Source organism: Fundulus heteroclitus, chromosome 14 (assembly GCF_011125445.2).
Source record: "Fundulus heteroclitus isolate FHET01 chromosome 14, MU-UCD_Fhet_4.1, whole genome shotgun sequence".
Taxonomy (NCBI): Eukaryota; Metazoa; Chordata; class Actinopteri; order Cyprinodontiformes; family Fundulidae; genus Fundulus; species Fundulus heteroclitus.
In genome coordinates this window covers 16,489,506-16,627,312 of record NC_046374.1, presented here as the reverse complement: position 1 = coordinate 16,627,312, position 137,807 = coordinate 16,489,506, and the positions used below count along the sequence as shown (strand labels likewise).

General features: G+C 41.5%; 7 protein-coding genes and 1 long non-coding RNA gene across 12 annotated transcripts in view; 5 read left to right on the top strand and 3 right to left on the bottom strand.

The window, feature by feature from the left end:
- LOC110369291 (cornifelin-like) overlaps nucleotides 1–12,952 on the top strand; it is a 14,298-nt gene extending 1,346 nt beyond the window's left edge. Inside the window, exons 2-4 of the mRNA XM_036146426.1 lie at nucleotides 5,293–5,397; nucleotides 11,317–11,462; nucleotides 12,257–12,952. Of these exons, the coding sequence (XP_036002319.1) occupies nucleotides 5,295–5,397; nucleotides 11,317–11,462; nucleotides 12,257–12,394 (387 nt within the window). The 5' untranslated portion in view covers nucleotides 5,293–5,294 and the 3' untranslated portion in view covers nucleotides 12,395–12,952. The remainder of the gene's footprint in view (nucleotides 1–5,292; nucleotides 5,398–11,316; nucleotides 11,463–12,256) is intronic.
- A 4,677-nt stretch (nucleotides 12,953–17,629) lies between these two features.
- si:dkey-33c9.6 (breakpoint cluster region protein) lies at nucleotides 17,630–49,560 on the top strand. Of its 2 annotated transcripts, none has more exons than XM_036146405.1 (22): nucleotides 17,630–17,898; nucleotides 18,050–18,144; nucleotides 20,541–20,645; nucleotides 26,133–26,363; nucleotides 29,755–29,862; nucleotides 29,939–29,990; nucleotides 30,080–30,132; nucleotides 30,795–30,932; nucleotides 31,089–31,210; nucleotides 31,357–31,513; nucleotides 31,594–31,713; nucleotides 31,816–31,891; nucleotides 36,205–36,300; nucleotides 36,452–36,523; nucleotides 37,704–37,801; nucleotides 38,113–38,211; nucleotides 45,887–46,050; nucleotides 46,322–46,461; nucleotides 46,704–46,838; nucleotides 47,677–47,782; nucleotides 48,000–48,141; nucleotides 49,356–49,560. In XM_036146405.1, exons 1-22 carry the CDS (start codon nucleotides 17,847–17,849, stop codon nucleotides 49,455–49,457), a joined length of 2,463 nt encoding a protein of 820 aa, XP_036002298.1. In that variant the 5' UTR covers nucleotides 17,630–17,846; the 3' UTR covers nucleotides 49,458–49,560. The 2 variants fall into 2 exon arrangements, with proteins under 2 accessions (XP_036002298.1, XP_036002297.1); XM_036146404.1 differs by having other exon boundaries at nucleotides 18,047–18,144.
- A 7,580-nt stretch (nucleotides 49,561–57,140) lies between these two features.
- ntn5 (netrin 5) lies at nucleotides 57,141–81,092 on the bottom strand. 3 transcript variants are annotated; one of them, XM_021322666.2, is made up of 8 exons: nucleotides 80,936–81,073; nucleotides 73,501–73,594; nucleotides 71,588–73,050; nucleotides 68,806–69,015; nucleotides 65,742–65,891; nucleotides 62,182–62,232; nucleotides 60,823–60,903; nucleotides 57,141–58,202 (listed from the first exon to the last, which is right to left on the bottom strand). In XM_021322666.2, the coding sequence occupies exons 3-8, from the start codon at nucleotides 73,038–73,040 to the stop codon at nucleotides 57,634–57,636; spliced, it is 2,514 nt and encodes an 837-aa protein (XP_021178341.2). In that variant the 5' UTR covers nucleotides 73,041–73,050; nucleotides 73,501–73,594; nucleotides 80,936–81,073; the 3' UTR covers nucleotides 57,141–57,633. The 3 variants fall into 3 exon arrangements, with proteins under 3 accessions (XP_021178341.2, XP_021178340.2, XP_012730241.2); XM_021322665.2 differs by lacking the exon at nucleotides 73,501–73,594 and having other exon boundaries at nucleotides 80,936–81,092; XM_012874787.3 differs by lacking the exon at nucleotides 73,501–73,594 and having other exon boundaries at nucleotides 68,827–69,015; nucleotides 80,936–81,071.
- Nucleotides 63,930–79,958, top strand: LOC110369290. Its single transcript, XR_002428897.2, has 3 exons — nucleotides 63,930–65,058; nucleotides 67,800–67,924; nucleotides 79,609–79,958. It is a non-coding gene; the product is annotated as an uncharacterized LOC110369290 (long non-coding RNA).
- Nucleotides 81,093–92,825: 11,733 nt separating the features above from the next.
- Nucleotides 92,826–96,447, bottom strand: LOC105934677 (zona pellucida sperm-binding protein 3-like). The gene is made up of 8 exons (XM_036146414.1): nucleotides 95,999–96,447; nucleotides 95,780–95,898; nucleotides 95,166–95,269; nucleotides 93,704–93,884; nucleotides 93,461–93,578; nucleotides 93,294–93,376; nucleotides 93,078–93,210; nucleotides 92,826–92,974 (listed from the first exon to the last, which is right to left on the bottom strand). Exons 1-8 carry the CDS (start codon nucleotides 96,356–96,358, stop codon nucleotides 92,912–92,914), a joined length of 1,161 nt encoding a protein of 386 aa, XP_036002307.1. The 5' UTR covers nucleotides 96,359–96,447; the 3' UTR covers nucleotides 92,826–92,911.
- A 78-nt stretch (nucleotides 96,448–96,525) lies between these two features.
- On the bottom strand, nucleotides 96,526–100,679 carry cnpy4 (canopy FGF signaling regulator 4). 2 transcript variants are annotated; one of them, XM_021322693.2, is made up of 6 exons: nucleotides 100,509–100,679; nucleotides 100,246–100,372; nucleotides 98,355–98,451; nucleotides 98,071–98,193; nucleotides 97,829–97,946; nucleotides 96,526–96,821 (listed from the first exon to the last, which is right to left on the bottom strand). In XM_021322693.2, the coding sequence occupies exons 1-6, from the start codon at nucleotides 100,594–100,596 to the stop codon at nucleotides 96,718–96,720; spliced, it is 657 nt and encodes a 218-aa protein (XP_021178368.2). In that variant the 5' UTR covers nucleotides 100,597–100,679; the 3' UTR covers nucleotides 96,526–96,717. The 2 variants fall into 2 exon arrangements, with proteins under 2 accessions (XP_021178368.2, XP_012730237.2); XM_012874783.3 differs by having other exon boundaries at nucleotides 96,526–96,818.
- A 2,623-nt stretch (nucleotides 100,680–103,302) lies between these two features.
- Nucleotides 103,303–117,275, top strand: LOC105934640 (calpain-5). Its single transcript, XM_036146407.1, has 13 exons — nucleotides 103,303–103,610; nucleotides 105,055–105,294; nucleotides 107,891–108,022; nucleotides 108,131–108,342; nucleotides 111,107–111,299; nucleotides 111,396–111,589; nucleotides 112,783–112,860; nucleotides 112,970–113,324; nucleotides 113,403–113,525; nucleotides 113,609–113,805; nucleotides 115,070–115,188; nucleotides 115,328–115,464; nucleotides 116,879–117,275. The coding sequence occupies exons 2-13, from the start codon at nucleotides 105,130–105,132 to the stop codon at nucleotides 117,053–117,055; spliced, it is 2,082 nt and encodes a 693-aa protein (XP_036002300.1). The 5' UTR covers nucleotides 103,303–103,610; nucleotides 105,055–105,129; the 3' UTR covers nucleotides 117,056–117,275.
- A 5,198-nt stretch (nucleotides 117,276–122,473) lies between these two features.
- LOC118565697 (transmembrane protein 272-like) lies at nucleotides 122,474–136,018 on the top strand. The gene is made up of 5 exons (XM_036146425.1): nucleotides 122,474–122,577; nucleotides 128,161–128,207; nucleotides 128,293–128,343; nucleotides 128,440–128,643; nucleotides 135,502–136,018. Exons 2-5 carry the CDS (start codon nucleotides 128,183–128,185, stop codon nucleotides 135,756–135,758), a joined length of 537 nt encoding a protein of 178 aa, XP_036002318.1. The 5' UTR covers nucleotides 122,474–122,577; nucleotides 128,161–128,182; the 3' UTR covers nucleotides 135,759–136,018.
- Nucleotides 136,019–137,807: the final 1,789 nt, after the last annotated feature.

The following is a 137,807-nucleotide window of genomic DNA, read 5'->3' as shown; positions in this document are numbered from 1 at the left end:
AGGGGCCTGGATGCTGCTAGGAGGGCACCACTCACTCCTTATTTAAGAATGAGCAAAAATAATAACATTTCAGACAAAGGACAGGGCACGGGCGTCACAGAAATGGATCTATGCATCTCACTGCAGTGTAACAAAGTTCTGGATCATTTTTGCAAGGCTCCTTTTGAACACACGACACAGCTCTAAAGGTGTGTTACACAGAATCGTTCTAATCAAAGCATTTTGTTGTACTAAATCAATCATGAAATGCATCCAGATAGCTTTCAAAAGGAGAGCCTAAATAGTTTTAGTTTTTCCCTATTATGATGCTATTTGTTTAGAGGCTGTATGAAAAACACTACAACGTTATATTTAAACATGCCTACTGTGTTCTGTTATGAATAAAATTCACGTCTTAGAATGTGCGTCGATGCGTACGGGAACGTATTAGAAAAGCGCACACTCTTGCAAGGTGCGTCACTCTTCAATTGTTCTAATTAGCTCAAAAGGCTTGTTAAAGACTAATGCAAAAAGAAAAAGAGAAAAATGTAAATTCAACCCAAATCCCATATTCTAGCCAAATTCTATCTCAGTTTCATGAATACATCTGAAGTTATGCAAAAAATAAAATAATAATAATCACAAAACAAAAAATGTTCTGGGATCGAGGACTGAGAAATTTAAAAGAATTTAAAATCGGAATGTTTAGGTCCCTTAGTTTACAATAAAACAAAAAATAGAAAGGAGCCATGCTATAGTACAATTGGCTTCCTGTTATTTGCAGGAATCTAACGCCTTGTATAAAAGTAAAGGTCTGGCGAGAACGGCTGAAAAGCATCTCTTCAAATCTTCGTTTCCTCTAAATTAACTTTTAAACGCTCCACTGATTCTAAAAATAGCCGATTGATGATCCGTTGATCGGATCATCAATCGGCATAAACCACCCCTCTCAATACGATTTCATTTTTTAGCTTAACCAATCACAATATTCTTATTGGCTTGTTTACGTGACTCATTTTTATTCCGATTGGCCCTTTATTGAGATTACCTTTGTCCATGTTAACATAGCTACTGGCACAAAGAGCAACTAGATGGAAATAAACATCGGTTGGTAATATCGGCCCAGTTTTACTTACTTATCAGACCGATACTGACGTGTTAAAAAATGACATTGTCCAATACCGATGTACATGGCGATATATCCTCCCTACTAAGCAGTGTTGTTGTCAGTGTACCTGGCAGCACTTGGCCTTCAGAATCCAGTGTTTCCTCTACCGTTAAACAATGGGGGGCGCCCTGCCCACCAACAAAATGGCCCGCTCCCCAAGAAGGTCAAGGCATGTTAGTAGTAAAATTATTATGTCAGTACAGGTTCATTGTTAATTTCATTCTAAATATTTCTAAATATCCTGAGCTATTTCTGTCTCTAAGCTCCCACATAATAAGGCTTGAGTCCGTACGGGTACGTGCAGAGCTCAATTCTACGGGACGTCATACTATAAACTGCTCGGTGGGAAGAAGTCTCCAAGGGAGCTGCGACTTGCAAGTTCCTGCGGCATCAGCCTCTCTGCACTACGGACTGCTGTGGGAAATGTAGGAATTTGTCACAAGAAATAGCCAATAAGTGCGCTCAACTATCAAGTTTAAAATAATCAGCGCGGTGCGCAGTACAACCAGGTGTGCAGCCGCCTTTAATGTTTCTCCTAGGCTAAGTCATCGCTCTTTTACTTTCAGCTCAGAGTAACCTGGGTTTGTACCCAGGTTACTCTGCCTTGGTAAATGTTTCTGCGTTTTGTAAATGGACCCAGTTTCTGAGGATGGCTACACTAAAAACTCCCACGAAGTCAGGAGCATTGAGCATCTAGCTACTAGCCGGGAAGACGTGGGTGGAGTCTGTTCTGATGGGGAGCAAGGGGCGTTCATTAAAGAGAAATGCGTAAATGATCAGCTGCTTTTCCACAACAGAATTAGTATCGCTTGCGTCAGGAGCGCACGATCCAACATGATAAATGCGTCCTTTGTCAGTAGTAACAGCTGAAAAAAGGACCTTTATTTGTTTATTTCACGTTGAGCCCTGATTACTTCAATATACTGGTAATGTTTGCCTCATACAAATATGAGGATGATCATATATGTTTAAACTCAGTTTAACACATTTTCAGATGTCCTACAAAAATACCATTTGCTTAGATTGTCGCAAACCACCAAAAGTTTGTCTGTTGGAAACAAAAAATAAAAAAAAATAAGATGGCTGCTTTATTCTTGGAAAACACATTTTTGTTGCTAGATAGACCACAGAATGGAACAGAAGCAGACCCCAAGTGTAATACAATTAAAAATGAATAAAGTTGTGCTCGACAATATTATAAACTCTGGCAGATATAGATTTTAAAGAGATTGTCATTCAATCAAGAAGTAGGAATGAAGAAAGGCAGGTGGCCTTCAAAATATAACTGTGTATAAATTTACACGATAGAGACAGAAACATGAAAATAGAGACAGACAGATGCATAAATAAGAGAAAGGTGATGATTGCTCGTATAAAGCTGCATTCTTTGATATTAATGGAAATCCCCCCTAAGACAGAATTTCTAGGGTAAACACTGGAATCAACTTTATTTCATCAATTTTGAATGCTCAAACAAGGAACTGGACTCTGAATAAGTAACAGGCAGACAAGTAACGGTAAGCAAAACAACAAACTACAGTCTTTAAAAGGAAATAGATTTTCAGAGGATTTGGGCTTTTGTTTGCTTTGTTCTAAACTTTTCTAGAATCAGCTCTGTCCACTCCTCAGTCACCCGTCAACCAGCTCAGATCAGCTCCACCTGTTGCCATGAATTACTGCCCACTCTGCTCACCTGTCCCCCGTCTACATATACCTGCCTCAGCCAACTCATCACTGCCAGAACGTCTCGTCTTGCATCATGTGCTCTGCCGCTGTGCCTCTACCAGTTTCTTTGTTTTATTTGTGTTTAGTCCTCACTGTTGTATGCTGCCAGCGTCTGCGTGCTGCACAAGTCTGCCCTGTCTCCCCGTGTGTTCCAGCTACTCGCTCTGCCCGTTCTGCTGGAAGTCCGGTTCTGCCAGTCACCCCACCTGCATCCTCTGGTCTCCTGCCCATAACTGCCCGCCTGCCTATTCAGTACTGCAATAAACTTTTTAGAACTAAACTCTGTGTCTGGCTGACGTCGAGTTCTCCAGCTCTATTCATAGCAATTATATTGAGATAATGCGATGAACAACTTCGAGATAAAGCACAAAACCGATGCTCATTTTAGCTTGAAATGAGAACACGTTCAAATTTCTTCCTATTGTTATATGATTCAATTAAACCCTGTTTATTTTTCATAGCGCTAACAAATATTGAGACTCAGGACAAAGTAAATAGGGGTACTCCTGTGTACCACGGCGCGCACATGCCACATACGTTGTGAGGAAACCATACAGAGCCCCCTTCTATGTGGAGCAGTAAGTCGTCAGCATAATTTAGTGGCATTTAAACGGTTTGGGCTCTATAAGTCTTCACTTGCATTCAAATATTCAGGTGGCGATCAGGAGAGCAATCACTGATATAATCTTTGCTCCTGTATGCAAAAGCTGAGGAAGGATTAGAATCAGAATCGTCTTCATTTGGTTATGACTCTGTGCACAGTCAAGGTTACAATGCTCACAGCAAACAGATACTTGGTATAATGTCATAGACAGTATAAGTAAGTTTTTGCTGTTCTTTATGTAAAAAGGGAGGTTGTGAGTTGTGAAAGTGCAATATAGTAACGAGGCGTTTTTCCTGTCTCATTCAGTGAGGCCCGCCTCATCCGGTTCAGAGATTTGGCAGCAAAGGAAGAAAACAATTATCAGAGACAAAACATTTATAATACGTATATATTTTCATCAAAATGCCTGATTAATACAACAACTGATTATATATTTACATAACAATAGTTATTTTGTATCACAGCAGCAGAGCTGACAAATCCTATGAGGCTGTGAGGTTTCCATTGTGTTCATCGGAGAGACTAGCCTCGTGAGACCTTTCTGATCTCGCGAGCTTTCAAGGTTTCACTCGCAGATCAGTCTGGCTACTTTCTGTTAAAAAAAATTTGGAGCAGTTCACCAAACGAACGTCCAATCAGCGTTGGCTTTGAGGCGGGTTGAGGTGTGACGCAACGAGAAGCGCGACAGTTCAGTCTAAAGAACATGATTTCTTGTTCACGAATGAGGGGAAGATGGAGCGGGAGATCGACAGGCGGATTGGTGCAGCGTCTGCTGTGAAGCGGACGCTGTACCGGTCCATGTGGTAAAGAGAGAGCTGAGCCATAAGACGAAGGATGGATGGATGGATGGATGGATGGATGATTTGCTGAAGATTAAGATAAAAAACAAAAACAATTGTTTGTTAATGTAAATTCTGAAAAAAGTGGTAACAGTTTATCCAAACCCCAAACTAAAAAAAAACAAATTAATTGAAAGTATTCAACTTACAAACAAAATATGACTCAAAATTTGTTTTTACTTAAAAAAATCTTTACATTGTGCTTTGTATGTTTGTTTGCTGTCTGTATTTCTACTTTCTGTCACTTTCTCTTTTACATCAAACCTTAACTTTGTTGGAATCGCTTAGAATATATATATATATATATTAGACCCCCTGTGGCGCCACAGGCACCTCTAGATTAAGCTCTGTAGCGCCCTCTCTGGTAATTTATACTGTGATTGACTTTTATTACTTCATTATTGTGTGATTGTATTTTTGTGTGACTAAGCACATCGTGAGCATTGTACAATCCAGAGACAAATTCCTTGTATGTGTACACATACCGGGCGAATAAAGCTGCTTCTGATTCTGAATTATTGCGCTCCAAACTGTCCTTTGCGATAAGACCACTGAAAACACTCGCGCTGATGATAAATTCATGTTATAATGTGCAGCCCTACGTACACTCTCTCATTACCTATAAATTATCTTTGAAGACTTTAACATTGTTCAAATTGATATAAATTGTACAAAAACAAAGCACAGAGTCTGCCATGTCAGCATTTATTAAACAAGGATGAAGAAAAAATGAGAGGTAAAATTGTGGAAAAGCAGAATGACAACCCAACAACCCTAGCATTTACAGTGGATGTGCTTTCTTTTACCAAGGCTATAAAGCTGTCTGAATAAGATCCACATAACAGACAACACATTGTACGTGAATCCTCCACTGGTTTGGCGTTCACTTTAAATACTGAAGAATGTGGAGCAATAGTAGGGAAAACTCCAGATTCAAGACTTAAATTACCTTTTCCTTTTGACTCTGTATCCTCCAGGCATGGCGTACCACCAGGCTCCAGGAGGGACGGGCGCCTCATCCAATCAGGGTCCTGAAGGTTGGAGCACCAGCCTGTTTGAGTGCTTCAATGACATGAGCAACTGTAAGTTAGCCGTACAAACGGCAGCAAACTTCTGGGACAGAAGGTTCGCTGCTGCCCTGGTGACAAAGATTTGGCAAATTTAAATTCATATCTGATAGAAAGATCATTTTTTCTGATAGAAATCTGAAGCAGCCGTTGCTGCGTTAGCCTGACTCTGCGAAAGACAAGTGAGCCGATAGTTAGAGAATGTCAACATCCCCTGTACATGGAGCAGGAAGACAAATACTCTCCTCAAATGCAAGGTTTAGAAATTAAATAAAAATGAGAAAGAAAGAGGGAGGACCTCCACTGTTGGTATGAACTGTGTCAGGAGAGGGATTAAAAACCCAGTCAAACACTATCAGTACACACATACTGCAGATGGCAGCTTCCGCGTTGATTTGCACACCTGGAAAAGCCAAAGTATGGAACCACTTTGTAAACTTTAGAAAACTATAATTTGAACACAGTTGTTCAGATGACTAAGAGGTGCAATATTGTACTGTTCTCGGTAGTGGAATTGGCTACTGCAATAAAATATGACTTTTCCAGCTAAAAGACCAGACCTACCCACTCCCACTCCCACTCCAGTCCCATACACCATTATAAAAGCCTCTATGCATTGAATCATTTCCTACATCCTCCCAAACTTTCACTTTAAGTTACCTTGTTTTCCCCAGTATCGGGGGTGTTCTGACTTGTCCTGCTTACTTGGAAAGCCATCCTAAGCTGCAGATAAATGTCAGAATTCCCTTCCCTTGGGACATTTCACAAAATGCAACGTACCAGTAAATTTCAAACCTAATAACACTCAGACAAAACTAGTTAATTCCCAAATACAGAACCCCCAAACGGCAGCTGAGCGGTGTCGTGTGTGCCGTCCAGTGCAGCGAGGACTGCTCAGACTGCCACATCGGAGAAACCAAAGAACAACTACATAAACGCACAGCACTGCTCGGGAGGGCGAGCAGCTCTGGGCAAGATTTAGCGGTCCACTTGCTCCTCCAGAACACACGGCACCATATTGATGATAGTGACGTCCATATTGTGGACAGAGAGAAAGAAAGGGGACACACCAAACCGTCTGATCTGTCCGATGCGACAGAAAATCGCATCGGAGCAATTAGATCTGGTCAAAGTAAAGAGCCTGAAGCAGATCGGCTTGTAGCTTTCTGCAGCTGTACCGAGTATTTTCGGGCAGGTTCGTCCCCATTTAGGTCCGTCCCAGAAAACAGACAGCTGATAAATAATCAACAAAACATGTCAATAAACTGTGTACTTAACCAGAACTACAGCAAAGAGATAAGAAAATGAATCAGAGATCTTCTTTGACCTGGTTCAAGCAGAAACGGCAGCTTTACGTTTACTCGGCTTGTTTATGCTGAACATCTAGAATTTGTGGTTCATAGTCTCACGTGAATACTAGAGCTCACGAGTTGGGTGGTCCGTAGGGGGAGCCTCTACGCAGTCAGCAGGTGAGGAAAGAAATCTGGTCGTATGGTTTGGTGTGTTTCAGCCTTTATGCTAGTTTACAGCTCAGTCCTCCAGCTCATTCCAAAGAGATTAAATCAGCATCCTGGTCATGATTCAGGCAACCAAGTCCTCCACTCACACCAAGCAATAGCCTCTAACGACCCAGGACAGCGACGGGTGGCTCATTGAGTTGTCTCTTGAGAATGCGCCTAGGAGGATGGGCCTCCATGTCCTTAAAAACAGCAGCGCATCAACTGCAGGTTGCTCAAGTGCTAGCCACCAGAACTGACAAAGACTGCTGAATAGGTGTTGAAACCACTTCAGAAAGAACTGAACGAAAGTCCGGTCGCCTCCAGTTTAAGGCTGTTTGCTGTAACTTTAAAGTGACAATCCAAAAAGCTTTTGATTTGAGGGTTAATTCACATGTAGTTCAACAACCCAATGATTCTTCGCATACCATCTACTAACATGTTTAATTCTCATCCAAAGCTGCCAACACTGGCACACTCTGCCCCTGCTTTAACATGTAAAGGTTGCTGCAGAGGTAGCTTTGTGCTGTGTCATACTTCTTCATTTATGATGTTTATGTATGCACATCATGGAGTCAAATCCCAGAAAACAAACACATAGTCTTACTTGGAAAACCAAAAACGCAACTTTGCTGTTTGTTTGCAGACAATATGCCTAAACAACAGAAAAGACTGCTCTCTTGTTTATGTAAGCAAACTCTATGGAATAAGCTACAAGGTGAAACGATAAGATCACTATTATGAAACGTGGACGTCAACTTGCTGTCTTCACCCAAAGATTTCAAAAGATGTCCATATCTCCAGGAGAACAGGCAGAAACATGGAACCACCATCAGATAATATGGTGCATTGTAATGAGAGATAATTGTCACACTTTTGTTCACAAAGTAAAAACACTCTATCCTACTCTTAGCTACAATATTAAATGTACAGTAATAACAATTGTAACATTTAGCTCATGAGATGAAATGCTAAAAAATGTGGTTCATGGAATAGACAAGATTTTTAGCAATGTATATATTTATTTAATCTAAGAAACTGTTAATTGTAAAAGTTTAAAAAAAACCCACAGATTGTGTTTTAAATAATCTGTAATAAGAGTAAAATAAATTAGCCCAAACCCAACTTCTCTGAAGAGTGCTGTTTTCAAGAGGCAGGCGTTTAAAGCTGGGAGTTCTGAGGAAATGATAGACATATATTAAGAGTAGACACCTCATGGACTGCTGTTGACCATTGGCGCTGGCGTGCTGTGGGGCCGCCATCTTGAGGAGGTCGCCCACTCCATTCAGTGTAAGGTACATAGCAGGCACAGGCAGCATTTAATCATTTAAACATTAAACTGATTTTCACGCTGTTTTTGCTCCATCCCTTAAACATACAGCTATCATAACATATGGTTCAGTGCTCCGTTCTTATTGGGGTTATCAGTAATGGAATATTCCGATGTAATGTATTTTGTGAAACACACAGCTACTCATACATTATATAATGTGTGTGTGTGTGTGTGCATATATATATATATATATATATATATATATATATATATATATATATATATATATATATATATATATATATATATATACAGAAGGAATAGGTTCTCATACCTTAGTGACATTTTAACAGAGGAATATGTAAAGTACTTAATTAATACATTTGCTAGAGCTGATAACACAAATCACAAACTAGCTACCAGAACTATCACCAATCCAGTATTGTGTCATATTTTACATTGGAATCCATGTTTTACCAGAATAATGAGCCATTCTCTTCTTTTCAGGAAGCCATTTATGTGTGCAGCAGATTTAACTTCCATCCTTTCATATCAGTAATACAAAATTATAACTAAACAAGATATGTTGGAAGACAGTGTTTGGTGACTGGTTGATATCCGGCAGGTTAAAGTGAACATGACTTAAGTGAAGACTTTGATTCTCTTGGCGATGAAAAAAAAACAACACGAAACCGTGGAAAAAAAACACTACAAGACCAAGTTAGCATTATTATTTTATTTTGTTTTTTTTTAAGTAAAAGATCAAAAATAAAACAAAGCAACCACCTTGACATGATTATGTGATGTTTTACCAACAAGTCAATAAGAAATCCTGTGAAGAAAAAGGGAGCCGCCTCACTGGCATCCTTGTGCTGTTTTCAGGATGACCGCTCCAAGATGGCGGCCATATTTTATGCGCCGCAACAGTAGGGTGACCAAACGTCCCCGATTTCCGGGGACAGTCCCCGCTTTGCATGACCTATCCCCAGCAACAACTGTCCCCGCAAATGTCCCTGATTTCAGTGTATCATTATGGAATAAAAACGTTTAGTGTAACAAGAGGTATTCACCTGCTGCTGTACCCGATGTAGTAGAAGAGCTGAGCCGAACAAGCCCTCCCCGCCCACTCGGGGTTGCAGATCAGGCAAAACAAACCAACCCCCACGCAGAACTCCATAGGCCTCATCCGAATACCCTTTATTATAATTTCTAGCTCCTGCTCCATGCTCCTTTTCCTTGACCTCTCATGGGGTCCACGATTTCGGACCGTCTTTAACTCCAACGCACATGGATGATGCGAGTCAAATCCAGACCTACAGCCTTCTGAAAATGAACAACAAGGTGCGCGTTCTCTTCCCTCTGGACATTTGCGATTATTTTCGTGAGGGGGCTGTGCTGATACGTCATGTCACGCAAAGAATTGTGGGATACCTAAAGAGTTCTTAGCGCCGGTAGGAGAAGTTGCGGTGTTCCTAGACAAAACAAGCTGTGGGATGAAGCATACAGGCTACTTTTTCCTACCTCCTTCCTTACTGACTACACTATTCGGACAGCACTTATCATGGTGACCGCTGATGCACTTCCGCTTTGGCTAAAGAGTCCTTGCTCTATAAGGTCATTTGGATTGAGCCATTATTCACGCTGTGGTACAACTCGAAGGGGGAGCTCAGCACTATGGAAGTGCAAATGATCCCTTGATCCATAGGCTGAGTCAGCAATGTGTGTGCTGGCAGGTATTCTATTTGCACACCATGATACGACAAATTGACAGCGTGACCTCCTGCGTTGTCTGTGAGCAGAAGCACTTTAAAATCAAGGCCTTTCTCTCTCAGATAATGCTTCACCTCCAGGATAGAACACAGCTGAAACCAGTTTGAGGTTAGTGCTATTGCCATCCAGGCCTTGATATTGTGCCTCCAGTACACAGGCAACACCTTTTTGCTTTTTTAGGGCTCTTGTTTTTTTTTACTTATACATTTGCCCTGGCTTTATCATAAAACCTGCAGCATTTCCACACATAATCACGGTCAAACAGTCTTTTTGGGCCTGAAACCCAGGTGCTTTGGCTTCGTCCTAAATTATAAAGGTGCGAGAAGCCATTCGCTTCCCAAACGATCTCCATATTAAAAACTTGTTCAGGCTTGTAGCCTGAGGCTTGAAATGAAACCGACTTTTTGAACAAAAGAAATTGCTGAAACACTTCACCATGAAGCAACACTGCTATACAAATGCGAAAGCAAACAGGAATCGATACGAAAACTACCGTGTAATAACCCAGGATACAAAGTAGACTGACTCTTGGCTGATCATGAGGCAATCATGACACAGCGCTTTCATGTTCACTGACCCAATCAGCTTACAAAACAAAGTGGTCTGATTCATACAGTAGTATTTGATCACATAAATACGCAGTATAGAAAAAATAATTAAAGAAAAATATGCGAAACAGTGAGACTGCAGAAGGTGAACCACGATATGGTGAGGGACCGCTGTAAATGTCTTACTTACTGCACCTTTAAGGTAACTTTGAATCATATCCTTGCTTTTCTGCTCTCTGCCATTTTTTTCTTCTTCTGTGGTTTTTAAAATTGTAGGGAGCCATAATGTTGTGCCTGTGCATTAAGACCACTCAGGTCTTTTGGCTCAAGTCTACTCTGCATACCCAGAACAAGAACCAGACATGGAGAAGCAGCATTTAGCTCCTATGCTTCACGTAACTCCCCAGAAGACTGTAAAATGAAACCTGAAACCCTGAATTCCTTTAAGTCAATATTAAAATCGTATTTATTTAGAGTTGCATTTGAATGTTAATGTTCTACTTAAACTGTTGTAGTTTGCAGAAACATTATTAGATAACGTTTGTAGTCCAACTTATCTTGACCTGTCGCTATTATTCCACTGCAAGCTACTTTCCTCTGTGTGTCTTCTTTTCTTATGATCTGTTCATGTACAACGCTGGGAATTGTCTTGTTACCCAAATGTGCTTTACAAATAACCTCGCCTGGCCTTGCCTCATATGGTCACATGTGGGTGAGTGTGAAATAAAATAGCTTTTTAAGAGTTCGAAGACAAAATCCATTTTGTGGCCCGAAACAACTTGATTAGGTTGAACATAAACAGCTTCACTCACAGTAATCACAAAATGAAATATTTTCACCCCAACAGGTTGCTTTGCCTGTTGGTGTTTCCCCTGCATGCAGTGTCAGACTGCCAAACAGTATGGCTGGTGCCTCTGCATGCCTCTCCTGGACGTCTGCGGCGTGGTGTCCTGCATCCTGCGCTCCAACATTAGGGAGCGCTACAACATCCCTGTAAGTCTGGGAACTTCAGCACCACTTTGTTCTGGTGATGCATGTTAATTTGAAAGTGTCTGGCTGTTGGTGTGCCAGTCTTATCAGGGCATGCAGTGACTTCTGATTTTAAGTCGTGATAACTTGTAGGTAACAAGTGTCGCCTCACCGACCTCCTTCATAGTGCAACAGACTTCAGCTGTTACTTTACTTGTAAAGAAGAGAATCAAATCAAAAACATGTTTTCTTTAAATCATTTATTTTTCTAGACATACAAAAACTCCTGGTTTGGAAAGGGAACTTGACAAAAAAAAGCCAACAGCTGTTCGCTTTCAGTTTATAGTTTTTTTTATTATTATTTTCAACCCGACCATGGGAGAACAAAGATTTCTTTGCCAGCAGTAATTTTCTTTCAGTAAAAAAAAATTGTTTGACTTTCTTAATCCAAATTTGTGGCAGTATATAAAGAAACTTTTAGGAAAATAACTACAGAACTCCTTTAAGAACGTATATATAGTTCAACAATAATTTAAATCATTGCTTGCGTTGCAAATTCAAATTTAACATGAAGGGGTTCAGGTTAGTCTGTTTAGTTCCCTATAATAAATAAAATAATCATTTGAAAACTGATTTCTTTTTCTCAATGATCTGAAAGTGTGACAGCAAAGCAACAAACAGAAGAAATGTCGCAGCAAGCAGAAACTTTTTTTCACAGGACTGTCAAATCACCCAGAGAGTTCTCTGAGGTGGGATACTATCAGTGTTTTAACAATACACAGGATAACTTTTCCCTCCATTCTGTTTTCCCTCCTCAGGGCTCAGCCTTTAGTGACTACGCTACAGTATTGTGTTGCCACTGCTGTGCGTGGTGCCAGATGAATCGAGAGCTGAAGATCAGGGACCACCAACCATCGGGCACCTCCATGGTCACCACTCAAGTCAGCAGGGCTTAACGTGCAGACTCGGTGGTTTGTTGAGTTTATCTGATATGTTCTGCAAACAGTTCAGGTAGATCGTTGATATAGAGGCTAAGCAAAATGCAGTTAGTTAAAAACATACACTGGTTTGCATTTAGTGCTTCTCAGTTAGTAATGCTTAAACATTTTCTTTTATTACATCTCTTTTTTTTTGTGTGTCTCCTGTCTGGCAATGTGACAATAAGAATTGCTGTCTTAATGCCAAAAAGAGCCCAACGGATTTTACTTTCATCAAGCTTTCGCTGTAGTGCTCCGCTTGATTTATATATGCAAGAAGCTTTATTAGAATTTATGCTGGGACTATTTCATATTCAATGAACACAGAAATAGGAAGGTAATAGAAGGGCAAAAAAGGAGAGAAATGGATGAGACAAAATGCCAAAAGAGAGAAAAGGTGAAAGAGTAAAAGAAGAGAAAAGGGAGAGAGCAATATAACATCCCCTGAGTCTGCAAAGGGAGACAAAAAAGAACAGGAAAACCAGCTGATAAAGTATTACAGGTACAAACAAGCAACGCCTTGATACCATGACTGAAGTATATGCAGGATTATTTAATACAAAATGTATAAAGTGACAGCTAAAGACAATAACAGGGGTTTTCTGTATAGAAGTGAATCTGTAAGTACCTGGATCCAAGCACCTGTAGGTTTTTGTGATAGTGCGCTTGTGTATGTAAGGTTTATCCATAAGAAAAATGCTCAATAGTGGTTGTGAGGAGCCTAGGGCCCGCGCCCCAGAGCACCGAGGAAGACGCCAGGGGAACCAGAACCCCAGATGCCCGAAGAGACCCCCAGAGCAAAGGTGCCCAACAGGGACCAACACAGGGAAAAGCTGCAGCTGTTTTTACATTTCTGCCTCACGTTTGGAGTCAGCCTCGGTGTTACATCAGCAAGTGTGATATTTCTGACCTTTGTTCCTCAATAAAATATCTTCTCTAATTCACTTCTTCACTCTTCATTTTATTTCTCCTATTGGCAACAGTTTCATCTCATGAAGTCGTCAAACAACAACTGCTTAATAATCTAAGCTGTCATTGTTACGTATTTTACCTTTGAGAATCTGATCCGCTAGCTCAGCAAGATATTTATAAGCCTCAATGGTCCTACAGACGTTAGAAACGCTCAAGCAAACGCCTTGGTGTGTTTCATTTTACCACAGGTCTGTCGACTTTATATTGATTTAATTTAGTTTACAGACTTAAATGTGTTCATAAAAAATGTGTTCATAAAAATGTATTTTAGAAATGCTTCCATCTTTAATGTGGCATATATCTGTATATCTTGTTTTAATTATCTAAAAAGAAAACATGATGAGACTGACGTAATCAGTCTCATCATGATTCAATTCAATTCAATTTTATTTATATAGCGCTAATTCATGAAACATGTCATCTCAAGGCACTTGAGATGACATGTTTCATGAATACAGATTGGTCAAAAATGTCCTATATAAGGGAACCAGTTGATTGCATCAAAGTCCCGACAAGCAGCATTCACTCCTGGGGAAGCGTAGAACCACAGGGAGAGTCGTCTGCATTGTACATGGCTTTGCAGCAATCCCTCATACTGAGCAAGCATGAAGCGACAGTGGAAAGAAAAACTCCCCTTTAACACGAAGGAAAAACCTCCAGCAGAACCAGGCTCAGTGTGAATCTGCCTCGACCGACTGGGGGTTACAGAAGACAGAGTAGAGACACAACAAGAGAGACAAACAAGCAGAGAAGCACACATTAGGTGACCAAGTACTCCACTCACACCAAGTAATAGCTTCTAACAACCCAGGACAGTGACGGGTGGGCCATTAATTTACATCTGACTTAGAATATACCTAGAAGGATGGACCTCCATGTTCTTAAAAACTGCAGCGCTCCAACTGCAGGTTGCTCAAATGTGAGTCACCAGAACTGACAAAAACTCCTCGTCCTCCTAAACATTTTCAGAAAGAACTGAATGAAAGTCCGGTTGCCTCCGATTTAAGACCGTTTGCTGTTAATAACAAGACATGACTGAAAATAGGAAGGTCTCTCCCTGGGCTCGGTAGATCCGTTCCCTAATCTCTAGTCTAGTCTTCCCTAGTCTATTCAGTATGAGATACATGAGACCCAACAATGCAGAAGGCCTTAAGGCCACTAAAAGAGCAACCATCACACCTCCAAGCCACACTGTATTGATGCAGTAATTTCTGCAAATGAAGGCCTGACCAATTGTTGAGTGCATAGAAAAAAAAAAAAAAAACATACTTTCCAGTAGCCTGATATTTCTGTTAAAAAAAATAATGTTTTCATCGATCTTGTGTAATGTTCTACATTTCAGAGACAGTGAATTTTGGGTTTTCATGATCTGTTCGCCATTATCATTAAAGTTAATGGCGAACAAATAAAGGTAGCTATTTTCCATTCTGTGTGCAATCAATCTTTTTGAAATGAGCAACAAACATGTTGATTTTTTTTTTCATATACCTATAGAAAAACAATAAGTATTAGCCAGGAATTTCTTCAGTGTTGCTGTCAGACTCTTGGCTGCCTTCCTTATGTGGTCCTAATGAAACCTAACGAAAAGGGAAGGACTTTTGGGAAAGTACAGTGTTGGGGTTGTGCACCCTTTATTACCTAAAAAAACCAACACAGAAACCAGTTAGACTTTTTTTTGCAAAGAAGGCAAGATAGCCAAATGGAGTGAATTAAACACTGTGAGGGTCTGTGCTTGTCTTCGCCGGCATTTCTTCCTCTTTGTACCGTATCTTTGGCCTTTTATTACATCTCACACGTCGAGGGATACAAGGTTACGCACTATTGTGGTTGGTTTTCAGTTTTACCGCATCCAGTTGAGTGGATCAGATATTCTTTATCTAGCAAAGCAGCCCCTCCAGTGGTTTTCCACCTGCCGCAAGAAGCAGAAATACATACCTGAAAGACAACCCTGAAATTGACTAATGCAAAGGAGAAGTCCATAAGAATTCACATTTACAAGACAACTCTGAAATAGATTAATGCTTGTAACTTAATGATATAAATTACATTTATATCTTTCTAACGTACAGCTTATGTCCAGGCTCGGATTTAAAGCCTATGGGGTTCAGGACAGGCCATTTTGCTTGGCAATCAAGCACAGTAACACCATGGACATATTAATATTTTATAGATGTATCTGTACATTTGACCAAGTTATGTTTGTTTTTTTTGCCTTGAACAAGGAGTAAATTTGTAAGGCTGAATAATTTTCGGCTTGACTAAAATCTCCCAAAACCGTTGTGAGAACGTGTTGGTTATAAGGAGCCAAATTTGGGATTGTGACTCCAGAATATTTGACAGAAACAACACTGAACATTAGCAAAAGAAACCCTACCCACAATGAAACATGGCGGGGACAGAAATATCTGTTAATTTTTAGGCAAAGCATTCCATTTTATTCTAGACATTTAGTGAATTAATAAAGATTTACGTTTCTGCCCCGGCACAGATTCAAATTAATAAAAGAATGGCTTCACCGTGAGAAACGTCCATTGCTAAATCTGACAGGAAAGCTGTGGGTTCACCTTAAAGACGTGTTGCAGCAGAAAAACAGCTTTGTCATATAGACAGGTGGAGGTTAGCTAACTTTGTTGCTAGCATATCCAGCTGGTTTTCATTGACCTTATTAAGGAGACATGAGAAACACAGCACCCTCTCCCTTGGCCATAAATGCATAGCTGTAAATATGCCGGTCCGTTAATGAACATCAGCAGGATAATGTTATGGTTTTCTGCAGGTGAGGTCCAAGGTAATATAGCTCTGCCCCTTAGGCTAAATTTCAACAAACCCATAACTTTCAAAGCAGTCATTCATTGTTAATTTAAACAACTACTTTTCTAACCTCCTGTAGCAACTGGCTGTGCTACACACTGAACGTAAGCCTGTATGTAAACAAGTGACTAAAGACTCAGTTTTAGATTTTATTTCTGTTCTTTGTCACAACGCTACCTAGAACCAAAACCATTTTTGAGCATCACTGCACAATGTTTTTTTTTTTTTTTTTTGCTGCTGCTGCTGTTTGTTTAAAGTCCAATAGTTTAATTGCTGGATCCTTTAGCCACCGAACTAAGAAATCTAACCATTATAGATTATGTGTGAAGGTGGAACCTAAACAAACTCCAAAGGAAAGATCTCATATAACAGACTTGTAGATTTGCTCCAGCTAACTTGATATACCATTGAAAAGTGTTGAGGTAATGACTTTTGTTATGTCATTACTGGTCCGGATGTCTGTGTAATATTGAAATTATAACTTAGTCAGACTGCCTTTGTTATCTGCAAACAGTTCCTCTTTAGAAATGTGCAAGTAAGTCGTTTTTCATGGAGCTGCTGTTTGAAATCACATTAGATTGGTAAGCACAAGTGACGAGGCTATTTTTTTAAAATAATTTCTTTGAAAGGCACCTCTCTAATACTAACGTTTAAAAACCTATTTAAAAAATCTCTGACAACTGCCGTCTTTTCACTGGCTGTTTAACCCTGTGTCTCTGTGCAGATGACAAAACCTTTCAACAAAAAAAAGTGAAAAGGCCCCCCTACGGCGGGGGTTGCCGTTTCTCTAGGAACATATTTGATCAACAGTGAAGCTCAATAAAGCACTGAACAGTTAATATTTATCCTTTTGCTGTGAAGACCAAAGGTCCAAACAGAGAGAACAGGAACCAAGGAATAAATATGCTGCTCTTCATATCTGGAACTGTTAGCGACCTGAAAACTAAGAAAACCATTTTCCTAAATTCTCCAAGAACACTTGTAGGACCAAAGGTCTCTCTGTAGATAGTTTAACTGATTATCATTAATGTCAAATAGGTTGATTGTTTTACATATACTTATTGCTTTAGTGTTGTAGTACTTGAGTACTTATTAGTCTATTTACTAAGTATTTTCTATCTAAAAGCTGTTTGGTTGCGTTTGGTTGACATGGCGATCTTCAGTGGTACACTCAGCTGTGCTACTCTAGAGGGCAGCGTTGATTTAGAAAAGGGAACCACAGATATATTAAGACACTGGTGCAAAAGCAAACTCCAAGCCCTGCTCCCTTTACATTCATAAAAAAAAACTACATGCTTTCCTCAGAATTCACACGCGGCTTTCATGCGCACTGTGCAGCTAACCTCCTCTCTGCAAGCTTTCACGATATTTGTCCATGTTTTTGCCATCCCTGATGCTGATCAGCCTGAAGAGAACTGCTTTACAGGAAGTGCCGAGCAACTGTGAGGACTGGATCAATCAGCAGGTGCCACTTCTCATCAACTTTTAACAGACTTTCCACACAGACAGGAAGCGGCCGGGCTTTCCTCTTACGTTCATCCTAAACTGAAAGAGGAAGTTTTTTTCTCATCTCATCACATCTGAGTCCCTTTCGCGTCCCGCGTCTCCAGCCTTGTCTTGAGCTGCGCGCAGAGGGCTCCACACTGCCATGGACGTCTACCAAGAGGCACTGAGCTATCTGGAGTCCCACCATGTAGCAGGTGAGGAGGAAAGATTCAAACGATGCGCTTTTCCCAGCTTAGCTGTCATGTTTGATGGGGTCAATGAGAATGGGACTAAAACCCACATGTCATTTCACGCTGAGCTTCTTCCCTAATGCTGATGTTTGCACTCATCCTGCCTTGGCAGCAGGAGGAGACATCCTGGAAGATGTTTTCCACGAGGAGTCGGTGTCCTGCTTTCTCTCCCCTCTCAGCTCAGAGAGCATAGACTTCCCTGACACCCCGGTGAGTTCGACCGCTCCGCAAATGTTTCATGTCACTCAGTGGACACGCTTGGGTTTCTTGTTTTCTCTGGCGGGCCGTTAGTCTTTCAGTGGTTTAATTCCCATAATGCCAGCAGGAATACGAAGAGGGATTCAAGGCCAAGTAGAAAGCACAACATCCTTGCTTTTTGGAAACGCTCAGCACTAAATCTACAGACGGTGCTTTGCATGCACCAGAGAAACATAAGATCTTCCCTACATCTGCTCACTCACATTTTGCAACATGCCAACCAAGCTCTAGTTTATCCTATTTAGAACAAACTCAAAGTAAATGAAGGCCGAACGTAATGTCTATAAAAACTGTACCGTGAGGCTGCAGTGACCTTCTGATCAAAATTAGAAGGTCACTGCACTGATTGCAATTCCTCTTTGGATTACTACTTCCTTTTTCTTCCTTCCATGTTTTGTGTTGTTTTGGAGACAGCAGCTCTTCTCTTTAATATGTCAAGAAAAAACAAATAAAGACTCGTTGGCACTCCTCTTTAATTATGGGAACACCATCTTCCTCTCTGTACTTGGTGGAGAGGGGAACTTGGACCCTTGTCCATACTCGTCTGTTGCAGTTTCAGTTTTTATTAGCTTTATTGCTCTGACTGCAGATAGGGGCCAGCGTAGACCGGTTTTTCCAGCCTCATCAGGATCAGATAGTCTGCCTTACTTGAATGTAATGTTCTCTGGTCTTTCCCATGTTGAAGAGTGTCTAAGAGAAAATGGTCCTGAGTCGACTTATTTTTACATCCCAGGGAAACAGGAAGTCTGGATTAGATACCGTTATAAATAACTTTCTCGGCACCGATCGACTTAAAGCAAAAGCGAAAGCTGAAAAAATGCTTCATCCATCCATCCATCCATCCATCTGAAATAACACAAAGTTCAAATTTGAGCAAATAAACACAACGTTTACAATGAAATACTGAAATCTAATCTTGCCTAATATGATAAACCAGTGAACGGAGCGTGAATGAGGCTTAAATGGTCAGTAATCAGGGCAGCGTTTATTAATATGAGAAGGCAAACTGTTGGACTGTTCCTGGCCCCCTTTGATAAAACCTGATAAATCATCTTTTTTTTAAAATCTTATTCTACGAATCTCTAATAGAAACTCATTTGCTGACTTGAAGGAAGAGGGTGAAAATGTTCAGGCCACTAGTAATGAGCAACCATGTCAATAAGACAATAAAAAAGCAATAAAGATACCATTCTAAAGTAGAATTCACTCTGTCATGGGGTAGCTCAAGGCTCTGTCTTTGGGTCCATTGTCTTCTCATTACGCACAGTTTGTCCATTTTTCAAAGAGCTCAGCGCCTCCTTTCACTGATTGGCTGATGATCTCTGCCTGTGCAAGTCAACAGCTTCAGTTCCACTGTAAGAAAGATGTAAACGCATGGATATAAATAGGCATCACAAACCTAGACTGTTAGTCTGACGGCGCAGTTTTTGACAACGTTTTTGCAAACTGAGGAACTTAAAGTTGATCTAAAGCAGGTGAAAGGTTGAACTAAGTGAGATCATGAATGAAAAGGGATGTAAACATATTGTGCTGGACATTTACATTCACATAAATATGGCTTTGAAAATAATTAATTTTGGTCCTTTAAAGTGACCTGTTCTACTTCCGGTGTGAAATGACTAAACAACAACAACAATAATTCTATCAACTCTCCAAGTTTTCTTTCCTTGGAGGTGCCGGCTTGGGTCAAACAAGTGAAAATTTTAAATTTAGAAGGGTGTTGCATGAGATCCCAAATACACATCATAACAGGTTTGGAATGAATAGCAAAGGTCAATACTTTGCCAGGTTTGATAATGACTAATAGACAGGAAACCAAAAACTTTATGCAAGCTCCAGCAATTCTACATCCAGAATGGTGTGCATCCAAAATTATGTCAGAAGCCAGCAGGTAGCTGCAAAAACTTTTTTTTGCTTCTTGCTAAGGGGCATTTAACCAAATATTAGTGCAGGTTGTCAATTAGATAATGCATGTATAATTTTGAGTAAACTATAGAAGATCCTTGATAAAATCCCGCTTGTGCACCTAATCCTGGTTTTCAATTTCATTGAAGTGTGATATATTATCATTTCATTATAATCATTATAAACCCCTAATTAATTTGATCTTCATTCCTGCGATGTGCGCATGTGAACTTCTGACTGGAGCTATAAATAAGATGTTGAATTTGCTTATTCAAATTGATTTGTAGTGGGGCGATTTACCTGAGAGTTCTGGAACAGTGCCTCCTGTTAGTTTCTCACACTTCACCAGTAGCAGCACAGTTTGTCGATCAGCCACACCGGTTCTGCAGCTCACTGTGACAGCCGGAGCCGCTTTACTGACTGATTTCATGTTTCACTCCCAGACGCCATGCACCCGCGAGGAAATGCTGGAGAAGAGGCTGGTGGTCCTGAGGGGCATCCTGGAAAGCGAGGAGGTTTATCTCAGGGAGCTGGACGCCCTGCTAACGGTAACGTTAACATGCGCAGGAAAAAAACCTAATGATTTTCTTAGATGTTTTTCATGCACCCTGTTTTCTACAAGCTATTTTTATTCAGCATCAAAATTGACTCCTGCATGCTAAAGTTGGTACACGCAGGCTGGTTAAGCACAGCTTGAAACACCCATAAGCTCCCTTGTTGCTGCTTAACTTCCCTTTTGTCGGTCAGCTTCTCCCACCCTTATGAAAAAGTAACTTTCTGAGCCAGCGTTCCCCTTCATTTGTGGTTTAATTTCTAAATTCATATGTTCTCCTGAAAAAGAATCTTTCATTTCACGTTTGAATTATGCTGTGTCTAAAACTGCATTTTTATGCCTTTTCTTATTGAGCAACACTCGGCCAGATCTCACTTATTAGACGTGACTGCTTCCCTCTTTGTGGATCGTTCAACCATTGTATATAAGGTTCCCCTTTTTGCTTAAAACTGAAGCAGTTCTCAGCTACTGAGACTTTGGCGTGGTCTAAAAATAAAACTTAGGTCATTCTGGAAACATTCAACTCGTGCTCAAAACCAAACGTTCTGGTTCTCGAATTGCCGTCCTAAATTAAAGTAAAACCACGTAAATTCACTTGCCTAATTAAACTTTTATGCAGAAGGAGCATAATAGGTTATGTGACATAAATTACTGCCTATTATTCAAAGTTATGCATTATGCTTTAGCAAGACACGCATGTGGTGAATGTTACAGAAAATTACGGGAACGCTGACACGTACTTATGCAGATAAAAGTGAATAAAAGCGTTTGAATTCTGCCCCATTTTACTCTGAAACCCATGAATAAAATCCTGTGTAAAAAAGTTGCCATTGGAGGTCACCTAATTTAAAACATATATATATATATATATATATATATATATATATATATATATATGTCCTTGCAGAGCTTCTTACCCCCCTTGGCTTTTTACACTCTTACACTCCGATCTGTAATTTAAATATTTTTAAAGCTTATGTTATTTGTTGGATCTGCACAAAATTGTCTAAGTTGGTGAAGTGAAATCAGAAAAATATACAAAAGACTTATTATTAAAAAAAAACCTCAAAATTGCCATATAGATACGCAATGAAGTTTCTCTGTGTTAGTTAACTTCAAATGTTATATAATTAAGGAAATTAAGTCAGTCTGTATGTAAAATGTTCCCATGATCTGTCAATATAAATTCACCTTTCCTGAAAGGCTCCAGAGGCTGCAGGCAGCACTAAGAAGGAGGCATCACACCATGAAGACCAAGGAGGTCACTAGACAAGTCAGGGACAAAGTTGTTGAGAAGTACAAGTCAGGGTGGGTTTATAAGAAAACATCCAAATCTTTGATCCAGCACCATAAGATCCATCGTCCCACAGCAGACCTGCCAAGACAGCGCCGCCCACTAGAACTCACAGAGTGGTGCAGGAGGGCATTGATCAGAGCAGCAACACAGAGACCCAAGGTAACCCTGACGGAGCTGCAGAGCTCCACAGCAGAGACCGGAGGATCTGTTAGGACCACAATAATCTGTATACTCCAGAGAGTTTGGCTTTAGGGAAGACAGACAAGAAAGAAAAGCCATTAGTGTTAAAGAGGGTACATTCTGAGCTTGCCAAAAGGCACATGGGCAACTCCCCAAATGTCTGGAGGAGGGTGTTCTGCTGAGATTAAAATTTAACTTGTTGGCCACAGAGAAAAAACAAAAACAAATGTCTGTTGTGCAATTACACATGTTTTTAAGTTATTTAATGTTTATAAAATAACTCTCGGTCTGTTAGATATTGTCTGGTGAATATCAGCCCAAACAGACATTGAAAGACGGGAAACTCTGCACACACATAGAATAAATCAGTGACAACTTCTCTACAAAGTCAAGAAATTAGAAATAAAATGAACATCCAGAGAACTGCCATGTTGCGGGTTAGGTTGTGGTAGGAAAAAAACGTAGAGAGACCAAGGCAGGGAGCGGTTTGATGAAAAAAATCTAAAAAAAAACAACCTACAAATCACTTGGGAATTCAGGAGCAAAACCAAAACATAAACCTGGAGTCACAGTAGAAAGCAATGAGGCAAGGTGGCACAACGCAATGGTGAGGGGGGGGGGGGGGGGGGGGGCATTGACGCAGCAGTAGAAACCAGCAGGGAGTGGAGAAAAGAGAGGAGCTTGAGGAGAGGAACAGGAACAAAGGCAGGGGAAGATTGGTAAATTGGACACAGGTGTGGAGAAAGAGCTGAGAGACAAACTGAGGAGAGGGCAACAAGAAAAGCAATCAGAATGTAACTAAATAAATAAATACATACAAAAACCCAGAACTGAGCAACCCATGGCAAGAACATCACTACAGAATGCTGTTTATCTGAATCAACCCTATATTTCAATCATCAGATCCTCTCTACTAAGCTAGTGAAGCTTAACTAAAACTACTAAACAAAATTAAGATTAAAGAAACTAAGGAACTATGTACACACGCCATGTCTGTGTTCAACCCATTCACAATGCAAATCTGAATTAGGCAAAACATTATTTGAGGAAATAACATGGTACGGAATGATTTGCTAAATAATAACCAATACCATTTAGGACACTTGATCTTTAATCAATGTCATTATTTCTCCAGAAATAATTCAGATTTGAGGGAGTCTGCTCCTGTTTATAGCATTTCTTATAGTTATCAGAGTGCAGTTTCACATTTATATTTCTCCTGGCGCAAACCCTAATTACACCATGCCCACAGTGAAGCATGGTGGTGGCAGCATCATGCCGTCAGGATGCTTTTCAGCAGCAGGGACTGGAGAACTGGCCTGAGTCGAGGGAAAGATGGAGGGTGCTACATACAGGGATATACAGGGATAGAGACTAGGATGGAGGTTCACCTTCCAGCAAGACGATGACTTGAAACATGCTAAAGCAACACTCGGATGGTTTAGACTTAGACAACTTTATTTGTCATTTTCTATGTACAGAGTGCATACAGAACAAAATTCTGTTGCATACAGCTTGTAAATTACAGTATAAAGTGCAGCAGTGATTAAAAAGTAAACAATAGAAATGTAAGCAACGCAAGAGGAAACATTTAAATGTTTGGCCTAGTCAAAGTCCAAAGAATCAATAGTTAGACTTAAGGATCGCTCTTCCAAGTGAAAATCATCCCACATGAAGGAGCTGGAGCAGTTTAGCCTTGAGGAACGAGGAGAAATCCCAGTGGCAAGCTATGGCGAGTTCATAGAGATTGATCCAAAGCCACTTGAAGCTGGAATTGCTGCAAAAGGTGCATCTAGAAAGTACTGACTTTGAGGGGGTGAACAAGGGGGCTTATTCACGGTGGAGTTTTCTGTTATTTTGTCCTGCTTGTTGTTTGCTTCAAAAATTTTTTTTTTTTTTTTTTTTATTTGTCCTTTATTTAACCAGGTAATACCCATTGAGATTAAAAATCTCTTTTGCAAGGGAGACCTGGCCAAGATAGGCATCAAAATTACATCACGTCATTACATACGGACAAAGACACACACATGAAAGCCAAATATGCACTTACAATGAAATCTCAATTAAAACATTGACATGTGAGGGAGTCCAACTCAAAGCATCTCATTCTCAGCTTAAAAATACTCAAAGGAACCAATTTACTAAGTTTCAAAATAATTTTGCAGCAAATTCCATGTAAAGGGAGCAGAGTAAGCAAAGGCCTTTTTAACCAGCTGAGTACTAAAACGTGGGACAGAAATCAAGACAACACCCTAAGAACGGAGAGAGTAATGACCCGTACTAATAAAATAAAAACATAAAATAAGAGCTGTAGGCATGCTCTGTAAATTAAATGATGTACACTCTCAAACAGTCCATTATGATTCCAGGTTGTGAGGCCAGAAAACATGAAAAAAGGCCAAGGGGTTGAAATACTTTTGCAAGGCAATGTAGTCCACCATACAAGTCAGAGATTAGACGTTAGAGAGGCTCACAGCCAGGTTTAATAATGGTACGGTTTAGGTTAAAGCTTGTTGATTTTCCCCATATACTTTCTGTCCCGTCAGACTGAGTTTGAGCTACTATGCGATGAAAGGAGGGCAAATATTCCCGTCTCTAGATGTCAGAGGTGGTAGAGACATGCACCAGAGGACTTGAAGCCATCATGGCAGCAAAAGCTACTTGTTTTAAGCGTTTACCCTGGGAGGCTGAATGCAGAGTCAAATGATGTCAAGCAGTTCATTACTTTCCGTCAATTTCATATTTATGCACAATATTGTGTGTTGGCCTGTGTCAGGATTTTCTAATGAAACGGTGTCAGTGCTTTTGCAAGGCACCCTAACTTTGAACAATGGGTTTGCCATCTGAAGCAGCCATAAGAAACAACCCCCCACCCCCACCCCCAAATGGTGGACAATGCATGGAGGGCAGCGGCTTTAGGATTGGGAACATCTCCCAGGTGACTCCAGGACTGAGCTCAGACTACCAGCCGCTTGCATGCGACTCTGTTTGTTCCCATGCAAATCTCATAACCACAGGTGGGCGTGGGATCGCAGACACAGCAGTAAATAATAATAATAAAAAAATTCTTCTCCCAGATGACAACACTTCCTCTCTACCGCAGAACTGGACCGATATGTCGACCCAACGCCTTGAAGAAGCTCCTTGGCCGACTCGCCCGTGTCGGCGGTCGGCCATGTCTTGCCAGCTGAAAAAAAAAAAAAAAAAAAAAAGAAAGCATGACCTCAGCTGGGATGCTGCCACCGCCATACGTCACTTTGCTTTTAGGGTGACGCACGGCGTTAGTTTTCGGTCGCACGGGTTTTTTGCATAAAGGCTAAAACCCGTGTTTGGTCTCATGCAACGAGAGCAAAGGCCAACTCCGAGGCATTCGACAGCTGCACAAGCCCAAGCAAATCCTCTGCTGTGAATCATGCACACTGCTAATGAGGAACCCCCCCTCCCCCCAACACACACACACACCATAAACACAGAGCTGGACACCAGCACTGTGTTTCCTGTTTTAGAAAGGAAACGATGGCGCAATAACGAGTGCACCGTGCGTTTGTGGCCAATTTCTCTTTTCTTCTTTTCTCTGCTATTAACGGCAGCAGCTCCCGTTTCCCCATTCTCTTTAGGTGTGACCCATCGAATATAAAATTTACTGCATGGGAAATAAAGCGAAATACAGGATGCTGTTGGTTTGTCTCAGCAGGTCGCACGCAATGGGTGTGTGGCATTGCTGTTATCTCTGTGAGCATGCAGCATTATTCATACGGTTACAGAGACAGTTTCACGCTTTGGCAAAGTAGTCTAAGTGTGATCTGGGCTCATGTTTCTCAGTGTGTTCACACATACAACGACTCTCGTTTGGCCTCGCCCATAGGTCTCCTTTTTTTTTTTTTTATTTAGTTTTGATCTTTTTCACACCAGCCTGTTGTTTTCACCAGCAGCTAACCCCTTAGCACTGTTAGAATAACTCAACTTTTCCTGCTTTTGTCGTTATTGCAATACCTTCCTCTGCAGCCCATGAAGGCGCTGCGGGCCTCGGCGGGGACGTCCCAGCCGGTGCTGTCCAGTCAGCAGGTGCAGACTGTTTTCTACCAGGTCCCGGAGCTCAGAGATGTCCACCAGAGCTTCTTCTCGGGCCTGAAGGCCCGTTTAGGTGCTCACGGCCAAGCAGAGATAAGCCCTGCTCAGGAAACGGTGATGTGCGGCAACTCTGAGCTGGAGGTGGGAGACCTGTTTCTAAAAATGGTGAGTTTTCTTATGATGCGCTGCAGATTTTTGTGGTTTACGCCCACAGCCATGATGTGTTATCTGTATGAACACAGCCATGATGTGTTTCCCTTCTGTGAAATGCACCAACACTGATATTTTTGGCCGCTATTCAATTCAAATTTTTTTTCAGATTAAATTTTATTTATATAGCGCCAATTCATGAAATATGTCATCTCAAGGCACTTTACAAAGTCAAATTCAATCATAATATACAGATTAGGTCAAAAATGTCCTATATAAGGGAACCAGTTGTTTTCATCAAAGTCCCGACAAGCAGCATTCACTCCTAAGGAAGCGTAGAGCCACAGGGAGAGTCATCCGCATCGTCCATGGCTTTGCAGCAATCCCTCATACTGAGCAAGCATGAAGCGACAGTGGGAAGAAAAACTCCCCATTAACGGGAAGGAAAACCTCCAGCAGAACCAGGCTCAGTATGAACGGTCATCTGCCTCGACCGACTGGGGTTACAGAAGACAGAGCAGAGACACAACAATAGAGACAAACAAGCACAGAAGCACACATTGATCCAGTAATCTGTTCTACAATAGATGGTAATAGTTCCCCCATTTCGTCACTGAAATGGGGGAACAGATAAGCAGTGGTGTCCTTGACGAGTGTAGGAGGTTGGTTTGGTTAAGAGGTGGACTGGGATTATCAAAATCCCCAAATATATAGACATGTTTTAGCATTTGTCAATGTTACTTTTCAACTCTTGCCACATGTTCTCATTTGTACTTATGGCTGCCCTTTGACTGGGCCACTCTGAGGCCTGTAATTGCTCCTCTGGCCTTAGGTTTGGGGTCGTTGTTCTGCTGGACGGAGGAAAGTCCCAAGTCTCTCTTTTAGTCTCTAACAGGTTTTCTTCCAGCCTTGTTTTTTTTTTTTTAGCTCTACCCATTTTTACACAAACTCTGCCAAGCTTCCCTGTCACTGCTGAAACAAAGCATACTCTCAGCAGGATGCTGCCACCGTGTTTCATAGAGGATATTATATTCAGAGTTCACAATTATTGTTAATTTGTATTGATCTCAAAAGATTCCAGTAAAACCAATCAAGGTTTGTGGTTTTAATGGGGCAAAAACTACTTTTGCAAGGAACTACAGCCTCTACAGATGCTAGATCAACTACAGATACAGCAACAGTAAACCATGGTTCTCTTCACATCTGAAGGAACTGCGTAGGACCAGGGCAGAGGCTTGGTCCAATGTATGTAAGTAGGCTCTTTTATTGTCAGGAGACCACATGACCAACTGGCTATATGGTTTATTTCTATAGTGCCAGTTCAAAACACGTGTCATCCAATCTGTTATCAAATCATACATACAGATTGGTCAAAAAGTTTTCTATCTAATGAAACTCAGCAGATTGCATAGAGCTGTTGACTTGCAGCATTCACTCCTCCTGGAGTAAAAAAAAAAAAAATTGGTGTTATTTCTGACCAGGATATCATTTAAATCCCATATTAAACAGGTTTCCAGAGTTTCCTTTTTTCACCTCCGGAATATCGCCAAAATTAGAAACATTCTGTCCAGGAGTGATGCTGAAAAACTGGCCCATGCATTTGTTACTTCAAGGCTGGACTATTGTAATTCTTTACTATCCACAAAATGCAGTTCAAAGTCTTCAGCTGATCCAAAATGCTGCAGCAAGAGTTCTCATTAAAATCAACAAGAGGGATCATATTTCTCCAATTTTAGCTTCCCTTCATTGGCTTCCTGTTAAATCAGGAATAGAATTTAAACTTCTCCTTCTCACATATAAAGCCCTTAATAATCAAGCTCCATCACATATCAGAGCTCTGATTACCCCGTATGTTCCTAACAGAGCACTTCGCTCTCAGACTGCAGGTCTGCTGGTGGTTCCTAGAGTCTCTAAAAGTAGAATGGGAGGCAGATCCTTTAGCTATCAGGCTCCTCTCCTGTAGAACCAACTCCCAGTTTTGGTCCGTGAGGCAGACACCCTGTCTACTTTTAAGATTAGGCTTAAAACTTTCCTTTTTGACAAAGCTTATTGTTAGAGTAGCTTAGGTTATCCTGAGCTATCTCTGTAGTTATGCTGCCATAGGCCATTGATAATGCAGACAACTGTGGCTCTACTCTCTTTCAGGAGGAGTGAATGCTGCTTGTCAAGACTTGTTTCAATCTACTGTGTTTTCTTAGATATTCAACTTTTTGACCAATCTGTATGATTTGATTGAATATGACTTTGTAAAGTGCCTTGATACGACATGTATCAGGAATTGCCGCTATATAAATAAAACTGAATTGAACTGGATAAGCATAGAGCCACAGTGGACATTCTGCATTGTCAATGGCTTTGCAGCAATCCCTCGTATAGAGCATGCATGAAGCGACAGTGGAAAGGAAAAGTCCCCTTTAACAGGAAGACAAAACCTCCAGCAGAACCAGGCTCAGTGTGAACGGTCATCTGCCTCGACCGACTGGGGGTTTGAGCCACAAAACACACAAGCACTGATCCAGCAGTACTTTCTACGTGAGAGAAAAGTAAAAGTGTAATGGCAGTTCAAGTTCCATTAGTGACTTCATCTAGGAAAGAAACACAGCTACGCAGATAAACTCTGAGTCAGCTTTCAGGTCTAGAGGATAAAAGAGAGCACAAACAGTCATCTGTAGTAAAAGCTCAGCCAATACCTCTGTCTAGGAGCGAGACAGGGCTGACCGCATTAAGGCAGGGCCAGGTGTATCATCTACAGAAGGAGAACACAAAGTTGTTGACAGCAGTAGGTCAGCCGATACCGCCCTCCAGGACGGTGTCACAGCTGAACAGAACGACGGCTTAGATGTAGCCACCATGAAGTGAAAAGCAGTCCCCAACAACACTCTGCGTCACATCCTGCTTGGAACCACCTGTTCTAGAGACCTGAGATGGTCTTCACATAAAGACAACTCTCTCCATCCAGGTTTTGTACAAATCTAGGGTCAGGAAATGGGTCGCTAAAATTTCCACAGACTTCTAACTTCCTGAACAAACCATTTAGACCAAACAATCTTCCCTCAGATTTTCTCTCTAATGAACACTTTACTGTCAGAGTGATCGGCTACTTTGGTGGAAATCAATACTATGCATACTATGCACTAATTCAATCTATTGTTGCTCTTTTGTTATACATACTCGCATAAAAAGTCTTTTTTTATTTGCCACTAAATTGTATATATTTATATTTGGGACAATGAGGGCAAAGTGGAACCAAAGCCTGGTTTAACAAGGTTTTAGTCTTAGTTCTGATGGTAAGGTAGAATCGTAATTGTTTGTGTACTGCATGTGACGTGAATGTTGTGCGTTGAAAGCAGCATTAGTTTGAAGTTTATGTTACGGGTCACATCCAACCACTTCCTGTCTTTCCCAGGTAAACCACCTTGGGCTATATGGAGGGTTCATCGAAAACTATGAGAAAGCTGTTGAAGTTGTCAGGAAGTGCACACAATCGAATTCTTGCTTCCGCACTCTTGCAGAGGTACATAATGTCTGTTATCTCTTGAGATCAGCAATGTCGTAAATGTCTGTGTCACTTTACCTGTTGCTTCTTCCAGAGCATGTACATTAACGGTGCTGACAAAGCTCGGACGACATACACTCTAGAAGGTACAAGGATACTTATTTTAATATCTATTTGATACGTCCTAGCCTGCCAGTGTCTAATGGATGTTTTTTTTTTTGTTTTTTTTTTACAGCCCTGCTCTATAAGCCATTGGATAGAGTAACCAAGACCACACTAGTGCTTCGTGTGAGAAAACCTTGGAATATTACATTAATCCTCCTTCATGGTTCCTACACGTTCTATGTAAAAGATCGCTTTGGACCCAAATTTCTAGAGCTCTCAGGCCTTTATGTCATTTAAAAAATGGTAACTAATAAAGTTCATCCCTAAGTGGGAAGGATTTAAGTATGGAAACTGGAAAAATAAAAAACTAGACGGAAGGAAGGAAAGAGACGAGAGGAAGGAAAGAAGGACAGATGAGAGGGAGGAAGGAAGGGAGGAAAGAGACGAGAGGGAGAAAGGCAGGAAGGCAGGAAGGAAGGACAGACGCGAAGGAAGAAGGAAGGAAACAGACAAGAGGGAGGAAGGAAGGAAGGAAGGACAGACAAAAGGGAAGGAAGGAACTCTTAAAGAACAACTTAAAGAAGGAAATAGAAAGGGTCAAAGTAGGACACAATGAAGGAAAAAGGACTGAAATAAGAGAGGAAGGACGCAAGCATAGATCTTTAAAGTTTTTGCATTCTCAGTTTTTCTTTTTACGTCATTGTTTTGGTAAAGGGATCAAATCTTCTTATCTAGACTTTTCCAGACCGTGTAGGAACCATCCACCTTAGGGTTCCAAACTGGAACAAAAAGTCTGCTATGTTCTGCTGTGTTATTGACTTGGGAACCTCTGGGCGGTCTTGCAGGATCTCCTGAAGACGACGCCGGTCGAGCACAAAGATCACGCAGCCTTACAGGAAGCTCTGAGATTGTCTCAAAGCTTCTTGTCCGGAGTCAATGAGAGTTCACAGAGCAAACGGGAGGTCACGCTCACCCACGGCATGGTGAGTCCTCATCATCTCAGGTCCACTCAGCCCAACTGCGGATGGATCAGACACGATACGCAACCGTGGCTGCTGCACTCCTGACAGCAGACAGGTTAGCATGTGTGGAAGGAAAACGCTCCTCAGATTTCAGTGCCTCTGCCTTTGCTCCACCAGAGGCGGCAGCTGATGCGTGACGGCTTCGTGGTGGATGTAAGCGAAGGTGTCCCCAGCCTGCGTCACCTCTTCCTCTACACCGACCTCCTGCTGTGCACCAGATTCAAACATGCAGCCAGAGGGTGAGCTTCAGCACTAGAAAGCACGTTGCTTTGCGGGAAATGTGGTCAACACACTGTCTAGGTGTCATTCCATGCCGCTACGGGAACGCATTATGATTGTAAAACCGTAAAATGGAGTGGAGACGCTTTTGTTGTTTTTCTTCCAGGAAGCAAGACCAGTACAGGTTCAGCTGGTACCTGCCTCTGGCTGGACTCAGACTCCGCTGGGTCACAGATCATGAACGACCTCCTGATACGACAGTTCGCCTGCACACGCTGAGAACCAAGATGTTCCTCTTACGGCAGCAGCTGCAGCAAAATGCGGTGCGTGTTACAGAAACTGAGAAGAACAGCCGTTTCTAAATGAAACAGATAGTTAAACATCAGCATCTCTGTGCATAAAGAAAAGCACCAGGGGCCTGACCTGGACGGCTCGTAGCAGGAAGAAGCTGGAACAGATGGAGCTGCTGCTTCTCACACACTCCCCCGTAAACAGACTGGACCTGCATAGCCCCAGTGGCAAGGTACAGAAAGAAAGATACATTTGTTAATGTTTTCCATACATTTGCAGTGCCGAGGCATGACAAATGCAACTTATAGAATAATCTGTTTGTCTGTCACCTCAGAGTCACACGTTATCCTTCTCGTCTCTGTACGAACTTGAAGAATGGAGAGACACCATCCACAAACTCACCACAGAAAGTGAGTTCACAGCTGTGTTACCCTAAAAACATAAGTATAATCACTCTGATGTTTGAGTTTCAGATCAATTAACAGACATATTTAGAAAGTCAGGTCATTAAAAGGTATCAGCATCAACAGTCCCTGTGCAAAAGTCTTTTCAAATTTCTTTTATGTTAAAACCATAAAAAAGTATTTTCTTTTAGGATTTTAAGTGATATACCAATGTGAAGAAAATGTTTGCAAGATTTTTAAAACAAAAATTCTTAAAAATGTGGCACTAATCAGTATTTACGTCCCTTTAGTCTGATATCCCTTTTAGAGCAGGGTGGGGTTATAAAACAGCAGACCTCTCAACCTTTACAGGAAGTTAAGAAGGAGATTATGTAAATTTTTGATGGGGGTAGCTCGGTTTCACTGTCATGGCAACTGGACGCAAGCAGAGCGGATCCAGTCAACTTCGTCTCATTTTTATCCGACTAGTCATGAAAGTAGAGATGTTTTACTTTTGTTAAAAGTGAAAGAGGAGTGTTAACGCTTTATTGTTCAGTTAGTGGGTTATAGCAGAAAAAAACAACTGTTCTCCCGTGATTGTTTCAACATACTGAGACTGCCTAATATGAGGAGAATCACATCTGTTTAAACAGCATTCACAACATTTACACTCAATATTGCACCGTCTAAACAAGTAAACAGCTCTGTGGTCGTTTCCAGATTTCTGACGAAAACACTATTTGCTTTGATCGTCTGCTGCCACCAAAACTCCACCTTCCTGAGTCCATTCCAGCTGTCTGCTTTATGCTTGTAAAATATATTTTGTTTCTAGATAGACCCTGCATGAATGGATCAAATGAAACAGTCCCCAAATGCACAAATATAATCACTAAATAAAGTAATAAAGCAGTTTTAAGTTCTTGCCAGTATTATTACTGGGTTTTTTATTTTATTTTATTAAAAAATACTTTACTGCACTCTACTTTACTCTGGGCTTAATAAAACTCTAGCGGCCTGACTACTGCTGGTTCAAAATGCTGCAGCTCTTCTTTTGTTTTACCAGTGATTCATTGGCTACTGGTTCAAATTCATATTGATTTTAGTTTTAATTACTTTATTTTTTTTTTTAATATCTTCACTTTCTTGCTTTCCAGTATCTGTCAGACCTGCTTCATATGCATGCTCCCTCTCGTTTGCTAAGGTCTCCAGAAAAGTTTTTATTAATCATCCGAAAAACAAAGAGTGCAAAGAGGTAACCGCACCTTCTCTGTCGTTGCGCAAAACTCTGGACTGAAGTAGCTTTACATATCAGGCAGGCCATTTCACTTTCAGGGTTTAATGTTCTCTTAAAACACAGTTTGAGATGTTAGCTTCTGAAGTTTTTATTGTTTGATTTTGTGGATCTGTATTTCATTTTAGATTTTGCTGACTTTAACTTTTTATTCTATTGTGAATTACTAGTTTTTAGATTGTATGAATAATGTTCAGTTGAGAATATTACCTTTTAAAAAGGGGAAACGTGGTTGTTTTGCAAACAGAAGTTCTTCAAAAACGGCTCACCACCATAACACAATCTTTTTTTCCTGACTTTAATAAGTAAATATTGTAATCCGACATTTTCCCCTCAGCTGCAACACTTGAAGTACACAGGGGTTCACGCTGTGTCTTTACGCATGATCCAGCTGCTGATGTTTTCCCTCTTTTCAGCTCCATGCATTCTAGACTGTTACAGTTTAAAACAATTACCATCACCTTTCACAGTGACAGGTTTGTCATCTCAGTCTCTGCGCTGACCAGACTCCTCTATTGCGCAAGGCAACACGTAATTACGCAACCCGAAGGCTGAGTTTGAAGTTGTTCTCCGACCACGTTTTGTTTGTGGTCAGAGCGGACGGAATGATTACCTTCTGCTTCGCTTTTAGCCCACTAATAGTCATAATGTCATAATCATAGGAAATATAGCACTTTTTATGCATTGCAACCCCAGATTCGACGAGAATAGGCGCAGAATTTCAAGCCCACTGCTGACAGTAGAAAAAAACACTTTTTGTTTTATAATGTCTGGTACCAGCATAATTTATACCTGTTTGAGGCGGTGCAGATGGCCGCATTTTTCCCCCAGTGGTGCGTTGTGCGCGAGGGATAAACAGTGAAACACTTGCATAAATAAAGAGTGTAAAGGGCTCCTTTAGAGGTAAGAGGAGGAATGAAGGCTCTGAGCTGAAGGCTCTGAGCTGAAGCCCCCAATGTTACAAGTTCCTTAAAATGCCCCTTAAAGGTGCACACCTAAATTACATATAACGTAATTATGCCCTCCTGAATTCAAGCGCAAGGCGATGCAGCAGCCCACAGAAGCACCTCTGGTTCTGTATCATTAAACAAAATAGCATGAAACACAACTACTAACTCTTCTATTGATTTTAACTGGGACATTTTGCTACGGGCGGAAGGACATTAAACATAGTGGTTCACGTTTTGTAAGGCTGGCTGCTGATAAAAGGCCCTGGCTCTCAGGGAAGGGAGGGGAGAGGCGGGTTAGAGCGTTGAGGCACCGAAACTCTGCACATGTAGTACAAAAAAAGCAGAATTAATTAAAACAAAACTAATAAACAGACTAAATGGCGTTTTAGACTGCATCTGGTTAGATGTTGTTTTGTGATCCAACGTGCAGCCATGACTGGTTCTGAATGAAGGCTTTACCTGGCAGCCGTTCTCCCCCCTTGCCGCCCTGCGTACGCAGTACCGGACCGGCCACTTGTTAAGACCAAAATTATTTCTAACTCTGATCGCACTTCCTGCTGCTCTGTTGACATGAACTGCAGCATGATTTGCTGATTACCACAAGCTGTGACAGAAGCTGAAACAGCTCTGCAGAAGGCCATCATCCACAGCCCATATGGCATAAGCCTTATGCCATAAGGCTTTGTTATTTTTATGCGTGAGTAATGCGATGTGTGGCATGTGTGCATGTGAAGTCAGGGAAATGCGTGTGTCACACGGTCATTGCATGAGTGTTGAGAGCTCTGTACAGTATCTCAAGCTGGACAGAACACTGATCAGTCCATCATCTGAAAATGGAGAGTGTATAGCACAACTGCAAAACTACCAGGACATGGGCGTCCACCTGAAATGACATACCAAGATAGAAGAGGAATAACCAGAGAACAAGCCAAGGGACCCAGATGCTAGACGAACCGCCAGAGATCTGTAGCCCGGGTGGGCGAATGTGTCTACCGGAAAACCTGTCCTCACCATACCTCAAGCCAAGTAGGGAAAACTTTGAGGGCACCTCACCTTGAACACACCACTCCCACAATGGTGATGGCAGCATGATCAAGCTGGTCATAGTTGATGGGAAGATGGATGGAGCTAGATACTGTTGACCCTGGAAGAAAAAGATGTTAAAAGAAACCCTGCATAAGACTAGAGACCGGGGTGGATGCTCAGCTTGCTGCGGAGCAACACAGCCAGAGCTACAATGGAGGGATTTAAATCAAAGCATATTCATTTGCTTCTGTTTAACCTTTAGTTGGAGTGGCGACAGGTCCAGGGTGTACGCCACCTTTCACATAATGACCACTTTAACTAGGTGCTAGGAGCTGGTTATGATATGGTAAATGGCTTGTACTTGTATAGCGCTTTAACTAGTCTTGACGACCTCCAAAGCGCTTCACACTACAGTTCAGTCATTCACCCATTCACACACACACACTCACACCCTGACGGTGGTGAGCCATGCCATAATCCGCGATGCTGTGGCTTCTCCAGCCCTATTTGCACTCATTAGAAATTAGGTTACGTGGTGTGAGGTAGGTAAATTCTCTAACATCTATATTAGATGACATGATAACATGTTGGACATGATGTCAATGAAGTGTATGCATCCCATGCAAAGGCTGAATTTGATTTAAGACCACTTATATAAAAAAAACCTCATATACCTGCACGGAATTGAATTATTTAGCCGCATACAGTCAGAAGGAAAGGGTTAGTTGATATCGAGTTGTTCATATGGAAACTTTACCTCAGTTACATTTCCACATGTGATTTATCCAAAGAGTAGGAACTTTTCAGGATTCTTACTTTGTTCTCAATACAAATAAAAGTGTCGTATTAATAAAGACAGATAAAGAATAAAGACAGACCATGTAGGAAACTTTGAACACAACGGACTGATGAAACCCTGACAAGAGTTTCCTGTGATGAATCATTAGAGTCCAACCTTCTGCGGTGGACTCAGACATCAACATACCGGTTTTCTCTCTTGTAAGACTTTTTTGCTGTGATAATCTCCCCTGTAAGCTGATCAGAACCTTTCTCTGCCATGTGTTGTTTGTTAGACATTGAAACCATCCCTCCGGACCTGCTCACTCTCACCAGTGCCTGTGTGAAACTCAGAATGACCCAGCAGCCACATCTTCACAGCTCTGGCGCCGGTACAACCCCCCCCCCCCCCCCCCCCCCCCCTCCCTCCTCCTCCACCACCACCACAGGAACACATCCTGTGCCTAAAACAAGATATCCTCACAGCTTTCTTCTCTTCATGCTATCCAGCATCATTTCCTGCCCTCTGTCTCTCACCCGCAGAAGACGAGAAGTCCTTGTGTGGGACAGTTGCTGTGGCGATCCATTCAGCTTCTGGCCTGCAGGAAGCAGCGTGTACGTATCTTATACATGTGCACGTTTAAAGGGCTATTACAGGTGCAGAAATCTGCAGGTTCACACACACTCAACGTGGCTCTGAACACCACACACAGGAAGTGCTGTTTTTTACCGATACATTTTATCTCCTTGCTTTCCGAGGTGAAGTGAAACTTAAAAAAAAACCATGATCTAGCTACACAGATATCAATGTATTGTGGATTTTCTCAGCAGAAAATGATATATTCAGGCTCAAATATATACTTACACCCCCACTTACATATTTGAATAAATGTTCCCCTGCAGGTTGCAGAGGGACCACGTCCTTTTTGTTACCCCCCATGTCATCCGGGAGATGTTCTGGCTGGATATTTGACCACCTTTCTTGAGAGAATTGGTAAAACTTGGCTAATTTGGTTTGTTATCTGACATCGAAGCAAGCTTTCAAGCATAGTTCAAAAACGTTTGGTAGGTTTTTGGGTTCAACCCATCCCAGAAACGTAACGTTGGCCTAAATGTTTCCATTCTAGGACCAGCAGTAAGGTGTGTTTGGCATCATTGGCTTGTTATACCAAGCATCTAGCATGAAGATGACAAATTTGGAGGCTATCTTTTTTATTAACCCACCTTGCTTGTGCCCACGCACAGCGTGATGCCGCCGCCACCTGCGAATGAAGTTGTTAGGTTTGAAAGCCTCGGTTTTACTTCTTCAAACATTCTTCTTGTCACTGAGGCGAAATCCATCAGTCTTCTTGTCCTGTGACCATGAAGCGTTTCTCCTGAAGGCATTTGGTTTGTTCATGTGGGCAGCTGTGGATTTCAGCTGGGCTCAAAGGAACAAGATATAATCACTGTAGACACTGAGAAGTGGTGCTTCTGGTTTGTGATATTTAACTAAATATAAATGGGGGTGTATGAATACATTTGAGCCTGTTTTTCTTATTTTGACCGTGTGTGGATACAAAAAAAATGATCTATTCAAACTTGTACAGCCAGTTCTTATTGCAATTCATTGAAGTTGTATTCAAGTAAATTTTTAAAAACTCAAAATTCCTTTAATAGCCATGCTAATGGTGCCTATGTAAACTTTTTATCCTAAAGAGATTTTAAGCAAGAAGTTTATGACTGAGCCAATCCTCTCAAAGCCAAGGAGAAAAAGTTGTTAGATCCTTCGTGGCTCAGACTGTTTCTCTTCCAGGTGTTTATGTGTGCGTGGAGGTCGACGGTTATGAGTTTTACGATAAACAAGCCCAGACACACACCTCCGTCTGCAGCCTCAACCCACACTGGGACCAGGTATGTATACAGGTCAAGTCTAAACCTCAGACAAATGCAACCACAGAATAAAACCGCTTTAAACAGGTCAGGCAGAGGGCTTTGTCCGCTCAGTCCAGGTACTGACTGGATTCTTCAAATCCAGACAGCGTCTCACTAAATGTCCGGCTTTAAATCTGAGGATTAAGATGGTCTGCACTCTTGTCTGAGAACTTAAACTTCTACAGCTGCAATACAGATGCACAGTAAATCCAGCCGATAGTCGTGGCTGAAGCTCTTAGAATAGTGAGAAAGTGGGTCTCTGGTAACCGCCTTTCTTTTGTTTCTAACAGGAGCTGTCCTTCCAGGTGGATGGTGCGCAGAAGATGATGGTGCTCTGTGTGAGTCAGTCAGATGGACAGGATACAGTCCTAGGGAAAACTACTGTACAGGTACAAGAGAGCAACCCACAATCTCCAGCTGTTGCAACTGAGAATAGCTCAAGTGCCTTGCAAAAGCATTAGTCCCCCCCCCCTCTCTAACTTTAGCAGTGACATTTTTCAAAGCATGTCCTTTTATTAGATAATGTGAAAGATCCCTTTATAGTCCCACAGAGAGGAAAGTTGTCTCTGCATCTAATCCCTTAGGGAGCGTTGTGCTTCCTCACTGAGTGGCGCATAAGGAGCAATCTGTGGTCAAGGGTGTTGCTCAGGGACCCCCCAGTGACAGACTGAGTTTTAAACCAATGACCTTTTATGGCCTCTCTAAAATGCAAACAACCGGCTCCCTAACCGCTAGGCTAGCACTTGCGGTAATTACTACAGTTTAGCTCAGACATTTGTTCACAGGTCAGGTGAGAAAACAAAGAGTGTGTCTAAGCTTAAGTTCAACCAAACTTGGCTTATCAATGCATATTTCAACAACATCCCATATATATATATATATATATATATATATATATATATATATATATATATATATATATATATATATATTAGGGCTGGGCAACGATTAAAATATTTAATCGCGATTAATCGCCCTGATTAATCGCGATTAATCGCGATTAATCGCATTGTATTTACAAACTCCAAGAATGAATTCAAAAGTAGTGTAAAGAGCACTTTTATTTTAATGTTCTGCTGCCATATGAACAAAAGTGTTGTAACATTTGTACCACTTATTTTATACTGGATATTTTCAACCCATCTATTGAATTTAGTGCACTAGTTGATCTTTTCTTCATAAGAGAACAAGCACTGCAGCCAAAATATGGCCTTTTTTGACCTGCTGTATATTAGCCAGTCCCTAAGCTTGATGTATCATGAAACTGTTGACCTTTTGGGTTTTGTGGTTTTTATTTTATTATTACAATTTAATAATAATAATAATAATAATAATAATAATAATAATATGTTCAGTGTTTTTTCGCTAATCCACCTCTTATTTATTTCAATCCTTATGTAATTTTGTCTGTGTTGTATGCACCTGCCTGTTGCTTTAATCCTATAAATTTCCCCGTCGTGGGATAAAAAAAGGATTAACTAATGTTATCTTATCTTAAATAACACTTTTTAATATATGTACTGGGTTCTTTCAAGGTCTTAATTACATGTTATGTGTGGGCTCCAGTAACATCCATCCATCCATCCATCCATCCACTGATCTACCTGGATGTTCCCTGGAGGACTGAAACGCCTCAGTCAGAGACGTCTGTGGGTCTGTCGGGGCAATGAGAGAAGTTTCGTCTCCTCTCTCCGTTTCTGGGGCTCGACGTTTTCATGTTTTTTCACGTGCTTAGATAAATTTGTTGTGTTTCCACTTAAATGAACCGGCTTTTTACAAAACATACAGCTTGATTTCATTTACGGTATTAAAATAAAGCCGAACGGTGCTACTTCCTCTGTTCATGTTTTTTCGCTGCTGCGTTCTCTCTCAGCTGTTTGTGTATTAAGTTTGTGTGAGAGCTGAGTGCGCGGGCCAGGCTGAGCCTGCGTGCTGATTGGCTGGCGCCGCTGAGCCATGTACGAGAGGGGAGGGGGAGCGAGAGAGTGCTGCCGTGAGACAGCGCGCTGCAGTCAGCGCGCGTGCTGACTGACACTGACTGAAAGCATGATGTGAGCAACATGCGTTAATGCGCGATAAAATAAATATCGCCGTTAATAGTCTAATGAATTAACGCGAAATTAACGCGTTAACTTGCCCAGCCCTAATATATATATATATATACTGTGCTTTGAGGTGAAATTGTTACAAAAATAAGATTCAAACCATGCCTTCCAATATGTCCCCATTCTACAAATTATGTTTTTTAAACCACAACCAAATTCAAAGCATCAGTGTAACCATTAGCGGCTCAACACATAGTCTTTGTATATGTCCGGCGGCCTAATGAGTCAATCGCTTGTGGTTTTAAATGTCTCTGGAGAAGAGCGGTGTGCTCCACCAGCACTCCCTACTGCATCCACATCCAGGTTTCTGACCGCGTCATCCTCAAGTTGGTCATGCTCCAGTCACACCTGGATGTTTCCTTGATGTCCTTCTCAGATGTGTCTCTCTACTGCTGGCCAGTTGTCGTCACTATGTCATAAAGTTGTGTTTCGGTACGAGTTTAGCTGACCAGCGCCAGACGGCACACACGTTTTGTTTCCATTTGGACTGAACCGCCAGGTTGTAGCTCTGCTGGTCTCTTTGTCTCTCTGTAGTAATACTTGCACTGTCGTTGTTGCAGATGCTGAAGAGTAGAATATGCATTTCCAGGAACTGCTGGTTGCAAAATGGGATACTAGATCTTGACTGAGTGCCCCTGAAGACCCTGCACATAATTGTTGCTGTGTCATTGTGTGTTTCTCAGGGTCAGTAGTGCAAGAAAGGGATCAGAGTCTGTCTGCTTGGGTTTGTTTAATGTGGACAGCCTTGTTTGTGAATGTCCTTTAGCGCTTGTAAAGTGTCACCCTTTTGTGTCTCTGGCATTAGCTGTTCAAGAGTTCCTGTGATTATGGCCTCAGTGGGTTGACTTAGCATAGACTGCTTAGTCATCTGAAATGTCACTTTTTGCTTGCTTTTGTGGCCTATCAGCTTGTGAGAGGGTGTCTGCAGTTTGTAGTTCCTTACCTTGTGTGTAGATGACGTTCAGGTCATAGCAATGTAGCAGGAGAAGCATCCTCTGTAGTCTCGACAGGGCTGGTCCTAACGGCTTTCTGAGAATAGTCTCTAGATATTTGAGTGTACATCAGCCTTTACTGCATAGACATTGATGAAATCTTCTGATTGGAAACACAATAACCAAGACCTCCTTTTCTATCTGGTCAAACGTTTTCTCAGTGTTCGCAAATGCTCTGGATGCATAACTAATCAGATGTCCTTCTTGCATGAGGGCTGTTGTATGCTTCAGTTTGTTGACAGCGTCCTCATGTTCATGCAGCCACTGCCACATGCTGTCCTTTCTGAAATCAACATTCAGTGAGTGTGGAGTATAATTTAAATGGTAGCTTTGTGTTTTCAGAGCAACAGAACTGGAGCAGGAGAGCAAGAGCTGTGTCTACAGCCACCATGTAGTCACAAGTTTATTCTCTTACACGTCTGGCCTTTCTCTTCAGGGCTTTAAACACAGACTGCGGCATAACATTAGCTTCTGTCTCCATGTCAAGCTTAAACTTGACGGACATGTATCCAGCATGTATTGTCCCATGCCAGGCGTTTTCCTATTCAGTGCTAGTTCTCTGGATGTCCACGGTTCCTGTGAAAAGCGTGTCAATTTCTGCGCTCAAGTAATGCACAGTTTGAGTGGCCTTTTACCTGACTCACAGATCTTTGCAACATTAAGCTCTATATGCTGGGCACTGCTTTGGTTGGAGGGACTTCCTGCATGTGTCTTCCTGATATCTTCTTGTGGTTTCCTACATGTGTTCTGTGGCTGCTTTTTTTTACTGCTTGTACCATGGGTGTTCATTGTCTGATATTTGGGCTTTGGTTGTCTCAGCTGCTCAATAAGTACCAAACACTTTCTCTAATGTGAGATTTGGGTCTTTATTTAGGAGTTCATGCTAAACACAACTTTCTCACGTAGCGTGTCATTTTCTGTTGCGCCAATATCGCAGTTTTGACTTCTCCGTTTCAGCTTGGTTACGTGTTTCTCAGCTGTGACTGAATTTGCCAAAGATGTACCGAGAACTTATGTCTTTCAAAGATAAGGTTTTTCTTTGGCCGGCAATACAACCGTTTTCTCTCCATCAACCTCCTCGATTCAGAGTGTGTTGTACATTTGCACATCTCTCGCTAGTGCATGCAGTAGGATGGCTACCTGCATTTTTTGTCTTTTATGTCAGCACCACTTGCCGTCATGTAGATCTGAAAGCGCTGTTCCCATTGTCTTCAGTTTTCACTGAGATTGCTCGTTAGAGCGAGTAGGGATAGGACTCTGAAATGCTCCATCTCTCCTCCGTGTCGGGGGACGGCGGCTTGCTCACTCGTAGCTACCTTTTGCGGTTTGCCAAAGGTTTGGTGCCTAACAACTCTGGCAAAACGACAAACTGGACCAACGTCTGACTCTGACACCATGTAATAATTGTTGGTTTGCTTGACTGCACCTTCACAACATTTTGTTTATTAATAATACACCATATAACTCCGCCTGATAGACCGTGACCCTATAAACTGTATTAGTACGCAGCACTATATACTACAGTAGAGATCCACAGCTCAGGTGGACGAATCTCTTAACAGAGCAACCATTAGTTGTCTAATCTACAAGTCTGACATTAATGGAAAAGTGTCAAGAAGAAAGTTGAAGGAATTGTTGAAGGAAAGACATGAGAAGTCTTATCTGATGTTTACCACAAAACATCTGAGGTAGTTGTCCCTAATCCTGGTCCTCACAGCCCATGTCAGACATGCTTTACAGATGACTATACTCCTGCCCGCCTAATATAAACAGATTGATAATTAACAGGTTTCAAAACATGCAGGAACCTTGAGGACAAGGGTTGGGGTCTACTATTGTAGACGGCACAGTAAAGATGTGAAAGACTCTGGTAAGCTGAAAAGCAAAATTAAACCTTTCGGCTTACGTTCAGAAGCACGTTGTGGATAGTGCTTATCAACCAAGAATAAAGTACCAGCATGGTGAAACAACAATATTTTCTCAGGGTGGCTAAAAACAAGTGCATGTCACACAGAGATTTGTATTTGTCAAAAAAAGGAAGAAAACCACGTTTCATGTCTAGTTAATAATGATGGCCTACTTTGTGTTTGTCCATCACAATAAAATAGCTACATAGGAGACGTTGACATAGGTTTGTGGTTCTAACCTGACAACATGTGGAAAGGTTCACAGGGTTAGAATATTATTGAAATCTTCATGTATTTCAGTGGCTCAATTCACTAAGTGAAACACATTATATAGATGAACACAGACTGATTATGTTTTAGATCCTTCTTTTCTGTTAATTATGATATTTCCCCCCCCATTCAGCTAATACAGACACAGCATTTAAGATTAGATAATTGCATGAGACTCATAAAAAGGCAACATTTTTCATACAGAAATGTGGGCTTAATGAAAAGTATGTTTAATACCACTTTAAAGGTTATTTTTTTTTCATATATTACTGCAGTTTTGATTGGCTCTGTAACTTTCCAAAGGGCTCATTTTAAACCCAATTTCTTTTCAACATTTATAAAGCACCTAGTGTTACAGTATGTTATGCTTTATCCGAAATGTAATTAGTCTTTTAGGATTGGAAAATCTCAGATTATAATCCTGTAATTGAAATCTTTCAACTAATTGTTAACAGATCCTGTTTGGTCTATAGTTTGAGTTGTCAGCTGTGCTTTGAAAAAAAAAAAAAAAAAAAAAAAAAAACAGGTTTCTAGGACCGAACAGAGAAGGCATTCTAAAAAACAACTTAACCTTTCAGAAGTTGAATAACTAGAGGTTCATGCAGGGGGAAAGGAGGAAGCTCCCCCATGCAGAAACTTAAACAGTGTTAGCAGCTCAAATGTGTTTACTAGCTGTGAAAGGGGGTTAGAAACTGCTCTCATGCACACAAATAGGTCATACGAACAACCATAAATATTTTAGCCTATGACATACATAAGGGACATGGGGAAACCTTTTAGTCACTCCTCTGTTAAAGGCAGCACGTATCTTAACCTCGACTTTCACAAGGTGCGTATTTATGCGTCTGTTTAATGTTCACATATTCTGTCATAGAACTGACGTGTGAATGTGTTGCACATTGCATTTAGTTTGCAGCCCCTGTAAAAGAAAGGTTCAAGTAAATGTAACTTTTATTTAAAAGTTTTTTTTTCATGCAAAAAATCTTGGAAAAATATGGAACCTGTCAGCGCTTTCCTACGTTTTAATATTTTGAACGGGGCCGGTAAGATTCCCACTGCCATGTCGGCAACAATCCAAGTTAAGAAATTCGTACATACAAAGAATAAAACAAAGCAAATTAGTCCACAGATAATGTCATGGGTGCACAGAAATCTACTTAGTGTGTTGTGGAGAAGCATTTTTTAGTAACTGACCACTTCAAAAGGCCTCCTGTGTGGAGAAACGAGTCGCGTGCATCGCTCAGGTGGGATTTTGACCTTCTTCCACACAGACTGCTCTTATCTTGAAGGTTTGGGGATCCTTTCTAAACTCTATGGTCTTGAGTTCTTATTCCCGTTGGATACAAGTCATGTTTTTCTCATTTTCTGACGCCAATTCAGACTTTCCATGGCTGTCTGTTTGGGACCATTTACTTTGTTGGAAGTCCACACTTGTTTCATCTTCATTCATCGTCATTTCTCCATCAATTCTCCCTTTAATTGAATAAAGTCTGTCGATACCATGTTCTGTGAGGCAACCCACGGCGTGATGTTTTTGGTCTTTCCCTGGCTTGTCTAAATCTTCTGCAGCAACCTTTAACAAGCTTCATCATGTTTTTTCCTCAGCAGTGGGGCCATTATGGTTGAGATCACCACTTGCCTGCTATCTCTGGGTCTTTCTGAAGCTCTCTGTGAGTGCTGCTTGACTCTTGGACAACTCTTTTAAATATAACGTATTTTTTCGCCCATGAGGCACACTGGATTATAAGGCGCATTAAATATTCTTCCCAAGTGTGTAATATCACTCCGCCCCTCCGCGTACTCAGCTCTCTCCTGAGAAGGAGAGCTATCCCTCTCTGTCAGGAAGGCAGAGTAGTTGGACGACACTGCCCTGTTTCTAACATAAGGTCACAATAAACCGAACTTTACATTGAATTAACCTACTGGGTTTATTGTTGCTAGCGCGTACACCGGGCGAGGGCTGCCTTACATGAATGCACTTCTAGTTTAGACATTACAGTCAGGCAGTCTTGTAGACTGCTCAGGGGTCCTGTTACAGGGCTGATCATAGACATCATATACGTAGACGCCTCGTTGGGTAGGTTCTGCTTATGCTGCGGATGCGTAAGAGCGTCCGCCATGTTGAATGTGGCAAATCTGCAGTTAGGCTCAGTCACTTAAAGAGTATCAGAGGGATTTTAATCTCAGAACATACTTTATGGTCGTAATATTTTTATTTTTGTAATATTACGTGTTTATTTTTGTGTCCCTTTGGCTTCATTCTCCTGACTTTATTCTTGTAAAGAATAAAAATAATTAAAAGAATCTAACCTAGCCCTATTACTCCACGACTGAAATAATTCTGCAAACTGTGACTATTCTGGAAATGTCCCCCCTTAATTCTCATAATATGACGTTTTTCTCACAATATTACCACTTTTGTCTTTTTCTTTTACTTTATTGTCCTAGGACTTTTTTTTCTCATATTAGTAACTTTCTCTTTAATACTCCCCTAAAACATCTGTTCCTAATCTGTGACTATACCAGAATTTAAAAAGTTCACATGTGACACGGTTTCATGAAATAATGAAGACCACAATGTTTATATTTAACCAATTGACTCTTATATTAATAACACACACACACACACACACACACACACACACATATATATATATATATATATATATATATATATATATATATATATTTATCTATTTATTTATATTTATATATGTATATATATGTATATATATTACTTTATATCTCCTACTTTAAAAATCTGTTTTTTTTTTATCTCTTGTTGTACAGTTGGAGTCTAAAAGCCTGAGTAGCCGATGGAGAAGGCAGACCCTACAGCTGGGTCAGGTGGAGGTGACCCTCTCCCTGAAGTACTGTCCGCACCAGCTAGAAGCACCTGGCTCCCCAATTCAGCAACCACCCATCTTCTGTGTCCCCATCGAAACGGTGGCTCAGTAAGTGTCCGTTTGATATTACAGGGGCGAACGCGCTCTCCAAGCCCACGTCAGGGCTTCCCTTAAACTAAAACGAGCTCTTCGCTGCAGAGCCTTCCGTTTCCCCTTGTGCGCAGTTCTACACGGCCAGTTTTCAAAACAGAAGCGGTTGCTTCTGTGGCTATGTGGGCAAAGCAGAAGTGTGGCCCGAGCGACGAGCGGAGGAACAAAACAGCTTGACTAGCTCATAAGCACTATTAACACCCTCCACTGTTATTATTCCTGTCCCCAGGCAGGAAGGGGTGCTGGTTCCTCATGTGGTGAGATGCTGCGCGGAGGAGGTGGAGAGGAGAGGCATGGACGAGGTGGGAATCTACAGGATTTCAGGCTCCACCACGGACATCAGCTCGCTTAAAGCTGCGTTCAACAGCAGTAAGAAAACACACAGCACAGCGGGTCAGTCAACAACCACGGCAGCTTTGATCCAGGTGGTCTTCCAGCTGAGGGGAGCAGGAGTGTCACATCACCCCTATGAGAGCATTACAGTCATGGTCTGAGTTTGGGTGACAGACTACACAAATTTTCATACTCTGAGGAGGAAGGAAGTGTAAACGTAATGACAATAGGGTAATAATGACGATAATGATCAAAATCAACGCCGTCTGTCTGCTCAGATCTGAGAGAAGCAGTAACCAGAATGAGATGTGCCGAGGTGAACACAGTCTCTGGTGTCCTCAAGCTATACTTCAGAGAGCTGCCGGAGCCTCTCGTACCCGCAGATCTGTTTCAGGGTCTGGCCAACGCTCTGGGTAAGACCGCCACACGCCACACACACCAAGGGCCTATTTTAAAAACAGGTTGGAAGAGTTTTAGAAATACCTTACTTAAGTAATCCTGTTTAATAAGCGACTTCAGCTGTATAGATATCCCACTACCTCACTGTTGCTCTTACCTGGTACCACTTAATGTAAAACGTCATTTCATTTTTATATAAGTCACCTGAACGTACATAAGTCACCCTAAATAGCTGCTTTATTTCCCCTGTACTTTTATTTTATTTTTTATTTTTGATACACTGTACATATGTGGACACACTGTATATACCTTATACACCTTTCCTCCTTTTGGCACCTTTCTTTTTGTTTATTAAGCCGATGTGTGATCGATCTAAATTTTTCCGAAGTGAGATCAATAAAGCCCTATCTTATCTTATCTTATCTTATCTTATCTTATCTTATCTTATCTTATCTCTATCTTAAGTATTGTGAAAAATAAATAAACATAGTGATCTCCAAGTTCCTCCTTTTTTCAGACATCCCTCCCCACGTGGAGCAGCCCTCTAACAGTGAGCTTTGTTTGTAAAAGTTAGAAGGACATGATTGCTTGCCTTCCTCGTTTTGAGGAGAGGCTACAAAACACTTTATTGGATTTTATTAAAAAAAAAAAAACAGTTTCAATATTCTGTATAAATTTTCGCTACTCTGTGCTGGTCCAGCACAAGAAATCCCAAAACGATTAGATTTGTGGTTCAAACAAGGCAAACTATATAAAAAGTTCCATCCATGATCTCCACCCTCCACCGCCCTGTTGTGTCTGTGCATGAGGCCTCCTGAGCCTTCACTGTGACGCCTCCTCCTCTCCCCGCAGACATCCAGGACATGAACTCACGGCTCGCCGCCATGCTGTCTTTGCTGGAGACCACTCCTGATGTCAACCGCAACACTTTCCTCTACCTCCTGCATCACCTCCAAAGGTCTCGATCTCCTTCTCTCATTCTGTTGCTCAGAAAACACTAAGCTACTTTTTAAATTATGCACAACGCTCGCTGAGTGTCGTTTTTTCGGCCCAGCCAGATTTAAAGGTGCTCACCCTCATGAAATAGCTTCCTGCCAGACTGCAGCAAGAGCTAACATTTAGCTGAAGAAGCTAAGCATCTCCTTAGTATTAGTTTATATTGTTTTTTTTTTCAGAGTTGCACAGAGGCAAGATGTTAACAAGATGACACTCCTGAACCTGGCTACGGTTTTTGGCCCCAGCCTCTTGCGCCCCCCGGTGGCCGGAGTGGAGCACAATGGAGCCACCGTGGACATTTCTCAGGAGGTGGTGATACAGGTGAGCGCAGGAGTACAGTTGTAGTCCTGAGGAACAACACTAACCCATAAATGTTTTTTTAACAAAAAGAAAACTGAGGTGTATCAGTTTAAAAGAGACGGTAAAATAATTCAAGGGAAGTCACATATGGTTTATTTTTATTTGGACAACTTCCAGTGTCACAAGCAGCACGGCCATAGCAGGAAAGCTCTTCTTTAACAGGAAATCACTTTCTAGCCACGTCTATATTTATAAATGTGTCTGAGAGTGTGTGCAGGCACAAAACAGGATTCTAGTGCAAATTACTTCCGATTAGAAAAAAGTGATCACATTAAAGTTATAGTTTGAAACTTGTGAAACCAGGTTTAGTTAAAAAAAGGTTTCAAGCAGTCAGCATATTCCCTGTATTAGACAACTCTCTCGCCGTCTTCATTTTGTGTAAGTCCCCGAAACTGGGGAAGACCAGGGGCGCACGTCTAGTGTTTTAATACAAGTTCAAGCTCAAAATAGAGCAGTTTATGCAAATGCTGTTTTAATAAACCGTTAAACTATCATCTTGTTTGTATTAATAGTTATTTACACAGGAAATGGAGGTGATTTTTCCACTGACAACACAAAATGCAACTACCCCCCTCAAAAAAAAAAAAAAAAAAAAAGTAAAGCAGTGTAAAGAGCAAGACAACTGTTTTTGTAAAGGCAAAAATGACAAGGTGGAGAGTAAATAAAGATAACAGTATGCCCGTCTGATGCAAATCTGCATCATAGACCAGGGGCTGGGCAGGGACTGGAAGACCCGGTGAGCTACCTGGACCGCCCACCAAGCCCCCAGCGTCCACACAATGCAACACTGCAAACCCTCACAAGCTCAAAGAGAATACTACGTCCACCGTCTGCCCCGTTAAAGACCAGCCTGTACCAGGAGAAGCCCACCACCCCCAGAACCAAACCTGATCCGGGTCAACAGTCACTGCCGGGCCGTCAGAGGAAATATTTCACTGCGCAGATTAACCAGAAAGGAAAAGATTGTTAGCCGCTAACGCTAGCTTCCACAGGATAGTTTTATTTAGTTTCGTTTTCCTCCATCAAACTACCACAGCTAACACTTTTGTTAGCATCTCACCTTATTGCTTTTTTTTTTTTTTTTTTTTTTAAAAAAAGCTCTGATCCTTCCTCCTGCCTGAATGCAGTTATTGCAAACTTTGTTTCTTTATGTCTTTGTCTGTGTTTGCGCTCAGGTCCAGGTGGTTTACTCCTACCTGCAGAGCAACAACCTCCCTGAAGCCCAGACCTCTGCGCCGTACAACGCAGACGCTGAAGATGAGACCACCCACTTGTGAGACCACCAACCGTCTGCTGGCTGGCGGCAGATTAATATAGCTAGACGGGAGACATCCGAGCTGCCACTGTAAGATAATAAACGTAATTTATTGTTTCAGAAAATACGGCTGAGCACTTTTGTCCTGTAGGATTTCCTTTTTTTTTTTTTAGTGCACATCATCAACATACAAACAGGAGGAAGAGAAGGGGTCCGTTTCATGACACTTATTGTGCATTTTATTTAAACACCTGGAACTAAAGAGGGTTTTGAACGTATCTCTAGATGACAGCGGCTGAAAGGGGTCAGACAATTTATACCCGACAGTCAACGGGCAAAAAGGGATGACCTCCACATCCACCATGCTGCCCATGGAAAATACTTCTATGTGCTTTAGAAAAAATAGGATTAAAATCCGAATTACATTCAAATGCATCCATTCGGTTTGTTTTTTTTCCTTTAATATACATAATTTTGTTTCAAATGTCTTTTATTTTTGTTTCTTTTTGTCAGCAATGGTCATCAAAATTCAAAGTTCACGGTTTTTTGATTAAAAGAGCAACGTGAAAACCATCTAGTCGAAGCGTCAGTTTCTAATAAAAGCATGCTCTCCTTCCCCAAAAACTATCAACGAAGGCCGCAGGGCAAGAGAGGCCGTATCGTCACTATAAATATCCGGACCTGTCCGGATGAGCTGGGTGGTAAACAGAGTAACGTCAAGTTGAAATGCAGTTGAGGAAAAAAAAACCAGGGGAACACATGTCGTAAAAAGGGTCACGGGTCACCTCTCTGAGCCTGAAATCCAAATCGGTCGCGGTTCAGATCCAACTAGAAGGAGTTCACCGCGACGTGTACGGCCCGTAAAAGTCAGGAGCGCACGCACGTACGCCTACACGGCCTGGGCTTGACCCGTCCACGCCGCAGATGGGAGCTTTTTTTTTTTTTCCAGCCGCGCCACCTGGGAAGGCCGGGTTAGTGTTTCCAAACCCCCCCCCCCCCCCTCTCCTTCCATCAGCCTTTTGATGGCTAATCCTGGACCCAGAGTCCGGCTCTCGGGGTACTGATAGACCCGAGGGTGTGTGCAGACGCCTTAACAGAGGGAGGACCGCGATGGTGGGGATCACCCCGTCGCCCCCGGCAGCATAAATCACACGTCTCCCTCTAAAACGGTGGCTGCCAGGGTCAGGTTCCACTTGACGACTACAAAGACAAAATCAGGTTCCCGTTGCAAACTACAAAGAGGACGGCGTTGAGAAAAAAGGCCCGAAACGTCGCAGACGGGTCCGTTTGACACCTGGGACTGTTTTTAATGCAAGAGGCCAAGTTGTGGTCATGTAACACCATGCTTCTGACGGTCTTTTAGGGAAAATACAACGCAGCGGTGAAATCACATAAAAATTCCCAGACATCAGTCAGTTTTGTCTGGTTCAGAAGATGAAATAAACGGAAAGCTTCATGAAAACCTCCCATTGGCGTTAAAGCTTCGAAATTCCTCATTACAGCAATTCCTCGTCCTGCGTGTTGTTTCACCATTTGGTCAGGAAGGCATCCTCTGTCGACCCAGAATAATTGGATGGACCCTGAAATTCGTAGAAACCCACCTAAAGGAAGCGGATGGACAGAGGATGTGGAATGGCCCGTTTCTGAGTTGCTCTGGATTTTCAAACTTTTGCCGCGACAACATGAAATTATAAGATTCTTGTTGTCAACAAGTCCAGTTCTGAAGCAGTTCAACATTACTGTCATATTTGATGTAGTGTTATTAGTACAATATGCAACATGATTTTAATTATCATTACTACTGTTTGTGGGTTGTTTCAAAAGGAAAACGTCAATACATAATTTAAAACAAACAAACAAAAAAATTCAAATTTATTGATATATTGTATGTATTTATTGTTTCATTTTACACCTACAGATCCAAAACTGCTATTATGACAATATTGTGGTTGAATAGTGGAAATCAAAACAAGAGCAGTAGTGTATTTGAAAGAGTATTTTTGAAAAATGATAAAGATCAATTGAAAACAAAAACAAAAAGTTATTTGATGTGGAATAAGCGACACATCAGAAACATCCAGACATCTAAAGCTGTACAGACGGTGGCAAAATTGGAACATCTTATTATCCAAATTGTTTCTGCACAGGAGGCAGCACGGCGGTAGTTTATCAAAAAATATTCATGAAATCCTTTTCAGCTAAAACTTTAAACTAGAAGTTTAATATAGCGGGCTGCGCCGTTCTGCACGGTGTTTGCATTTTCTCCCTGTGCATGCATGGTTTCTCTCTAGCTTCCTCCCACAGTCCAAAAGCATGATGTTAGGTTCATTTGTCTCTCTAAATGGCCCCGGTTGTCTGTTCTGTGTGTCTGTGAGGGACTAGCAACCTGTCCAGGGTGCACCCCGCCTCAGGTCATAGTATCTTTATTAGTCTCCCTTGGGAGAGATTTACCTTAGATACAAGGATTAGCCTCATCATACCACATCTCAGTCGCTAATAAAAGAAGTCTCAGTAAAACAATAAATAAATATTCAATAGCCGTGCCGTATTCAACAGAAAGTGCTGAGAAACAGAGGGTTGAAGGTATGGAATTTGTTTTTTGTTTTTCCATGCCTGGACAGCTTTCCATGCCTGGACAGCTTTGGTGAAAAAAAAAGGAAATCTGAATGTATAAAAATTATTTCAGACTTATCCTTTTTCAATTATTTAGTTTTTAAAAAATCTGAATTTCCAAACAAAGTCCCGCTTTCCTTAAATTGCCACATTACAAATTGATTTTTAGTCAAATTAGCAATTGATTGGTTTGGTGTTTCAATAACAATAAGTCAAATGTGTTTAAATTTGTTTTGAGACTATTTTGTTTTTCCGTTGTTTTTTTCTCTCAACTCCAAGCTGAAGTATCTAATTATATTAACCAGATTTCAGATTGGCCCTGATATTTCTACAACTTTCTTTTTTGTGTCATTTAAACCACCTTAGTGGTCACGGTTTTAGATTTTATCAGCATATTGGTTTAAAACTAGGGAATTCTTTGGCATCCAACAAAGCCAGAAGAAAAGCCTTTAACTCTAAAAAAAAAAAAAAAAGAAAAGAAAAAAAAAAAAAGAATGCAGCTCCAATTTAAACAAATTGCTTCACTTGGTAACAAGTAATTGAATCAAATTTACCCAACTTAATTTATCTGGAATGGTTTAACTTGACAACTCTTAAACAACAACAAAAAACGACTTTTACCAATCTGCTAGATCCCAACATTGGGTTGAATGCGTTTGTGCTAAAATGTGCAGCAAAAACTTAAAAAAAAAAATGGATCTTGAAGAAGTATTAAATATAATATTGAATTGTAAAATGTGTAAAACAAAAATCCCCGATTTCTCCCTGGATATGTCCATACTTTACGGCATGTTAAAAGCATGCAGGTGTTGCTCACGTCCCTGATGCAGAATATCCATGTTGTTGCTGCCCGGAGCCTCGCTTTGCTTGATTAGCCCTAATCTGGCCGGGAGTCGGGTTTCCGTGTCGGCGGCGTGTGTGTATGGAAGGCATGCAGGCTGCAGATCACAGGGATTGACCCCCCCTCGCCTCTCAGGTTAACAGAAGCCTCTACATGTGTGTGTGTGTCCTGAAAGACCGCGGCTGCGAAACCCACCACTAACCACCTCGGCTCCTCGGCAGGAATCCAGAGCGCGTGAGGAATCGCTGTTCGGATCAGCCGCACAATGTCTGGCTGTGGGTTTGATAAAGAAAGCGACAGGAAAAAGAGGAACGGGGACGCACGCGGGCCCTGCCGGGAGCCTAGTTGAACTTTGGCTCCGGCTTCAAGTGCAGCAGGACTCGCCGCTAATAAAAGCGGGCCCCTGGTCAGGCTGTAAACATAATACCACACACTCACACTCCCCCTGCCACCGGTCCCAGAGAAGGACCCTGACCAGACAGCAGGCCGGCTCTCATCCCCCAGTGCTTCAAACGACACTAATCCACCGACACTTCGGTGGTTCGGTGGAGAACAGAGCCGCAGCAAAATGCCAGCCTGCGGCACGGTGAGCCGGCGGCTTAAGTTGTCTGTTAGTGTCTGTGTAAAGTGTGTGTTTGGGAAGTTTTTAGGATCAAACCCTCATGTCGACAGAGCCGGCGTTGAAGAGACGACCGCTGACAGGTGCTTCCTGCAGCAGCAGCGCAGCAGGTGTTTCAAACTCACTCTCACACGTAGAGAAGGGAGATCCTTTACCACCAGGACATGATTCTACGTGTACTCTCTCTCTCACACACACACACACTTTCCTTTCCCCTTGACACACAAGTTGTGGGCTGCAGGCTAAACTTAACTCCCACGGCCGCTGTGAGCCTCAGAGTTTAGTCCGTTTGGTATCGCTTCCTTAAAGAGGCCCGCTGTTACTTTTAAAAAATTAGATTTCAATTAGCAGAGCTGCTGTTTGTCATAGATCGTTGTTCTTTATGCTTGTGTCAAAAACATTTCCAGCTCAAACCACAAGCTTGTAAAACACAGACTGACATCAGCCAATTTTGGTCGATGAGGCAGAGCTCAATGCGAGCTCGTCTGCCTTACTGGAGTCTGCTGATAAAGTGAAATCCTCTCATTTTGGTCTGTGTTGTTTTTGGGGGGGGGGGCGCGTTCAGCTGTTAGACAGCCCAACGAGGTCCCCGGATGTCGGCCGGGTGTTTTGGAGTTGGTCTAGCATCACTTTCAGCAGCTGCTTGCTGTTAAAAGCTGTCCCGAAAACAGCGAACGTGAACCAAAGCTGAAACATTACCAGAACGAAACCGAGAGCTGACAAAAAAAAAACAAAAAAAAAACTGCAGCAGCTAAATATTGTTGTGGTTTTCAGGCTGACCGCAGCAGAAAGGATTCACGTGAGAATGGATTTAAGTGAACTCTTAGAGGTTTAATTCAACCAGTCAACAGTTAGATAATGTCGCTGTATCAAGTCACATTAAACAGACGTCGGCTCCTCTCCCCTCTATTCTTTTCAAGGTTTTTGCAAACACTTAAAGTTTTTATTGACAGCAATTAGACAGGAAACATGCAGCAAATGTCTCGAGTTTGGGATTTAAAGCTAGGGTCGGCGATTTTTCTAGAAGTTTCCCCAAGTATTTATCTGAATAACTACGCATGCTCAAGACCACCTTACCTTGCTCTTTCTTTACTCAGGAGGTCCCGAGAAAAAAACTCCCAAATCCACTCTTGTCTTATTTCGTTCTACTAAAGCCTTCCTCTTCTTCTCATAAACTTGTACGTGGGTTGCTTCTTGCTAACGCTAACCCTAACTATCAGCCATGTTCAAAGGATATGGTGAGAACAGCGGAGCTACAATGAACGGCTAACACAGAAGCTAACCGCTAAGCTAACCGCTAAGCTAACTGGATAAACACTAGAAGAAAAGCCAGCAAGCAGAAACTGACAAGGGATGAGCATGCACACTGGCATTACTTGAGCATGTCATGATGATTGGCATGTGGAACAACTAATAGATACGTTGATTACCCTGTCAGGATGGAAGAATTTTGCCCAGTATAACAAAAAGTGTTTCTGAACAGGATTACCAACTACAGCTTTAAATCACCAACGGCTGCATTTCCCATCAATAGTCTCTCTACCCTGTATCGCTGTGCCACATACTGCCCAGATGGTCCTTTTCTTTCTAATGGTGTCTAATCAGAATGACAAGCGTGGAGTCCAGAAGGCAAATCAAAGGATGACTGCTTGTTCTAATCTTAAATGTAATATTTGCATGAGCTGCAAGCAGAAAATCATCTATTGTGTGTGTAATTAATCTGCATAGTATGGTTTACTGAGTGAATTGAGTTACTGAAACATACGGACTTTTCAGTTATATCCCAAATAGTTGAATATGACGCTATATGATGGAGAAATGTCTCATTAGACACCTTAAGGAACAGCTGCATTTTAAAAAAGTATTCACAAGAGTTAGAATAATACACAAATGTAATTATGGAAAATGAAAGAGGTTTACATGTATTATGTAGATCAATTTTATCTACTTTACCTACTGTGTTTGTGTGTGTGTGTGTGTGTGTGTGTGTGTGTGTATATATATATATATATATATATATATATATATATATATATATATATATATATATATATATATATATATATATATATATATATATATATATATATAGTGATGTTTTTTTTTAATTTTTTATTTCAAACCAGAAGTTATACTGAATTTTAAATAAAAAAAAAAAATTTTATAAGGATTTTTTTTTCATTTCATTCAGGCATAGAATATTTTAATTTGATCAGGAGTTTGTTGACTAGTATGTTTGTAGTATTTTTATTCATAAAAATTTTTCTGATGCCACTCAGTGGGCTTTTTTTAACCATTCTCAGATTTCCTCCAACAGGTACATCAGGCACGCCCTTAACTACTGTTAGATGTGAGTTATAAAAATTTAAAGTGATTTATTCTTGCTCAGATGATTGAACTGTGTTTATTGTAGGTCCTGGTAGAGTTTTGTTGTTGTTTTGTTGTCATGAACAAGAGAACAGTTCCTCGGTGGCACCATATATTATCACGCAATTTTTGCTAGATCCTCCGGCTTCAATCAATTATATAAACTTGGGTTTGATTGTATTTCAGACATTATAAACCAAAATTTAAATTAGCTAGTGATTGTATTGAAGTAATGAATTTATTCTGTGTGAGTTTTTTTTATTATTTATTTATTTAGAAAATAACCACCTGGTGGCACCAGGTATCACTGAATTATATTTTTTCTCCGATTACCTGACTGGCTTTTGACCTGTGTATATAAAATATTTGAATATGCACACGTTTGTACTGGCTCTGGTATTGTATGTGTGTGCGTATTATTTTCCACAATTGTGTTTTTTAACCAAATACGTTACATTAGGCTCAGCCTGTGACGCTAAAACACTTTTAGGTGTGAGTACATGACTGTTTGTCAACTACATTGTAATTCACATACTTCATTTTCTTTCCTTTTTTGAGAGTGTTGAGGCCTGGATGGAGGTAAAAACACTGAAAATCTGAATAATCTTAAAACACTGAAAAGTTAGCTGCCAGCAGGGTTTAAGGGCGAGTGGGTCTCCCAGCTGAAAACAACCTCCGGGGGTGTGCTGCGTGCTTGCTCCAAGCTCTTCAATCAGCAAGTCTATTTTTCTCTCTTTATTTTCAATCACGAGCATCAACACGGCAGCGCAGCCAATCCCCGACACCGCCGCTGCCAAAACATGGCCGCTGCTCAACAAATGGTAGCCCCTCCATCTGTCCCGATAGCCACACCCCGCCACCAGTTCCCAAGAGCCATGACGCCATAATGGGAACAGGAGTCGTGACGACAAAGGCGGACGGAGGCTTTTTAGATCTGTATCTGGGCCCCCTGAAAGGCCGTTTGAGGATTAGCATCTACGGTCAGAAAGCCGGAGTTGGTTTGGCGACTGCGTCAAGGAACGGATCAGAAATGAAGTCAATTTCCTCAGCTTCAGCTGTGACTGACTGTCATCGTGAATCATGAATGCAAAAACGAGGTAAAACCGTGAACAAGCAGGAGGCACAAACACATCTGTGGACGGATCTCAGAGCAGATCGTGTTTTTCACCATTTAACTTTTTCATTTATTCAAGCAAACTTTATCAAGATTTTTTTTTCACAATATAAAAAGCATATGTTGTGTTTCAAGCAGTTTGAAGACAAAATTGAAACAAAATGTTTATTTTATCAGCCTTTAGGAGGACAGGCTTCTAATTCGAATCATGACGATCCCTCCCAAAAAAAACTAGTTATTCTGTTTTATGCCCAGATTTCTCTTAAATGCAAATAAATAAAATCTGATTAAAAACAATGGAATTTGCAAGAAAATATACAGCATAAGTTTTCAGTGTTTATTTTGTAATGGGTTAAAAAAAATCATTCTTGTTGGGGGAAAGCTTTAGTCGTCGATGAACTTTAGTAATTTTGTGCAGGACTGGAGCATGACAGGTCCTCCAGTAAATTCACAGAGCAGCAGCAGCAGTTGAAAGCTAAACCAGATGTGTTTTATGTGGAGGGATGTTCCTCTGGGTTTTCGTCAAAATGGACGAATAAGTCCAAACTTTCTACTAAAACCTTCAACAGAGTGACAAAAAAACCCTGAACGATAACCGTCTTTGCCTTTAAATAATTTCTCTGTAGTTGTAAATTGTTGTTTTATTAAGGGTTTGGAGTTGAACACGCCAGAGGAGGGGTGGAAGAAGAAGAAGAAGAAGGTGTTGTCTCCGCGGGTGTAATGTCTGTGCCGGTCCGAGGCTCGTCCAAGTTCACGGACTGTTTTCTGTCACTGCGAGGGCCGCCGTCTGTCTCAGTCAACAGGTGAGGGGGGATGTATGCAGAACGTGTCTTTGTGTGCTCCCTGCCCCGGGGGTGGTGGCTGTGTGGGGATTTTGGGGGACAGCGGCCCCTCTTGTCCTGCCCCCGGAAGCCCCTGAGCTTGGGACTCCAGTGTTCCCGCCACTGGAGGGCCAGTGTGGAGCGGTCCGCCACCAGCCGACTCTCCTCCGGAGCCCAACTCCGCTCCCCTTCCTCTGCGCCGATGAGGAGGAATGTCCGGCCCACTTGGAGGGGGGGGCAGCCGCAGCTGAGGTCACGGTCGGGAACCCAGAGGGACTGGGGGCCCCTCCGGACACGGGAGGTGGAGCCTGTCCGGAAGACGGTTTGTACTGCGATGGAGAACTGCCACCAGGGACCTGAACGCTCCATCCCTCTCACTTGCACCTTTAGCACTGACAAAGAAACAAACACGTTAAAAGTAATGTTTCACGATTACTAAAAACACTTTAAGTTCACCTGTTTAGTGACCAATGTCTTCCTTGTTTCATAATCTAAGTTAACAAACTTTTATGTAACTAATTTTCCTTGTTTTTCTTCATTTATGGTATGTGATTCCAACGATTTTACATGTAGATTTTCTAATTTCAGTTTACTTTTTTAGGGCAAACACATCTCTGCTAGTTGCAGATGAGCATCTGTTTTCATCAAACTTCTGCCGTGGGTATTTTTTGCTCAGGAGAATCAACTCTTGAAAATAAGACTGTGCCAAGAAGGATTACCGGACACTGTGCTATGGAGAGGCAGGTGGTTTTAGTTTGAGTGATTTAGATTGACATAAAGGTTGAGAATATGGAGAGAATTCTTTTCAAAATTATTGCAGACAAAAAACCACGTTTCAAAAATGGAAATCTGGAAAAATTGCTCAACCAAAGTAGAGATTTTGAGAATAATTTACAATGTGTATGCAAAAGTTGAACCAACATTTTTTGCTCTTTGTTACTTTTTAAAAATTTTTTTGTTTTTCGGAGGCTGAGCATTCTTTTGCATCACATTTTTACAGATCTCCACTCATCTGGGGGCCAGGCTTCCGCGTTTCTTTTGGTGTCCGAGGATGTTAGCGACAGTATTTCTCATTTCTATTGGTTAGCTAGGACACAAAGTTAAAAAGTCCTTCTTTTGGTCTGTGCTCGCCTAAGCAAACATAAAAACACAGGACGCTGAAGTGAAGAGAAGAAACAGTCCAATAAATCAAGTGTAATACATGAAGTTGAAAAATACCTATTGAGCAATCTGGCAAATCCTGCTAAAATAAATAAATACTGTACAAAAGACAACAGGGGCAGACACTAAACCACATTTTTTATTTTTCAGCGAAAAAACTCTCTTTCTCCCCCCTCCACTCTCTCTCTCTCTCTCTCTCTCTCTCTCTCTCTCTCTCTCTCTCTCTCTCTCTCTCTCTCTCTCTCTCTCTCTCTCTCTCTCACTTCTTTGTAAAAAAGTATCTGATTATTTATTTTAGTTGCAGGCTACTAAAATAAAGTAGCTTATGGTAATCATTTCGCTTTAAGTCCAAACTTTGACTAGACCACTCTACTGCTTCAGTCTATGTTTTTGGGACCATCAGAGCTGGACTTGCTGCTGTGCTTCGGAGTACAGTTCTACTGCATAGCCCAAATGTGTTTGGGCTCAAGGTAACAATTGATGGTGGAAAGGTAGAAAGGAGAATTTAAAATCCCATTCATTGGGGCACATCTTCCACATCCTGAAGCATCAATATCATCTATATTGCAACCATCATTATCTTAATTCAGTGTATTGACCTTATTTTACAATACTATACTACTTTTACAGGAGATGTAACGAGCCGCAGACCGTTCAAAAAGTGTTGCTTTTGTCTCATTAGTCTCCAGAAATATTTTCCTAAGTCTTGGGGATCATCAAGAGTTTTTTTTTTTTTGGCAAATTTGAGATGGACCTTTGTGATTTATTTTTTGTTTTTCGCTTTACAGCTCTTCAATGGAGACAGTTTGGGCCCAGTGGCTCATTAGTGAATCACTGACCTTAATAGGAAAGGGAAGCCAGTGGTGCTTTAGATGTTTTTCCAGGTTCCTTTCTGACCTCCTTAATGGGTTGACGATGCTCCCATGGAGTAATTTTGGTAAGCTGGCCATTTCGGGTATTATTGACCACTGTTTCATCTTTTTTCCATTTGAGGATAATGGTTCTTACAGTGGTTCACTTCAGTCTTAACCTGAACCTTTGAAATTACTTTTCTAGACTGATAGATATCAATGACTCAGTATCCCATCTGTTCAAAAGTCCTCCGGGTCACGGCATGATGTGTTGCTTTTTTAAACCTCTAGGTTACTTTGTGTTGTCAGACAGGTTCTGTTTAAGTGATTTCATGATTCTGCCCATCAGGCAGGAATCAGGCTTGTGAAATCTTATGAAAAAAAGTGTTTAAAAACAGTTATTTCATGATTTGGAAAGGTGAACAATTGTTGGTGCCAACATGTCATGCAACCAATTATTAGTTTTATGGACCATTACTTTAAAGTCAGGTTATTTTTAGCCGCTTTTCTCCCTTTAATTAAAAAAAAACAAAACATAATTCAAACAGTTTTTCACTTTAAAGGTTGTTAAATGAGCTGACATATTAAGTGTAAATAAAAAAGGTAAAACACAAGAAGTCTGTCAGGGGGTGAATACTTTTTTTACAGGATGGTACTCATTCTTAATATTTTGGGGTTGTGAAACATCCCTCTGTTTCCTAGATATGACTGTTGTGTTAAATCAAAAAGTCTCCCTGAGATTTCAAATAAAAGCTCAATAAGTTGCCTTTTACCCAGCTGTTTTTTTTCCACTGTGACCATGTTGTCAATAATAAGACACAAATTATTTGAATCTGGGAGGTGTATAAATGCCTATATTTCATCTTTTGGATAGCACTTTTATTTATTAGGCATGTAATAAATTATTCCTCAGATTTCTGAAACAAAGAGATCAGAAACTCTAGAAATTAAGCTCTTTAATAATTTTGTTTTAAACAAATAAATATAACCTGAAACCAACCGTAATCCTTGAGACAGTAGGTCTCCAGGTTCATCCGGACTTTCACCTCAGAGGGCTGGCAGTAGGACACACACTCCTCCGCTGCAGGAAAAGAAAGGGAGAAGACAGAGAGAACGCAGCGAGATGAGAGGCCTTCACTTCTCCGCTCAGACATCAGCACACGTCTTTTAGCCCAGTTACAACACGGCTGCTTCCGTGTGTCACGGGATCCGATTCCCAGCTGCGGCCCGCCGCCCGGCGGGGGGTTTGTTTAAGCTGCCATCCGGAGGGACTGGTTCCCTACTTTAGTACGGGTTAAAGCAGCCCAAAGCAGTTCAAGGACCAATCTGTTAGGTGATAAAGCTGCTGGTGTGTCTGGGAACAGATCTGATGTCAGCCGAAACAAGAGACAAAAACCGTGACCCCCCTCAATGCTCTCCTGTCCCTCATTTCATGTTCTTCTTTAACTTATAATGCTTCAATATTGCGTGCAAGAAACTTTCTTCATTTTTAAAGTAATTTAGGATCCTGTAGATTAAAACCACACAGACATGTTTGTGATGCTTTGACTGGCCTGTACAGATTTCTGAATTCAGATTTTTTTTTTTAGGTTTGACCTGCCAGTTATGATTTTGTCTTATTCTAAATCAATACAGAAAAGAACGGGTCATCTGGTGATGCATTTAAAGACGAAAAAGAATAATGTTTTTGCTTTTAATGCAAAATGAACAAGAACAAAAACACCTGTATTTTTTCTGCATTTGTCGTCTCGTTCAAAAGTAAGAGCTGATTCAGGGAAAGTTTGAATTAAAACACGAAAAAAAAAATCAACCCAAATGCAGTCTTTGAAAGATAGATGTAAAGTGGATTTTGTTAAAAAGCAATTGCACGATAATCTTTATCGTAATTAGATTTTAAGTGAGACATTCTTGTACAGCTTCAAATCTGTCATGATCAATATTCCACTGGACTTTCTTAAAGTCTTAAAAAAAATTAGGCTGCTATTTTTGGATTTTCCAGAAACTTTTAACTCTGACCAGTGAATCAGTGAGACACAAACCGACTCCTAAACTCGATGGATTACATGCTGTTGGGATCAGGTTCCAGAATTGGAGAATAAAGAGGCAAAAAGTAACAAAAGTCTGAAGAAAAAAAACTTACGGGATGGGAAAAGGAATTAGCCTGTGATAGAAAACTATCGCAGGCTATAAAAATATAAATTTAATTTAGTAGAGGGGGTTACTATTTTCAGAATGGTAAGGGTCAAGTGTTGTATTTACAGTAGCTATATTCAGAAAAGATTTTGAATTAATCTGTAGCGATTAGAAATAATTCATTTATGTAAAAAAAAAAAAAAAAAAAGCTTTGTGATTTACTCACCTATGCTGTACTGAGGCTGGTACACTGGGGTTGGAGCGACCTCCTGAATTCCTGCGAGCATAAACACAACGTCAGACAGGTGTCAGAGTCAGACAAACCTCAGGCTACCTGCAGGAGCTGTCACTTTGTTGCAATCGTGTGTTTTATAGGTGTTGTGTTTGAATGCCCTGCGGTGCACGGCACATGCCTTCACACAAGATAAGCAAATATAAAAAGGGCTGAGTGTGTGGTCCTTTTATGGTCTATAAGCGCACGCTGTAAGGCTAGCTCAAACACACACACAAACACACACACACACACACACACACACACACACACACACACACACACACGGACGTAAATCTTACTTTCAGTAATTTAATAAGGTAAGGCTTTCGCCTCTTGTATAGCTTTGTCTAAAACATTAAACAGAGACTAGTAAAGCTAGACACTCCTTAAGTCTGTGTGTAAAATTCAGGGGTGAAAATTAACAACTTGGGGTCTGCCTGTACATTTCACAGACTTCTTGTAAAATAGTCCTCACATAACGGCTTCCCTAAATACGTTACGTCCTGTGTCATGTCTTCGACACAACGGGGCCGGTGACACCAAACACCCTTTCCTTCAAACTTAAAATGGACGTGGTGTGCATTTGGCCATCCCACCATTAAAGTCAGTGCACAGGATATAGACAGTTACATTTAAGTCATTAGAACCCTTCTTTTGTCAAAAGGGCTCAGGATCCAATATAGTAGCCACCTTTATTCTACCAGTAATCTATTTTATTTTTGTAATTTACTTGGATGATCCTAAAGTTAGTTAAACTCTCACAAATTAAATGAGGGAGGAAACCCCATACATGCAACAGTTTAGGAAGAACTGCTAAGATCACTCGGGAAAAGTCATTGAGGAAAACATACTGAAGATTTAGTTGCATAACCATTTTAAGATTAACGTGGAAATGTTTAAAAAAAATGGGTAATATGTAAAAAATATTTTTTTTTTTATCAACAAACACAATCAACATATCGTGAACCATCTTTAGGAGAACCCAGCCCAAATACATTCCAGTTTTAAGCCTAATTCGTTCAGGTTTGAACCCAATCTCATTAACCAAGACTGTGTTTTACTCCATGGTGACAACTGTGTGCATTTTGTTTGCTTTAGGGTTGCTTTATGTATCATCTTAAATTCAGAGGTGCAGTGACTATAAAACTACATAATTGGTTGTGATTTGCGCAGTGACAAAGCCAAAATAAGCCAAGCCAACTTTATTTATAAGTACTTAAAAAACACTCCACTGATAAAAGTTCTAAATTAATCATTTTAAAGGACAATAAAAAGAAAAGGTTAGACTTTTCCTGGACACAATAAAGTTTAATAAGGGCATCCCTTAACAGTAGCATAAATTTTGAAATTTTATGAAATTTATTCGAAATTATTCGAAATTTATTCGAACATGAACATGATACAAATATAAAAATAAAATAGTGCACAGTAACAAGAAGTGCATAAGAAAGAAGAGAAAATACAGATTTTTGTTTCAGTTAACATATCATGCTCAAAATGGGGTAGGAAGAAGTGAGAACTTATAAACTCCTACCCCTAAACACTTGAGACTTTAGAGTCCTACTGTCATAAAAAAAAAAAAAATCAAAATCAAAGTGGCAGTTTGAAGTAACAGTTACTAATATTTACCTATACATTTTCCCATTTTATGCTGGTTTATCTTTCTAAACCCTTACACCAAGTTATTATCTTCAATACACACCTTATTGCTTTCTGTCCCCATGTGTATATCTATTGAAAATTACCTCTTTGTACCTGCATAAAATTCAGGAATCTGTTCATTGCGCTGTTTTTTATTCTATTTCTGTACATTTAGCTTGTTAGCAAGTCATGAATACGGGGAATTAGCTTATATTAAATATTATCATGTTTATGTTTTTCTACACATAAAAAACCCAAGAAAAAAAGTTATGTTTTCTCTGTATCTGTATGGATTTGCCTAAAACAATCAATAGAGTCTATGTTTTACTTTTGTCAAAAATACGTAGTCCTGACTTGTGAAGCATCTGAGCTAGCATTCGATGAAACGAATGCATGTAGTTTGTAAAAACATAAGGAATCAAAGATAAAATGCATAAGATTGTTTTATTAATATTTATCTGAGCTATCGTGAGAAATCAATGTTAAGAATCGGACAGGAGTGTGTGATTTTCTGTGTAGCAACATCGTTAGCGTTAGCAACTTAGCAGCGTTATGCAAGCTAACATTCAGTTAGCTGCCTTTTCGCTTCCTTTAGGCAGCATGGCTAACAGCAAGCTGGTGGCTAGATGCAATATTATGTTGCTTTTGTGGGATAAATCTCTGAGCCTCCTGATATAAATCCTGATATAAATGTCTGGCAGGAGCTAACTTGGACTTTAGACTCATAGGAGATGAGTTAAGGTGTCGGGGTTGGCAGTGGGGGTAGAGGGCTGCTATACATAGCCCCGTGATGGTCTGGCAGTAAAAACAAACAAGGTTTTCTTTCACTCACTGCTTTCAGTGGGAGAGTTATGAGTCTTAGCACTGCTATGGGGGTGTTCTGAGCCGGGAAACAGGTGTCAAGGTCCTTGCTTCTGGCGTCCAGCGTCACCTGATTGGGACTCACAGAGCAACGCTGCTCCTGTACTTGTTGGCACCTGGGTGATTAGCTGGGACTGTGCGTGCGGATTATCGCTTCGGGCCGATTTTTGCTGCTGCGCAGGCAGAGAGAGGAGTGGCAACAATCCTTTTGATCTGATGCTGATCTCTGATCTGCGAGAGATGAGATTTCCTTGTGTCGGTCAGCTCATGTTAACGCTGCTGTGGAAAACCGGCTCCAAGGATGGCGAGAAGGAGGCGCTGTGAAAGGTTCAGCTAAGTTAACCTGGATGCAACCTGCTCCTTTTTTATCGAGCTTGTATTTGGTACAAAAATGTTTCAAGACTTAAATCATGGCTTAAAACATAAAACCGTGAGCAAATATTGCTAACAGAAAAATCAAAGAGGTCTCTTTGCCAGATAGACATCTAACTGTTAAAACTAGAAAGTGTTAGTTTAGCTTAAATAAATTATTTAGTTTTATGGCAAACATATTATTTAAAAGGAAACCATCAAATTTTATTTTTCAAATATTAGTTAGGCTACAGGAAACAACCATAAGTTTTTTTCCCCCCAGAGCAGTTAATTAGATAAATATGCAATATCTTATTGTTTATTGTATGATGGAAGAAATAATTACCAGTATGATAATCACTTCTCCTGATATTTAATAAAGGATTTAAATAACTTTATGATAGCTTAAATAAATTTAAACCATGAGTAAATGAAGCTGAGGAGAAAAAGAAAGCTGTCGTATAAATTATTAAGAAGATGAGGCCAGTTTAATACAAAAAAGACAGATTTATAGCCAAAAAGAGGAGAGTTTTTAACTATAATACAACTACTATCACTTTGACAGCCTTCACCAAAAATGCCACAAAATTCTGAGTGTTTTGACTAGTCTCATTTTATCACATTTAAAAAAAAAAAGTGTCCCTCAGTGCCAGACTTACGTATGCAGGGCCGCAGAGTGGACTTGCCCTGTTTGTATCCCGGAGCACAGCGGTTGCATCGGAGGCCGGTCACTCCTTCTCGACACAGACACTGACCCGATGTTTGGTTGCACCAGCGGCCCACAGCTCCCAGAGGGTGGCACTGACATGCTGGATTGCAAAATGACAATATGGGGTTGCATGCAGTTAATATTGAACAAAATTAAAACGGATTTAAAAATTGGTGATCTGAGACCAACATCACCAAGGCTCAAAAACTGTGGTTCAGTTTTTCTAATTAAAGCAAAATGTGTCATTGTTTTTACAGGCGGTAACTAAGTATGGGCCAGTTTCCAGCATCAAGGTATTATTTCCCTGAAAAAAGACATAAAGGTTATAAAAACTAAAAAAAAATCCATCACAATGTTCCAAACATTGAAGGTTGGTTGAATAGGAAACCAAAGTTGATGTGTTTCCTGAGGTTTCTCTGGTTTTATGGAGAGTAAAGCTGCACTGCCCCCTCCCCCACCTGTTGCTGCACAATACCCTCCATTTGGCTGAAAGGATGTTCCCACACTGTCCCTTTGTTTACAACAAAGGCAAAGTCTTTTTTTATGTGATGAAAAACACAGACATGTATTTACACTAATGTCATATTATAAAGAGCAGAACAGCCAAAAATGGTTAATATCCTATACAATCAGTAAATACATTTTTTGCAACTAAATTCAGTTGGGTCGATTTTAGCATAAATCTGCATATTAAATAAAAAAAATATATAGTCCAGATATGATATTGCTGTAACCTGGAATAGCCTTGAAATAATGTTTGCACTTGGTCTTTACTTGGGCTAATCAAAGCTGGAAAAACAAACCAGGCTGTAAAGCAGAACAATTAGCTGCGATCTCCTAATGTGTCTCCATGGTGTGACTAAGTAAAAGCAATTTATAATGGTTTAGGGGAAAAAAAACAAAAACAAAAGACAGACAGAGCCCATCCTGAAGTGGACGACGAGTCAGTGGATTCTGGTTTAATCCCAAATGACAGCAAGCATCTGTCCTTAATGTGCGTCCTTGACTAAGACAAAGTACGTCCCTGGGACACCAGCGAATCTATTTTGTAGCCGTCTCGATGGCTAACAAAGACAAATTCCTCCTTGAAAGCTAACAAGAAAATAACAAATCTTGACACAGAACCCGTGTCGCTCCAGTGCCTTTTGAGAGGATGAACAACATTCGGCCAAATGAAGACAAATGCTTGTGCCCTAACTCATTCGTTTCCTTTAGAATGAGGCTGCAGCGCTGCTTTTACTGCCCAGTTTACACAGCAAAGCCTTTTTTTTTAACCACTTCAATCATGGGACTGAATGAGAGAGGACAGATGGGAAAAGGAAGGTACACTTCAGCACCTCTGGTCACGCAGGAATAATTTTTACACTTATTATGATTCCTAACAGCCTGACTGTGGAAAATAAAAAATAATGTCCCCACTTGAATGGTTACGCAGGTGATATATAGCTTCGATTAGGTAATAAGGTATCAAATGAATTCGCTTGTTTATGCAGTTCCATGAATAAAAAGTGGTGAAATATGAGCTTATTTAACCCTGGCTTGTCAAGCCTAGAGGGGCCCGTTAACGTTATATATGATATATTAGGCTGCTGGTCAAGTCCCAATGCGAGTGTACCAGAGGCGTCAGTCGGTTGTGACCGGTCAAAGGTCAGCTGTCATGGCATATGCCGACCGGCGGTAACGATGGGGGTGCCGGTGTCGGCCCAGCAGGAAGCTTTTTGTGTCTGCATTGCTAACAGGAATAGCTGTTCTCTCTCTGACGCTGCAAAACCTTCGTAAACAGAAGCGCCAACACAGTCCGGTGGTTCAAGGAGAACGTAGATCGGAAATAACAAGTCCATATGGCTCGGTTAAATTGTCAGGTCTTTCTAATGTAAAAATGAGTCCAAGATGAATAGATTCCAGTGACAAAAATGCTGAAATTTTGAAGGGGGAAAATGAAAACATGAAAATAACGTGGCGGGCATAAGTGTGCATACTTATACCCCCTCTTTTTTTTTTTTTTTAGCAGCAATGTCGTAATCGAATCACACGAGAAAGGCCAGGATCCACAGAGAGCTTCCAAAGTACCAGAGAGGTCTCATTGTCTAAAAGGTACCAGCCAGGAGAAGAATGCAAAGTAAAACCAGGCAGGTAAATATGGCACGAGTAAAATTTAACTGTTCTTTTCGGCAACGTGGAAGAAAAAGACCTGAGCAAAACTGGTCAGGGAGGCTGCTGAAAGACCACCAGCGACATTTAAGGAGCTGCAGAAATGTCTGATTTCTGATTTTAAACCATTTTTATTAAGAAAGTTTGTCTTTGATACAAAATAAGAAATGTATCTACAATGTAAAAAGAAAAATAATTATTATCTGTTTTATTTACATTTCATTGAGAAATTACATGCCATAAATTATTTATAGCCTTCTGAATTATAAATAATAACAACTATATTGAAATTACAGCATTTTGCATGCTTCTAATGGTATTTTGATGATTTATCTTTTTGTGATAAGCTCTGAGTGTTTGAGTTTTAAAGGCCTCCTTGGCATGACCCAAATCTACATCACCATCAGATATATACAGCGGGCTTTTACGCTGCTTCAAAACCTTTGTATACCAGTGAGATGAACCATGTTGGTAAATTCAGGTTTGACTAATTCCAACCTGAATCTGGCAGGGGTGCTCGGGGTTTAGTGTAAATTCCTCTGACCCAAAAGGTCTGAGCGCTGTTATAAAATCCAAAACTGCTTCAACAGAGCATTTGTTTAAGCCTCCGTGTTGTGCCTCCATGTTATTTCAGTTTTTTTTTCTTTTCCCCACTAAAAGATTTGAGTTTGTTTTGTAATTGAGCTTCAAATGTCACGGCTCATATTCAAGGTGTACAAAGTTCTGCAAACGATTTATGTTGGTCTCGTTTTTTACGTATTTTTCATGATTAAAAATTATTTTACATCCAAAAAAAACCTTTGCAGGCCCCCCTCCCACCATCACCCCCCCCCCCCACACACACACACATGACAAGTACACACAAAAACCGTATAGTGACTGACGTTGACAGGCCTCGCGGTGGTTGAGCGGTTTGTTGGTATTGCGGGTGTATCCGTTCTGGCAGTACTGGCAGTGGCGCCCGGCCGTGTGGTGCCGACACTTCAGGCACACTCCTCCGCTCTTCCTGCCCGACTGCTGGAACACCTCCATGCTGAAGCGGCATTTGTTTGAGTGGCCGTTACACTCGCAGGCTGGACAAATGTAAAGAGGATAAACATAAACAATTCACCTGACAATAAGGGCTAATATTCACACATCGAAAGTCACTTCAATGCATGCACTGTAACATTAAAATGATACCTGGACCGAGCCGGCCAAGTGCGGTGGCAAACTGACTGGCTAAATAACACCTCCACACCACCAGGGGGCCCACATGAGTAGTAGAAGTGTCACGCAAGTCAGGTTTAAAAATGTATATTTTCTTCTTTGAGTAGCACATCAATATTTTATCAAACTCAGAGCCTTTGTTACACTACAAAAGTATTTTTGTTACTAGAATTTCTTTCACATTTTGTTGCCTTATGACTAAAATCTTCAAATCAGTAATAGGTGTGAATCTTTAACATTGAATGTGAACCCTATACCCACCATAGCGACGGTGGCAGCATTATGCCTTTTTTTCCCGGGCAGCCCCTAGAAAATCAAATCTTTTAGTCTGCAAAAGGCTTGAGAACAGGCGGAAGTTCCCCTTCCTGGAGGAAACGACTCTAAACCTACAGCGTGAGCTGGAATCAAATAGTTCAGTTTAAAGTTTTTTCATGCTTTAGAATGGCCTACTCAAAGTCCAGACCTAAGTTCACCTAAAAGTCTGTGTCAAATCTTTATGTTCAAAGATGCTCTCTATCCAACCTGAATTAGTTTGAGCTCAGCCTAAACCTCCGCAAAGAGAAATTATTCAAAAAAGTCTCCAAATGTGAAAAGCGTTTAGAGACTCTCCTCTAAACACTTGTGAAAATATTATTTTACAAGTTGTATGCAGGGTATAGGCAGCAAAACCCAAGATAAAAATGTAAACCAAGATAAAGGTTGTTTGTTTTGTTTGGCATAATACGTTTTTACTGCTTTTCCCCACTAAATATACATTTTAAACTAGATGTTTACAAACACTGTGTAAAAGGACACATTTTTTACTTCCTCGTGGATATTACAGTGAAACAGAGTAAACTTTTCCTCTATTAGGCTATTTGCTGAATTCTGTAATACTAGAAGATATTTATAGTATTTATATTTATAGAATTTTATAGAATTATTCCTAACTTTCTTTAAATTCAGAAGTCTGAATTCTCTAAGAAGCCAGAAGCCTGGAGGTGCCATGTTCATCTGTTCATATAACTGCACAAATAAAATTACCTGATGAAGATGCGGCTAAAGCTGGTAAGTGACTGTCCCTGTATGGAGTGAAAGATGTGCTGATATGACGTCCCTCAGACAGAAAAAAAAGTCTGGTACCCCAAATGCAACATAAAAAGACACATTACAGTTTATAAATAAGAAGAAGGCTTTCTTTTTTTGAAAAATATCCCGTGTCCCTTGGTCAGATGAAACCAAAATTGAAGTGTCCGACCCTGATGACAATTGTTACATTTCAAGGAAATAAGGGGGAAGCTTGCCAGCTGTGCGTATGGGGAGGTAGCATCATGTTGTGTGGCTAAGGACTTTTTGGAGTGGCCCTCACAAAGCTCTGACCTCAGTCGCATTTTTAGGCAGACAATTTTTCAGACAATTTAAGGCAGAGAAGATGTGAGCGCACAAACAAGGAATTTTACTTCACTTACACTTTGCTCTCAATGAAGACATTTTCAGTACAAATGTACAAAAACGGAAAACAGAAATATTTATAATGTATAGATTCTGTAAGACATGGTTTGACTGGTGACAATATGCATGTTATCTATCCAGTCACTCTGGCTGTTGAGTCTTTATCAGATTGATAGCCAGGGGGAAGAAACTGTCTCTGCAGCAGCTGGTTTTAGCCAAACAGCGCTCTGCAGCGCCAAACTGAAGGTAAACATCTAAATTGTCTGTGTCCAGGATGTTTGAGGTGTGCAGAGATGCTAGCTGGCTTTTTCCTGACCCTAGACCTGTACAGGTCCTGGATCAAGGGAAGGTTACCCCGATTATCCTCTCTGTGCATTACAATTGGGCCAATATTCCAGCAAACTATAGTGAGAGGCTTCTGGAAGGAAACCCAAAGCTTTGTTATAAGCCATACAGATTAAAAGAAGAAAATGTATGTAAACTAGATCTACTTTTGCTAATTCTAGGTCACATATAGCAGGAAAAGTTTAGTCTGCATTGAGGTCAGACAGAGAGAAGAAGAGATTCTGTCTTTTGAAACAGAGCGTGTAAACATCTGGTTGCATTTATATCTATAAATAGTGTCAGAGGTCTAGAAAAAACATTTTCTTTTCATTTTTTAAAAGAAAAATTCCAAAAGAAATTGTACAATGATACTATCATTTAAAAACAAACAAAGGAATAAGGCAAAACCTTTGTGTTTCACCAACGTTTCCAGCATTAAAAAGTAGCAAATTTGAATTTTTTGTAATTATTAAACCAGCTACAATTATTTTTTACTGTTTATCCAACGTAATTCTAAAATCCTGTGTTGTTAGATGTTTGTTCTATCAGCAGTCTGGAAAACAGATGTTAGAAAAACCGATCCGGAAACTATCCCAGCAGACAGCGCCTGTGTGGCCAACATTACCACCTGGCACCTGATGCATTCCCTGGAAGTTGCTACACTGATTTGGCAAGACTCACCAACACAGGGGTTTGGGTGAGTGGGCGTGGCGCGATGCCACGGCCTGTCAACATAGAAGTCCTCACACACGTCACAGTCCGGGCCCGTTGTGTGGTGCTCGCACACACACACAGTGCGACCAGCGTCGTCGCGCCGGCACCTGGAAGCGTGTCCGTTACATTTGCACCTCCCTCCGACTTGCAGGTCGGAAATGGCCAGTGGAGGAGCTCGGACAGGGACGACCATGCCGGAGGGAATCCTCAAGTTTTGTCTTGTGCTGGGGTTGTTGTTCCTCCTCTTCCTCAGTTCTCGTCCGCTGTTGCTCCTGCTCCGCCCCTCGACCGTCCAGGTACAGCCTCCGTTTGGGCAAGGGGCCCAAAAATTGTTTTCCTTGTTGCGGTTCCGCTTTCTGGTTTTGCCCCCTTTCTTTGGCGAAGCGAGTAAGTCTGTGCCAAAGGTGTCTTCGCCTTCCTTGCTGGTCACATTGTGGCCATCTTGACCGTGACCTGAACCTTTGCGATGGTCCTTCCTACGCTGCTTGTCTAGCCGCTCCTCTTTACTCTCCCTGCTTATCTTATCTGAGTTTTTTCTGTCCCTGTCAAAAAAAGCCAGTGTATTATCCCTTAACTTGTCCACCTGATCTCCAGTGTCACTCTTTATGTCCGCTCTCCACTTCAGGACCCCGGTTCGTTTCGCGTCGTGCACGCCGTCATACCGTTCGGTTTCTTCCATTTTGTTGACCACCTTCGCGTTGTTGGAGGGTCTGTGGAAGATCACCCGGATGTCCGTGGCTGTGACCCAGTCCTGGAGGGTGGGGCTGTAATCAAAGTCAGGAGAGGACGGGCGACCATCCAGAGTGGAGAAGGCAAGCACGGTGCCGCCCCGCTGCCGCTGCAAGGGCCGAGGGTCTGAGCAGAGGGGCTCTGTCTCTTGGTGTCTCGTTTGGGCGATGGTCTGAGCGGGTTGCTTGAAGTCCTCCAGGCAGTTGCTGGAGTAGTGCTGCATTGGCCTCCAGGTACGCCCGTGGTCCATGGATTTGAGGAAGGAGATGGAAATGGGGTCAGAGAGCTCCCCCTGGCTGCAGAACTGCAAACTGATGTAGGTGATCTCAAAGCGGCGGCCAAGAGGTAGGGTGAAGACCCAGTCGCCCGCGTCGGCGCCTCCACGAGCCCTCCAGCAGGTCAGGTTGTGCGGGTTGTGCAGGTCCGTGAGCGTGGTGATGTTGGGGTTATTGTCGGGCCCGTGCACGGAGTGGGTGACATTGACCGGGACCCCGTACGCGGCATTGATGAACTCTGACAGGCAGTGTCGAGGACGGCCATCTGGGTGGTAGCAGGGCTCGTGAGGCGACGTCCAGCTCAACGGGGTGTTGGAGAAGGAAGAGGAGACGAGAGAAGGAGGGAGGAGGAGGAGTCGGAGGAGAACAGGAATGAGAGAGATGGAGGGGGAAAGGGAACGGGGGCGGGTCATCATGTCATCGAGCCTGGGGGGAGAAGAAAAAGAGCGTTTTTAAAGAAAATCCATGAGCACTGCGAAAGAAAAGAGAGGCAAAGTGATGGATTTACATTTGAAGCATGGGAACGAAATCTAAGATAGACCACCTGTGCCTTTCATGGAAAACACATGCTATCATCACTTGCACCTTGCATGTTTTCTGCATGTGCCAGTACAGAACTCATCACATAAAGACATGAACTCGAGCTTCACAGCGGTGTCGCCACCAATTTACGCCCGTAGCCTTGACAAGCTTTGGGAAAGTATCCATTTTTTTAAAGCCCGTTCAAACTCAAAAGGAGCACGGGGAACGGGTCGAGGGGAGCACACACCCGTGAGGTATGTCCGTAATGACAAAAAACATGCCCGACAGCTGGAGCTAAACCCCGCGCTGGCCCACATCCATCACGTTTATTGCTCTCTTTTCAAATCGTTTTACCCTTGGTTGGCTGTGGAGGCTCTGAGAGGCCCGGGCGTGAGCAGTGGGCGCTGTCACGGTGCAGAGGAGAGGACATGAGAAAAAGGAGAAGGAACTACACAAGGGAGGGAGGAAGAGGAGTTAGAGATTAGCTCTTACGTTGGCTGGAAGTGATTTATGGACCGAGAGGCGCGTTTGACTTGAGCCCTGCTTTTGCTACTTCCGTGGCGGAAAACAAACACGGACTTGTGTCTGTCCAGAGTGTGAACAAATCCCTTCTTATTTCTTACAACTGGTGACAACTGTAAATTACTCCTCTGTCAGGGGCTGGATGATGGTAGAGCGCTGTCGCTCTGTCATCCGGGCAAAACAAACAACCCAACGGCTCTGTCGGGGGTGGAAACAGGGGTTTTCTTTCGTTTCTTGCAAATAAAACGCAAAAACTGTTTGCTTCAGTTGAAGTTAATTGCAAACATATTCACACCCAGTACATTTTTCCCAAATTTTGATCATGTCACAAGAGCTAATCTATCTATTTCATGTGGCAGAAAAATTGGGAAGTTTTCACTTTTCTTTTACACTCAAAACCCATTACACTGATGCTCCAAAATGAAATTCAGTTCAATCAGATGCCTTCCAGGTCACCTAATTAATAAACAGTGTCGACCTGTGTGTCACTTAAACTCGGAATAAATCCAGCTGCTCTGTGAAGACCGCAGACTTTTTGCTAGAAAATGTGAAAAAAATGTGGGGAAGTTCAAAGCAGGTTTAATTTGGTAAAGAATAGCACCAGCTTTGAACATGACTGACATCAGGTCATCCTCTCACGGTAACTATGGAGGAACTGCAGAGTTACCATGAGTTGATCTATCCACAGGACAAGTATTTTCCTACACGCAGCAGGTTAAATTAATTGATTTAGCCTGTTTTAAACCAAGAAAAAACTAACAGAAATGAAAAATACATTTTTCAAGAAGGACAAAAAGTAATTTCTTTTTGAAAAAGAATAACCCCAGTTTGCAGTCTTCCACGGGCCTTAAAAGAAACACACCCCGCATCTGGAAGAAGGAGGTCTAATCAGATGAGACCTAAATGTAAAATTTTTTTAACTAACAAAAACTAAGACTGCACATCACCCTGAACACACCATCCCTGAGGAGAAGCACGGTGATTTTCTTTAGCAGGGACAGTAAAGCTGATCAGAGTTGATTAAATACAAAAAGCTGGGACAAATACTGAAAAATGCGCCACAATGCGAAGAGAAAATGCCTACAGCAAGTGTCCATTCCACAATATTTTGAAAATCTGTTTCTTAGTGCGTGCCACATTTTCAGATCGTTCTTTTTGCATTAAACTATGTGCCCTTATCCTTCCACTGTACAATGATCTATTTATTAATTTCTGTTGGCATAATACACAGATTTCTAATAAAGTATAAATACATTGAAATTTGTAGTTCCAATGTGGATAAATACTTTCCAAAAGCTCTCCGATCCATGTTTGCACAATATCTACTTTTTCTTAAAACTCTTTTGCCATTTGCTTCCCCCGTCTCTCTCTCTGCCCGTCTATCTTCTGTCACCTGCCCCCTTCATTCTGTTCTGGGAATATTCTTAACTGCTGGGAGATTGATGGCGTCCTAACAAGCGTTTGACACTGACAGCAAAGTCAGCAGGGCAGCATAAACCAAACTCGTAGGGAGAGGACCGGGGGCCAGAGAGCCTCTCCGGCCTCGTCATCCCGCTCAATTAGCAAACCACCGAAATCCGAGGCTTTCCTGGGAGACCACACATCACCGAGGGAAGGGGAGGGGGGGGTGGCTGTGCCCGAGGCCAGGGCACCTCCACACTCCTGCGCTCCTCGCCTCCAAAGGCGGCGCCCAGCTAAATCTGGTTGAGGACTAAAGTTTTGTGCGGTGGTTCGGGGTGTTGCTCCAGGAAACACGCAGTGATGAGTGGTCTGACTGTGACCCTGGTTCCACAGAGCCACATTCCTGAAGTCCAGGATGCCTCAGCTAGCAATTCCTGGCGTGTCGAGACATGCCCCCCCAGGGAACCTGAACGCACCGATAAGAAGCCGGACTTATAAGTTGTTGGGTGATTAATTAGCTCTCTGGTGTCGGTACCCTGGTGGCATTAAAATAAAAATAAATAAAAAGGGAGGCAGGCGGCATCAAGGGAGGCAGAGCGCCGGGAAAAAGCTGCTGAAGGATTCGTTCTGGACGGGGGAACTTTGAGCAAGATACAGGAGTCCCACAGCATGCACCCGCTCTCGTCTTTGCCACATTATAGGACTAATTAAAAGCACTCGGCCACTACAAGGGATGGATCCAGAGCCTCTCCTCTTCCAGAATCAGATCAGCTAGATACGTATCCTAAAGATCAACCGCATTCTTTATAAAAAAATGTGATTTAGATAAAACCCCATAAGCTCAAAATAAGTTGTAAAAACACCTCAACAACCTCCTCAGACACAAACGTGACCATTTTTTATGAGACTCTGCCTGAAACTGAGAGCGTTTTGAAGCATTGCAGCTGTAATACATCTTTGAGAAAGCTCAAACAGTGAAATAGTGGTGTGATGAGATCAACTGCGTCTCCGGCGGGTGATCTGTGGAGGCAGCTATGCTTGGCCAGCGAGGGGCTGGAAAAATACTTGCTGACAACCTGGGGGCATGTTTACGGCGCAGTCGAACAGATGCGAGCGAAGGCGGGCGACGCCGGAGCTCGTGATCTGGAGTCCTCGTTAGTTGTTAAATGTTATTTCGGAAATGTATGCCAAAATAAAATAAAAAAATAAAAAATAAAAATCCATAGATGACATGATGAAAAATTATTAAGAAAACAGCATAGCCAAAGTAATGAGATGATGTTTTTGTTCTCTCTTTTCAAATTCACTGTTCTTTAAACTTTTTCAGGGGTTACTACATAAATTTACCTGCAATGCATAAGTAATTGCTGTAAATTATACAGTGTATTAAAAGTCCTTGAACCTTTTAACATTTTGTTACGCTACAGTCCCAATCCACTCCCAAAACTGGGAATTTAATTTGACAAAGTGTGGGAGGACACTGATAGATTGACTTGACTGCATTTTTTAAAATGAATTCTTTAATATTATAGAAATAAAATTTCATAAATCGTGGCGTACATTCAAATCAGTGCTTTACTTTGAATCCACTCCTGTTTCTGAAATTACAGCAGAAAGTCCCCAGCAGCTTTGCACATCCAGAGACTGAAATCTTTGCCATCTCAAGGAAATTAACTCCAGACTGCTCCATGGAGGACCAATAATCTTTGAGGTACCCGCTCTACCACTACGCCACACACCCGACGACTTTTGTTTTTTGCAGATTTGCTCATATTTTCAATTCTTGCCACAGATTCTCATTTGGATTTAACTCTAGATTTGGTTTGACTGGGCTATTCTAACCCTTGAATATGCTTTGAAGCAATCTCTCATGGTGCTCTGGCTGTATGCTTAGGATCATTATACCTTTAAATTCTGACAAGACAGAAGTAGTAATCTTTGGACCAGAGTCCTCAAAATGTTTTACTTCTTAATCAATCACTTAATTTGGATGGCATTATCTTGGCCTCTGGTAATGAAGTAAAAAAAATCTTGGTGTTATTTTTGACCAAGACATGTCATTTAAATCCCATATTAAATAGGTTTCCAGAGTTTCCGTTTTTCACCTTCGTAATTTTGCCAAAATTAGAATTATTCTGTCCGGGAGCGATGCTGAGAAACTAGTCCATGCATTTGTTACTTCAAGGCTGGACTATTGTAATTCTTTACTATCAGGAAGTCCACAAAATGCAGTTCAAAGTCTTCAGCTGATCCAAAATGCTGCAGCAAGAGATCTGATGAAAATCAACAAGAGGGATCATATTTCTCCAATTTTAGCTTCCCTTCATTGGCTTCCTGTTAAATCAGGAATATAATTTTAAATGTTCCTTCTCACGTATAAAGCCCTTAATAATCAAGCTCCATCATATATCAGAGCTCTGATTATCCCGTATGTTCCTAACAGAGCTCTTCGCTCTCAGACTGCAGGTCTGCTGGTGGTTCCTAGAGTCTCTAAAAGTAGAATGGGAGGCAGATCCTTTAGCTATCAGGCTCCTCTCCTGTGGAACCAACTCCCAGTTTTGGTACGTGAGGCAGACACCCTGTCTACTTTTAAGACTAAGCTTAAAACTTTCCTTTTTGACAAAGCATGTTGTTATAGTGACTTAGGTTATCCTGAGCTATCTCTATAGTTATGCTGCTATAGGCTTAGGCTGCTGGAGGACATCAAGATCTAATTTTTTCACACTCTACTGAGTTGTCCTGCTGTTTGTGGTTATTTGCATATTTCTTAACTTTATGTTCTCTCTGTCATTTTTCCGTTCATAATAGGTACACCTGGTCTGGCATTCTGTTAGCTGTGACATCAACCATGCTATTACCACATAACATAGAAAGGATTCCTGGATAAATGTTTGCTTCTGTACTTTTTGTGTCTCTGCTCTGTCTTCTCTAACCCCCAGTGAGTCGAGGCAGATAAACGTTCACACTGAGCCTGGTTCTGGTTCTGGTGGAGGTTTTCCTCCCTGTTAAAGGGGAGTTTTCCTCTTCACTGTCACTTCATGCATGCTCAGTATGAGGGATTGATGCAAAGCCAAGGACAATGCAAACAACTCTCCACTGTGGCTCTACGCTTTTTCAGAGTGAATGCTGCTTGTTAAGACTCGATGCAATCTGCTGGGTTTCTTTAGATAGGAAACTTTTTGACTAATCTGTATGATTTGACTGAATTTGACTTTGTAAAGTGTAATTGTTCTGAATTTAGCTCCATCTCTCTTCCTGGTAACCCTGAACAGCTAAACCTGCAAAACCAAAATGATCTCCAGCACATGATGCTGCCACCGTCGTGTTTTGCAACAGGGATGGTGTGCGTGTTCAGGAACTGTTGGTTTTCTCGTTTTGTACGTAGGCCGAAGGTTCAGTTTGCACAAATCTGACCAATTATGTGTTGGTAGATCACATAAAATCCTGATAAAATTGTTGAATGAGGGAATGTTATTTGGCATATTACTGTAATTATCCAAAACAAGCCATACTTTAACTTGAATGGTGAGTCATCTTTTTATGGTTTCTACCACTCGAGTCCTCTTCTCATTGCCACAATCCAGCTTGTTCGGATTTTCTTTTTGGGAGAAACCCGTCGAATGAGATTTCAACGCGCATCGGTGCTTCTCTCGCCACCAAACCCAGCAGAATTGTGGCGTTCTCCGTTTTTTTTTTTTTTTTTTTACCTGCTAAGCTGCTGATGATCTCCTCACACTCTCGACTTGTGTGCCTGTCGTGCATGACTCAAACGTCCTGCTCAGCAGATGAGCTGGATTTGGCCCGTCTAACGCATTTTAACATTCCTCGTCATGGAGCGGCAGCCCTGTCCGGTCGCACTGAAAGCAAGCTCAAGCTGCTCTCCTCCAATGTTTTAGATTTCTGCAGACCAAATGATCTAAACAGACAGGAGCTTGCTCAGTTTAATGAGACAGAAGATTTCCCATGGTTTTACACTGCAGCTCTGCTCCAAGACTGGGAGCCTTAACGGATAAATCTGATCAGCTCTCTCTCTCTCTCTCTCTCTCTCTCTCTCTCTCTCTCGCTCATGTTGCATTTGAAGCTGCACCTGTTGGCACATGTTCCTACACTGACACCTTTGTTAATTTGCGATTGTTCTCAGGCGGGTCAGAAATCCAACACTGGACCTCTGGGTGAGGAGTGGGGCGGCCGAGCGAGCTGTCCGTATATTCCCAAAGTGCATTCCGACTTCCACCCGAAGCGGATTCCAGGAGCTCTGTTTTAGGTGTAATAACCTAATTTTAGACCAGATTGTGTCGACGTGTCGCTTAAGGACTCGTACCACCACTTGGCGCAAATGCAGGAGGCCCTCAGGGGTGTGGGGCCCACCGGCAGCTACCTCCAGATGCATGCACTCGGCCATCATGAGACCAACTCTGCACTGACCCATGCCGGGGCTTTCCTTACTTTACTTTTTAACACACACAAAAAAAAAAGACACATGATTATATTTAAAGGCAGGTTTCTTCCCAAATACCCCCCTCCTCTTGTTCTTTACAGCCTCACACAAGTTGGCAGGAAGGGCTCCACGGGCCCCCAGCTCCACATGATGAGACCAAGAAACAGATGGAGATGAAATCATTCGGATTCCACGTTGCAGCGGAGCCAAAGACAACTTGTGGGCGAATGATTAAAATCAAATAAGCCTCATGGTTGTAATTTTGTGTCAGTGAAATTGGCAGGTTGGTAATTAAAATCAGAAACACCGCAGGGCTGACTGAGGCTGTTATGAGACCCAACAAGAAATCAAAAGCAAAGCAGCCAATCAGCAGCTAATTTATGAGCAAAACAATGTGTTTTGTGTAAAGAGAAGGTTAGAGAGAGAGAAAAAAAGCAGGGTTTGTTTTGTGCATTTGCATTCCAGCGCTGTAAAAGAAAAAAAAAATAAAGTTGGGTTCCTCCTCAGAACAAGAACGGCCTGCAGCCACACGGGGAGTGCGCCCTAACCCCGGGACTGGAAGCGGTTCGTTAAACGCAAATGTTTATCATATTTAGTTCGGATTACTTTGGCAGGAGCTGAGAGTGAAAGCCCCGGGAAAGTGCGCCTAATTGCACTTGTTGAGCAGAAATTGGCTGCAGCCAATTAGCTTTATCGCAGAGGGAAAGAATAATATTTACTCGGCGAGGCTGGATCAGGCTGATCAAACAGCCTAAATCACACGGCGTGTTTGTTGTTTCAGCATTTAGGATGAATTACGGTCAGCTAATAACCAAAAAAGTCTGGGATCTCTGGTTCTAGGCTTGTTAGATTTTATTGTTGTTTTTTTTTTCTTTTCTCATTTGACGTTGCCGACGAAACACATTTTAATTATTCATTCTAAAAGCAATGTAGAATAAATTTAAAACAAATGTCGGTGTCAAAACGTTAAAAGTGACCCAGCTTTGTTGCAAGCTTTTAAAGGGTAAGGCAACATTTAATGGCGAAGTTTACATGCATTTAGCTTAACTGTGTATTCAGCATTCTTAGATATTTTTTTTTTAGAATTAGCGAAACGATAAAGATATAATAAGAATTAATAATGCTAATAAACCAAGCAAAAAGTTAGAAAAAAATACAATTTACAATTTCTACTCCACAGTTTTTTCTATTATTTCTATTTTGTAGAATAAGCATTGAGCCAAAGGATTATCCTAACCAAACATTAATTTGGTGGCAATAGTCTCCGTCTAATTTCTCTACGTTTTCTTCCATTTTCCGAACATGCGTACTTTTGCCGCCGTGCCCGTCCGGCAGAGAGAAAAGCTGATAAAAAAAAAAAAAAAACATTTCACATCCATCACACTTTTTCAAGTAAAAAGGTAAGAAAACCCAGCCATAGAAGCTCACCATGTGCGTCTCCAGCTTTTTTTTATTCTCCTTCTCCCTCTGCTCCGGCGGCGCCTCCTGATCACCGAGAGCGGCGCAGCAAAGTGTGCGCACTTTGCAGGAGAGGAGCGCACCGAGCGAGGAGAGGGGGGCAACCCGCCGGGTGTAAGGAGGGAGGAGGTGGAGGTGGAGGAGGAGGGATGAAATTAACAGGACAAGATGGGAGGTGTCTCTCTTTACGCCAAGTGAGCCAGGAGGGTCGAGCTGCCGCACCTCTGACTGGCGCACACGCAAGACTTTACATCAATAAATCTCTGCTCAGGTCTGAAGTCATGGACTTAAATCTCCTCTGTTGAATTTCTGCAGAGTGTGCGGAATAACGCACTTGCAGCCGACATTTCCCTGCATTTTATTTAGTAAATCTCTGTGTTGTGTTCTGCAAACAGTTGACGAGAAGATAATGTGGGGAACTAGCAGATGTTGCTGTGAAAATGCATTGGTGAGATCTGCAGAACGCCGTAAATAACGGAGCTTTCTGAGGAGAAATATCACTCTTTGCATAGGTTTGGCTGCTATAATTAAAACATAGATGTAAACTGCAATCTGAATAATGAGCGTTACGCATGTGCATTTATCCGATCTGCATTATATCCCACATATTTAGCCTATTTGTACTTTGTTTGAGAGAGGAAATATTTTATCCCATGCATTCATTTGTCAGACCCCTTCTAACTCTCTTATGGCCGCAGTTTCTTTCTAAATTCAGCTAAATCAGCTTCAACAGGAAAAAAAATTCTCCAAAACAAACCTAGTCCTACAGAAATGTGCTTGAATACTTCTTCTTGAATTTTTTTTCTCACATTTTATACAAATTCCTTCTATAGTAATTACGTCTTACAATGCATACACACATACAGTCACCCAAGCACACATGAATACATACCGCACCCACCTACACCCACTTAATTATAAATAGACAATAATAATAAAAATAACAAAATAATAATAATAATAATTTAAGTTAAAAAGACAAATAAATAATGTCTGTCAAGGGAAAAAGCCACAAAAAAGGAGAACAAATAAGTTTATGTGACAAAACACAAAATTGTTGCGTAACTGAATTTACATATCCACCCCCTTTTATTTAGATACCCCTAAATGACATCCACTCCAACCATTGGTCTCACTCATGAGGTCACCAAATTAGTAAATAGGGTGGATTTGTGTATAGTTTCATTTCAGCTATTTAATATCAGAGAATCATGTGAACAAACAGCACTATGAAGACCAAGGAACACGGCAGAGCTGCAGGTCATGGATAGAAAACAATATCTAACAGAGCTCTGTTAAAAAAAAATGGAAAGATCAGCACTACTCTAAACTCTGTAAAATAATATGGTGGTGGCAGCATTATACGGATGCTTTTCTTTACCAGGAACTATAGGAGGATGTTTTATGGTGAGATTGCTCCAAAATACTTGAGACTGGGTATAGATGCTCTCCCTCAATCCATTGTTTTGTACAATTGACTAAGAACATCAGCCTGTATGTGTTGAAAGCGTGTAGAGACAATCATCCAAAAAACCCTGCAGCTGTAACTGCAGCGAAAGGTAGCTCTACAAAGTATTGACTCAAAGCGGGTGGTGAACATAGATGCACACCACAGATTTTTATGGTAGAAACTGCTGAAAACCATCTGTCATTTCCTTCCACTTCAAAGCTCGGCACTACTTTGTGTTGGTGTGTCACATAAAAGCCCAATAAACTGCATGGAAGCTCACCGTTGTAACGTGAGAAAATGTGAAAAGGCTCAAGGGATGTGAAAACTTTTGCAAGGCTCCATCATGTAAACATTACAATGCATCCATTAAATTTGTTATAGTAGCACTGTAAAAGCTCCCATTCAACACAAATACCTCAATTATTCTGGTATCTGTGGATTCTGGCTCTCTGGGTTTATGTTTTTATAGTTTTTTTCCATCATTTTGTGATGTTGTGAAACCAGGAGAAGGTTGAAAACCACCTTGAACATTGTGATCAGTGTGGGGGGAAAAAAAGGGGGGGTTTCATTTTTCCTCGCTTGGAAGCCTTTCCCGTTTAAAATCAAAACCAAAAAAATAATAGTAATAAAAATAAAAAAATAAAAACTTTAAGACTGGGCTCAACGTTTCATTGCTTGTTATGCAATTTTATTTTACACCAAGCACGTCCGCTTTATTAGCACTGGCGGGCAAATTCAGGACACACAGGAATCTCGGAGCACTGTCCGGGCTGACGTCTTGCCCTCCGCTTTGCTCCAATTATCCTCCAGAGAGCTCAAAAAAAAAAAAAAAAAGAGGAACAGAAAATGTTTGAAGCTAATTGGCTGGGCTGGATGGTTCTCAGATGTGAAGCAAAACTGATACAGATGGAAATATAAGAAGAGGAATCGAGGCACGTTGTAGGGCGGGGGGAAGGGGGGGCTTGATTGGATAGGAGGAAACTTTCCCAGAGAAGGACATAAAACTGATTGATGGCTTCCCTCGGGGGATGTTTCCCCAGGTGTGTGTGCGCTTACAGTGCACCTAAGAAATGCCTGGACCGAGAACAAGAGCAATAAACTAAATTGAGGAGTGAAATAGCACGTTTTTTGCGTCAATAACGCACTCTGGCAGCGTAAATAAAGACAAAGGAGACGTGAGGTGGCTGGCGTGGAGGTGGAGGTGGATTGGCACTGTGTGAGAAAGGATTTAATAAAACAAACACTAATTGATAGCAGAAGGCCTCCATAAAAAGTGATGTAAGATATTGTTTGACTGCTTCAATCAGGTTCTTTGAGGTGGCTGCTGACAGGTGCTAGGCGCTGCCAAACGTCACACCTGGAGGCTCTGAGGTGCTAAGAGACCAAGAAATCATAATAAACAAAGTACCAGCAAGATGTAGTCATGAAAATCCACATTAACCCTCTGTGACAGGACAAGGTTTCATAATACAGGGCATGGATGCGGCTCTGTTGGTTTGATGTTTAATGATTGGGGGGGTAAACAGTTGAATTCACTCTTCCAAACATAAGCAAACTCAACTTCTACTGTCTGCATTTCTGAAGCCTAGAGCCGGCCTGAGGCACAAGCAAACCAAGCCCACTGCTAATCCACCCTAAGCCAGCAGGGGAAGTCCGAGAAAGCTTGAAATCCCAACATAATCTCCAGCACCTTCCAAAAGTATTCCTCGCCCTGGAATGTCTTTACATTTTGTCACTTTACAACTTTTTCACGCAGTATTTGGATATAACTTCATAACACCATGACAGAAATAGTAAAAAAATGCTTTTTTGTAAAAGTTTTTTATCATTTGGTCACAAACTACAAGCTCTTTTGAATATCATAAACCACAAATATCTGTATTTTATTAGTATTTTCCATTGTTGTAAAAGTTCGATATTGCTGAAGGAAACAGAAGCTATTTAATTCTCAGTTACAGCAGCAAAGTTGATCATATCTACTGTTATTGTTTTTCTCTTGCTGGGACCTGGGAAATTTCCAGCAGACGCTAGAGGGTGAGAAACTGTGGTGTGAAATCTTGCATAATAAAACGCTGGGAATAGGGGGACTGATTCGTTTTGTCTAGTTAGAGCTGAACGAATTAAGTTACATCAGACCAGACCTGATATTCTCCTTCACGTGAGAAGAAAATAAATGCTGAATATGATAAAATCACCTATCTTTGTCTAGGTAATTAAAGAAAGCAATAGGAGAGATATTTTCCGGCTACAATGTTTTTTTCCTTTTACTTTAAAATATAAATCAAGTTATGACTCTTTTCAAAATCAAATAGAATTTTTTGGAAATATATACAGAAATTTCTCATTTATTCTTTTTTCCCCCTTGAATGCCAATACCTGTGGCAACACTAATTACTGGAGCTGTCGTATCTGGGAAGAGCACTACCTGGCTCTCCCAGTGTGTAGGTGCCAGATTCTAGAAAACCATTGGTGTGAGTATACCTCTCAGTGTTCCTTGACTTGCCTGTCTGATCGTTCAGTGGATTCCTGCCTGTTTGCCTCACCCTTGACTCTCTCATTTCGTCTTCAGATTCTGGACAACGACCCCAGCAAGTTCCCTCACTCTGCCTCTCTGCCTCGGCCCTTCTGTTACCTCTGCCTCTCTGTGCGTTTTTTTTTTGTTTTTTTTTTGGATAAAGACCACAGACTGGATTTTGGACAAATATTTCTGGATTTCCTCTCAGATACCTCGGCCTGCCTCTGATTACTCTTGCATGACCCTGGACTGTTCTCTGAATAAACCTTCAGCTCCTAACTGCGATTGGCTTGGTCCTCCGGGTGACAAATAAACACCGACCACCTGGACCTTGGATTCTGTGCCACCTTCTGGATTCAAGAAAGGTTAGTGGCTCACATTCAGTGCACACTGCTTCTCACTGTTAGTCCAGCAGCCACTAACCCGTCCCTCTTGCAGTGGTTCCTGTGGCTGAGCCTGCCACAGGCGTAACCTGTCCGGCTACACCTTGTGCTTAAATAAATGTTTTGAACCGCTCTCTGTGTGTCGGCTGAATAATCGGGTCCAAAACTTCATTCTTTACAGTACCGTGACATGTTTGGTTTTTGTCTATTTACACAAAATGATAGTAGCATTTATTCCAATATTATAAAAACTAAATAGCCTAATTTCCTTGATATTCACAAACTGCCACACACAGTCAGTGTGTTTATTGCAAAACCTGTGAAGCGAAATAACAGAAATGTTTTTCTATCAATGCAGCCACATTTCTGTTTAATGTTTTTTTTCATCATGATAATTTGTTCACAGCCATAAATTGGTATTAATTGCATTAACTTACAAACCCACCATAAAACATTAAATACATGTTATTTTAGTAGAAGTGAAGAGTAAAAAGTGAGGTGAAATAATAAATACAGCACAGTGGAATAAATCAGCGGTGAGATTTAAAGCCTAGAGATCGTTCGGAGTGAAGATACGTCTCAGCTCAGAGTTGAACAGTATCAATCCCTCCAGATCTCGTAAACCGCAGATTAACTCTAGTTTTGGGATCAGTGGGTTCCAGCGGGCCTCGATTGGTGCACATGTTCCAACATATGGCCACTGTGCCACCTGTACCCCCCACATACATCCCAGACATCTGTTGGACACACCAACTTAATCCCATAAACCCCCCACAATGTCAAAACTTATCAAACCTTGCCAAGTCTTGCTAATGCCGTCTATTTTTTCTGTGAGGGATCTGCTGTATCTGATGACAATCACTCACTAGTCGTGTTTCCATCAGATTTTTGATGTGCATTTAAGAGAAACGGTTGATGGAAACAGCAAAATTCAAAATAACTTCCTCAGTTGTGCAAAAAACAGTTTTTACATTCGTTGCGGTGGTTTTTAGCTTCTCCAAAAAAATACTTAATGAGCAAAACAGGAGATGGAAACACATTTGCCAAATAAGTTCTGACATAGCGAACATTTACCTCACATGACTGATCATCTGTTTCCACGGTGGCAGTCTTCCCGGATAGTCCTATACCTGGCATAAAATAACGTTTCTTTCTCTACGTTCCGTACAGCATTTAATTTCTCAAATACTATAAAAAAGGTTGAGTTTGTCCTCTGGACGGGGATCTTTTTGTTGAAACGTTTCATCATCTTCATCCCTGAAATAGCAACCGCTAGCCTGCACGAGTGTAAACCGCAGGATCTTGGCCTGATGGAGACGAAACGTTTTAACAAAGAAGAACCCGTCCACAGGATCTACTCAACTTGGTTTTTATTTTTCTACCTGGATTATCGAGACACATCAGGACATACTAGTTGGCACCAATACTAGTTGGCACAACAGAACAATTACAACCTGCCCGATTGCAACACATTCCTGAAAACCTTTATCCTTTTTCCTCAGATGTATGGTCCATGCTAGCTTGCAAACTCTACTTCCTGTTTATTACAGTCACGGGTAATGTCAACTTCTGATGAAGTTATGCTTTGCGTAGCTTGCTTAATTCAATTCAAATTCCCCTTTTCTTGTTTTTTCTGTTTTGTGACATTTTAAATGTTTTGCAACATTTTAAATGTTTGCTCAAAATTTGTATGACAATAGGATGGACGCATAGCTAGCATCAGATGCTCCGGCAACTTCCTGTAGCACTGTGGCTCCGCTCAAAGCTCCCCTTATGCAATCTGGTGTCAGTTTTATATGTGCAAGCTTTGTTACCAGTCAAATCATACACATTCTCTTATTTTCAAATCCAGTCAGAAAAAAAGGGTTAATTTATAGACATGGTTTCACCTTTTTGTTTTAAACCATAAAAGGGAGACGTCTTCAAAAAGATCGTGCCTGAGTGCTTTTGGCTGCAAAAATCCAAGTTGGCACAGAGAGCAGAGCAGAAAATTATCCCTAACTGTCATGGGTCCAAACACAATGTTTCTGTTGTTCCAGACCTTTCTTCTCTTTGTGTCTGGAGTGAGTGTTGACAGTTAGGGATGAGGAGCAGACTGTTGATCTGCAGGAGAGGAAAACTCTCCAAGAAAATGGATTTTCATTCCAGTCGGTTCAGAGAGACAAGGCTTTTAAGTTGGGACAGGTACTGCTTATGTTGATGTGGTAATACCCAGTCCGCAGATCTTCCTCGGGTAAAATATTTCTCCATGTGCGACGTCCTGGTGGATAAAGTATGCCATCCAAGGACATGGAACTCCTCTCTGCTTCTCCCATCAATACCTGCCGCATCTTGTTCATCCATTCAGTAAAACAAACAAAAAGCAAATATTACACAAGAGAGTAACTTGGAGTGGATAATTCTGGGTAAAACTGTATCTATCCTGCTTCGGAGGGGTGGGGGTGGGGGTCTTTGTGTAAAAGTATAAGCAAGGGTCAAGACTGCAGTACAGCTAGCTGCTATGGGAAGTTAGAAAAGTTACAGCTTAAAACTCCCATCAGCCACTGATTCAACCATTTAGTCAGATGTCTGTTGCAGTGAATCAAGTAGTTTTCAAAACATTGGTTTAATGTCAGTAAATGTCAGCATCCACGTTAAAAGTTCATCCAGCACCTTAGGTGGGTAGCAAAAAGGTTTAAATTAACGTTTTAGATAAAAAAAAAAATATAATAGTAGGAGTAGTTTTACTGCACCTTACTTTTCAGTTCTACTTCAGTAATATTACTTTGAAGTAACACTACTCTTACTTGAGTTGGGTTCAGTTTCTGGCTGTGCTTTCCACCTCCCGTTACTTCACCTGGGAAAGAGCAAACACACACTTACAGTCCATGTTAAAGGGGACATTTCATGCAAAATCGACTTTTTTAGACCTGAAATACATTTTGTGTACTTGGAGTCTGTAGGATTACCCTGGTGACCTGTCCAGGGTGTACTCCGCCTCTCACCTAATAACAGGTAGGCACCAGAACCCCCACCACCCAGCACGGATAAGCAGGTATAGATAATAGATGGATGGATAAGTCTCTAGGAGAGGAGGTGCTGCACAGATACCTTTATTCTCTGTTTTGGGTCATATTTTTCAAGCTGATCAGTTTTCTCTGTTCTCTATTACGTTTTTTGAACAGTTATGTTATTTGCTGCAGAGCTGCTAAACAAGGTCATGGACTTCCGGATAACCAATTTCACAAATCCGCTATTTTTATTTCTCGCTGCAATTTTGTAGTCCAAGCTGAAGTCACAAGTGGCAAAGTCAAAATGTTCAGTTCTTGAGTGTATTAACCCACGCAATTAATTACACCGTGCTCCAGTATCCTGCTAAAATGGCCTAACAGGGTGTAGTGGAACCCTTTGTGACATGGAGGGTGGCGGGGTGTGAAGTGTCTCGTTTAGATTTAAAGAGACCCCACCAAAACTAGTTGCCTTCAGACATACATCAGAATAAGGGGTAAAAGAGGGTCTGTGGGGCAACAATAACAAGGTATTAAGACAAGAATTGCAGTTCCAGTTTTTATAGACCACAACTGAACGATTTAAAACTAGAGTCTGCAGTTTTTACGGAGGTTTCCCCAAGTACCTTTTTGAATAACTGAGCATGCTAAAGAACATCTTACCTCGCTCTTTCACTCTTCAGGGGGATCGCGTGAAAAAAAAAAATCACCCAAATCCACTCTGGTCTTATTTCTTCCTACTGAGCCCCTCCTCTTCCTCTCATAAACATGAAAATGGTTCACTTATTGCGACTCTCAGCCATGTTCAAAGTATACAGTGAGAGCAGCGGAGCTACAATGAACGGCTAACCGCTAACCTAGCCGCTAAGCTAACTGGATACAAAAACACTAGAGCTACGCATGCGCAACCAGCAAGCGGAAACTAACTAGGAAGGAGCACTCACACTGGCATGTCAGAATGATTGGCTTGTGGGACAACTAATAGATAAGGTGATACCCCCAGAACTGGAGGGACAGAGGGCGGGTGAGAGCAGGACCAAAACTCTGATAAAATCCCTGCCATTCGGACTGAATGACAAAACTGGTTGTAGTTTTTACATGCCTGCGGCTCTCACAGAGAATTATGTTTTTAACCTGCTTTTTGTGAATACATAATGTAGTAACTACTTTCACGATGGGAGGACAATTTTACCTAGCATAACAAAAAGTGTCTCTGAACAGCATTACCAACTGTATCTTTCAATGTGAAAAGGAAGGCATTTAAAAGCATGGTATGTCCCCCTTAAAGTGAGGCTTCTTACTTGTGCACTTGTTTCTTGTTCTAAAGTCTTTTTCTCTCTTCTGAGCCTGCTGTACCATTTGGAGTTCAGGTGAACTCCAAATGGTACAATCACGGTATAGTAAACAGTAGATATGTTGCGGGACAAAAGTCTAATTAGAACTATTTTCTTCTACCTTGTCAAATTATCAGTCATCCGGATTATCACATCAGCAAACAGGTTTAAATCGGAGGCAACTGGACTTTCGTTCATTTATTTCTGGAAATGTTTCGACACCTATCCAGGAGTCTTTGTCAAACAAAGACACCTTCTCTTTGACCAATTGTGGAAATCAACTCCACGTTTTGGTCTGTGAGGTAAACACCCTGTCTACTTTTAAAACTAAGCTTAAAACTTTCCTTTCTGACAACGGTTGTCAATAGAGTGGCTCATGTTACCCTGAGCTATCTCTGTAGTTATGCTGCTATAGTCTTAGGCTGCTGGAGGACATCAGGGTCTATTTTTCTAACTCTGCTGAGTTCTCCTACTGTTGTCAAATTGTAAACATTTAAATATTATGTAGTAGGTACAGCTGGTCTCACATTGTGTTAGCTGTGTCAACATCCAGGGGAGACATATCATCTGCCATTACCATAAAACATAGAAGGATTCCTGGATCAGTCTGTGCTTCTGTGGTTTTGTGTCTCTGCTCTGTCTTCTCTGACCCCCAGTCGATCGAGGCACATGACCGTTCACACTGAGCCTGGTTCTGATAGAGGATTTTCCTTCACCGTTAAAGGGGAGTTTTCCTCTCCACTGTCGCTTCATGCATGCTCAGTAAGAGGGATTGCTGCAAAGCCATCAACAATGCAGACGACTCTCCCTGTGGCTCTACGCTGTTTCAGGAGGAGTGAATGCTGCTTGTCAAGACTCGATGCAAGCTGCTGGGTTTCTTTAGATCCTTAGAGCTTTAACCAATTTGTCTGAATGATTTGATTGAATTTGACTTTATAAAGTGCCATGAGATGACATGTATTATGAATTGGCGTTTTATAAATTGAACAAATGAATGTATTGATCAAAACCATTTTACTGCAGCTTTGGCTGTATGTTCCATAGACATCATATACGTAGACGCGTCATAGGGCGCAGGTTCGCACGTCAACGTCACCGCCATATTGTATGTGGCAGAAAAAAGTTGAGTTCTGTTATTGTGAATGTGAATCAGAAAAGATGCCTCATTCCTGTGCTGCAATAAATACACACACACACACACGCATATATATATATATATATATATATATATATATATATATATATATATATATATATATATATATATGTATGTATGTATGTGTGTGTGTTTATGTGTTATGAATATAAGGATAAATTTGTTAAATCTAAATATTGTGGTCTTCATTATTTCATAAAACCGTGTCACATGTGAACCTTTATGAACAGACTTTTTGGGTGAGTATTAAAGAGGTAAAATTAATAATATGAGGAAAAAAAAGTCCTAAAGTAAAAATAAACTAACAAACACAAAAGTGATAATGTTATGATAAAAACATCATATTATGAGAATTAAGGGGGAACATTTCCAGAATAATCACAGTTTGCAGAATTATTTCACTCCTGGAGTAATAGGGCCAGGTTAGATTATTTTAATTATTTTTATTCTTTAGGAGAATAAATTCAGGAGAATGAAGCTAAAGGGATACGAAAATAAACTTGTAATATTACAAAAAAGAAATACTACGAATACAAAGTATATTCAGAGATTAAAGTCCCTCTGATGCTGTTTAAGTGACTGAGTAACTGCAGATTTGCCACATTCAAGATGGCGGACGCTCTGACGCATCGCAGCATAGGCAGAACCCGCCCAATGACGCGTCTACTCTTATATTATGTCTATGGTATGTTCAGAGTCGATGTCTTCCTGGAAGGTGAACCTCCAGTCCCAAGTCTTTTACAGCCTCTCCCATGTTTTCTTCCAGTATTCCCTTAATTTTACCTGTATCCATCAACTGTGACTTTCTTTTCTGTCTCTGCGAGAGCTGCACATTACATCAAATCGCAATAGTCTTCTCAGTATCAGTGTTTGCAATATTGCAATTCCAACAGAATTTCTTGGTTGCAATATTTGGTCAAATATACAAGTGTCGCACCATCACACTCTGCATATTGATATTTGGATTAGGGTATAATTAGATTATCATTTAGTTATGGTATCTCAATATCCACCAATAGTATCGCAGTTAGATATTTTTCTAATGATGCAGAAGAAAAGCATGCCACACCATGATGGTGTCAGCATCGATTGTCATGGTAGGGTTAGTCTTTTCAGATTGGTGTTCATTATCACTTTTTGTAATTTTGTGCCATTCCCACTTGATGTATTGATCAGCGCTCTGCATGATGTTCAAAGCTTGGGATATTTTCTCACAACCTAATTCTATTACTCTTCCCAGCTTCCTCCCTGACGTGTCTGCTGTCCCTTGGTCCTCATGATGTTTTTTGTTCTCCAACAGTCTCTAACCTCTTAGGCTTTCTAAGAACAGCTGGATATATGCTGGGATTAAATGACAAATTAGGTGGCTTCTGAGGACAACTGGTCTAAGGGCATTTAATTTAGAGGTATGAGAGCTGTGAGGCTTCACTACTCCCCCCCCCACACACACACACACACACACACACACACTCCACAACAACAGTAATTTGTGCTGGTCTTTTACTTTGAACCTAATAGAAATGTTGTAGTTTATGGTTGTAAAGTGAGGCTTTAATGAGAATGAATAATTTTGGCAATGCATTTAAATTTACACCGTAAATTTTAAGTCTGCATTAAAATGATGATTGTGTTATTCTAAAAGAACCCTTTGCTTGTTCTCACGCTCGGTAGACATAAGAGCTGATTTGCCAATAAGACAGCGGCTCTAACAGACCACATCGCTAACCTTGCAGAAATATTAAAGCGGGAAGGCCAGAGTGGTCCTGATTGCAGATAAATACACACACACACACACACTAAACAGCAGCTGTAAATACCTGCAATTCATTTTTAGAATCTATAATTTTCTACATTTATGCTTCACTTTGCACACAGCATTTATCAGTTTTATCCATCTCTAAATCGTGCTTTCACTCTTGGACAAGTATTTCAGTGCACAATTATCTCAACAAGGTTAAATTACACCGCTGAATGGTTTTAGAGGCAAGTTTCTGCAAACAAACCTTGAGGTCATCAATCCAGTTCCACACACTAATATCTTTTGTCTTTATTAAGTTACATTGCCAACCAGACACCTTCCAGATGGCAGCAATATTAGATTATTCAATGCTCTATACACAATCAAGTCTCACTCTTGCTCTGGAAGAAATGTGATTGGACCCAAAGTTGTTTTCCTGTGCAGCGCTGCAATAAAAAAGAAAAAGAAAAACTTGGTTAGCATCTGCCATTCACACGACCTGCAAGCTGGAACTCTGACATGCTCAGGAGGAAGCCAAGCACGCTTTACACCATTTAGTCGGTGCTCCAGGTTACTCCTTTGCACCCTCTCGTGGATGAAGTCTGCACTGCGGCTTCCAGCCGCCTCTCCGGCTCCGTCGCAGCTCTCGCACACACGGTCGTCCCCATCTGCTGACCTCCACCTGAAAGCAAACCAGATGCGTTTTGCAGTACATGATTTTTTTTTGTTTTTTTACAGAATGACTTGATCTCCCCAAACACAGACCTTCCAGCTGCAAAAAAGCAGGCTTTTTTCTCTGGGTGCTTCTTAGAGACGGGGACAACTTCCAGGTAGCAAGTGATGTAAATCTGCAGGGAGGACAGTAGGACACACTTTTTTCCCCCCCATCCATGCAGGAACTGTAATGATAAAGCAGCGAACTTGGCACTGACTGAATGTCTGCGGTCCTGATGGAAGAGGAAAGGCTCCAGCTGAATGTGGAGGAGGTCGTCACGGACCCGGGGCAGGAAGCTAGAGCTGGAGCCCCTCAGCTGGGAGTCTGTGAAACATCTGCGAACAACAGGCATGTCCTTATAAGATTTAACCCCTACAGCTCCAGACATATTGCGACGCAGGAAGGAAGGGCGGACTGACTGTGGAGGACCTGCGGCAGACATTAAAGGTGCAGGACTCACCCCTGGCGGTCTATGAAGGGGTATCTGGGGTGAGAGTCCACATCAGGAGTCAGGGTGGCCACACAGCTGCCGGCGTAGAGACGAAGGGGAGGGTGATGATGATGGTGGCCTATTGAGGCTTGGATGTTCACTTTCTCACTCATGAAGTAAACAGGTAAGTGTCTCTCGCTGCTCCAGTCGTCTGATAGCAAAATGAGCAACTTGTTAACATTTTCAGCTTTAACTCATACTTGCAGTTTTCCCAATTTTAACCACGAGCGGATCAGATTGATCAGATTACGCCTTCTTAATTTATACCAATAATTTATACCAAAGACCTCTGATTGATCCGACATATTCAGATGTTTAAATGCTATGGTGGTTTTACAAGGTGGTTTTACAAGGACCACCACATGTAGCGTTTTGCACGTTGGCCAGAATTATTCTAATTTGCCTTCATTTGACCAGATCACCTTCTTCTTCACGTTTGTGGTGCCCTCTACGTGGCAAACAGCAAATTAAATTTCTCACAGACTTCTTTCAACAAACGCTTTCCTCTTTTCTCTCTGCCATAAAGGCAAGGTTAGTAAAAACCTGCATCTAATCGCTATCCTGTCAACAGATTCTCCCACCTGAGCTGCAGCTCTCCGCAGGTCCTCCAGAGTTACAACGGGCCTCTTGTCTGCTTCTCTAATTAAGAGTGCACATATGACCCAGGCTGGGATTCGCCGATGCAGCGCAGATTAACAGGGCAAGGACACGTAGGTAGCCACATCTATGGTCTCTTATGATCTACAGCAGCAAACTGGGAGGGCAGGGGTGTTTGAAATGATTAAATTTTTAAAAGGTTGATTTGCACGCTTTTTTTCCCCCATATGATCGTTTTAGTCGAACTGTGATTTATGAACTGTTGTTGCTATTGTATATCTATTATTTTACCCAGACTCCCCTTATTAGTGATTGAAGATGTAGTACAATGCAACCAATCCTTGTATCCAAAGCAAACTTCTCCCAAGGGAGACTATTAAAGATACTTTGAGGCTCTCATTGGTCAGCAGGGCAAGCATCAGCAGCAGTCCAGCTCCTCAACTTCTAGGATTTTTTTTTCTGCAAGGCAACAGTGCTACCAACTGAGCCACCGTGCAGCCCCATATAGTCAGAGGATTTCCAAGTGATTTCCTCAATAAACCTGAATCTAAAAGTCAAAAAAAAAAAAAAAAACTAAAACAGGTGCCCGAGAGATGTGTTGTCTTTAAAAGTTAAGGAAATTTAAACTTTTTCAAAAATGGTCTCAGTCAACAGTGGCTGTCAGAAAGGAAATCTAAGGATCATCAACTCAAAGGTTTCAGAGAAATTCAATGATATCGTTAAAGTCCCTGATGTTTTCAGACGTGCTCAGCAGAAAGGTCACATCGGTTGTCAGCCTTTCCATAAAAAGCAGAACCCCGTGCGAGTTTTTCCAAGCACGACGAGGTCGACTCACCAGTCATCAGACGGAGGTAGAAATCGAAGCTGAGATGAGCCGAGAGATCGGAGACGAGGGACGCCCAGGTGGGCCTCAGGGCTCCGCTGCTCACCAAGTACCTCCTGTAAATAACATCTGTCATTTCATATTTATCTGTCTGTATGCTGTTGGACCTTTGACCTCATGAGTATTTAAGCAAACAGAGAATATCTCAAAATAATAACACATCTTATACTTTCCTGGAACTTCCAGGTTAATTTCTTGGGTGGAAAAGAGATTTGCTAGAACTTACCAAGTACTTTCTAAGAACTTTAATGGGTCGTCTGGATTACTTTTGGCTAATCCAAAAGTAACCAAGGGGACGGCACCTTGTAACTTACAAGAAAAAAGTAGGTTTGAAGGACAGTGTTTGGTGAATTCAGGGAAAACAACTTTTTCAGGAAAGTAGAAGATATGTAATGAAGCAGTTTCACTGTGTTGTATAGCTAGGTCTAAGATCAGTTTATGGATTTTTATCATTTACAGTTAATTATTCTACACGTTTCTCCAGGCAGGACAGAAGCAGCAGAAATAAAAAACTTTACCATGAAGAAAAATTTAGCGAGCCTTAATTAAATGCCTTAACGTCTTACCTTTTGTATCGACACAGCAGAGGAACAGCAGCTCCGTCCACCTGGACCGCCTCACCAGGCGATGATCCGGGGAAGAACAGCACCAGCGTGTTGCTGTACAGCACTGCACTGTCAGTCAACTAAAAAAAAAAACAACCCAAAGCACAATCAACACAACAGACCCAACAGCAGGGGGCAGCATGCAGCAGCTGTGATCTGGTGCAGCTGAGTCTCACCGACCGTCACTCTGCTCCCACACTCAGCCAGAGGAGCCCTGATGATGAACGCTCCATCTTCTGAGCGCCTGGCCGTGCAGCCATCCCCCCCGGAGCCAGGTGGCCCGAGTCTGAGCCCGACTAGCTCCACAGGGGGGTCGGGGTGCAACAGGTGAGGTCTCATCACGATCTCCATGCTGTCCTCCTGACAGCTCACCACCAGGGCCTGGTGGTCTTCGCTCGCTGCAGGGGCCTCCGACTGGGGGGCGGCCTCCAAAGCAGCCAGCTCAGAGTAAGTCAGAAACAGCGGCTTGCTTTGATACGTGTAGCTCCGAGCTCGCAGTAAACACAACGAAAGCATGAAGCAAACAGAAAAACGAGGCATTGTTTGGTCGGTTCACGGCTTCTCCTCTGATATCGTCCATGTGTCAGGAGGAGCCAAGAGGAGCACGGCTGAATGTGATCAGGCCTGATTACCTGAGCAGCACCCATCCTCCAATGATCCCATCCTGGAGGAGATCAGAGTCATGCGCTGAATAAGCCGCCCACAAGGTTGTTTAAAAAGATTTATTTCAACATATAAAAACTGTACACAGTGTGAGGTGAAATACTTCTTATGCTGCTGCAAAAAATCTGTACAAATGGTATAAAGTGTCACGTTGCAAAATGCAGAAACATTGTCTCCAACTTCTTAAACACAGATCATTCCTGCTTCCGTTCTTTGTTCTTCGTAGTTTTCTCCCCTCAAAGTTCTCCAGCGTCATGTGTCGTCCGCTGCTCTTCGTCGGCTGCCTCAGCTCCTCCTTTGTTGCCCGTGTCGCCTTTCCACATCTCCTTCAGACAGTCTGCACACAGGGAATCAACCGCTTCAGCAGCATGAAGACCAAATCTGTAAAGCTTCACATGTACGACTCATAACTTGAACTTTATATGCAGGTAATTCTCGGTGTTTCGTCGCTAAAAACAGTTAGAATCTGCTTTAATGAGAACAAGAGTTCATTTTCCAGGGAAAGCTGATATATTAAAAACATAATGCAACAGAGGCCATCCTTAGTGGTCAGCAGCGAGCGTCTGGCAAGTTTTAGACCAGCGGTTCCCCTGACCCTGCTCCCATCATGGGCCCACTATCCTGCATGTTTCCCATGTGGCTCTGCTGCAGCTCTCCTGCTGTGAACATTACCTCCTCACCAAGTGCAGCAGGCTGTTTATCACCTGTTCATTTAAGCCAGGTGGGTCCATGGGTCTCAAACTCCAGTCCTCGACGGGCCCCGTGTTCTGCAACCTTTAGTTTAGGGCCAGCACACCTGAATTAAACAGCTTAATTACATCCTCAACAAGCACATGAGTTCTTGGAGTCCTGTTTCATTGTCTTACTCAGGGGTGCTGAAGCAGAAATGGATCTCAAATTTCCCGGACGTACTAAGTGTACTTAGTTTGATGAACGTATTAATCAAATAACTATGCTTATTTATTTAAAAAAATATTTACTGATTTATTTAATTTAAATAGGCACAGTTTTTACCTTATATGTTTTTTTTCTCTTAGACAATTCCCCATACTTGGCCAAATGAAGATGATTGTGTGCCATTCAAAAGACTTCTTGCAAGTGTCAAAGCTTGGCAACAAAGCGAGGGAAAAAAATAAAGGTAAAATAAATGTAAACTTCTGCCAAATTCAAGTAGTAGATAGTTATTAGGAATTTAAATCAATGGCCTTATTTTTCTGAGATGGTCAAGCATAATTTGTTGCTGAGTTTCCAATCACAACCCTCCAAGCGACGCTGGCCTGTTTGACCATCCGAACTTTAAATCCGACCCCAAATTAGGCCTTGAGCGTCTCTCCGCTTCTGTCATACTTTGCTCTGACGTCTTCAGGATGTGGTTCTCACAGAGGAAGCGCTCCAGCCTCTGGTCCTGATGGTGGAAGTACCAGTCCTCCACAACCTCCTCGTACTGCTCCAGCATGGTCTCGCACTGAACAAACAAGACACACTTTGTCTAAAAACTCTAATCCACGGGGAAATGCTGTCAAATACCACACTGTTTTTAGGCAAACATTTTTGGTTAAAGACCGGAAGTTTGATGTTTACTTTCTTACCTGTTTCTTCATATTTGTCACCTCCGCAGACGGTTCGTCCCAGAGCTCATACGGCATGCCCAGGTCTACTTTCACTCCTTTGTTGACCAGATTCTTCAGAGTCGTCATGGTCTGACTGGAACCCTGCAGTCATACGACGTCAAATGAATGACATTCCAAACCAAACTCTTAAATACTCACAGATTACTCAGTTTGGTGTAGAAATGGTAGAAAATAATCCCACCAGTGACCCCTGCTGGACTCAATTTACAAAATAAGAGACACATCCAGCACTAGCAGGATACCTTGGCATATCTGAGGCTGCCTGGCCTCTCGGCGTGGACGTTATACTGCAGGATGCGCTCACAGATGTTGTCCACCGCCTCAGTCAGCCGAGTTTCTCTAAAATAAAACATGAAACGTTGAAAACTGACCTCTGACAAACAAGCCCAGTCACAAAACTCCCTACAGACAAGGCATAACAAATCAAACCTCAAGCATAAAAAAAACAACACTCAAGAGTATGCACTGCCGTTATATCACAAAGATGAAGCCAAAGTGGAAAGGTTTGAGAAAACTAAGTACTGATAATGATTTATTGGCTTGTAGAACAATGTTCTCTGTCTAACTTTGTGACGAGATTTCGATCCGCTAGTTACGAAATTGTTTACTGCTAGCATGATCCGATTCGGGTCAAGCTTCAGCTGTCAGACAGACAGACTCACACGTGACGCTAGAAAACTTTGGTAAGGAGAGGTATATGCGTTCGACCCAGTGAGGGTGGTCTTCTGGCTCCTAAACAATCCTCACCGCAGCACCACTTTGCTTAACTCAGTGTTTGGAAGCATTTCTGCATATTCAGTAACTTTTTTTTTATTTTGCAGCTGTAAATCTGACAGCAAAGAAAGATCACATGTGGGGTTCCTCAAGGCCCCATTCTCAGGCCACTTTTATTTTCCATCTACATCTCCCATAATCCCACATCATGGAGTGCTACTTACCATATGTACGCTGATGATGCACAACTTTACATTTCTATTTTACTACAAGTGACTAGACCATAATATCGAAGTGTAGATGGGTCAGAAAAGAGAAAAGACATAATTTTTGATCACATAAATAACCCAGCCAGGTTAGAGATCTGCACTTCCCTAGACTAAATGAGGCTAAAAACCATAGAGCATATAAAAAAAACCCCTAGATGTCATGGACTCAGACCTGGAAATTTAAGAATCATATAAAACATTATAGTTATACATCTTATAGCCATTTTAAAAGCATTACTTGAATGAATAGATTATTGTAAATTATTATAGATTACTGAAAATGTGTGCATGCTTTTCATTTTCTATCAGTTAGATTATTTTTAATCAGGCAGCTGCAGCTCATCCAAAATGCTGCTGCAGTCTGACACCAGACTGAATTTTTTTTTTATCTTTTCACACCAGTCCTTCAATCACTACATTGGCTCCCTGTTTTGGAAAATAATAGCTTTTAAAATTCTGCTATGGCTCTATAAGATACTGAATAGTCTACAGCAGGGGTTTGCAGCCTCAGTCCAGCTAAATAAAACCAGTTCAGAGCCACACGTTACATAACCTTTTGAAAAACGATAACTTGTAATTTTCAATTACACTCCACTAGAGGAAATATGTTGTCATTCTTAAAAAAAAACACCACATTATTTATTTTTTTATAGTTTAAAGTAAAGAAAAACAAGATATTTGCAAAAACAGTATAGAAACATTTTCTTCAATGGGATGTTAATATTTGTGAATAATTATGTGGCAAAGGCAGATGTAATTCAATGCAATTATTTAATGAAAGCACAAACTGCTACATCCTTTATTTTTATTATATAAATGTTTAAAAGCATTAGTTGGTGCTCATTGTGAGCCAAAGTTAAGAGACATTGTAGAGACGTCCAAAGGGCCACTTGCAGCTCCGGAGCCATTATTTGCAGATGTCCGGTCTAGGGCCTGCACATATTTCAGAGATTCTGACATTTCTTAATATTTCCACAAATATTTCTCTTTTCATGCAACTTTCGTAAGCGCCGTTTCTTTTATTTTCATCAAAGCTGGAGCTCGCCCGGGGTGCCCATTTAGGTTAGGACCGCACCTGCCTCACCGTCCTGCTCCTGACGTTGTGCTAAAACACCCCAAGGAGGAGACAACACACCAGCAGCAGACTTACGAGGTGTTGTATTTAATCTTCCTCCTCCTCCTGCCTGTGTCCAGCACCTCTCCAACCTCCAGGACCTCTTTGGAGCGGCCGGTCTTCTCCAGCGCCTCCTGCAACTCCGTCGTCAGAAACTTACACACTGCCGCGGACAAACGCACCAATTAATAATAATCACAGGCTCACCAATGTTGCAAACATCCACCAATGCATCCACGGCTGTAACAATGTAACAAACTGGACTTTTTTTTTTTTTTTTACTACCTTTGGTTTCATACCTTCGCATTTATTAGGCAGCCTCTCGTCCTCCTCGGTCCCCGCAGCTAAGCCGCAGACACAGAGCACAGCCAGAAGCAACGCTTTCATTCTGACCACTGCTTTGAATACAAGAGAGCGAAAGTTTAGCGACTCATCATCAGCCACATCGGTGAGATTTACCGTCTGCTGCGCATGCGCGCTGCATCGAAGCAGGCACGACCAGTCGATGGCTGCTGCCTCGATGACAGCGGTGGGGGGGAAATAAAGAGGGTTACTGGATTAGTTAAACTAGTGTGTGTAGAAGATGCTTTAAAAATAAATATATAGATGTATGATAACTATTTAAAATGGGAAAGAAAAAGAATTAATAATCGACTAAAAAAGCGTATCTCGTGGTTAAAACAGGTGAGAAGAAATTTGTGAAAATATCACTGTAGAACTAAAATATATGTATCTGGATTTAAAAGCACCACTTCCGGGGTAAATTCCAGCCTTTGGATTTGTGTTTTGCCTTATTTGCTCTGAAGCACATCAATGAAAGTGAGTCCGCTTAGAAGCTGTGAAACCACTGAGCTATATAATACACTGGAGTGCTAATCACCGTCTGTTAGAACGAATCGCCTTGAAGCCACCGGCCGCCATATTGGTACTCCCTATTTCCCCCCAGTAAATAGGGAATATGTGCGCTACAGCATCGAATAACGAGGATTTTCTCATGTTCGGGGGGCGCTTAAGACTTTTAAAATGTCAAATGCCATATACTTTTTATGTTATGTTCTAAAAAAGTACTGAGAAAGTCATGTGCTGAAATATTTTGCATTTATACATTTAAATATATATGTTAAACATTTATAAATATATAAATAACAATATACAAAAACATATTTACATATGTGTATACATATATATATATATACATATACACATACATTTATTTATATATATATATATATATATATATATATATATATATATATATTTAATATGAATAACATGTAAAATATTTCAGCACCTAATTTCCTAGTAGTTGATAGTGTTAGTACATCCACTGACTGTAGAATTACCTGTGAAACGTTTTCACTCAGCCAGAAAACTGCTTGTTGTTGCAACCGAATCTTATGGGATTCTGTGAGAGTAGGGAGTAGCAAGATGGCGGCCAGTGACTTCAGTTTTTCGGCAAAATCAGCACTCCAGTGTATTATATAGCTCAGTGTGTGAAACAGGTGAATAATGCTGTGGGAATACTTTTCTTCAACATCGATGGGGAAGTTTGAGAAAGTTCAATTCTATTCAATTTTATTTATATAGTGCCAATTAATTCACAACACGTACCATCTCGGGGCATTTTACAAAGTCAAATTCAATCAAATCATCCAGACAGATTGGTCAAAACGTTTCCTAGCTAAGGAAACCCAGCAGATTGCATCGAGTCTTTGACGAGCAGCATTCCCCGCTCCTGAAAGAGCGTAGAGCCATAGTGGACAGTCGTCGGCCTTGTTAATGGCTTTGCAGCAATCCCTCATACCGAGCATTTGCAGCGACAGTGGAACCAGGCTCAGAGTGATGGTCATCTGTCATGATCGACAGGGGGTTTGAGAAGACAGAGCAGAGACACAAAAGAGAGCACAGAAGCACTAAAGCATTGATCCAGGAATGACAAATACTCTAAACATACAGCCAGAGCTACAGGAGACTGGTTTAAAACAAACCATATTGTTGTGTTACAATGGCCTAGTCAAAGTGCAGACCTGAATACAGGCTTAAAACATTCTCAAAACTCACTTTACTTTTATCCAGCAGGGACCAGTAAGTTGCCAGAGTATTTATCATTGTATAGCAGGTAAAATAAGTATTGAACATGTCAATGTTTCTTTGAACATTATTGAACATGTGAAGTAAAGGCAGGATGTGCAAGGCTGAGAAAACAGCCAAAATCTGTCAGTAAACATTCTTCCTGCTGTTTGGAAATGCTGTGATGGCCTAACAAAAGTTTACTGGCGGTATAATTTGAAAAAGCGAACGACATTCATAAATCATCTTACTGTTGCAAACATACTAATAGCAGTGGTTACAGCTGCATTTATAAACTTCTGTATGCTCCAGTGAGTGCTGATGGAGACATCATTCAGTAACGGGAAACATCATTTCACCATAAACAAGCTACTGCCAGGTGTTCTTTGTAGAATTTCTGACAGAGGAATATAAAGAACAATAAAGAGTTGTCCGCGGGAGCCTGGAAGCACTCACAGAAAAGCAACACAAAAGAGCTAGTAATAGGTGCAGTTTATTCCTCCAACACAAGACTCCATTATTAAAGAAAGAAAACGGGCTGAAACGTTGTCTAAGGTTCTCTGCAGAAGCTCTGGACAAGCCAGTGAAATATTGGAAGAACATATTCTGGTGAACTCTTGGAACGTCTGTGCACAGACCACGCTTGAGACTGAGCAGCAAATGTAAAGCTTGCCATTGGGAACGTCACGGTTGGGGAAAAATGGATCCAAAATCCCATCTGATCAATTAAATGACTGGTTTCCCCCATACAGGAGACGTCTTTAAGTTACCATTTACCCCAAAATAGGTGTTCCCACAACGTACTAAATACATTTCTGCACTCTTTTACCGTTGCTCTAATTTTCTTAGCTTCATTTGAGTGCGTGCATTGCTTTGGTCGTTGCCGACAGCATGGCATAAATCCAGGTCTTTGATGCCTATTTGTTCCCATTTTTAGAGCAGGGTGTCAGTGGTCCCATTTTGTCCCCTTGAAGTGTATCTTAAAATACACCCAGCTTAAAATTAGAACCAGAGGACTGGCTTCCTTTGGCATCCGCTGCTCAAACGCGTGAATGTTAAGCCTGATCCACGCGACTTGCGGCAGTGAAGCAGTTAAAGCAGAAGGTGTCAGCCTCTGGGTTTCTCAGGTGACAGCGGCAGCACGCTCAGCAGCAACCGATCCTCCAGGAGTGTCCGAGGAAGACGCTGCGGAGGAGGAAAAAGCTGAGGACGGACACAGGGAGCTGGAGACACAGACCATGGCGAGATGAGGACTGAATGGAAGAGACTCCAGACACAAGAGCAGAAAGGAAGTGTGGGCACTGCTGCCTGACAGACCACGGGAGGAAGCGGTAAGTGACGCTCCAGCTCTTAGAAAACACCCTTGTTTACGCTGTGGGATGGCAGCTTACATGCAGATATGTGAGGATAAAGTGTCGGAAACTTAAGATCACCTGCGTTAACAGTGGGTTTTACTGGTGCGACGTCTCTCCCAGCTGTAACTGGGTGTTATGTCATCTCCAGTGGTGACCATCTGTCTATTGTCCGTGTGGAGGGCGATACAGTTACACAGACACGCAGGAATCACCCTAGAGGCTGTTGCATAAACACACACTCATTAAAGGGACATAAGGACATGAAACTATGTGATCACTGTTGTATTTTATGCACAATAACTTCATTTATTGTCTTCAGGCCTCGAAACATCCTGGACAGGCTCAGAGGAAAGAGGCTGTGAGAAATTCTGTAAGACAGCATCCGTTGTCTGTTGATTTAAAGAATGACAAGCATTGTTCTTGTCCAACTTATAATACAGATATTAATAAAATACTAGGAAAAGTCCGTCTTAGATGTCTCATATTCTTCATCTTCCCAAGCCAAAGTATCAGGAAAACAAGATAAAGTGCTGAAATCCTTCATTGTTCAAAAGTAGCTGACCTGCAAGGTGAATATACATGTGAAGTATTCTGAGAAGTAAACTTTATGCTGTCTGGCACAGGAGGACTCTATGTCTGAACATAGTTAATATATTTATGATATAATCTCTATATATTGAAGTCACTGTTTGACATGTTAAATTTTTACAGAGAAACTGCACAGCTGGGTTTGAAGAAGGAGCCTACTGCAGACATGGAATCATGTTTTATCATCCTTCATTCACAGTATCTTCTAAGCACTTAAACTACTCTGTGTACAATTTCTAGAGCCGTAATGGGGCCAAACTAAAACGTGGCCCGGACAGAGTAAAAGCCCGTCTTTAAAATGAAGCTACCACATCGCTAGTGTGATAGTTTTCCATTAACATAGACAGGAAGCTTGTTGGCCAAGAAAGGAGCTCCTCCTGAAGATTTAAATCTTTTAAGCTCAACTGAAACTTGCAGCTGCCAACATAGAAGGGCCAAATACAGGCAATAATGAGCTATTTGGCCCCAACGACACAGGAAATGTTTGACGGCGATACGCCATATAACCCAAGGATGCCGCACCGACTGTGGAGCATGGTGGTGGCAGCATTATGCTGTGGGACAGTTGTCCTGCCAGTGGTGCCGGTGCATCGCACAGAATGAGTAGAGTGAAAAGAAAGGACATAAGGTAAACCTCTGACTGGGACAATACCTCAAAACTGCAAGGTTTTGTATTTTAACGGACCTTCTAAGTGTCAGTCAAAATGTGAAACGTTTGTTTGATGAAAACCAAATTGCTTTTCAGGATTTCTGACCGACCAGATGTCATAGCCTAGGTGTTTTCCCACTTTGGAGGACAGGAGTATTACCCTAACAATGACCCGTTCTGTAGATTCTTCCATCATCACGTGTGATGCATCCTTCTTGCCGTCGTCTCTCCCCCCCGTTTTAGCCGTTCGGTGCGAGCATGCTGGAGGCGGTGAGCGACTTCCAGGGTCAGAGCTTCAACAAGCTGAGGCGATCCTGCCTGCGTCGAGGAGCGCTCTTCAAAGACCCCCTGTTCCCCGCCACCAACCAGTCCCTCTTCTACAAGAGGGCGCCCCCACCAGGACTGACCTGGAAGAGGCCGAGGGTGAGTTTGGCGTGGAACAAAAGCCTCCAAAGATAACTCAAACCGATCCGAGCAAATGCTAGGAGTGTGATTTATAAATCCATCACCTCTCGCCCCTTATCTAAATTAAGCCGTAGCCTCAGCATGCCGCATTTCAACAGCAGGGACTAATGAAAGCACTTTCTATAATTAGAGAAGTTGTCGGCCGAGGGAAACATTATCCCTGAGAGCGGGGTGTGCAGATGGACAGCCATATCAGTGGGATTCTCAGAGAGTCCACAGTTGTGTTCAGAAAAAGCAGCAGTGGTGTAAAAAGCCTGGCTGTTTTTAGCGCAGTTGTGATGGCTGTTTCTTTGATTCGCTCAGACAGGAAACTCCAGCCACACCAGCCGTGGAGACTTTAATAAAAGCAGCCTACTTTGAGGCTTCTGACTACAGGTTAATTGGGGAAATGGTTGGCATTTGATGTTCAGGATCAGGAATGGATGTTTTATTACAATGGCTAAGGTGCAGTCTGTGCTGTAGATGTTACGCTAGTTTCTAGTCCTTCTCCACATACAGGGTCCCTCTGCAGTCTAGAATGTCTGGAAAAGTACAGAGGGCTTTATTTTTAGGGTTTATCAAGTCACGGTGGAGCCGTTGTTAGCACTGTTCCCTTGCTGCATGAACATTGTGGGTTCTAATCCAAGCCTGGAGTATTTCTGCATGAAGTCTGTATGTTCTCCTCATGCAGACAGGTGTCCCCCCCGCCCCCAACCACCACAATCCAAAAACATGACTGACTTGAAATTGTTCTTGAGGGATGAGTGGGTGCATAGCTTTGTGTCTGTGATGGACTGGCGGCCTCTCCAGGGCGTACTCTGCCTCCTGTCTGATGCCTGCTGGATATCGGCTCCAGCACCCCCCTGTAGAAAGTATAGAGAATGGGAGGATGGGTGCATTTTCCAAGCCTGGATAAGTATGGAAAATGGAAATTGGATGTGAAATTGGATGTGAAAGACTCTTTCAGATTTTCGTGGTAAGAGTGCCACAGCTAAGAACAGATTTTTTTTAAATGTTCTGTTGCGACATTGTGGTGCAGATTCTCCATCATCCAGGACTTGACAAGCCTAAGTACTTAAAAAGGCAGCCATACTTTTCTTGTTCTTTGAAGATGTTGCCTTCCACATCAAAAAGTCTTCAAGTAAGAACAGGGGCAGTAATGTCAGACTTATAATAATTTGTAACCAGAACAATCACACTAATAGAGCACTTACGGCCCACTTAGCCTCCCTTTACGCACATAAATAGGTGGATTTTTAATGTTCTCAAGCATCACTGCCCTTGTGCTCTCATTGCGTTTATTAAGTTTCAATGGTTATTAGAGATAAGAGGGGAGTTCTGACTTAGTTCCCAAATCCTTCCAAAAGCCCTTTAAGTCATTCTTTTCACTTTGTCTGTTTCTTCAATTTATTTTTAGAGAGAAATCATTCACACCCTCATCAGAATCTTTAAAGTCCTAAGCATAAAAAATAAAAAAAATAAATGTCCTCACTCCAAAACCTGCTGGCATGTCAGTGTTTTACAATTACTTCAGTGTGAAATATTCAAATCAGTTAAACGTATTTTCGTGGTTTATAATCACTAATGTCTGGAATGGAAACCCAGATTTTTTTTGTAAAACAAAATCCATTAATTATACTTAAAGGAATATAGCACAGTGTTATCCAGAAATGGCTCAATGATTGGCAACACTGGTTTTTGTAATGCCAAGGACTGAGAACCCAGAAATTCTGCCAAAAAACAGGGAGCGATTCAAAAGGTTTATTGAAATAAATTCTACTGGTGGGAAACAGGAAACTGCCAGAAGAAGTCACAGGAACAACACTACAGAAGAAGGAGACGGGTTAGAAGCTGTGGAGAACTCTATGAAAAATGGAGAACTCAAGATTAAAGCCACCAACCTTCTCAGAATCCGGGAAGGAGCAATGGATCTGGTCAGCTGCACCTGGATCACCGGTTGGATCCAGAGAGTTGATGTCGAATGGGTGAAGACGTCATCCCAGATAGTGTCAGTGACTGCACTGACTGCTTTAAATTCAGCACTAGCACCTTTAAGTTCAGACGAGGGGAAAAGGGATAAGGCTGGAGGGAAATCCATGATAGGCGTGAAGTTCATACACAATAAGACAGACGAAGACAGAAAGATCCGAAGAGCTAGACTTAGGCCAAAGTCTAAAGCTGTATGAAAAGTCAAGTCACTAGTGCCGTAAAAATCCAGAAAAAGTGTATTTAAAAAAAGAAGAATGCCTTAAAGCGACTGATCGAGACCACCTTAATAAATTCTAAAACAATTTTCTTTCCTGGATGAAAACAGGAAGAAATCAGTTTAAATCTTTGTTGGTGAATCTCCCAACTCTTTTAAAACGCAACAGAGTATAAAATATAAGCATGTGGTCATAAAGCAGCATTGTACAAAGGTTACAGAAATGTGCAGGGCACCATAAATGCATCAGGTAGTTTATTTTAAATATAAAAGACACATGTATATCTGTCCTCTTTAATGAATAAAAGTTAATCGCTGATGACTGATGTTTCTTTTTCCCCCTGGCCTTTCTTTCCTCTCTCATCTATCTAGGAAATATGCCGAGACCCTCGTTTGTTTGTGGACGGTATCAGCACTCGCGACTTGCACCAAGGCAGTCTGGGTAACTGCTGGATGGTGGCAGCCATCTCCTGCCTGGCATCCGAGCCCTCACTGTGGAAGAAGGTTCTCCCTTCAGACTCATTGCCCCATCGCCTCTACCCCCCCCACACCCCCACCTCTGCACATCCTCCTCATCTTATCCTGCCCTCCCTTCACTTCTCCTCACTCCAGGTCATTCCTGACCACGTGGACCAGGAGTGGAACCCAAAACGCACAGACTTGTACGCAGGGATCTTCCACTTCAGGTTCTGGCGCTTCGGGCGTTGGGTCGATGTTGTGGTGGATGACCGTTTGCCGGTCAGTCAGGATGGAGTTCTGCTCTTCTGCTGCTCTGCAACGCCCAGAGAGTTTTGGAGCGCCCTGTTGGAGAAGGCCTACGCCAAGTAAGCAGAGGCAGAAAACTGCCTCGCATGTACAATCCCACTCTTGAAAATTCCAAAAAAGTAAAAAAAACAGGTCCACTGCTTAGTAATGGGCGGTCGTTAAAGCCATTAAGCCAGCAGACCGCCCATTACCAAGGGGTGGACCTGTTCCTGTTTAATTTGCATGTTATCTAAGCCATTACAAGGCCTTTGTTTGGGCAGTAGTATAAAGCTTGGTACTCCACATTACTCCAGACTTTTTGAATTGAGAAAGCTTCCTGGAGAGGAAGCGAAATGTCTTCAACTACGGAAAACAAGTCCGGTTGCTTTGTTTTTTACTTTTTTTGGAATGACCATGACCTGGATGACTGAGAATCTTCACCAGCACTCTTGAAAATGATTGAACCTTGGACCTTCCTATGGTTCTCTTTTGAGGAGGTGACATTTATAAATTCATCCCACTGACAGCAGCGGCCACATTTCTGTTCCTGTAAACATTTCACAAAACTAACAGCCTGTAAGAATCTCATCACCCACGTTGTGTTCGCCATGTGCCTCTGGAACCTTTTAGATGTTCCACATTAGGGTTTTTTTTGGAGCTGGAGCTAGAGAAAAAAATAAGAACAGCATTGAGAGTCATTGAAAACCTGCCGGCTACCTTTGCTCTTTAATCCTCCGAGGTGGGCAGTGAAAAGGTAAATTTACTTGAATACTGTACTTAAGTACAGTTTTGAGAATTAGTACTTTGATGTGTAGCATTTTTTGGAATACTTCCATCTTGCTACATTTTAACTATAAAAGTAGTACCTTTTACTTTACTACATTTCTATAAAGGCTTTCATTTCTTGTTACTTCCCTAGGCTGTGTTAGTGAATGTAATTTGCGTCCACCCACAAACTCACGCTACACAGTAGGTGGTGATGTGGAGCTTTAAACTAGTTGCGAGGAGAAGAAGAATTTTTCTTTTCTGAGTGGCTAGAAAAACACAATATAGGACTAATTATGATCATCATCACTTTATGAAAGACATAAATAGATCCATATTAATGATCATACTAACATATAAAAAGAAAAGAAAGAAAGAATAAAATGAAAATGAAATTAAAATCATCACAAATGTACAAAAAGACTAAAATGGCAATGGTTCCACATCCTGGACTTAAACCTGACTGAACTTGGTGCAGGATTTGTCAGCACTAATATTATGTCATTTGTAGAGTTAGCTAATCTACACAAGCGACTGTACATAAGGTTACATAATACAGCATAAAAAGAACAAAATATATTATTATTATAGATATGGAGCTACTAATCTCCCCATAGCAGAAAATTATCCCAATTATTATTCCCAATTATTCTCATAGTTAAAAAACGTTCAGGTTTTCAAGTACTTTGAATATATAAGTATTTTTGAAAGTGCATACGTCAGTACTTTAACTTAAAGCAGCACTGTGTAAGTTTTGAAGCGTTAGCTTCATTTGAAGTATGTTAAATAAGTCTGAGCTCCCCTATAACATGAGAGCTAACCCTACGTCTGAGGTGAGGCTGCGCTCAGCCCTGTCCTCACATCAGACGGCAAGAGAGCAGAACCAGTTCTTGTTAAGGATGAAGAAGCACAACTCTGCCTGTCTGCTCCAAAAGTGACATTTTCAACCTCAGCTGACATGCAAAGCTGCCCACAGCTGGAGATAATGGTTTAAAACATTTGACCACACAAGCAAAAAGTAAGGTTAGTGAAGTTGAGGTGAGGCTTTTTAACACAACACTGCTCCAGTTGTGAAGTACCCCGACTATAGCTCCAAAATGTGCTGCTGTTTCACCGCCAGTGCTGCTGGTGCATGGGAAAAAGTGAAGGATATTATGAAGATTGAATGAAATTAGAGAACATCGGCGGAAAAGATTGATAAGAATGAAAAGCTATGAACCTCATTGAAAATTTGGAAAGATAAAAAATGACATTTGCTGATTCCGGCATGAATTGGGATAAGTTAATTATGCTAGAAGTATATATGTCTATAACTGTGAGCTTGTATTTTGCACTGAGCTATATTATACACTGGAGTGCTGGTTTTGGCGAAAAACTGAAGTCACTGGCCGCCATCTTGCTACTCCCTACTCTCACAGAATCCCATAGGATTTGGTTGCAACAACAAGCAGTTTTCTGGCTGAGTGAAAACGTTTCACAGGTAATTCTACAGTCAGTGGATGTACTAACACTATCAACTACTAGGAAATTAGGTGCTGAAATATTTTACATGTTATTCATATTAAATATATATATATATATATATATATATATATATATATATATATATATATATATATGTTTCTGTATATTGTTATTTATATATTTATAAATGTTATATATATATATATTTAAATAAATAAAATGCCAAATATTTCAGCACTTGACTTTCTCAGTACTTGATAGTTTTAGAACATAACATAAAAGTATATGGCATTTGACATTTTAAAAGTTTTAAGCCCCACCTGAGCATGAAAAAATCCTCGTTATTCGATGCTGTAGCGCACATATTTCATAGTTACTGGGGGAAAATAGGGAATACCAATATGACGGCCGGTGGCTTCAAAACGACTCGTTCTAACAGCCGGCGATTAGCACTCCAGTGTATAATATAGGTCAGTGGTATTTTGACCCAGTGTGGATCAGGACATAGCCACATCATTCAAAGCCCAATGGTAACATGACGTGAAATTTGTAACTGGATGAACTGATTATCAAGCATGACCCGCTGAATGAGTCTGTCTTCCTCTTGTGTCTCAGGCTAAATGGCTGCTACGAGGCTCTGGAGGGAGGAAACACGGCGGAGGCCCTCATCGACTTCACTGGAGGGGTTTCGGAGCCTCTCAGCCTGGACTGCGAAGCCCTCAGCCTGCACAGCGAGCGGAGGAAGGCACTCTTCCAGACATTAGCTAAGGTCCATGAGCACAAATCCCTCATCACCTGCTCCATCCGGGTAGGGCTTTTTAACTCAGGAACCCTGAGGGTCTTCAACGTTTCAGACGGCGCCGTTAAGCTGTTTAACATTGTCAGTCCGCCTCGCGTTTCTCAGCCGGCTGAGGGGGAGACGGTGGAGTCTGTGCTGGACTGCGGGCTCGTACGAGGGCACGCCTACGGCATCACGGCGGTGAGGAAGGTGAGGCTGGGGGAGAACCCGCAGAAGACAGGCGGGTCGTCGCGACTCTTTATGGTGCGCATGAGGAACCCGTGGGGGACCACGGACTGGAAAGGGGCCTGGAGTCAGGGGTGAGAGCGCTTTGAAACCTTTCCTTCTGACTGCTGAGCACATTTTGTTGGAGCTGGAGGATTAAAGCCTCAGCTGACGATGTAGTTTACAACGTTTTACAACGCCACTGCAACTTTTCTGGACAATTTCAGACGTTTTACAACAGTCAGGGAAATGTTTTACAAGGAAACATCTGCTGTTTATGTTACGAAGGGCTGAGAACCTCGGCGAATGGCCTCGGCGGACCAGTAAAGCTTTCCAGAAGTTCAAACACTACTTGTTTATTTCTTACGCTCTGTCATCTGTTTCACAGTAGACTTCATCTGCAGCACCGTGCAAAAGTATTCCCACCCCGCGAACCTTTTCACTCTTTGTGACGCTACGCACGTACTTAAATGTCCGCGTGTAACGTCACAACTTGTTGAATAAAATGTGTGATAGATTAATTAATTAAAGTCATTGTTAAATGGTTTTAAGTCCCACAGTCTTTTTGGGTATGCTGGGCTCTGTGACAAACCGTCAAAGGATGTTGCTGATTTTCTTCATTGTCATGGTAGATCACTGGACATTTTTCTGCAGTTGCATAACAGCTCTATGAAACTACAGCTCGCACAGGAAGAAATCAACCTCTCTCTCAGGTCTTCTGCAGCCTATGACAGGTTTTCTTCCAGGATAGCCCTGTTTTTTTTTAGCTCCCTCCATCCTCCCCAGAAGCTCTGAGTAAGATAAATGGTGTCAGAGTTAATTTTGATTTGAGAAAAACACGAAAAGCCTGCATCATTTAGCGTCATCCACATTTATCATAATTTATTTGTAAAACGCTGTACAACTCAAAACCAAGGTTAAGTACAAGTGGATGACAAATAAAATAGAAAATCTATACAAATACAAAATATTGAAGAAGAAATAAGTAACAGTATACAAGGGTGACAATTTTTGCAATGAAAAACTGCCATAAAATGCATAGAAGAAACCAGGACTGGTCCAATGTCCAATTAAAAAATATATTTAAAAGAGATTTTAAATCCCTTTACCTTAAATGGATTACTTTGTTTGTCTATAAAAAAAAATCCAATAAAATAAAAATATATTGAAGTTTGTGGTTGTAACGTGACAACATGTGAAAGAGTGAATAACTGACTTTCTCCCCAGCACTGGTCATGCAGCAGCTTGATCGGATACACGTTTTGTTGGTTTTGCACGCCCCCTGCAGGTCAGAGCAGTGGCAGCAGCTGAGCCGGGCAGACAGGGAGAAGATGGGGATTGTTGTTCGTGACGTTGGGGAGTTCTGGTACCACCCCTTTTAGTTAAAATCTTAAAATCTACCACAAACAACGTGTGATAAATAATCTTTCCTGTAAAACGTCCAAGTGTGTTCATGCTGATTTATCTCCAAACAGGATGGATTTCCAGGACTTCTGCTGCTACTTCACAGACGTTGTGGTGTGCCGGCTGGTGCAAAGGACTCTGCTGCGGCCGAGCTCACATTGGAGAGAGACGCAGATCTATGGGGAGTGGAGTCCGGCTCCAGCTGGCCCCACCGCAGCACCTCTTTCACCAGGGAAGTACAGCAGCACCGCTCTGACCCTGAGTAAGAGCAACGTCAGGCCCGAAGGGACAAAACAGAGAGGGACCAAGGTCAAGGAGGGCAATCAGGAAGGAAGGGAAAGGGGAGAAGCTGCTGAGGAGATGAACAGGAGCAGTCGATGTGGGGGATGTATCAACCACAGGGACACCTTTCTGCACAATCCCCAGGTACAGCTCAGGATAAAACCTAACACGTGTCCTAACAAACATGAGAATGTTGAAAGTACCCCTGACCTTCTTTTTTAGTTCATGTTTGAGGTGCAAAGCAAAGAGGAAGAGGTGCTGATCTGTCTGCAGCAGGAGGATCGAAGGGCCCTGAAGAAAAACGGAGGAGGAGAAAACCTCCCAATCGGTTTTGAGGTGCTGAAGGTGGGTAGACACCCTGAATAAAACATGAACTTTTCTCACTTCTTTAAACTTTGTTCTCTGTACAACCATCTCATCCCGTTAAGGTGGAGGCGAACCGCTGCAGCCGGGTGCAGCGCGTGGTGGAGCAGGTGGCCAGCTCCATCTACATGGACTCCCGCAGCGTGACTCTGAGAGGAACTTTGGCTCCGGGTCGCTACGTGGTGCTGCCCACCACCTTCCTGCCGGGCGACACCGGGCGCTTCCTGCTGAGGCTTTTTTCGCACTCTCATGTCCAACTCAGGTTTGCCAAAGTGTAAAAGAGTCTGGTTATGTGCTCATAAATCTGGCAGATATTTATCAATAACTCTCATTAATCTGATTTCTGAGATCTGAGCTCTCTCTCTCGTTCAAGAAGTACTAAAGTACTAACTTTTTTATTGTTTAAAAGTCATTCCTAAATATTTTTTCACAAACATCGATGGGACCTGAGGAGCTTTACAATCTACATTTCATGTTAATGTGCTGTACTCAGGATTTCAGCACTTTTACAGTCTTCTGGGAGTTTGTTCCAGATAAGTGGAGCATAAGAACTAAATGCTGCTTCTCCTTGTTTAGTTCTGGTTCTGGTTCTGCAGAGCAGGCTGGAGCCAGAAGACCTTAGTGGTCTGGAGGGTTGATACACTGATAACAAGTCTGTGATGTATTTAGGTGCTGAGCCATTCAGAGATTTATAGACTAACAGAAGTATTTTAAAGTCTATTCTCTGAGATACAGGGAGCCAGTGTAAGGACTTTAGAACTGGGGTTATGTGCTCTACTTTCTTAGTCTTAGTGAGGACGCGGGCAGCAGCATTCTGGATCAGCTGCAGCTGTCTGATCCACTTTTTAGGCAGACCTGTTAAAACACTGCTGCAGTAATCGAATTGACTAAAGATAAAACACATGGATTAGGGTTAGACATTAGTCCTTTAATCCTGGAAATGTTCTTTAGGTGATAGGCCTACTTTGTAATTATCTTTAGATGCTTTTGGAGGTTTGGGTCTGAGTCCAACACCAAAATTTATGGGCCTGATCAGTGATTACTAGCTGAAGCTGTGCCCTGCTCTTAGTCGCTCCTGGTCTAAAAATTGTTAATTTAGTCTTAAGTGCTTGAATGGGTTCATAGACACCTGGTGACATGATGATGTAGAGCTGTGTGTCGTCTGCATAGTTATGGTAGCTGATGTTGTTTTGTTATGATTTGAGCTAAAGGGATGTAGATATTGAAAAGGAGGGGACCCAAGATGGAGTCTTGGGGAACCCCGCATGTGATTTTAGTAATTTCCAATGTAAAGTTACCTACCATCATAAAAACATTCCTGCCCTTTAATTAGGATTAAACCAGTCAATTGCTGTACCAGAATGGAGTAGAATTGTGTCTTTTCTCTGAGGCTCTGCATGGTTCAGGCATATTCTTATTGTCACAGTTAATGTATAGTCATCAGGAATTGGTTTGTGACTTTTATTGTTTCCTTCTCTGTTGTCCTGTTCTGCTCATTATCCTGATTATGTTATTTTCCTTTGAAGGGAACTAAAGAACGACCTGCCATCTCCATCTTTGCTCCAGTGTTTTCTACCTCAGCCTGCAGTAGTGACCACTGTCCATCTCCGCAGGGCATCAGGACTCAGGGCTCTCAAGCAGACAGGTGACTTAACAGAAGAAGAGGTTTTAGCTACGTGTGCAGTCATCTGTCCCGTTGATTGCCTCCGTTTTGCCCAGTCTTTAGTTTCTTCTTTTTTGTTCCTTTGCACCATGTTGGGTTTTTCCTGTCTCGGGGCCCACAGCTCCAGACGTTTATGCCGTGGTGCGATGTGAGAGTGACGTGGTCAGGACACGTGTGTTCAAGGACGATGGAAACCCCGAATTCAACCTCCGAACCATCTTCTACAGAAGATACCCTGACACTTACATCTCTGTCGAGGTTTGACGCCTTCGCCTATTTCCTCTCTTACACCCAGACAGACGAACATATTCACAGTGCATCGAAAAAGTCGTTATAGCCCGCTAAGTTTTTCACAATTTGTTACAAGCAAAACCCTCAATGCATTTTACTGGGATTTGATGTGATTTTTGATGTGATAGACAGACACTAAGTGGCACAATATACAGAGTGAGAAGAAAGAGTGCCCACACTCTGAATCTCTCTTCCCCTGGAATCACAACCCTTTCCCTGTTCAAGGCCAGATCAAGCAGGTCAGACCTATTTGTTCAGTTTGGCCTTTGATATATGGCCCTCTTTTAAAATATGAACTGATTTATAGTTATATATATATATATATATATATATATATATATATATATATATAGTTGATTTCTATCTTTTTTTATTTTTCGATCTATTATTACTATTTTTATTTGTGTTTTTAATTCTGTACAGCACTTTGATCAATCTGTGGTTGTTGTAAAGCACTTAAGAAATAACATTGGATTGATTGATGGAGAGTTCTGCAGCAGACTTTCTTCCAGAATTGACCCACGTTTAGCTCCATCCTGAGCAGTTTTCCTGTCTCTTCTACAGAAAAGCGTTCACACAGCATGATGCTGCCATCGCCGTGTTTCACCACGGGGAGGGTTGATTTAGGATGAAGTGCAGCATTAGTTTTCTGCTTGTAGAACAAAAGGTTCACTTTTTTGTTACATCTGACCAGAGCACCTTCTTGCATGTGCTTCCTGTGTTTTCTATGTGCATTTTTGGCTAATTTTAAACTTGATATCTTATCTTAGGGTTTACTTTACTCACTGGTTTTGTTCTGGTTACTCTTAGATTACACCCAAATATATGGAGTGCACGACTAATGGACGGCCATGTCCTGTTGGTTTTCAGTTGTGTCGTACTCTTTCCTACTTCAGTTGATGCATTGGACGCATACCGTATGAGGTGTTCAAAGAGTTAGATTTTATTTAATAACCTTACTCTGCTTTAGACTTTTCCCCTAACTTTCTTCCTGACCTGTCTGCTGTATTTCTCAGTCTTCATGATGCTGTTTTTTTTTTCACTAATGTTCTCTAATAAACCTCTGAGGCCTTCACAGCTGGATTTATACTGAAAATATAGTTTTATCCAAGTTTTATTACCCATCCCTGCTCCTACAGGCGGAATCTATTCATTAACCAAGTGACTATTGTTGCTACCAATTTTAGTTAGAGGTACCAGAGTAAAACTGCATATACAGGCATACCAGTGTTTCAGGACTGGAGGTACCCAATCCTGGTGTGTCACAGGAAATCCCAATAATACACATTGAAGTTTGGGTTTGTATTATGGGCAAAGTGGGGGAAAATGTATGAGGGAAGTAAATGGTTGTGCAGTAACTCCTGCATGTGTGTTTGTGCAGTTATGGAGCAGAGGTCTGCTGTGGGACTCTCTCCTCGGAGCAGCTCGACTCCAGACCTCGGAGTCCGAGAGGAGCCGGAGCCTCATGATTGATCTGCGCGGCGGGCGGTCGCGCTCGGGATCCAGAGGCCGCATCCACGTGGAAACGTCCACCAGCGTCAGCCTCACAGACTTATGACAGCATCTGCCTGGTTGCCATGGCAGCACCAAGATCAGACACATGAACAACGGAGCAAACAGAAAACGTCTGTCAGGGCAAAATATAGCAAAACTTTCTGTCTGTTCAGGGTATTACTTAGCTGTTATCATAAAATAATTTATATCCTGCAATTATTTCTGTTACCTATAAACTGTGGTGTAATATTTTCATTTTTATACAATAAATAATGAGACAACATGTGATGCTTTTTTATTTCACTTAAAGACAAATATGTCCATTTATTAATCTATTATTTCTTTGAAGTCAGATGTTACTTTCGTTTTTATGCACCGTGCAACACATGGACGGTCCAAACATTAGAAAGTTATGACTGTAACAGTTGGCCTGTAATGCTTTAACCAAATTGCAAAGGGATTACCATTAAAGTCCAGGCTTTATGAGCTTACACGTGTTATGAACACAAACTGATAACCTCAATTCATGGTAGGATTAACTGTATTGTAGCGTAGAGCAGGCTGACCTGTTCGGTGTGTGATGGTGAGCATCAGACCAAAAGTACTGCAGCAATGCACCTGGAGAGTTAAAGCAGAACGAGTCAAAAACAGAAGCTGCATTACAAAGGAGCAGATAAAGGATTAGAAATAAACTATTTAAAATAACTTAGACTCCCTTCCCATCTGGTAATGTTTGCTGTGTCTGTTATCTCTTTCTTCATAATTTCTAACTCCTCACCACTTTAGAGAAAAATATTATAATTAGGAAACAAAGCATTTGAATACATTTAAGCAATAGATCAACTTCACTATAAAACAAAAATACTTTTTGGAAATAAATCAATTAAGATTTTTTTTTTTTTACCTTTTATTTCTTTGCATCTCTGGCTGTGAGCTCTGGATAAACCACAGACTACATGCAGCCAGAAAATGACTCCCAGTGTTTGGATGAAGGTGGTGACATTGGACCTACATGTGACAATCAAAAATTGTAAAACACAAATTCATTCACAACAGAAAGAATTTCAATCCTTAAGGGCTGAAAACCAGTTACTAAAATGAGAACATGAATAAAACTGAAGTAAATTAATCTAGTCTTCAAAATGATAACTCGTTGACCGGAATAGCTACATTTTCTATTTTGATGACACGTTTTAATGTTGTTTCCCCAGATCTTAAAATAAAATCAGCTCTAGCATTATTTAAACAGTTTGCATTGACAAAAATTAAGCTACGAACAAATCTAAGCTTTGATTTATTTTGGCTTTTTACTTTGGAGTCAATTCCACCATAGTTTCAAAACTTTTCAAGCACTGTATTAGTGTAATGTATTTTAGATTAATTCCAAGTCTTATCTTCTGGCCTTTTCTAAGCTTTTCTAAATGCATTCTGTAGTAAACCCTTTGAAAAAACAATTTGCATCATTGACTGCTTTGAAATGTTCACTGAAATGCCAAGTAACCAAATCTAGCTAGAATCCAGTGTTATTCAACATACAAATCATATCACACTATGAAATATCTGATTGCTATTGGCACACAGGGATCTATTTCTGCTATTTCTAATGGGTGGGGAGGCTGCACAAGGGAAAAGTTCATCACAGAATATAGTTACTTTTTATCACACTTGCATCCAGGAGACCGAGGCTCCATCTGAATACGCTTATGGGACGTTTCTCAAATAACGTCACATTTGCCTGGAGACAGGCCGAGTTTCCCGGAGGTTGGACAAGTTGAGTACAAATAAGGCGACAACTGCAATACCAATTTTGAAAGATGACAACGCCCCAAAAGCTTCATTTCAACATGCTTCAACTGAGAAATCCAGCGTGGAGCAGCTCAAACCTTGGTTGAAACGTATGTATGTAGAGGCCTCAAAATAAGCAGAAAGAAAGTAGTAACAATATAAAGGTTGTAGAGGCTGTCCTCTCCTCTCTCACAATGGATCAAACGCGAGGAAATGTGTGTGTATATATATATATAGGCCAGCTGACAGCTTTGCTAGGGCCTGGGACAAAGTCTTTTTGGGCCCCCCCCCCTCTTCACCTGCCACGACAACACACACATACACAACATAAAAGTCAACTTAACTGTATACTTCATTCTCATATGCCTTTTATTCTATTCAATAATCTGCTGTTTACAGAAATATTTTTTTTGTCCTCCAAACAAGTCTTAAATGACTACAACTATAAATGTGGTTAGATCTGCTGGCAGTTCATTTGCCATCTCTGAGAAAGGCTTCCTTTTCGCCATTAAATGCACAACATTGTGTCAGGGTTTGTTTACCGATGAACTCAGAACACAGACGGGACACAAGTTTGAGAGATTTATTGAAGGGAAGATGATGGGTGGTAGATAATGGGACCAGAGGAGCAGGTGATGGCAGGAGCTGACGGCCCAGAGCGAGAGTCAAGGTGGCCGGGAAGCTAAGTGCTGCATGGCTAGCAGACCCTGTGGCAACACCAGGGCACAGATCAGAACTTCTCCAGGGCGGCTAGTCAGGTTAGCAGTTCTCTGGAGACACCAGGACACGGAGCAGAACTTCTCCAGAAACAAACAGTAGCGTGAAGAGTCTTTAGAGAGACTGGCAGGACTAACCTTAAGCAAAAGAGCAAAAAACAAATCTTCCAAGGCAAACCAGGGACTGGCAAGGAGAGGTGGATAACAGAAGACGGACCAGCACTAGAGTGAGGCTTAAATAGGAAGGCTAGCAGGTGAAATGTGTCTGATTGATTAATTACCAACAGGTGTGACTGACTGCAAGGAGAGTGAAGTGAAGGCTGAGTGGAAGGGAAGGAGGAAACTAAAAATTAACAATAAATAAAGTCAAAACCTAACTAAAACCCAAACAAGGTGGAAAAACTGAGAATAACAGTAAACCAAAGCCGAATCAAAACTAAACCATGACACATTGACTCAAACAGAATCAGTCATTTCTGTTGGGCATAAGGCGGGATCATTGAAATTACCGGGGTGGCCCGTCTCTGAGCCACTATGCTCAGACTCTCCGATCGGGCAGCAAGCCCCTCCACCTTCCTCCTCAAACACATGAAGTCTCTCCCAACTCCCAACCATCATAGCGGATGCCATACATTAAAATCACATTGATAAACGCATTGCTTCCTACCTGGCTCTGGATGAACATCATTCCTCTGCAATTCCGTCCCTAGACCTGTTCCTGACTCATCCCCGGTTTAAAAAATATATATTTACTCATAAAATCCCTCAAGCCTTTCATGTCATCTTCTCTTTTTTTCTTTTTCTCTTCTCTGTGCACCTGTGATTCTTAGTTTGAAGCGGAACGAACTTTCAAAGTTGTTGCCAGCCGTCCTAATGGTCAAAGAATTTTATGTTGGGGTGGGGTGAGTTCTAATGGCCCCTTATTTAAAGAAAACATATTACATGTACCTTATGCAGAAATATATATATATATATATATATATATATATATATATATATATATATATATATATATATATATATATATATATATATATATACAATATTCTAATATTAAATATGTTTCACACAAATATTTTCTGAACAATTACTTCTGCCTGTATTTTAATGGTCAGAATTGTCCCCCCTTGTCAGCGGGCATGTAAAATATATATATATATATATATTGTAAACGTTCCCCATTGTAAATATATATTTACAATGGGGAAGTAGCTTGGTCCTGGGGCCCGGGGGCCTGGATGTTGGGTCAATGGGGAACATCTATTCGTATGATTTTCCTGGCCTGCTCTCTTCTAATCCCTATTATATTTTATACTAACCCATGTTAGTATAAAATATAAGTTGTTATATTTAACCCTAATGGATGGATGGATGGATGGATGGATGGATGGATGGATGGATGACCATCTAAGATATTGTAACAGATTCATGTTTTCTGTCTTCATGTCCCACGCTTTATTAGCAGTAATATGGATTCTGTCTTTGTTCTACAATTAGAAATACCTTTACAGTCCCTCATGTGGAAATTAAACTTTGTGCGAAGTTTTTGATTAATCTTTTACCTTCAAATAAATTACCAAGGCGGGGGTTGGTGGGGGGGGGGGGTGTAGTAAGGGAGGTAAGGGTAATAAGTAATTGCATTTTAATCCATCAACCTGTCAATTAAAAGTTGACAGAAGCTACCTACTATTCATTTTTGATGTTGCCCAGATAAATGATCAAAACACTTCTGTTCAGACTGCAGGGACATGGCTTCACTGCAAATGTTTGATAAGAGATGCAAACTCTGTCCTCATTTGACAATATTTGTTTATCAGGAGCCAGATCTCAGCAGCCTTTAAATGTCAAGCAGGCAGTTGGTTTAACAGAGGATTTTTTTTTAGCATACAGTGGAATTTATTGTCGTTGTTTCACACAATGAAAACACTTTATGAGCTTTACGCGTGTTTATAACCCTTATTTCACTGTTGTCGTGACATAAGGATGTTTTATTTTCCAAATCGGGTATTTTTCTTCTTTCCTTCTTTCTTTGATACAGATGCAGTTACTTGTGACTGTTTTGTTTGAATCATGCCTTTACATTTAAATAAAAAAGGGTAATTACAATTATTGTGTTTAAAAGAATGGAAAAAGACAGACGTCAAAAATGTAAACAACGGGTGCTAATTCTATTAATTTCTCCACAATTTAATCATACAGCTGCAGTCTGAGTTCTTAAGGCAATGAATTGTGCAATGTATGCTGGCTCAGAAGAATGAATTGCTTTAAAGTTGACAACTTGATGCCACAATCAACTGTTGCACCTTGCTCACTTAGGCGAGGGATTACTGCAAAATTCCTAATCTGGTGAAATCAACGGCCTGCTGCCAATATATTCATGCTCAGGATGAGAGATTTCTGCAAAGTCAACGATGCAGTGCAATTAACTGCAGTTCCTGGATAGAAACGTTTTAGAAACAGCCATTATAAACAGAATTTGACTGTGTTGTAATAAAACTAGGATTCAAAATGGAATGCATGTAATTTAATTGGATTACAGTTTGTTGGATCATGTATTTCTTGTTGGATCATGTATTTCTCTCTCTGTAAACTCAATTTCTTTGTCATGTAAAGAGTCTTGAGGTGGCGTGGCTCTATATGTGTGAACTGAAATAAATCAAAACATTTCCTGCTGGCGGTTATTTATAGAGATGAGTTAATTTCTAGTCCTCTTCTCAAGACCCTAAATCTGCTGTTTTATCATCCACAGCGGGATCCCGACACCTACGTTGAGAACCTGCATTTCCAACTACAAACATTTTTATTATTTCAGGCTTAATAATAATGATAATAATAATGACTGCGGGGAGAAAATCGTGCCTTATGATAAGCTTCTCTCACAACAACCAAGGATTAATTACTTTCCGGTAAACAGGAAAAACATGAGCTGCATTTTTTTTAACGATCAGCCGGCAGCGTGACCGCGCCCCGTAGGCGCGCTACCGGAACTCAGAGTCTTGTCAGCGCACAACTGAGAGCAAGCTGTCAGGACGCAGGCGCTCTAGAAGTAGAGACAACAGGAAGGTGAACTCTGACAGAGCTGCGGGTAAGTTTCTCTCCTTCCAGTGATTCTTTAAAGGGGAACCTCTCACCGGAGACTCTGGGGCTGAACACAGGAACCGGAGGCTAATATCGGACCTCATGGATCGCTCTCGTTTGGGAGCCGACTCCTCCCTTGGCGCAACGCAACATGTTTTAAGATTTTTGCGCTCGTTTGTCCACATTCTTTTAAAGTGATCTTTGATCTAGATTTTTTTCCTTTCCCTCTTGTTAGTCGTTTATTTGGTCCTGTTTATGCTTGTTGTGGCAGAGAAACAGACCTCTTTTTTTTTTTTTTATTATTATTTTGGATCAGACCCGTTTTGGGTGCAGGGGTCAGCCATCATCCCAGAAGTGATGGGAGCACATTTTTCAGAGGTTCTATCGCGCCACTCTTTACAGAACCGCATAATCAGTAACAGCGAGTAAAGGGGACAGACTTTAAATCTTTAAACTATATACTGACAAAATCTAAACCTTTAGCTGTCAAACTCTGATTGACCATGCCCTTGTATGGTGTTTCACGGAATACATAAATGTCCCAGTAGATAATTTATTTATTCAAGGCAAGGCTAGTTTATTTGTAAAGCACCTTTGAGTAAAAAGACGATTCAAAGTGTTGTACGTGAAAAACAGAGGAAAGAAAAGCATTACAGAGGCAGGGGGAAAACCACGGCCGGCCCGAGGCACAAGCGAACTAAGCGGCCGCTTACTAGGGGGCCCCACAATTGTTTTTTTTGTTTTTTTACAATTACCAATTCAATAACTCAAACAAGTGATATAAATGAATGAATGAATGATGATGAAAGAATTTATTTAATATGTTTTGTGACAGTTTGTATTCAGAAGTTTAAAAAAAAGATCGAAGTATTTTTTTGAATCGTTTATTAAATTATTTTATTTTAATACATGACCTCACTGTATTCGTTTATAATATTCGCTACAGTCACAGGCTATGATTTCGGTGACCCTTAAGAAAAAAAAAATCCACTTAAATGTGAATCATTTGGTCCAGTGAGTCTACTCGCATGTCATTATAGGATATTGACCAAAGTACTAGCAGCAAGGATTGAGTCTGTTTTAAGTAATATAATACATCCTGACCAGACAAGATTTGTTGCTGGTTAACAACTTCCCAGTAATCCCCGTTGCCTTTTTAATGTGATATACACTGCTGATGATAACATTGATCAAGAGATTGTAATATCCCTAGATGCCCACAAAGCCTTTGATAGAATACAGTATCTTAATTTGTTTAACATCCTTGAGAGATTGGGATTTGGTCCTAAATTTCGTTCGTGGATTGAGTTAATATATGCGAATCCCCAAGATATGGTAAGAACGAATAACATAATATTTGACCAATTCCCTCTGTTTAGGGGAACAAGACAGGGGTGTCCTTTGTCACCCCTGATCTTTGATGTGTTGAGGAGACTATCATTCCAGGCCTATACTTTTACAACCATGAAAGACAAATTCACATATTTAGGGGTTACGGTAACAAGCAAATATAAAGATTTATTTAAGCACAATTTTAAAGGGACAGCGGATAAGGCGAAATCATATATGGAAAGGTGGTCATCTCTCCCAATATCATTGGCAGGTAAGATAAACTCTCAAAATCATTGTAATGCCAAATTTCCTGTTCTTCATTCAGACAATACCAATTTTTATTCCTACATCTTTTTTTTTTTTCAATTAAATAAATGTACGTCTACCTTTTATATGGAAAAAAACAGTCCCCCGGATAAGAAGATAGTTTCTAGAGAGACAGAGAGAGGAGGGAGGGCCTAGCTCTACCAAATTATATGCATTATTACTGGGCAGCTAATCCACATAAGTTGCTATTTTGGGTCTCGCAGTTAGATGATGAGGAAACCCCAGTATGGGTACATATGGAAAGATATGCATCTAGCCCAATATCCCTGCGTTCCCTGATTTGTGCCCCTCTGCCCCTAAACAAGCACCTATACACAAATAACTCTGTTGTATGAAACTATATCAAAATCTGGGTCCAATTCAGAACTCATTTTAAAAACAGAAATGCCTCCTGTCTGCTCCTGTTTATGGCAATCACCTGTTCTCTCCAGCTGTGGGGGGAACAGCATTTAAGGAATTGTATAGAGCTGGGGTGGAATCTGTTAAAAATTTGGTTAAAGGTGGTGTACTTATGTCTGCTGCTCAGCTGGAAAAAGGAACATGGAATCCCCTTAAAAACGAATTACTTCAGATACTTTCAGATTCGAGACTTTGTGAAAAAGACATTGTCATCTCTTGAATCACCACAGAGTGGGTGGATAGATTGGCTATTGGATATGAATCTGACTACTAAGGGGTTGGTTTTTATGATCTATGTAAATATCCAAAGGGTGGCTTCCCCATCCCTTGCCTACATAAAAAGGAAATGGGAGGAAGTATTAGAGCTGGACATATCAAATAATGAATGGAGGATGGCAGTAGAACACATACATTCTTCGTCTGCATGTGTTTGACATGGACTAACACAGTTTAAAGTGGTACATACACTTCATTTCACAAGGGACAAATTGGCAAGAATTTACCAGGAAGCTGATCCGACTTGCCCTACATGTACACAGGTTCCAACACATCTCAAATGTTCTGGTCTCTCCACAGGTTTAAAGAATTCTGGATCAAAATCCTCAAAACCTTTTCATCCATTTACAAGAAAAACATAGAACCCTGTCCTCTGGTAGCCATTTTTGGTGTGGCACCGGGGGAAACAGAATTAACGACTGTCAAAGGAAAGCAATGGCATTTTCGTCATTGTTGGCCAGGAGATTGATTTTATTTAATTGGATAAAAGCAGCACTGCCAACTCACAAAAGATGGGTAGAGGAGGTGATGACACACCTAAAGTCGGAACATCTTAGAATTACTTTACAGGGCAACACTAAGAGATATTTCAAGGTCTGGCAACCTTTTATTTCCTATTTTGAATCTGAATTTTCATCTGCTTCAGCATGACTAGCAGCTTTGTCACCCCCATTTTTCCCCCTCAGGTTTGAATGGCAATAACAACCACAATGATAATAATTCTATGTATCTAGTTTTAACTGGAACACGGGTGGTGCGTATGGTAGTAGGATCTGTCTTGTCGTTAGTTTGTCTGTTTTTTTAGCTGTTTTTGTGATGTAAATTCTGAGTCCTACTCTTTTGTTCTGTATGTTTTGAATGGGATGTCTTTTGTTTCAATATGAAAAATCAATAAAAACAAGTTGATTATTATAATATTCTCTATAACATTATAGCGTGACATTTGTATCAATCATCTTCTAGCATATGTGATTCTGCATGGTGGGAGGGGGGCCCCCAAATCAAATTCTGCTTAGGGCCCCCAAGAGGCTCAGGCTGACACTGGGGAAAACATTACAGAGGCAATCTGGACTCAAACTTCAAACTTAACATTTAAAGGCAACTCTAAACAAATATAGTTTTAACCTTGATTTAAAGGAACTTTAAGCACTTTTACAGTCATAAATAAGTGGAGCATAAAAACTAAAAGCTTCTTCTCCGTGTTTGGTGGATGGTTTGAGCCAGAAGACGCTGGTCTCCAATATATCCATTTCAGAACTAAATGATGACATTAAATAATTAAATCTAAAATTTTAAACACATTCAATATACATACAATTATTTCACTCCGTATTAATTTATTTCAAGGCTTCAGTGCAACATGAAATTATTTAAACTGTCAACATCACCCGTCAAACTCAGAGGGTAGGATTAGGGCGGGTTCTGTAGAGATCCCGATTGGCTCCTTCACACAGCAAGACAACTTTTTCCAGGTCTGCTATGACACTGAGGTCAATGTTCCTGCTAGAAAAATACAGAAATAGTTTCTATAACATGTTGCAATTTATTTACCACAACTCTGCGTCTGCAACTCAAGCCTCTACATCCCTGGTTTGGTCTGAAATATCTCTCAGAAGTCCACAAGAGAGCTCACTATGATCGAGTGTGGAATAAGCTTTCAACTTTACCCACTACATAATTTTGTGTATTTCAATGAAATTATTATAAAAATTAGCATTTAATTATTTAATGTCATAATTTATAAGTTGTATTCAATTTTATAATGGCACATTTAATTGTTTAATTGTCAATTTCATAATCTCATAATTTAATGGTATATTGGTTATTAAATTCACCTTTTATTTCATTTGTTAGGGTTAGGGTTGAAATTGAATCATACATTAGTTTTAAAGAGAAGATTTTCTGGATTTCTTTTAAATATGTGGGGAAAAAAGGAAAAAAAAAGAAGAAAAAAAAAACATGTGGAAAGCCATTGAGAACACAAGTTATGCATAGACATTAAAGAAAGTTTGTTTTATTCCTTGCATGAATGGACTAACTGGTATGGGATGTAACAGTGGTAACAGCAGTATTCCGTGTTAGGTTGCTTAAAGTTGCAGTAGGAAGTTTTGAGAAGACCATGGACTTAGTCTAAGAATTTGAACAAGCACACATCACAGGTCCCTCCTCCTAGCCCTCCCGCCACAGCTCCCTTCCCTCAGCAGAGCATCCCGTGCTGCTTTGATGTTTTACCTGCTTTTGTTTTCTCAGCAAGTGCCACTCAAGAAAATGTCAGTATTCCTGTAAACCAGGTTGTTTCTCTTCAGGATTGCAGGCCCCAGCATTCTTGAACTTGAATGAGCTGTGCGGGGGAGGGGATGTGAGCAGTGCTGACACAAGAGTGACTGACACTGCTAACAACCAATCAGAGCCAGATATACGACCTGGCTTTCATTGGTTGCTTCTGGGAGTAGTGTATTTCTACAAATGGCAGTAAGACCACTGAGAACAGCCAGGGGAGCTTGATTTATTTTTTTTCTTTACTGATTATTTGACAAAGTGGTGGTTTTAACAAATATGTAAAAAAAATACATTTATACAAAAGTTACCTACTGCAGCTTTAACGTGATACATATGGGCATGAATTAACTAGTCAATATTTGGCTAACATCTGCATACAAACACACAAACACATGGCACATTGCTGCTGTTCTGGTTTGGGGCCAGGTTTTCAAATTAACATTCATTTCCCAGTCAGACAGGTTGTGGGAATGCAGTCATACCTTTCTAGTTCTTTCAGCAGAGGCTGAAGCTGCTTATTTGACCCACATGATTCCCATTAAGCTTCGAGAAAACAAAGAAATTTATTTTTTATTTTTAAATAAGCAAAAATAGATTGCATGGGGGCAAAATCGTTAGGGTTGTCGCCGGAGGCATATCTAAACTAACACATCTCTGCTATGCTCTGTGTCCAGGCCTGTCACAATAACAGACAGAGGTCTTGCTTTAATAGATGAAACATTGATGACGATTTAATGAAATGGATATGAACAAATTATTTTTAATGTGTTGTTAAATAAAGCTTTAATTCTGAAAGTAAGGTGCCCTACACTTTCTATTTACAATAAGTGGTATAGTTAACTTCCTGGAAAAAGACATCCTAATCTTTTTGAGCCATTTTGGCTGCCATTTTTGTTCTTGTACCGGATGCAAGCTCTGTGTCATTAGGTCATCGGTGATAATAATCAGCTTCACGATTCTTTGTTGCCTTCCGCAGGTGAGCACCATCGTCACTGAAAATGGGCAAAAAATTGATAGCAGAGGGTGAGATCCAGTTTACTGAGAGTTTAAGACTTTCTGTTCTGTTCTGCTCTGAAAATTGAAAGCATGTGTTTGTTTGTTCTGGCAGGATGTATAAAGCTGCTTCTCAGCATCTTGCCCATTGTTCAGATTTCAATTGGTGAGTCCTTTTACATCTCTCGATTCGGTTTATTCAGTAGCTTGACTCTGCTTACTAAAAAAAAATTAAAATAAATCCCTTTTCTCTTTCCAACAGGCGCCATATACTTGGACGAGTGTCCAGTCCAGGCAAAGATCCCCATCTACCTGATTGTGTCGGGTGTCACTGAATTGGTTCTCAATTTCACATCTTGCATGTTCTGCAACATTCCAGACGGTGACAATTGGCGGAAGCTGAAGCAGGGCTGTACCATCTTGAAATCGATACTGACCATGTTCTTCTTCTGTTGGTTCATCACAGGTGAGTGGCTGTTCCTTTAATTTCTATCAGCAATGTGTCAAATCCAAGAGGAAAGAAAGAATGTTACTGATTATCTGGCAATTTTTTGACTGACATCAAAGCAGAGATTAAACTTTGGAGCGCCACCTTAGGGCTGTGAAGAACCATCCAGAGTTTATGATTTGGATTAATCATCTCCTCTCTGTTCAGAGTATTAGTGTTACACCTCGAAAAAAGGTGAGATTTATTACTGAAATCAGGTGGGGGAATCCTCTGTGTCCTTCTGTGATGGCAGACATAATCTCTTATCTCATTCCTTTCTCTCATTTGAAAAGCAGTGAATTCCCAGTCTAACCTCCCATTAAAGATTGCCTGTGTAAATGTACACCCCAATGAAAAAGTCATTTATTTCAGTAATTCAACTAAAACATGAAACTTGGATTATACACAATCAGTCAAAGGTTTGGACTCACCTTCATCATTCAATGGCTTTTTCTTATTTTTATGACTTTCTACATTGCAGATACATGAAAACATTGTGTTAAGACACCAGAATAATCACTCAAAAGTAAATAGAATTATGTTTCAAACAGGATTGTGAAATAACCCAAAACATCTGGTATGTTTCAGCTTTTTCTAAATACCTCCTCCTTTGTTTTTTATTACTGTTTTGGTCACTTTCTGCCCTCTCCTGATGAGCTGCATGAAGTTAGTCACCTGAAAAGGTCTTTCAACTGTTTTGATGGTGGCTCATAGAAGTAGCATTAAAAATAAAGACCGCGAAGGCGGGTCTAAACCTTTGATTGGTTGTGTATGTAAATAGGTTGAACAAAGGGTTATGCGTGTTGGGCATTCATTCCTATCAGTATTGATTGTGAAGGTCAACTGTAAAGAAGCTGCATTCTAGCGTAAATTTTTCTGGCAAATTTAATTTAAGTTGCATTTCTGTTGACTGTAGTCATTCTAGATTTTGTTTAGTTTTTTTCTCCATCCATTTTCTAACACATTTATCCCTATTGGGGTTAGGGTTATCTGCCTCAACTCAGGCAGATAAGCCATTAGGCCCGCCTCACAAGAACAGTCACTGGTCCATCTTACTGTTAAAGATAAAAATACAATCCAGATAAAAATGTCAAACATAATTGATGAGAAACACCCTTAACATTACTCGCAATTTATACTATGATAATAACATTCACCAAAAACTGTAAGAACAGGAAGTGAAAATAAAATATTAAATATTCTAAAATGCTGCGATAGACTGGCGATCTGTCCAGGGTGTACCTTGCTTCTCGCCCGTTGGCAGCAGGAGATAGGCACCAGCACCCCTCGTGACCCCAATAGGGATAGACTTGTTAGAAAAATGGATGGATGGATGGATGGTTGGTTCTCAAATGTTTTCTGTTACATGTCTCTTTTCTGGAAAAAAAAAAAGGCACCCCTGTTCATACGTTTTACTACAAGAACAAAGCTGCAAGGCCGCCTCCGGGTCAGATAACAGAAAGTTGCAAGTGTGGTTTTTCAGCGAGAGACACCAGGGGAAGATGAATTACACTGAATTACCATCACAGGGACTTAGAAGAAGATATATTAGGGTAAAATGTTACTTAGTGGGGCTTTAAAGGTAGAGGTAGAGTTTCTGGAAATGTAAGTAAGAAATGTCCAAGTCCGTCCGTCCGTCCGTCTTCTTCCGCTTATCCGGGGTCGGGTCGCGGGGGTAGCAGCTTCAGTAGGGAGGCCCAGACGTCCCTCTCCCCAGCCACTTGGGCCAGCTCCTCAGGAGGAATCCCAAGGCGTTCCCAGGCCAGCCGGGAGACATAGTCCCTCCAGCGTGTCCTGGGTCTTCCCCTGGGCCTCCTCCCGGTGGGACGTGCCCGGAACACCTCACCAGGGAGGCGTCCAGGAGGCATCCTGACCAGATGCCCGAGCCACCTCAACTGGCTCCTCTCGATGTGGAGGAGCAGCGGCTCTAGTCTGAGTCCTCCCCGGATGACTGAGCTCCTCACCCTATCTCTAAGGGAGAGCCCAGACACACTACGGAGAAAACTCATTTCAGCCGCTTGTATCCGGGATCTCGTTCTTTCGGTCACGACCCAAAGCTTGTGACCATAGATGAGGGTAGGAACATAGATCGACCGGTAAATCGAGAGCTTTGCCTTTTGGCTCAGCTCTCTCTTCACCACAACGGATCGGTACAGCGCCCGCTTCACAGCAGACGCTGCACCAATCCGCCTGTCGATCTCCCGCTCCATCCTCCCCTCATTCGTGAACAAGACCCCAAGATACTTGAACTCCTCCACTAGGGGCAGGACATTCTCCCCAACCCGGAGAAGGCACTCTACCCTTTTCCGGTTCAAGACCATGGTCTCGGATTTGGAGGCACTGATTTTCATCCCGGCCGCTTCGCACTCGGCTGCGAACCGCTCCAGTGAGAGCTGTAGATCACGCCCTGATGAAGCCAATAGGACCACGTCATCCGCGAATAGCAGAGACGCAATCCTAAGGCCACCAAAACGGATCCCCTCAACACCTTGGCTGCGCCTAGAAATTCTGTCCATAAAAGTTATGAACAGAATCGGTGACAAAGGGCAACCTTGGCGGAGTCCAACTCTCACCGGAAACGAGTCCGACTTACTGCCGGCAATGCGGACCAGACTCTGACACCGGTCGTACAGAGACCTGACAGCCCTTATTAAAGGGTCCGGTACTCCATACTTCCGGAGTACCCCCCACAGGATCCCCCGGGGGACACGGTCGAATGCCTTCTCCAGATCCACAAAACACATGTAGACTGGTTGGGCAAACTCCCATGCCCCCTCAAGAATCCTGCTGAGGGTATAGAGCTGGTCCAGTGTTCCACGGCCAGGACGAAAACCACACTGCTCTTCCTGAATCCGAGATTCGACTATCCGACGGACCCTCCTTTCCAGAACCCCTGAATAGACCTTACCAGGGAGGCTTAAGAGTGTTATTCCCCTGTAGTTGGAACACACCCTCCGGTCCCCCTTTTTAAATAGGGGGACCACCACCCCAGTCTGCCAATCCAGAGGAACTGCCCCCGATGTCCACGCAATGTTGCAGAGCCGCGTTAACCAACACAGCCCCACAACATCCAGAGCCTTAAGGTACTCAGGGCGAATCTCATCCACCCCCGGGGCCTTGCCACCGAGGAGCTTTTTAACAACCTCGGCAACCTCAGCCCCAGAGATGGGAGAACCCAACCCAGAGTCCTCAGGCTCTGCTTCCTCAATGGAAGACGTGTTGGTGGGATTAAGGAGGTCTTCGAAGTATTCCGCCCACCGACGCACGACGTCCCGAGTCGAGGTCAGCAGCACACCACCCCCACTGTAAACAGTGTTGGTACTGCACTGCTTCCCCCTCCTGAGACGCCGGATAGTGGACCAGAATCGCTTCGAAGCCGTACGGAAGTCTTTCTCCATGGCCTCTCCGAACTCTTCCCACGCCCGAGTTTTTGCCTCGGCGACCAGCCGAGCCGCCTGCCGCTTCGACTGCCGGTACACATCAGCTGCTTCCGGAGTCCCACAGGCCAAAAAAGCCCGGTAGGACTCCTTCTTCAGCTTGACGGCTTCCCTCACCGCTGGTGTCTACCAGCGGGTTCGAGGGTTGCCGCCGTGACATGCACCGACAGCCTTGCGGCCACAGCTCCAACTAGCCGCCTCAACAATAGAGGCATGGAACATGGTCCATTCAGACTCAATGTCCCCCGCCTCCCTCGGGACGTGTTTAAAGTTCTCCCGGAGGTGGGAGTTAAAGCTCCGCCTCACAGGGGACTCTGCCAGACGTTCCCAGCAAACCCTCACAGTGCGTTTGGGCCTGCCCGGTCGGACCGGCTTCCTCCCCCGCCATCGGAGCCAACTCACCACCAGGTTGTGGTCGGTGGAGAGCTCCGCCCCTCTCTTCACCCGAGTGTCCAAGACATACGGCCGCAGATCAGATGAAACGACAACAAAGTCGATCATTGAACTGCGACCTAGGGTGTCCTGGTGCCAAGAGCACATATGGACACCCTTATGCTTGAACATGGTGTTTGTGATGGACAATCCATGACGAGCACAGAAGTCCAACAACAAAACACCACTCGAGTTCAGATCAGGTGGGCCAAGTCCCTCTTTGAATAACTGTGCATGCGCAAGACCATCTTACCTGCTCTTCAGGTTCTAAGGCGCTTCTTGCAAACCAAATCTCTCAAATACACTCTAGTCTTATTTCTTTCTTCTGAGACCTTCCTCTATTCTCATAAACTTGTAAGAGAGTTTGCATCTTGCAACTTTCAGCTGTTTTTAAGGTATACAGTGAGAGCAGTGGGGTTTCAGTATAATGAACAGCTAACAAAGAAGCTAACTGGATGCAAAAGGACCAGAAGGGCACATGTGCAGCCATCTCATGTAATGCATATAGGCGTTACGTGAGCACGTCACAACGATTAGCTCATGGGACAACCGATAGATAAGGCGATCCCCCAGAACTCGAGGGACAGAGGAGAGTGTGGGCAGGGATGGGAGGGATTGCGCAGAGTTTTTACAGGCCTACAGTTCTCACAGGGGTCTATTTTTTTGTTCCCTTTTCTGAATACATGTATTGACTACTGTCAGGATGGAAGGACCATTTCTCCCAGTAAAAAAAAGTGTTTCTGAACAGGATTACCAGCTATAGCTTTTAATAGATAATTGCCAAGAATGAATTAGTCAGTGCTTTTTAGGTCTTCAGTTTCATAAACTTCTATGGGTTTATCTTATAGTAAGCTGTTATGAAGGAGTTTTCTGAATGTATTTATTGGCAATATTGGAGGTTTCTTTAGGTTGTGTTTTCCCTGAAAGTAAGGGTACCATTTTACTAAGTATGGTGGAGTCTAAGCATGGGTTGTTTAAACTCTCCATTTATTTTTAGCTATAAAATATATACGGTTTAACATTAAATACATTAAAGCATGGTTTGGGAGTACCAGTGGCTCAGGAGGTAGGACTTCATCCTGGTATAACACAGGTATAACAGCACAGGGAGACTACGGGAGAACGAAAGCAAAACGAGATCACGTGATGACAGGTTCAACAACATACAACGACGACAAAGTGAACAAGTCATGATATGTACGTGATACCTCACATAGACACAATACATATGCTCACAGCATATGGACAAAACATATGCATCTGACATATACACTTTAACCCACTACATATACAGCTTCCATTACATAAGCACAATACATACACACCTTACATGGACACATGAACATATCAGAAAACGCATGAACATAGTTTTGGCACAGATGGAACCCCCGGCATTGTTTTAACATTGCTGGCTGCAGTCAGACAGACCAAGTAGAAGAAGACAAAGTAAAAAAAATACGAAGTAGAAATAGACTAAGTGGAAAAAGGGGAGAAGAGGGAAAAAAAGGCAGGCGAAAATTCTTTGGGTAAAAAAACTGGCACAGGGAAATGTTAGAGGCTGAAATAAATCATTGTTTCAGAAATAGAAGGATGTTAAAATAAAATAAAAATGTATGGTGGAGTAAAAACATGCTTTAAAAATGTCGTGGTGTAAATCAGTTTATAACAAAAATAAAAAAAAAAGTGTAAAAATGTTGGTGTAAATAAATATGAAATAACAAAAATTGTTGCGGTGGAAATCCGGATTAAAAAAAACACAAAATAAATACTTCAAGAAAAATGTACAACAGAAAATAAGTGGGTTAAAAATAAGTCAGCTAAAAGCAAGAAGAAAAGTAAAAATAAAAGTGGAAGTTAAAATATATATTTTTAGATGAATAATTGATCAATTGTTGAAGAAATATCTTCTTTTTATTATTTTTGTCACATTTAATGGCGCACAAATTCATATTATTAGCTACTTTTTCAAGCAATTTTATTTTATTAAGTCCTTCATTTATTTCTGTATGGCCGAGTCCCAACTCTCATCAAGTCTGTTCTCGGTATGAACACAGGAAGATCGGACTTGACGAGCACGCAGCACGTATTGTGTATTGGAACAGAAGTATACTCGGGAACTCGTGACGTCATCACACCCACAGTTCTTGAGCATTTCTTTAACGTTCAAAACTATTTATACACTACACCATCAACAACTTAATTCAATATAAATGTTAAGTTTATTGTGGCCTTATGTTAGAAACAGGGCAGTGTAGTGCAACTACTCTGTCCCCCCAACAGAGACGGACAGCTCTCCCTTTCAGGAGAGAGCTGTGTACGTGGAGGGGCGGAGTGATATTACACACTTGGGGAGAATATTTGTGGACATAGATACACATAGACACGTTAATTCAGAGTGCGCCTTAAAATCCGGTGTGACTTATGGTCCGAAAAATACGATAGGTGTATCCACAAAAGTATTTTGTCGTTTAGTACCTCTTGAATCTTTAATGTGCTTTTACTGAGATTATATCTCAAAGGCGAACACAAAGTAGTGCATGGTTGTGAATTTAAAGGCAAGCCAAGTTTATTAATAAAGCACCTTTTAGTCACAAGATGATTCAAAGTGCTAAAGGAATATTAAATATGTTGTTTTCAAACACTTCTACAACTTTGTAGAGCCACCTTTAGCTGTGTTTGCAGATTCATGTATTGAGCCGTAACAAGCTTCCCTGTCTCAGTTTAGGTGGAAAACCATGGTTTGGTATGTTTGCAGCCATTATTTCACAAATTTCCCTGGAGAAAGCTCAGAGGTCTTCATTGAAGGGCTTTCTACTGACGCCTTTCTATACTCATAGGGAGACTTTAAAGGCAATCGTTTGATTTCATTTTGGGGGTATCAGGGAAAAAAAAGCTGAACAGAAAGGCACACCACACTTTTTTTCATGTAAATATTTCTTGAGACTCCTCTGTTATTTTTATTCGGCAGGTAACGCTTGGATTTACTCCATTTACGAGCCCAGCTACAGCAAGAACGCTACGGATGTGAGCTCTTACTGCAACAAGACTGTCTACCTGTTCTCCTTCTGGATTACAACACTGGTCTACATCTTGCTGGGTCTGTTCCTGTTAGCCGGCTGCATCTTCCTCTCTGGCTATTTCTTGTGCCACGAGCCCGACGCTGATGACGTTGACAACATCAACAATGACAACGACAACGACAGCGTCCCTGCTACAATCCCCTGAGAGACTCTGCAGAGAAAATTTTAAGTTGGATTCCTCTGAACAGATTGTCGCGTATCAGTTGAAACTCTTAGTTTCTGTTATGCAGGCCTCCAGAGCCCATATCTGTTATTACATGAAATAACTTTCAGCTATCATAAGAATGATCTTAAAGGTAGAGTCAGTGATTTTGGAGGCTTCCCCAAGTTCTAAATAACTGCGCATGTGCAAGCGCTGCTCTTCCACTCCTCAGCGGGATTGCATGAAAAATTTTCCAAATCCACTCTGGTCTTAATACTCTCTACTGAGGTTTTCTTTTTCTTCTCTTAAACTTGTACGGTGAGAGCAGCGGAGCTGCCATGAATGGACAACACCGAAGCTAACCACTAAGCTAACGGGATAAATAAACACTAGAAGTGCACATGTGCAGCCAGCAAGCAGAAACTAACAAGGAACGAGCCGTTACATGAGCATGTCAGAATGATTGGCATGTGGGACAATCAACAGATAAGGTTAGATACCCCCAGAACTTGAGGGACTGAGCGGGTTGAGACCAGGAACAAAACTCTGACCAATCCTGCCATTTGGACCAAATGACAGGATTAGTCAGAGTTTTTACAGTCCTGCAGCTCTCGCTGAGATCTAATTTTTAACCTTCTTTTTCTGAATACGTAATGTATTGACTACAGTCAGGATGAAAGGACCATTTAACCCAGTATAATAAAAAGTGTTTCTGAACAGGATTACCAACTATAGCTTTAAATGTCAACAAAACGAAACAAAAAAAAAAAAACAGAACCAGTTCCACCGCATTGATCTTTTCAGCTGCTGAATCTCTTACCTTTACTCTTAGATGAGGAGTTTTAACACTGCTTGTGGACGTCTTCATTGCCCACTTTGCTGTATATTGTCCAACACTGTGAATGAATATTTGAATTTCGGTTGGGGGATATGAATGTGGAGGAATCGGATTGACAGATGTCCCACAAAGCTTTAAAAAGAGAAAAATCAAACAAAATGATAAAAAGTGGATGTCAAATTAAATGGGGGGGGGGGGGCTCGTGGATACAGTATGTATCCATGAGTGGTTTGCTTTTAAAGGGACTGTTATTGTTATGAGGCCTCTTACATGAATACAGTTTCTACAATAGAAAAACATTGAAATCATGAAAAAGTGCTTGTGACCAGCTTTAGAGAAAAAAGGCACTTGTTACCACAAATAACCAGACTTTAATCAACAATGCATTAGGAACATGTTTTTGTTGTCCTCTGCTTGTTTTTATCTAACGTGGAAAAAGTCCTACAGACTAATGTACACATGTGCCCTTCACGCCTCTTCCTCCTCCATCTTGGTCTTACTGCCAGGTGTAGAGCTCAGCTACCTAACCCTGCACAAACTTAAAAAATCCACACATGCTCCTTCTGTTTTTTTGTTGTTGTTTTTGTCTTCATTCTTTGTCACAGAATGAGCTCCATTTTGAAGCTCTTTGTCAGCCAGTCTGCATTTAAGCCTGGGAACTGAATCTTTGCTGCTTCATTCATGAAGAGAAGAACCATCTCCACAAATGAGACGTAATTTTTCCGAGCTGTTGGAAAAGTTAGGACACCCTAACCCCCTTTTAGCTAGTGCTGCTAGCTGTCCACCAGTCTCTGACATCTGTCTGAGGGAAGTCTTCCCCATGCCACAATTACACTACGAGACGTTTGATTCGGTTCCTTCATGGATGGGCCAGGGAATCGCAATGAGATGAATATCTGGACTTTGACTCAGTCCAGTACTTAACATCAAGTCGTCCTTGTTGGATTTACTGAAATGTTTCCTCCACCTTCATGCTTCACGTAGGGTTGTTTTCCTGCTCTGCTGTATTTGGTTTATGCCAAGCATGTCCTCTGTTCGAGAGTCCAAGAAACTCAGTTTTAGGCTCATCTGTCCAATGGACATACTCAAGAAGTCCTGTTCATTATCCATCTATCTAGCAAACCTCAGTCTGAAATTCATGCTCTTCTTAATGGACAAAGGTTCAGACTCAGACTCAGACATACTTTAATGATCCCAGGGGGAAATGACTTTTG

Excerpts from the sequence above, each read along its gene's own strand:
- ntn5 (XM_021322665.2), bottom strand. The coding sequence starts at position 73,040 with ATGATGACCCGCCCCCGTTCCCTTTCCCCCTCCATCTCTCTCATTCCT. Across the intron at positions 69,016-71,587 it reads TCACCCAAACCCCTGTGTTG|CCTGCGAGTGTAACGGCCAC; the intron begins GTGAGTCTTGCC and ends ACATTTGTCCAG. Across the intron at positions 58,203-60,822 it reads CTACTGTCTCAAGGATTACG|TGCTAAAGGTGCAAGTGAGA; the intron begins GTTGGTTTCAGG and ends TTTCTTTGTCAG.
- LOC105934677 (XM_036146414.1), bottom strand. The coding sequence starts at position 96,358 with ATGCCTCGTTTTTCTGTTTGCTTCATGCTTTCGTTGTGTTTACTGCGA. Across the intron at positions 93,377-93,460 it reads ATCAGGACCGCAGACATTCA|ATTTACATCACTTGCTACCT; the intron begins GTCAGTGCCAAG and ends TCCTCCCTGCAG. Across the intron at positions 93,211-93,293 it reads TGCTTTTTTGCAGCTGGAAG|GTGGAGGTCAGCAGATGGGG; the intron begins GTCTGTGTTTGG and ends GTTTGCTTTCAG.
- si:dkey-33c9.6 (XM_036146404.1), top strand. The coding sequence starts at position 17,847 with ATGGACGTCTACCAAGAGGCACTGAGCTATCTGGAGTCCCACCATGTA. Across the intron at positions 29,863-29,938 it reads GCTTCCGCACTCTTGCAGAG|AGCATGTACATTAACGGTGC; the intron begins GTACATAATGTC and ends TGCTTCTTCCAG. Across the intron at positions 29,991-30,079 it reads GACGACATACACTCTAGAAG|CCCTGCTCTATAAGCCATTG; the intron begins GTACAAGGATAC and ends TTTTTTTTACAG.
- LOC105934640 (XM_036146407.1), top strand. The coding sequence starts at position 105,130 with ATGCTGGAGGCGGTGAGCGACTTCCAGGGTCAGAGCTTCAACAAGCTG. Across the intron at positions 111,590-112,782 it reads AAAGGGGCCTGGAGTCAGGG|GTCAGAGCAGTGGCAGCAGC; the intron begins GTGAGAGCGCTT and ends CGCCCCCTGCAG. Across the intron at positions 115,465-116,878 it reads ACACTTACATCTCTGTCGAG|TTATGGAGCAGAGGTCTGCT; the intron begins GTTTGACGCCTT and ends GTGTTTGTGCAG.
- cnpy4 (XM_021322693.2), bottom strand. The coding sequence starts at position 100,596 with ATGAAAGCGTTGCTTCTGGCTGTGCTCTGTGTCTGCGGCTTAGCTGCG. Across the intron at positions 98,194-98,354 it reads GCAGCCTCAGATATGCCAAG|GGTTCCAGTCAGACCATGAC; the intron begins GTATCCTGCTAG and ends GTATGACTGCAG. Across the intron at positions 96,822-97,828 it reads CCTGAAGACGTCAGAGCAAA|CAGACTGTCTGAAGGAGATG; the intron begins GTATGACAGAAG and ends ATTCCCTGTGTG.
- LOC118565697 (XM_036146425.1), top strand. The coding sequence starts at position 128,183 with ATGGGCAAAAAATTGATAGCAGAGG. Across the intron at positions 128,344-128,439 it reads CATTGTTCAGATTTCAATTG|GCGCCATATACTTGGACGAG; the intron begins GTGAGTCCTTTT and ends TCTTTCCAACAG. Across the intron at positions 128,644-135,501 it reads CTTCTGTTGGTTCATCACAG|GTAACGCTTGGATTTACTCC; the intron begins GTGAGTGGCTGT and ends TTTATTCGGCAG.